A 144,179-nucleotide genomic window follows, 5' to 3' on the forward strand; every position below is an offset into this window, starting at 1 on the left:
TGGACCTTCGTTTTTCAGAAAGCAGGCGATTTCGAGCACTGCGGGTAAGTCATCGATTCTCTGCAGAACTCTGTTTTAAGAACTGCAGGAAAACAGATTGACTGTGCAGTCACTGTGGGTGCTGCAAAGAGGTCTACAGTTGCCATTGGGTGTATGTATGCACATTGAGATCACTGGTTGTGACATTTGAGAGTACTGCAGTACCGCTGTGCAGAAAATACAGCATTTGTGCAGAAAAACCAGAGTGCAGGTTCTGGTAAAATTGTGTGTTTGGCAAGATGTCTAATGATGGCATAACACAGATTGTGGCTGAGAAGCTGGATAAGAATAACTTCCATGCTTGGAGGTTCAGGTTGACAAATTTCCTGATGGGAAAAGGTTATTGGGACTACATAGAAGGTGAGCATGAAGAGGCACCGGAGATACCGGATATAAATCCGACTGCTGCAGATGTGAAAGAGTTTAAAGACTGGAACCAAGGAGCCAGGAAGGTTATGTATTGGCTTTCCATTAGTATACAGGACACCATGATTGGGCACATTCAGGATGCCAAGTCCCCCAAGGAGGCATGGGACACCTTGGTAAAGCTTTATGAAACAAACACCAAGGCACGTAAGATACAGTTGAAGAATGAACTTCATACTGTGGAGAAAAAGAGCATGTCTGTGAATGACTATGCGCTGAAGATAAAGGGTATTGTGGAATCCCTTGCATCTATTGGTGTGTCAGTAGATGATGATGACAAGGTGGAAGTCTGTCTACGTGGTCTCGGGCCACAATACAAGGCGTTTAAGACGTCTATTCAGACTCGAGAAAACATTCCCAACTTTACAGATTTGGTGTCTATGCTGATTATCGAAGAGAAGAACTTGGGTGAAGACCAACAGTCTTCACAAAGCAAAAACAGTTCAGAGCAACAGGCCTTCTACACGAGTTCAGGAAGAGGACGAGGTAGAGGAGGCCGTGGACGCGGTCAAGGAGGTGGCCGAACAGGTAATCAGAATTATGGCTAGCAGCAGCAGCAACAACAACAGTCCCAGAATCAACAACAACAACAACACGCAGGTGGAAGAGGAAAATTCAGAGGCAGGGGGAGTCAAAGAGGCCGTGGAAATTGGCAAAGGCAATATAATGATACACGTGAATGCTATTATTGTGGTAAGCCTGGACATGTGCAGTCAGAATGTTATAAGAAGCAGGCTGACATGCAAAATGGAAAAGTGCAGCAAAACAACTATCCATCCTCAAGCAGAAATAATGAGGATAATGAAAGGTTATTTGTTATGCAGCATGTTGTGAATGCCATGTCTGAAAATGTTGATGCAGCACAAAAAGATAATGTATGGTATGTGGATTCAGGCGCTTCAAACCACATGACGAGTCATGGGGAGTGGTTCAAGGAGATGAAAAACCCGGAAAGGCCAGGTTTTGTGGAAACAGGGGATGACACTGCTCATCCAATTGCCCACGTTGGAGATGTGCCATTGTCTATGCAGGATGGCAAAGTGAAGTACCTTGCAGATGTACTTCATGTACCGAACATAACAAAGAATCTGGTTTCAGTTGGCCAAATGATTGAGCAGGGTTTGCAGGTTAGGTTTAACCCTGATGGGTGTTATGTCGAAGACTTTAAAGACAAGTGCAGGTTGGTTGCAAAAGGCAACAGAGTGGGCAGAATGTTTACGTTGAATGTAGACATGCCTGAAATGAGTGCTGCAATGTTTGCAAATGGTTCAGGAGTTGTTGCAGACACAGACATATGGCATAAAAGAATTGGACATGTAAATGTGCAGAGATTGAAGTCTATGCAGACAAAAGGAATTGTGACAGGGCTGCCAAAATTTAAAGTGGAAGGTATGCAGAAAATCTGTGAAGCATGCCAATTTGGGAAGCAAACAAAGCATGTGTTTCCACGTAACAGATATGTGAGCAGAAATGCACTAGATCTTGTGCATTCAGATGTATGGGGTCCTACGAAGACCGTGTCTATGGGAGGCTGCAGGTACTATGTCACTTTCATTGATGACCACACAAGGAAAGTGTGGGTATATTTCATGAAGGAGAAGAGTGAGGTTTTCACTCACTTTCAGAATTTCAGAGTTTTGGTTGAAAAGCAAACAGGGAAATATGTAAAGTGCCTAAGGTTAGATGGAGGGGGAGAGTACTTCTCCAATGAGTTCTCTGAATTCTTGAAGAAGAATGGTATTTGGAGACAGTTCACATGCAGATATACTCCGCAGCAAAATGGAGTTGCTGAGCGGAAAAACAGGCACATTGCTGAGATTGCGCGAGCATTGATGGAAGAGAAGAATATGCCGCATTGCTATTGGGCTGAGGCTGTTTCTACAGCAGTATACATCATGAACAGGACTCCAACTGCAGCCATACATGATGTAACTCCAGAGGAGAGTTTTACTGGCAGAAAACCAGATTTATCTCATCTGAAAGTTTTTGGATGCATTGCATATGTGCATGTGCCAGATGAGCTGAGAACCAAGCTGGATCCGAAAGCTGAAAAATGTGTGTTTATTGGATATTCCCTTGAGCAAAAGGGATACAGGTGTTATAACCCTGCTACACGTGAGTTGAGGGTAAGCAGGGATGTCGTCTTTGATGAGATGAGCAGCTGGTATGCTGCTGAAAAAGAAGCTGTTGGGGCTGATGTGAGTGGAAGTGTGGTTGCACAGAATGCAGGTCAGCAATCACAGTCTTTGAGTGGACCAGGAGAGTCCTCATCTAGTGGGTCTGTTGATAGACCATGGAGTGGCAGGCTGCGTCATAATACCAGTCCTGCAAATGTGATTAGTACATCACGTAAAGGAAAAGAGAAAGTGGTTGAGCCCCTTGGTATGCCTGACATTTCTGCAAGGCATTCTCATGTTGATGGAGAGTCTAGTGGCTCAGATATGAGCCTTGATGAGGAGCTTGGGATCCCATCTATGAGAACACCTGGTGTAAAGAAGGCTATGGAAGCCATGAATGAAAAGCTGCGAAGATCTGGGAGAGTGAAGAATCCTGTGCAGAGGTTTACTTATGATGGTTATGTGGCAAAGGTTGTGCAGGTTGTTGAGCCCACATGCATTGATGAGGCTGTTGGAAATGTGTGTTGGGAGAAAGCTATGGATGAGGAGATGGATGCACTATATGGAAATGAAACTTGGGACTTAGTGCAATTGCCTGAAGGCAAGAAAGCCATTGGATGCAAGTGGGTGTACAAAGTTAAACATAACAGTGATGGAAGCATAAACAGGTACAAGGCTAGATTGGTAGCCAAAGGATATGCGCAGACATATGGGATTGATTATGAGGAAACTTTCAGCCCAGTTGCCAAGATGGCAACAGTGAGAGTTGTGATAGCAGTGGCTGCGTCAAAGCAATGGTCTTTACATCAGATGGATGTAAAGAATGCATTCTTGCATGGGGATTTGCAAGAAGAGGTGTATATGTTGCAGCCACCTGGTTATGAGGATGAGGGTCACCCCGAGCATGTTTGCAGGTTGAAGAAAGCCTTGTATGGCTTAAAGCAAGCACCAAGAGCATGGTCTGACAAGATTTCTGAATATCTTGTCACTATTGGCTTTCATGTAGCCAATGCAGATTTCTCATTGTATGTGAGACATGGTGATAGAGGGGTTGTGCTTGTTGTCATCTATGTAGATGACTTGATCATTACGGGGGACCATGATGCAGAGATCTTTGATGTAAAGATCTTGCTTAGACAGAAGTTTGAGATGAAGGATCTGGGGGAGCTCAGATATTTCTTGGGCATTGAGGTGATTAGGTCACCACATGGTATTGGATTACTGCAGAGACAGTATGGCTTGGACATGTTGTCCAAGTATGGTATGACAGGCTGTAAGCCTATTTCTGTGCCATTGGATCAGAATGGCAAGTTGAGTGCAGATTCAGGAGAGATCTTAGAGGATCCTACTATGTACAGGAGCATAGTAGGAAGTTTGATCTACATGACGATCACCAGACCAGATTTGAGCTATGCTGTTGGGTTGGTGAGTCAGTTTATGCAGGTTCCTCCCCCCTGCATCTTTTGAAAAGATCCACCATAGCTCATGGTCTTTCAAGCTCTCTTCCCCCCTGCATCTTTTCAAAGACATGGACGCACGTGAAGAGAAGCTACCACAACAAGAAGACTGAAGACAAGAGAAGATGTGAGGCTCCAAGAAGTGAGGAGCCATGTGAAAATCTATAAGGAAGAGAGAGAGAAACCCCACAACCCAATGTAACCTTTCCCAACAAAGTAAAACCACCTCTGAGCCACCGATGATGTAGGCCATGTGGTAGATGTATGTGTGAGCACTTTAGTCAAGGTCACGGGCACTTATAGTAGTAAGCCTTGGACAGAGAGAGAGAGAGAGAGAGAGAGAGTTTCAAGGACTATGAGTTAGGGACTTGAGGCAGTGGTTGTCGTGGGCTACCAAGTAAGAGGGAAACTTGGTATAGGGTCCAGGACTATTCACTTGAGGGGAGGTGTTGAAATATACAATTGAATGGGTGTGTGCGAGAACAAGCCCTTAGTAGCAAGAGGTTGTAAAAGAGAATCTATAAATGAGTTAGAAGTAGTGAAAAGGTGAGAGGTATCTACTAGGAGAGAATAAAGGGTAGAATGAGAAGATTTAGGATGTGTGGAGATATTCTAGGAAAAGTGAAGAGGTGGAGAGAATTAAGCAAAAGAGGTGGAGTGAATCAAGGAGAGATCAGTGGGATTAGATGCTTGGCATCTTGTGGATGTAAACTCTATAAATTGAGGCATTGGCCTAATGAGAATTTGCTTGTTTTTGAGTATCCATGCCTACATTAAGCTATCAATTAATTGTTCACTAATCTCATCTTAATTGTTCACTAATCTCATCTTAATCACCATCTAATCTATTTGTTAATGATGGTTCTTACATTTGATCCACCATAGCTCATCACTTTGCTTGCATTTTAACAGTATTATTTCCCGAGCACATATAGACATACTTCCACCTTATCATCATCATCAACAAAAACACCAATAGATATTTGCAAGGGATTCCACAATGCCCTTGATCTCTTCAAGGCATAATCATTCACAAACATGTTTTTCTTCTCCACAATATGAAGCTCATTATTTTTCTTCTTCACAGTATGAAGCTCATTATTCAAGTGAATCTTGTGTGCCTTGGTGTTAGTTTCATACAACTTCACCAAGGTGTCCCATGCCTCCTCGGGTGACTTGGCATCCTGTATATGCCATCACGGCATCATGTATGCTAATAGAAAGCCAATACATGAATTTTCTTGATTCCAATCCTTGTATTCTTTTACATCTGTAGCAGTTAGATTAATCTCTGGTATCTCCGGTGCCTCTTCATGTTCACCTTCAATGTAGTCCCAATAGCCTTTTCCCATCAGAAAATCTGTCAATCTAAACCTCAAAGCATGAAAGTTGTTCTTGTCAAGCTTCTCTACAATCTGATTAATTCCATCATTTGACATCTTGTCTGCAACACAAACTCACCAAAAACAGCACTCTTGTTTGACCTGCACAAAATGTTGTATTCTTTGCAATGGTACTATGCTACACCCAAACTATCACAACCAGTGACTTCAACTTGCATACATACACCCAATAAAGCCTGTAAGGCCTCTCTAAAGTACACACAATGTGTGCACAACCAATCACCCTTCCTGTAGTACCAAAAATAGAATTCTATAGAAGAGAAAGGAAACTTACCTGCAATGCCCGTGAACGTCTGCGAACTGAAAAAACGGAGGTCCAAACGTGCCCGAAACGTATTTTCAGCCTGAAAACTTTGGCCAAAAGATGTTATAGTTGGCCTTAAGCTCCACTCTCAAGACAAAAGCTCCTCAATCGGAGTTCGTTTTTCGGTGCATCTCGAAGAGCTCTCGACAAGGGTGTAGTAGCCAACGCAAAGGGGGAAGTGTAGCTGAAGCTCTTACCCTCGTACCGCTTCATGTGCTTCTCTTGCTTGACACTCAGCTTCTTACCAGGCTCTGATACCATGAAAAGTTTCAGGGAGGAAGAGAGCTTGAGCTCTTGCAAGCACACACACTCTCTCACAAACCCTAGAAGAGAACACACAAGATGAGAGGCTAAAAATTGTTCTTCTTTTTCTTCACAATAAAAAGGGTTCTAACAAAAGATAAGGAAAGTACAACATAAGTACTAAAGTACTATGTACATGTGGTCCATAATGTGAACACGCTAAGTGGAGTGGGTAGGTGTGGACTAGTCGGTGTAGTCCAACTGTAGAATCTCTGGTGATAAGGATATATCGGTGCCAGCTACTAAACCAGCCAGTGATGTAAATGTCAAACAGTTATGCAGGCACCTCGTGAATGTTAGCTCATGTTGAGCTTGACATCTCAACAAGATGAAAGAAAATGCCACTAGTGGAAACTCATGTGTCATAATATCTAGCCCTATATGAATCACTTAAAGAATGTAGCTGAATATCACTCACTTTAGCATATAATAATCCAAGGACCAAGTACCTTATAAGCATTAGAATACTCACATTGGTATAGCCTGCCAATGCTTACTTTTGGGTTGGTGATCTCTAACACCACATGGGAAAGGTGCAAGTGCACTACCAATGTCATGGGGAATTACTAAACAACTGTCAGGATCACTCAAGAGCTCAACCAAGCAACCAATATATCATGGCATTACTTATAATGCACGATCACGGGTATCATCAATAGAGCATGTGAGGGCTTGACCTCTGTGTTTCTAATGCTCAAATTTCTTAATCCTGGTAGGAAGAATCATCAATAGAGAATGTGAGGGCTTGACCTCTGTGTTGCTATTGCGCATAAGAGAAGCTCCACTCTCCTTGGCTCAGTGTCTCACTCACACACAAATAGATAAGCACAATAGGCCTCATAAAAGAGAGAATGAGAGGTTGGTGCTACATTTTACCTTATCTCCTTGGTTTCTAGGCTTTACACCATTTAGGTAGCCAAAGCTAAAACCGCTTCCACTACTGTAAACCTTATACTCACTACTAGTACCCTTAATTAACACTAGGTCCGACTCACTAGGGTCATCCTCCTCCTCATAGGTTGCCTCTAATAAATATGCCTCCTTTGGTGTATGGGGCAAAGGTCTAAGTACATGTTGACTATAAAATGGCATGGGTACTTCAGGCAAGTGAGGTAAGTAGCTACCTCAGCTATCAAGGAAATCACCCACTATACTCCAAAAGGGACGAATGGTTGGCAGTATTATTTCATAGAATGATGGTGTGAGTGCATCATATCTTTTCTTTGTCCACACTTCCTTTCTCCATCATTCTCTTCTTGGGAATTCCTTGATAGGGTCCACTGACTAGGTAAATCACACTCAAGTCATTCATGCTGGTGTGGGGTTTCTCCTACCAAGGACTAAAGGAGTCCCATCCCATAGCGCCTAAAGTAAGTACTACAATGCCAGCATAAGTAGGATGCTTCGGAGAGCATGTTATGCTCACAAGTAAGACATGGTGCAATGGGGTGAAACTTTAAGCAAAATAAGTCAACAAAAGTAGTTTCATAACATCACTTTCCTTATGATACATAACAATATTGCGAGTGAGTTTGGAAAGGGAGAATACTTAATTTCCCTTCATAGTACCAGTCCATGCAATCTATGTCTAGGATAGGCACACCCGAATCAATCCATGATGAAAATTCCATGATCAAGGCCTATATAGTAACAAAAGTAATATAAGACAAACTTACAATAAATTTCCCCCTCTCTCTCTTTTTTTTTTAAAGTCTCATCTTAAAAAATAGATTTTGTTCCATGTATATGTGCTATCTTGCTATACATGTTGGTGCAATTCATATTGTTGTGGAGCTAGCTTTTCCCAACAAGGCCCCTCCCTATACAGGCATGAAAATTGTGAGGGAGAAAAAACATGGGTAGAAGAGTAGTAAATAACATGTTTCTCCCTTCCTACTACATGTCATACCTTTGTATCTCCAAAGGTGTTATAGGTCTTACTTAACCATCCTCTCCAACTTTACTCCATTAGTGTTAGTTATTTCGAGGCACACCTAATCCCATTAAGGAAACCTAGAGTTTCAACACGTATGGTACCTTGGGGAATTACTTCACAAACTCTAAATGGTCCTTTCCTCGTGTATTTGAGTTTCTTTTCTTGCATGTGGACCCTGTACATAAGTATAAGATCTCCAATTTTAATATCTTAATTCTGAGATTATTATTAAACCATTTTTCTGGGGCAATCCTTTTCATGTTTTGCACAACAATATATCTTTCCTCCTCAAGTTTTTCCAAGAATGAACAGCCCATCTGCCAACATACTACCTTCAAGTCTCTTGGCTATTTCTACCCTTAAGCTAGGTATCATGAATTTCCAAGGCATGACTACCTTAACCCCATATACCACCTTAAAAGGTTTGCAACCAATTACAACTTTGTAAGAGGTGCAATAAGTCCATAAAGCTACAGTTAGCTTAAATTCCTAATCATTATGTTGAGCCTCAACAATTTTAGTTAGTATAGAAATAAGGACTTTGTTGGTGATTTCGGCTTAACCATTAGGCTTGTGTGGGTAGCATGGCATGGATTTGTAATGTGCAATCATAAACATTGTGGTAAGATGTTTAATTACATCAGTTATAAAGTGCTTTCCTTGGTCACTTACCATTTCAAAAGGTCAATTTTAGTTAGTATAGAAATAAGGACTTTGTTGGTGATTTCGGCTTAACCATTAGGCTTGTGTAGCATGGCGTGGATTTGCAATGTGCAATCATAAACATTGTGGTCAGATGTTTAATTACATAATTTATAAAATGCTTTCCTGGTCACTTACCATTTCAAAAGGACAACCAAGATGGGTAATAATATTCTCATAAAGAAACTTAGCTCCTCCAAGCTCTTACTTTGGGCCCATTTCAAAAGGACAACCAAAATGGGTAATAATATCCTCATAAAGAAACTTAGCTCCTACAAGCTCTTACTTTGGCCCATTTTATGACATAATCTATAGATATTATAATGTATCTTGCTTGGGTACTACGTGCGGCTGGATTGATGGGTCCCATAAAATCAATTCCCCATTTCATAAAGGGTTCTAAAACTTTGATAGGGTGCAAAGTCATCATGTCCTTTTTTGTGGTTTGGCACATTGTTGGCACATCCTCAGATAAATAATGCATAATCCTTAAAAAGTGCGAGCTAGATTGAAGTATCTTTCTTATAGTAATGCCTACTCTATGAAGTGTTCACTTTGCATGCTTGGCGTGCAAAGGCATCATGTTCTTTTTTGTGGTTTGGCACATCGTTGTCACTCATTATATCCTCGGATAAATAATGCATAATCCTTAAAAAGCATGGGCTTAGTATATCATCCTTACCTCTTTTGTAAAGGGTTCCAGAAATCAATTGGTAAGGCTTCGCTTCTTTTAGCAATTTGCTTACTAGATCTCACCTTTAACTTTTTCAATTCTAGAAAACCATTAGCTAGAAAGTTAATAATTTTCTCACTCCACTATAGTATAGCTTCTACCTTTAACAATTTAACATCAGGTAGATCATCGTTTACTCCAAGTGATGCTTCATATTAGGTGTGCAAGAGAACATGTTTTCTGCTAGGTCCCAGAACCACTATGAAATCAAATTCGAAAAGTATGAAAAACAATTTAGTAATTCTCCCTGTAGGGAATGGTTTATTAATAAAGTATAATAAGGCTTGATGGTCAACATAAAAAACAAAATTATTAGCTAATAGATAATGTTGAAATTTCTTCACTACGAGTAAGCTTCTTTTTTAGCTATATTTAACTTGATCCAACTATCTTTTCATAGTATTCTAGTTGGATATTATAGTAAGTCACACACTGCTCCCATGACTAAGTCAACCTTGTCACTTGACTTTTCCTTTAACTTTTTCATAAGCTCTTCCCGCAACACCTTATTCTCCTTCATTTGATGTGCTCTTTCTTCCATATCCATCTTGTCTATATCATGCTTTTCCATTGAAAGGTTGATAATTACTTACATCCCATTGGTCACTCCCCGTTGCAACTCCTTGGTGATGCTTTGCAAGTCTATTGAAGCTTTACTTTCTTTAGATTGTCATGATACGGAGACTATTGCATTATAAGATTTTCCATTCGAGACAACTCGACACTCTCCTTTGGAAAGAAATTCTACACTATCCTCGCCACCCTGTCCATATAAAACTTTTTTCTTTGATTAATCATGGCTTCATCAGTCACACGTTCTGTGAAAACCATGGCTATATAAATGGAGTGTTGACCAAAAAGTATTCAATACTTGTATTTATGAAGACGGCCTCTCCTCACCATCTCCAAAGGTCTATCGGTGGTCTCATCTCAAAAGGCATTAGATCATGCACTGATCTAATGCCTTTTTATAAGGCCATCAATAGACCTTTGGAGATAGTCTCTCCTCACCATCTCCAAAGGTCTACTGGTGCCGCATTAGATCAGTGCATGATGTAGGTAGTCTAGAATTCAATCCAAAGTCAAGATCTAATTTTTTGACATGCTTCTTGCCCAATTTTCTATAAACATATATTGCAAGAGCTTGTACACTTCTCATCGGAATTAATGTAGAAAGTCTCTTGTAATCTAAATGGGCAATAGTATTGCTCATAAGTGTGACCAACCTAGAATGGCTTTCACTACTCTTTTTTGCAAGTGTCTTCTTTGTTTGAACATATTCCACCACAATAGTAGTATTACCAAATGGAATAATGGCAAAACTTTTGGCTATGTTTGTCACCAAAGTAAATGATGCTTGTGGTTTATGATTCACTATTTTTGTTTTACCCCTGGTCTCATACTTTGAAATTGGTGTGGACCTTGTAAAATCCATCTATGTATTGTCATAAGCTCATCATGCTCCTCCTCTATACACCAACACATTGTTAACATAGACTGAGCACCATCAGTCTTCATCTTTGTTTGCATCATCATAAAAAATGGCATCCAACAAGTATGATTTTTGGAGTTTCTAATATCCACACGAATGCATGGAACTCCTTCTTTTCCTATAACCCCCTCAGATAATTCCTGTACTACACCAAGCTTTTTGTATGTGTCTTTCTCACCTCTTTCTTAGGCTAAATGCAAACAAATGCACATGTTCCATTTGCTTCCCCTCTTCATTGTAGAAGTCAAGGTACCAAGTCCATGCCTTGTCATCAACAGTGTCAAAAATCTCAAGCCTTGAGCTTTCCTTGGACCTTTTAGCAGTAGTTGGATGATTTCTTTCTCTTTGTCATTTTGAACCTATTTAAAGTTGTATGTCATCAATTAACATTTACATAGAAAAAACAATCTACTTATAAAATCATGATTGAGTACTCTAGAGGAATGAAGTTAAAATATTGGACTTGGTTAAATACTTTAGAGGGATATGAGAGGAAGTGATCTATGAGTTGTACATATAGTTGGATAATTGTCAAAATCTATATTGAATGGTTGGTCAAATATAGTGAGAGGAGAATTATGCAAGTCCTCACTAAGGGTTAACACATTAGGAAAGTCTCGAATAGACATCTTAAGAATGAGGTAATGAGTAGGCCCCAAGGTTTTTGATGCTCGATTGAGAAGGCAAGTTACATAAACTCTAGAAGGTAGCATGCCCCCCTTGATGAGCTTGGTAGTATGAGCGAATCAACACATATTTTATGAGTCTTAATCTTAATAAAATTCCATAAGATGAAAATTTATATATTTATTTTATCAAGGCAGGTATATGATCACATTCCTTTATGTGGAATCATTTTGATGGACAACCATGAAGAATACAGTGAAGGAGATGTTGAATCCATAGTTTGAAATGAACAACCTTAGATTTATGAATTTTTGTTTGGGGATTTAGGTCTATTACATCTTCATTTTGGTATGGCCGAGTGGAAGTGGAGATTAATAAAAATTTACCTCTTCCCAGAAGACACTTCTCCACTTGTGTATATAAAGGAGTACAAGAAGTTGGTGGGAAGCTTGGTGAGGAGTTTGATCTTCTTGTGTAATACATAGCCCTATTGCAAAAGGTGTATTGATAAGAACTTTCTCAAATTAACCCCTGTGGAGAACCATTAAAGGTAAGGATGTGGGTATTTCTGGTACACTTGGGTACAACATCACCTACACCATGGGCAAGACCTTGACTCGAAATTGTGATTTAGATTGGGCATGAGATTATGACAGCAAGAATTTGGGTTGTTGTTTTTCACTTGGTTCTCTAGAGATACCTCTTAGATCAATTAAAAAACAACCTACAATGGTACTTCTTCTATAACAAGAGGATGAGTATAAGGTAGCATGATATGCTTCATGTGAAGTAGTCTAGTTGAGAAGAATCTTGGGGGACATGGGTGTAGCTCAAGAGTAGTTAATTAAGTAGTGTGATAATCAAAGTTACATGAAGAACTTGGTGTTCCATACTAGCACAAAGCACATTGAGTTATTATGTGAGAATCAAAGTTATATAAGAGCATGGTGTTCCATACTGGCACGAAGCACATTGAGATACATGATCTTTTTGTGCATGAGGTAGTCCTCGATGTGGAGAATTTGATCGAGCTGATAATGCAAAATTGGATATCTTCACAAAGACTCTTAGGATGATCTTTTGAAGTGGCATTTTTATTGGATAGAATAGGTAGTTCACATATGGGTTGACATTGAGGAGGGTTGTTATAAATCAATGCATGCTCATCATCATCATTGTGTAAGTGATAGGTTGCTCTATTTTCTAAGGCCCCCAGGTATAAGGAGTGCAAATGTGTTGAGTACTCGAGTGCCCAATAGTTCTTAGTTTATACCCTAGATGTCAACCATGTGTCGCCAAATGACTCAGCTTATATAGAATTGGCATGATACCAAGTTGGATGCATGCAAGTGTGGATCTATAGACTGCACTCCAAGCTGGAAACTCCAAGCTAGAAGGAGAACTTCTCAGGACACCTTATCCTTGGGTTATGATGTTTGTACATGTAGTCATATTTTTTTTACTAATCCCCCTCAAATCTTTTTGTTTTACTTTATTTTTACAAAAAAACCCAAAAAAAAGGGTGTTCGGCAATGGTCAACTCGTACATAACCACCACTAGGATCCTATATACATATGCTAGCGGAGTCTCCCCTTCCTCGTATCTTGTAAACATGGATATCTTAATCATTGTGAGCACCTTGCCAATGCATCCATCTAGAGTATACAAAGATCATCATTAAAGCTCCTTCCTTGTCATAGTGTACAAGTGGGTAGATGCCATCAGTTTGTAACTTTGGTTTGCAACAATAATTTAACATTGTTCTAAATATATCTTGCCTCAAGTTATTTATCTTATGATCAAGTTCCACTTAGTGTATTCTCTTACACCATCCCTCTCACACACATGAAGAAAGAAATATCAAGAGGTAAAATACACAATCTAATCCACTCTCTCAAACTCTCTCTTTCTAACACAATTCAACCAAAATCTTTCTTGTTATATAAATAAGAGTAATATCCATATGTCAACACTTATCACCTTGTTGCCTTAAGTTGATTTTTCTTAGTAAAGCTAGATTGGTCACCAGATTGATCTCTATTAAAAATATCCAACTTTCATCATTGAGTCATGAAAATTACACATCAATAGAAAACATTATGTTAATTCATATTACGCATTGGAAGACAAACATCTTGTTAATTTAAAGTACACGTTGCATTAGGGCCAAAAACGGCTAGAAAAAGGGCTGTTTGTTAATCTAAGGATTAAGAAATTGTCCAATTGTGAATTGACATGTATACAAAAGTATGGCATTCTTGTCTCCTCTAAATGTCTTCTTAACGGTTCTATTTTAGTGGCGAACGGCTAAAACGGCTTAATTTAGACGTTTACGATGGCTAACATTAAAGTTTGGGTCCAAAATAGTGACATCTTGTTCCATTTTATATTTCAAAAAATCAAGCAGGAAGATACGAAATCTTCTCTTTTCAAGCTCTGAAAACAACGCTATTAATGACAAATCACCAAATTTTTTCAAACGTCTACTTTCCACCTTCCCTCTATTTTGGTATGACTCATTCCCTTTTCCACCTTCCCTCCATTTTGGCATATGGTTTATTCTCCTTTCTTTGCACTTTCAAAAGACTCACTATTTTTCTCTCATCTGTGAGCTTCTATGGCGTCCTCACGTCGTCCTTCTCATAATATAACTTCTTGTGATTTTCATAGCACCAGAGAGAATGGTGTTTGGAAACCCATGTCTTTTCGTGTGAATGATTGGGTAACAATGCTTCCCTCTTGCAAAGGTGCCCACAGGGTGAAAAGAACCAAGCGAAATGAAGTGAAATCCCATTGGAAAGGTCGTGTTCTTGCCTTCAAAGTGACCGACAATGGCTGGCTTGCAAAAGTTCAACATGTCTACATGGCCAAAGACATGGTGTTGAACATCCAATTCTCCATTCTTACTGTAATTCAACAAAACTTTATCTATTTGATACAACACAATATTTCTCCTTCTGATATATTTGTTGTTTGTTTAATTTCAGTTATCTTTCCGTCAACAGCTATGGAGTGGCAGCCTGTTGAGAGCTTAAGTGGCACATTCAAAGCAATTCACAAGGGGATTGCAGATGTAATGTATGCAGACAAACCACCTTCATTTTACAAATCAGTGGATATATTTGTGTATTTTGCAGAATACAGGGTTCCATCAAGAGAAGGTGTTCATGGAGAATTATATGACATACCTATTCCCACATTAATGTCACTGGAATGGGAAGTTCCTGATCCAAATACCATAACAAGCTTCAAATCCAAAATCAAAGATGATATTCTTAAAGCTATGTCTCCTGGAAGGATTTCAAGAAGGATAAAAATTCAATGGTTCTTGCCTATACATGTCTTTGTGGCATGTTTCAATACAATGGAATTGGAGAGGACAAGAATGATGTGGCTTAATAGAAGACTATCTACGACTGATCTGGACACTGTACTTGGAGAAGGATGGAGTACCAAGGAAACTTTTCATATTGGGGACAATATCAGTTGTAGAGTAAGCCCAAATTCTATGTCTATCTCATACCAACTATGTCGCCAATCCCTAGTTTTGGGCTATGACTATAGGAGATGGAAAAGCAAGCTTGGTAGTTGGGTCCCTTTGGATTCTGAAGAGAATTGTCCAGAGTTTGAATTTAACATCATAGTCCATCCATTCATAGATCCCAGGAAACTCATAGTAACATCAAACTGGAGACTACAACATGTAAGAGAGTCGCTTGAGTTTCTGGACAAAACATCACCTGAATATAGATTCAAAGTAGATGATATTGTTGTCAGTACAAGGATGGAGAGTGTAACCTCATGCATCACATGTCTCCCCCCAAAAAAAGTTATATTTGAGCCACTTGCAAGGGCAAGTTTGTAAAGCTGAAAAGGATTTCTCCAATAATGTAATCAATATATTCTGCTAAATTTCGTCTTGACTTCTTCACAAAAATGGTCAACATATTGTTCGCAACACAGAACAAGGTTTAACACTTGAATATCAAATTATTGATACTGAATTTAAGTACAGAATATTGTCCCAAAAAGGGTGTGTTCATATGGACAAAATGAACAAAACAAAAGCCAATTTGTGGAATCACTCAACAAAATCAACTTTTCTTTTGGCATGAGATGACCCTGGTTCTTTAGAGAATCTTTCTCTCTTCTGTTTGCTTCGATCAAATTTTGCTGATTGAGGTTCAAGTTCTGGAGTTTTGAGCTCTTAAGGTGTTGGAGAGGAAGACTTTAGAGTGAATTCCTCAGCTGGTGGTAAGTTGGGCTCTTCTCTGAGATCTTTAGGTGTTGGCGAGGGAGATTTGGCAGTGGGGTCTGGTTTTGGAGAAGGTTCTTTGGAGGTTGGCCTTGGAGACTTGGCAGTCTTCTTGGGGAACATGAAAAAGAAATTGAATGGAGAGCCAACATTTGCCCTCTTACTTTCTTTGTTGGATAAACGACGCTTCTGAATTTTAAATTTCACTGGTGAGTGAAACGGGTGTTGTCATTCTAAATCTTGACTCAAGATATCTCCAAGCATTAGCAAGCACCATCCATCCACAAGATGTTGAGTCTTTCTGCAAAGAAACTTCCTGATTGTAGTACTTAAAATCTTCAAGTTTGTAGTCTACATAGGTAGAACCTAGAAAACTCAAGATAAGTTTGGCAGCACTGCAACAAGCATAAAATATTGAGGGTCAAACAAATAATTGAAAACATACAAAATATTGTTCTAGAACATAAACCATGGAAAAGTTGATTCTTACATTTTACTTCTCCCATGAATGGATGCTAAAGAATTCATAAAGATTACATCCCTATCCAATAGATTGAAGATAATAAGACTCCAGTGGCCTCTGTGATAAGATGAATACTGCAATTAGTTGTGAATATTGTAATGATAGACAAAAGATAATTGAGTGTGAGTCTTACACTTCAACATAAGGGTATACAATGTAATTGCAGGTCAGCATATCAAAGTTTTTGAGAAAACTTGCAAGATCCCCTTGCCTATTGAAAAGGCACTGTGTAACAAGGGGATCAAGAATGGTCACTTGCACAGCCATTGAGTCATGAAGATCCCTCATAAGACATCTGGAGACATAAACAAAACATGTCAACAAAATATGGAATCTGAGAAATTCATCAAGAAAGCAAAAGCAAATCCACACAAACCTCAGACAGATGAAGAGGACTGTGTCAGATATCTCAATATTGTGATTCACAAGCATACTTGTGAATCACAATATTGTGATTCACAAGCATACTTGTGTCTTCAGGGGCAATGTCACAATAAACCTCATCCTCTCCATGCATGGACACATCTACTATCATTTGACCTGTTACATTCTGATAAAGCTCTGAATTGGATGCATGGAGAATTTCAGCTTGCTGAGAAAGAATGGCATCCTCTGTAATCTTCTCCTACTCTCTCTCTTTCTCCACTTCTTCTTTGATATCCTGAGCTTTTCTTGTACCATAAGTATGAGAAATATCTTCAATAACAACTGATTGTTTGGGTTGTCTTGCTGGAGGGATATTAAGAATTTCAAAAGCCCTCATATCTTGACTTGGAATGGGCTCCAAAGCTTTGTCAAACTTATATCTAAGTCTGGACACAAGCACAAAATCTTTGCTCATAAGAGTGATCCTATGAGCAAATGCAGCAGCAATGTATCCATCATTCATAAAGTCGATTAAAAAATCTTCAGCAGCCTCTTGAAGACACATAAGGGCCTGTGACTCCCATCGGACTTTATCAAGATTTGTGTTTCTCATTTCCAACTAACCTTTCTGATATGTCCCTGACAACCCGAGTAAATGGCAGTCGAGGGATGAGAAGACTAGTAGATTTCTGTGCTGCTCTGATCTCTCTTAAGGACTTAACCTGATAGTTTAATCTCTTTCTTGCTGTTGCCCTAGCACGAGGCTTTGGAAGAGGCTTTTCTTGTTTTTCAAAGCTTACTGGCTTTTTGGAAGATCCTGGTTTGTCTTCAGCTTTTTCACTCTCCAAAGGGGGGTAGACTTTCCTTGCAGTCTGTTTTGTCCTCGCCATTGAAGTTAAAAAAAAGAGACCCGATCTAGGTGATTTGTGTAATGAGAAAAAAAAAACTAAAGTGGCCCGAACGAAGCGATAAAGCGGATCCAAAGTGGTTGGATAGGCATAATCGCGTGATTCGGGAATTGCCAAATGAAGGCTTCCAAATGTTCAGGAAATAAGCAATCGCTTGGCCAAGTGATAAAGGAGGCCCGAACGAAGCGATGAGGCAATTCCAAAAATGTCGGATTAGCTTAATCGCTTGATTCGGGCAATTAAGATAGAGACGGAACGAAGCGATTGAAGGCTTCCAAATGTATTGGAAATGCGCAATCGCTTGGTTCAAGCCTGATTCGGTCTGGCCAAGTGATAGGGGATGAGATCTACCGCTTGATATGGGTGAGAAATGTAAAAGCAGTTTCTGGGAAATAAGGTGGAGTGATCTCGCTTGATAAATTGTCGGTGAAAAATAGAAATATTTTCAACAAAATTAACTTTTTATACCTCGAATCCGTCGTACAAAGGACCGTTGGATACACGTGTCATGTAATCATTTTTGTCACGTGGCATGAACGGTCACTATTTAAGGTGTTTTTGCCACGCTCCACGTGCTCTATCAAATATTCTTAAAAACTCTCTTTCAATTTTTTTCTCCGCCTTTGGACCACTTATTTTCATCTAGTCAAGCTGTGCATTATAGTGTCTTCCAAGCCCTATTTTGCAAAACTCTCTGTTTTTTTTTGGAACCTTGAAATTGCCAAAGCCCGCACCAAGCGATAGAGGCATTCCAAAACTTTTGGACCATTCATTTTCGCTTCGTTCGGGCTCTTCAGAAATATTCCAGCGTTTTTTTCAAATATCACAATGAGTAAAAATGTTGAGGTCGACATGAACTTGTTGAAGAAAGCCCAAGTGAAAGACTCTTGAATGCTATTTTGCAAGATGGTCATGACATGAAGATATACGTAGATGCAGTGGAGATATTCAATCCAAGGTTTGCTCTTTCAGATGTTTTGTTGAAGCTTAGGGACATTCTTGAAGAGGAGTACAAACAATTTGAAATGTCAATTGAAGCTCATTGTTTTCATATCGGAGACAATGATTTTTGTCACCTTACCGATTTTACACAGCTGTCAGTGGAGAAAGTCAAAGTTACAAAGAGGTTCAGTAGATTTTCAAATAGAATCTCTTTCACATGCCCTTCATCCATTTCTTGTCCAATCCATAAAAAGCTTTGCAACCTTGTCCCCAAGGATGTCTCCTTTCTTTTCTTCCTATTTTTGAAAGCAGAAATACAAGATAAAGAGCAACAATCAAAAATTGATGCAGAGAATGAGGAAGAAAACTTAAATGTCACCACAGTCTCAAAGCTAGAGAAAAGTGAGATTTTAGAAGAGGAAGAAATTGATGTTCAAGTTGAGGAGAAAGAAAGTGCCAATCTTGATGTTGTAGAATTTAGGGCTTTCACTATTACTGAAGAGCCCTCAGAGGAAGCAAGCATATCTGAATCCTCTGTTACTGTTCCAAACCTTCCTTTCTTCTATATCAATGAGAAAGATTTTATTCCTCTGTCCTATCTTCAATGTCTCTTCAATATTAGGGAAGACTACTGTATTGCAGCAATTTCAGAAGCTTGTGAGGTGACCAAAGACTTTATTGATACAGAAGTAGAGTCAAAGGAAGAGTTTTTGGCACTTGATTTGCAAACATCTGACCACTCATTTATCCCTGCTACTGATGCACTTTCCTTGTGCCTTAAAAGAGTGGATGAGGAGAAACCTTCCCTTAGAGATGAGGATTTTGAGAACAGGCTTATTGAGTTAGGTATAGAGTCTTTTGGCATAGATTTCAAGCTTCAGGTAGATTCTGATAAAGTGGAAAGGGTTGGCTCATGCAACTTGATGAAAGACAAAGTAGTAATTGAGGATGAGTTGCAGAAGGTAGCTTCCATTTAATCTTTTGTAAAATGTTATTATGATTGTAATTTTTTTAAAGTGAGGTTTTTGTCTTGCAGATTGAATTGCTTGATAAGGATGATTTTCTAGGAAGAGCTAAAGGCAGCAGAGTGAAAGCTACAGACACAAGGTCAAGAAGGCCTTCATCTGCTCTCATGCACTACTTACCTACATTGGATAAGGCTGTGTTCTGTGCATTCCACATGAACTTCTCTGAAGATGCTGAGTTGCCAATATTTGCCTTGAAGGTGTTGTCAAGGTTCATGGGATACACTCCCCTTCAAATAAATGCTAACAAGGTTTTGCTTCTAGAGAGAGCTGCTGCTCTTAGAATCTTTGGATATGCTACAGGATTCAATGCCTCAAGAGCAGGATACTTTCTTTGCTACTCTAGCTATGCAGCTGCAGCTGAGGAGTCAGATATCAATCTTCTTGGAGGTTATAGAAGGAGAAAATTTTTGAGATACAGAGGTGACATGCCAAATAGTCCCAAGCGAATCAAAAACTAATGTACACACAATATTTTGCAAGGACTGATTATATTTCAGCAAATATTTTATAAGAGGTACAAATGTATTAGTAAATCATTAGTCTCTATCTTGAGGTGTTTGTGTAGTTTCAGATTGCTGGTTCTTTGATCTCATCCTTTGTAATTGCCTCCTGTAGAACCAATTGAATAATTCTTTAAGTGCATTGCTTCTTCTTTGACCACCTCCTCTTCTGGTACATCTAAAAAAGGAAGTTCTCGCTTGATAGTGAGACTTTTCCAGTCCTTGTGTGTTCCATGTTGCAAGGGGTCCTTCTGTAGCAAAATATGGTCCATGCAAGTAAAGAATATGCTACAAAGATAATTTTTTGTTAGTAAATTTAAGAAATTACACTTTAATTTAAACTGTTTTGATAAGTCTGAACACTCACCAAGTAATAAGTTATGTCTTTTTCTCCCCAGGCATCTATGATAGCTTTGATTAAAAGCTTTATTGCTTTTTTGAAATCTTCTGCATAAGTATTTGAACCAACTTGTTGTCTAAGGACTTTGAAAAAATTGTCGAGTTTTTTCCAAACTTCCATACGTTTGTTGGCTACATCTGGTCTACTTTTGACATTTGTGGTGATGACACATAGATGTTTCCAGCAGTTCCACATTGCATTGACTTGTTTGGTGTCATGGTTGCTCAAAAATCTTCTCGCTTTTGCTCCTCCCATTGAAACATCTTGCAGAACGTCACCTGTACCTCTAGAAAGAACATGATCTTTTTTAAGATGCACTTCCCCACCATGGAAACCCATTTGAGAGAGCAAGGCTTCGCATTTTTCTATGCACTCATCTACAAGTTTAGTCGGCTTAATAGAATATGCATAGTCCAGATGAAGTCTGAGCAATTTGTCCAAGATTCTTATCTCTGCATGCAATGTACATATATGCACATTTTTTAAATGTATTGGTAGAATTGGATCCCATATTTTAACAGAAGTTGGATAATCGACAACATTCACATTATTTCTGGATGGTGGTTTTCCAATCTCATTTTCTGCAAGCCATTCTCTTGTCCCTATGCTTGCCATGCAATAAAGACATGGATATTTGGTATTTGCTCCTCCACATACACCAAACATACACTTCAACGCCTTGAGGTCGGCACTCAAATGCCATTCCACAATGAAATCACCTATGTCGTCTACATGAAGGTGTTCACCTGTATTTTGGCTCTGAATAACTGAAGGAATGTCTGTTTGTGAGAAGAGCCACTTTAATTTTTCATGACTCTCTACTGGTACATGAGCTGATCCAATCCACCATAGCTCCATTTCTGATTGAGTTTTGTGGTATGGAGAATCAAGCTTACCTTGACTATAGTCCAATGCTTTATTCATTAGGGATATAGATATTCTTTCCATTTTTTGACATTTTTGGATTTGAGCTTCATCTAATTTTATAACAAATACAAGTTTTCCTTCACAATCTATTTCTCTTATGTTGTAATATCTCACCACCATAAAAGATTGGACTTTTCTAATGTTCATCCAAATATTATTATAAACGTTGTATTCAAAAGACGATTTTTTTTTTGTCTCTCATATGGCATTGTTCCCTCAATATGGAAATACTCTCCGAAATGTTTGGAAATTTCCTCATTTAACAGAGTTCTATATTTTCCAACATTGTGAGGTCTAGGCAACCCAAAAGCTTTGATTTTGTAATACTTAAGGACCCTGAACCAGGTTTTAGAGATGGCTCTGTATCCCTTTCTACTCACTCCCACTGTGTCACAAACTTCTTGCATTTGGGAAGGCTGGACTAATAAGTCCATATCTTTTAGTAGATGTTGAAAGACTAGTTTTTTTTTAGTTTGATTTTCAGGAAGTTTCAAAAGTTTCAAGATATCCGACCTATTCATAAGCTCATTCAAAAATCTTACCCTTTCCTGAGCATTAGACATGTCAAATCCTAGAAGGGTAGTAACATGATCTCTTACAAGTTTTAACCTTTTTTTCCTTTGTCCAGATCTCTCTGTCAAGTTAACTACATCCCGCATTCGTTTTACTCGTGCTCTCAACCCTATTGGAGTTTCTTTTAAGGTTTTCAATTGATCATTTTCTTGTTTCAGAGACACTATTTTGTTTTCAAGTTCTATAATTTTTGTTGCATTCAAAGATAAAGTATTTTGAAGATATGTAATATATTCTACATGTGATTGAGATAGTCTTGAACTATAACCAAGTAAGCCATCCACCCCATCACCAACAAATCTAATCAAATCATGTGGTGTGTGAAAAGAAGGATACCGTCCTGTTCTGGGATCCGGTGGATAAAGACTTCCATCTGTCCATAGGTCAATATGCTTCTTTCCTTCGCTCGTTGCGAAGATGTTGAGCTTCATTCGCACATGAAAGGGGTCTTTGGTAGACACTCCGTGTAGTTGCATACTCTTGGTTGAGCTTGATATTCAAATGAAACTTACGATTAGATGTATCACTCATTACTAACAGAGCTAAAAATATTAGCAGAGCTATTAGAACATGGGAGACGCAGAAGAATGAGAATGAGATGTAGCTTGTGAAATTCTTAGAGAAGCAGAGGAGTGAAATTTTTTTGGAGAATGGATGAGAGCGCGTTTGGAGGGAATGGTCATTTTGCCGCGAAGTCACTAAAAGAGGACAAATTTCGAGACGAGCCATTAAAGAGTAGCATGAAAACGATATATTTTTTTAGATTTTAAAATATGTACTTAGATACGTATTCAATCACATAGATACGCTTTAAATATCCAAAACGGCCAAATTTGGAGCCGTTTTGACCGTCAACATTCTACTAATTAGCAAGTTAGCGAAATTCCTTACACAGCCCATTTTGAGACGTTTTTAGCCCTAATGGAAGATAAACATGAAATAACCTTGAGTTATCATGAAACATGATCACCTTACTTAATTCAAAGTACATGTTGGAAGATAAACATGAAATAACCTTGAGTTATCATGAAACATGATCACCTTACCATTACTCCTAGTTTATAAAGGTAAATCTAATCATTCTCATTTGTGAATTTTACTAGTTGTTGTTGGCATTTTTATATAGTAAAAATACACATGCCATATAGATACACTATATAGCTATAAGATACTACAACAGTATAGGGGAATACTAAAACAAACTCTAGCAATGTTTTCTTAGAGAGTCAAATTTGGGGGAAAATCTAAGTCTTTCTAGGTTTTATTGGAATAATCATCAATAGTTTTGATGTTTATTACAAGAATTATTCCCATGTTAACTTTTATATTTTTGGCCAAATTCCATGCACACATTATTTCTCTTAAGTGTGCATTAATTCTCGTACTATTTAAAAAATGGGCAACCTTTGAATGTCCTCTTTTCAACTACCATGTGTTGTTTCAAGAACGGCACCTAAAGCCTAGATCCTCTTTTCATAGATCTTTTCACTAGTATATAGGAGAGGATGGCATCGTACACTGCATCTGCTAGCTTGCAACTCTTGCTTTTTTAATATCTATCTTCCCTGATGTTTGGTGCAAATAAAATTTGGGAGAAGTAAGCCAAGGGTAAGCTCTCATCTTCATCTTCTCCTCCTTCTTCTTCTCCTTCTTACTTCCTCTTCATCTCTTGTCTCAAATAAAATCAAGAGTACAATCTCTTAATCTTAAGATTTTGGAATAAGATACTTGACCTCTTATGCATAGAGCTTATGCATAAGCTCTTATGCTTGACCTCTTATGCATAAAGCATATTCATAAGCTCTTATGCTTAAACTTTTAGGCATGATGTATACCAAGCTCTTATGCTTAAACTCTTATGCATAATGTATACCAAGCTCTTATCCTTAAATAATTCTACATAATGTATACCAACAAGAGTATAAGCTCTTACACTTGAGCATAAACTCTTATGCATAATACATATCAATAAGAGTATGAGATCTTATGCTTGAGCTCCTAGCCTAGGTGCGACTCTATGCTTGAGAGCTTATGCATAAGAGGTTAGAAAAGGAGCTTAAGCATATAACTCTTAACATAAGGAAAGTATAGTTATATTCAATGAAAATATTAATGGCTATCTTTTTGTTGCTAGTTTTGTAGGGAAAGAAGCCTCCTCTCACCTTTGAGTAAGACAACTCTATGCCATGTCTCTTTATTTTTTGCACCCATGTAAGCCTTAGGTTTTCTTTAATGTAATTTTTACAAAGGTTTAGAGCTCTAAATCCTATGCATGAAAATATTTTCTTAAGCATTAGAGCTCTTGGTTTAATATAACTGATCTCGATAGCTATATTCATATGCTCGTATGTAGATTGAGCTCTTAGCTTAAGCTTAATATAACTTTGCGCAAGCATTAGAGCTCTTAGCTTAACCATGTAGATCTTAGCTTATGTATGCATAAAAGCTCCTTACTTATACATAAGGGCTCCTTAGTTATGCATAGAGCTCTTAGCAGAAGCACGTGCATAGAGCATAAAACCATGAGCACAAACACAAGCATGAGCATGAGCATGAGCATGAGCTCTTAGCCACAAAGAGCTTATGCATGAGCTTTTAGCCAAGGAGCTTATTCATAATCTAAATCATATAGCTCTACACTCAAGCATTAAATCTCTTGGTTTAAGCATAATAGCAACTCTTAGAACTCTTAGTTTAAGCAACATGGAGCTCTTAGCTTATGCATAAAACCCCGTTGCTTAAGCAGCATAAAGCTCTTAGCTGCAAAGTTATATGCTGAATAGCATGAGCATGACCAACATGAGCTCTTATGCTTGAGCGCTTAGCCAAGGAGCTTACACATAAGCTCTTATGCATGAGATGTTAGTTTATGCAGAAGATCTTACAAAAGAAGATTATGCATGAACCCAACTAAAGTATCTAGCTCTATGCCTAAGAAATAGAGCCATATACTTAAGAAATAGAGCTCTTAATTTAAGCATGGTGTCCTTATATGATGGCAAATATCTCCTTGCTTATGCATATAGTTTTGTGTTTATGCATAGAGCTTGAGCTCTTATGAATAAGCATAGAGAATAAGTCAAGAGCTTATGCATAGAGCTCCATGCTTACACATATAAAGCTCCATGCATAAGTCAAGAGTTTATTCATAGAGCTTCATACACTCTTTGGAACCATGTTTTACTAATATTATAATAGATTCATTGAAGCTTTTAGTGTTATTATAGACTGTGACCAAGTTTGGGAAAAAATCTAACAAACATTATGATAGATTCAATGAATCTATTATAATATTATAATAGATTCATTGAATGTTTTATTGTTATTGGATATCCTAACCAAGTATGGGATGAAATCTAACTTTTGATGCTACTGACATTCTAACTATCCTAAATGTGCCGGATTTGAACAAGTTATATAATTTAGCTTAGTATTTTGAATCTTTGATAGTTTGCGATTATGTGAGTATCCTTTGATATTAAGGTTTACTTTCAATAATCTAGTACTTTTTTGGTGTTTTAAAATACTATTGACTTTGTAGCATGAATTTCTAGTTTCCATCATTTCTCTATGGGTAGCTCTATCTCTTTTCCCTCCAATCTTACATTCTAACTATCTTAAATGTGCCAGATTTGAACAAGTTATATAATTTAGCTTAGCATTTTGAGTTTTTTGATAGTTTGGGCAATTCTGTAAGTATCCTTTGATTGTGTTTTAAAATTATTTTGACTTCGTAGCATGAACCCTCCTTTCTCCATGGGTAGCTCTAACTCTTTTCCCTCCATTCTTGCATTAGCGGTGATAGATGTTCCCATTTGCGGCAAAGATTAGGGGTGATAAAAAAGGATTAAAGATGAACAATGTGTTGGTTTTCTGGTGTCAAAATCAATACATTCAAGGGTGTGTCTTGCAATTTTCCACTGTGGTTTGAATGTGAATAACTCATGATAATACAAGGAGTTTACTTGCTTTTGGGTTTTAATAAAGAAACCCCATGTGCTTCCCCTTTTAATGGAAAAAACAAAGAAAAACAATTTAGTGCTTTTATTTAAAAACCATTGTTGCGCATACTAGAGTTTTTTCTGTTGCCGCAGGGTGGCCTTGCTTGGCTATCCTAAGGCTCCGTTGGATTAGATGCCTAATCCATAGATTAGTGTCCACGTACATAACAACAAATGAATCAGATGTACACGCACACTTGATAACTTTCTTCCTCTTAAAGGGGCAATGCAAACCTATGAGAGGCGCCAAACTAGATCTGGTGCCATGTTTTCTACCTCTTTACCAACCATGAGAGTTGTCTCATGGAATGTGCAAGGCCATGGTGGCCTCTGTCCTCGCCACTGGAAGCAAGTCAACAGGAACCAGCATTCACCCTACAGTTATGGATGGCCCCATGGATATTTTGTTCATGCAAGAGAATAATCTTGATGTCAGCCAATGCACTAGATCTGGCAAGTTTTTATTTGGGAGCACTTTTTTGGTCCGCTAACAAATGCAACTAAATGTACTGCAATGACAACTACAATTATTCCTTATATGATTGTTCATGGAGTTATTATCCCGGCCAGAGCATAGTGGATTATGCTTATGCAGGGTGGATGGAAAATTGGTGTGTTGAATGCTCCTAACTCAGAGGAGAGAATTATTTTTTGGAATACCATCATGGAGACTATCCCTCAAGCATATCATTGGATCATTGGAGGTGACTTCAACATGGTTGAGCAACCCGCAAATAGAAAGGGGGGACATGCAGGCATTATTCAACAGCTTGAGAAGTCCTAGGAGCAATTCATCCTTTCCTTTCATGCCAGGAACCGTTGGTTAGAGGATGACTTCCATAGGAAGCCAGATTCACTCCTCTTTTCTTGGAGTAATCGTAGGAGTGGTGCACGTTACATTTATCCCTGCTTGGACCGCTATTATGTTGATGATCATGCACCTCATAGAGGTGGCATTATCTCATTGCCCTAGGCACTTCACAACATTGTCCTGTAGTTTAGTGCATCAGAGATGGGGAGCCATAACTCTCCTCCCTGAGTATGCATACCAGAGTCTCTTTACTCAAATGTAGAGTTATCTCGGCAAGTGATGGATGTTTGGAGAGCTTGTGATGCTCCTTACTCTAGGCAAAGAGTGCCTTAGAGAGTGTTAGTGATCTTTATCATAGTGTGGCCCTAGCCAAGAGAGACAAGAGATCTTGGATAGACAGAGTGCCACCAAGCATAGATTGTATGCTTTGTAGAAGGAACTTGAGAAACACCGTGATGGCTAGTGGATCTCTGTTGCACGACTCTTTAGAACAGCGTGCAAAGTTTCATTATCATGCACATGAGTCATTCTGGATTCAAACGGGGCGTAGATGTAACAAACATTTCTTTGCTACCCATGGCCACTCCCATAACAAGGAATGCATTAGATAGCTACATGACTTGCAAGTAGTGCTCCACTCAAAACCTGTCATTGCGGCTTGTTAAATGCAGAGCCTCACTCCCCTCAAAGGAATAGAGACAGCAGAGGGTTTGGGAGTCCCTGCCTAGGCTGATTTCGAATGACATGTGTGCATTACTTGATGCCCCTTTTCGGTAGATGAGCTTAGACATGCGATTCAAGCATTACTACATGGTAAATGTCTTGGGGACGATGGCCTCTCTCCCACATTTTTCATGAGTTTTGGGATGGCATAAGGGATGAGATCGTTGTGGCATTACATGATGTGTGTATGTGGAACACATGATCTATACCTCCTTTTCTTAACGAGGGTCTTATCCACCTCATTCCTAAGGGTGGTGATAAGCTAACATTGCCCAGTGGAGGCCTATCACATTGCTTGGGACTGCATACAAAATTCTTGCGAAGCCAGTGAGCATGAGATTGCAACCAGTGTTACAGATAGTCATTCATTACACAAAATGGATTCCTCCAAGGAAGAAGCATCTTTGATAACATCTTTTCCTTCTGGGAGATGGTAGAGTGGGCCAAGGCAAGTAATCAACTTTTGGCAATCTTGCTACTTGATTTTGAGAAAGCCTATGATAGAGTGGATTGGGATTTCTTAGAGGATACTCTAGCATGCATGGGATTTTCTCAAGATTGGATCAAAGGTGTCTCTTGCCTTTCACAGAACGCTCGTAGCACTATGCTTGCGTGTGGAGGTCGAGGTGAGCGCTTCCAAATTTCTCACTCCGTATGGCAAGGCTGCCTCATTGCAGAAACTTTGAGCATTTTCCTTCGCTCTAGTGCGGAAGTATCTGGATTGAGATTGCTACTGTGCAAAGAGGAGCAACTTTTGGACTCTTGAGTTGGCTGATGATACAGATATGTTTCATGAGGCATCTTTCTCATGTCTTTGCTCATTTCATACTATCTTGGAAGAGTTTTGTCTAGCAACATGGGCCTTTATTAATTGGCATAAGGATTTTGGATCAGTGAACTTGAGAGGATTGATTGGGGCACAGATGTTGGCTTCATACACATTGCTAGATATCTTGGATGCCAGGTCGGGATATACATTACACCTACATGACTAGAGGCACATCACACGTTTTATTTTCTATGAGGCAGATAACCACCCCATGTCCTCCCCACTGGTTTCTTCCATTCTCCGGGCTTGGAACAATATGCAAATATTTGTATGTGATAGATGAGGTTGACACACAACCCATTATGTGGAACGACCTTATCACAGATGATCCTGGCACACCCCTAGGTGCAACAGAGTATATGTGATGGCGAGACTGCAAAATATGCGCGCAACAGTACTTGATTGAAAGAATTTTAAGTGTCTTCCACATGATGAGGGAGAGACATCTACCGAGCATCTCAAAGGGTGTCACCAACGGATTACACAGATCGATGCGGCTATACCTAACCATTGGATCACTGGTACATTTTCCATGAATATTACCGCTTGTGCTTTGGGGTTTTCTCTAGGACAAGCATGCCCCTTAAAGGGTCGGGATTCACAAAGCCAAAGGAGGACGAGGGAGTTGCCTTCTATTCCATTCAATCTGAATGGTGGATGGAAATATGTGATGTACAGGTGATCACATCAAGCTCTCTGATCCATCCAATGAGAGTAGTAGGTCACTCTGGGAAGTGTTGGTAGATTGACCCTTCCCCAATGATGGTTATTCGTGTCTCGTGGGTGACTATGGCCATATGGTAGATGCCCTATCAAATATCTACATTGGGACCATGGTGAGTGGGAATGGACTGGCCCATGAGGAGCATACTTTTCTTCAGGTACATTGCATAATGCCAAGTTGCTCATGCTAGGACATACCCAGAGAGTTCCCACTCTTAGGCCTCACTAGGAGGCGTATCACACGTTTGGTTGTTTCTACACAGTGGGTTTCCCACCAACCAGTGGAGATCTATTTTTGACGTGGATCCCTCTTGTCCTAGATGCCCAACTCCATCTCAGACAATGTATCATTGCTTATGGGGTGCAAGGGGCACAAAGGATTTGGGTATCTATAGCCCAACTCTTGGGAAGATTGAGTAATGATCCTATCTATATTACTTGGGGTGCTATTACATGGTTGACTCAGTCTAGCCCACAGCTTCTTTTTGAGGGCAGAAGTGCAAATCCTGTTATTCTTATCCATAGGGGCATAGCTTAGAGATGTTTGTTTCAAGATATCCCCCAGTTACGATGTTAGGTATTTTTTGGTAATATTTTCTTGGCATATGTACACACTCATGCATGGCATTTACAAATAAAGGGTGTCCATCTCCAAGGGCCAAAGGGGGTATAAGGCCACATGTGAACGGATCTAACAAAAATATGCAATGTGTACAATTAGTTATTGGTTTACCTTGATAAATAAGAAATGGAAGGAGTGTGAGATGAGAATCAGTTTCACAAGGCAGGTTTTAGCACTATCATGTATGGACAAGGTTGTTGGCAAATAATGTGAGCATGCAAAGCACTATTTTTTAAAGCTGGATAGGGACCCGTTAGAGGAGGTCAGCTACAGTACCGGTTCTTGGCATTTCATGGAAAACAAAGGTATGTGTGGTGCAAAGTCTTCCTTGAATGAAAGAGTCACCTTGGGATTTAATACAAGGCTTGCTAAAAATAGAAGGTGGCCTTGGATTGCTTTAAAAAATTCTTCAATTTGCCTCAATTTTCAAAGGAGAGCCGCGTGGATGGTGGGGGTGAGCTTCTGGCGACCTGACATCCTTGGATAATATAATGTTTATTTTTTTTTGGGGGTTGAACAGGCAGCGCACGCTGGTGTATAAGAAGAGGAGGGGAGCAAGCTCAGTTGTATGGACATGGTAATCGCAGCTCTAATGCTCTAAGAACAGCCCATGTGCGTGGAGGAGCGAAGCTGTAGTATAGGAGGTGTGTGGGAGAGCTGCGAAGCTGTAGTTCTCAGAGAGCTGCGCAGCACTCTCTATTGGTGTAGGAGCGAAGCTGTAGTGTAGGAGGTGTATGGGAGAGCTGCGAAGCTGTAGTTCTCAGAGAGCAGCGTAGCCTATGTGTGAAGAGAAGACGTGGTTCTGTAGTTCTCAATGAGTTGCGCAGCCTATGTGTTAGGGAGAGCTGCGAAGCTGTAGTTCTCAGAGAGTAGCGCACCCATATGTATAGGTGGATAGTGAGAGCTCGATTCTATGATGCTCTAAGATAGCCTGCGTAGCTGCAGTTTCAGTTGTGTGGGAGAGCTCGTTGCTCTAATGCTCTCAGAGAGCTGTGCAGCCATGTGTGTATAAGAGGAGAAACGTAGCCTTGTGTAGGAAGGAGCAGTTTCTAGCACTCTCAGACAGCCCACGGCGCCCAGTTTGGGGTGAGAGGAAGTGTTCATTTATTTTGTGGAGAGAAGCTCTCAAGGAGAAGCGCAAACATGCATATACGAGAGACTATGCAGTACTCTGTATGCTTGTGTGTAGGAGGGGAGGAGAAGCTGCAACAAAACCTGTATAAACAAGGAGAAGGTGGCTCTCTATCATGATGACAGCCCATGCATGTAAGTGACGGCTGGCCAGTTTTTTTTGTTCTCTTTTTTGTGAAATAACTCATATATATATGAGGAATCACCAATTTGTGGCATTGGAAAACCCATGTATATGATAACCAACTCTCTGATTTTGTGGAAAGCTCATGTGTATGAGAAAGACAGCCCTCTGGTTTTGCTTGAGAGAATATGTATGTATGGTGGTATGCTTCTTCAACAGACAGACTGAAGACCATAAAGTGATTGTGCCTCCTAGTCACACACTGCTTGCCAGGTTGGGAGAATTAAAGTTCCTTACTGATGTTGTCTTTTCTTGGGAAACTGAAGTTTTACAAAAAGCTCATACTTGATGGAATGTAACCTTGTTATGTCAAGTGGTTCTCTCACCATTTCTCTGTGGTGATCATTTTGCTTATGGCTGTGAGCCTATTTCATAATAAGGGTGCACCCCTATATGCATATGTATCAATTGAGTAAAGGGTGGCAGATGTTGATGTGCCCATCTCCCCTTGCATGTCTTGATCAAATGTATGTAGGCTCCCTCCAGTTACGTAGAAAATTGAATGAGGGTAGAGACAAGGTTTCATGCTTAAGATGTTAAATGTTGTGTCAGCTCACTGAGTAGCTGACTGGTGCCCCTTTTTCTTGATGTTGGTGTGTACTCCGAACTGTGGAAAGGCATTGCTATAGAGGTGTTCCGTGTTTCTCCGCCTGCCTTCACAACGATACACACCACCTTGTATTGACACCACCTGGGAGATTATTGCTAGTATCATGGCGTTCATACTCTTTTCACCACACGGTCCCATATAGTAAACAAAACTCAGCAGACTTATGAGAGTGGACCATGGTATTTTCTTCTCCTCCACTCCTACAGGGCTTTTATGGCAGCATAGTGCCCTTGATTGGTTGAGATCTCCCCACCTTTAAGTTTGAGATCTCCCATTGTTAAAAAAAAATGAAAAGAAAGACACTTGACCAGAGAGCAACACCCCCCCCCTCCAAACCATGGGAACACGGCCCATTTCATATTAAAAGAAACCCACTCTCCAAACACTACAACTAAACCATAAACACTCAAATTTGATTTTTGTAGAACAATGAGTTCGGCAAGGGATGCATGGTGACAGATATCCTACCTTTTTATGTTGTTTAGATAAAAAAAAGTATGAGATACAAGATTTAAAAATGGGTTAGAATGTGTAACGGTACATAAGGGCTTTTAGAGATATAGCTACACCCATGGGTGAAGATCAGTCTAAACCATGAATTGAGGATGGAGGGGCAATCTTGCCCATCTAAGCGCCCACCCATTACCATGGACAGGAAATCTTGCCCCACTTATTGCCATGTGTAAACACCCTGAGTTTATTGTTGATTGTAAACATGATACAGAAGGTAGATGAAGCTTTCACAAGGGACATTGTCACCTTGCAGCAGAAAGTTGAATTGCTTCCTGGTTGACTGTTGAGTCTTCAACCCATTCTGCTAATCTATGTGGCATGGCTTCATACTCTTGCCTGCGGATGACTTCCACCTGTTTCCATTCCTCCCATCTTTCTGCAAGCCCTTCTCCACTGAGCATCCTCACTACTTCTGCCATGTTAGGCCTGTCCTCAGGACTCAACTGCGTGCAGAGCAACGCCACTTGAATCATTTGCTCTACCTCTTGCACATCATAATCTAAGAGGTTAGTATCGACAATCATATCCAGCCTCTTCTCATGCTGCAAATTCTTCACCTACAAAACCAATGTGCTAATCAAGCATCAAGCCACACTCGTGTATTGTATCTAGTACCAAGAGTGGTTTCAAGAGTTTTAGGCTATATTACATGATCCAGTAGCAAAACTTCTTCTTCTTCCTGAAGCCGAGAAAAGTCAATTGCTCTTTGACCAGTCACAAGCTCCAAGAGCATCACTCCATAGCCAAAGACGTCAGTTTTCTCAGATGACTTCCCAGTTGAGAGGTACTCGGGAGCTATGTGCCCCATTGTGCCACGCACCATTGTTGTCACATGAGTATTCCTTGTATCTACCAACTTGGCAAGACCAAAATCACCCACAACAGCTTCATATTCTTGATTTAACAAGACATTAGCAGCCTTTACATCCCTGTGTATTATCTTTGGATTGCAGTGGTGATGAAGGTACTCAAGCCCACGAGCTGCTCCCAAAGCGATCTTCTTACGTATGCTCCAATCAAGTCCTGGTTCCCCTTTCTTTCTATCTGCAACATTTCCTAGCTTTCAGTCCCTCCATATCATAAGTGAACGTGAAAGAACTAAAACCAAGCCAAGGGGTAAGTCTAGATGAGAACAAAGATGTCTTCCCTGGACCTTACCTCTAAGACAGTATGCAACACTCTTGTTTGGCATGTAAGGATAGACAAGAATTCGTTCTGATGGTGTGATACAAAATCCCATCAAATGTAAGAGATTGCGGTGTACTGCCACACTTATCATCTCCACTTCCTGCAAAAAAGCTGCCTCTCCACCCTCGAGACTTGTACTTAGCAACCGCTTCACCCCTATCTCCGTGTTGTCTTTGAGAACACCCTTATAAACCTTTGCAAACGCACCTTGGCCTACTACATTTAGTTCACTGAAGTCATCTGTTGCTTTTTGCAGCTCTCGCCAAGAGAATCTCTTCAACTGTCCAAAAGCTATCTTCAGATCATCTTCAGCTGCAAAAACAAGCAACATCAGATTGTGTCCCCATGTTATAGATATCCTGAAGAGTTGCAGTGGACAAAAAACATTATGCAACTGATTGCTTTGTAGTTAACACATTGCAGTCCAATGCCACTTGAAAAGGTTGTGTATGGCCTTCATATACTAAGGGGAACATTGGCTAGGGGCCCCTGATGCATGTCCCGAGCATATAGTAAGTGTGATTGGACTAAACTTTGACATATTGGTAAAATGTAGTGCAGTCCATAATGCTTGAGGATGGCTAGCATGACCTTCCATATAATTAGGGGTATGGAGAGTAACGGGGTGTCATGTGCATGCACATGGACATCCTAATCCAAGGCTAAATCCCTGATTTGCAGCAGATAAACATTAGATTAGGGCTCAGTTTTATGCAGAAGATCCCCACGTAGGCAGGGACAGCAGTCGGCCATGTGGACAGGGGCCTGTAGATGAAGTCGGCAGCATATTTGAATCTGTTGTCCAAGGAACTGGCCGACAGCAGATCGGCCGATTGATTTTGTGTGCCAAGAGCCTGTAAAAGGCATAACTTTGGGCATTGTTTGACATCTCTCTCCAAGTGGAGATCCGTCATAGATTAAGACAGCAGGTCGGCCAGCTGATAGCCTATTAAAGGCAATGCTTCTGTTCATCCAAGGCTCCACCCCCTGGACGAACTTCATCCCTTGAAGTGCTCCATAAAAGCTTTTTGGGTAGCCCCAACTGGCTACCAACTCTCATGGGTGGCAGGATCAATTTCAAGAAGAAGGATTCATGTTGTGTTCAAGAACAGGGCAATAAGGCAAGGGGACAAAGTAGAATGGATGCACAGATTTGGAGTGGATTCAGAGACATAAGGCAAGGTTTTCAGTGAAAAGGTTGCCAGGAAGGGAAGGATAACAGGTATGGGAGACCGTATGTGGAGCCTGGGAATGATGACAGCCATCCAGGGTCAAAGGTTGGAATCCCTGTCATCAAGTTTAGCAGAAGGGGGTGTCATGTGCATGCACATTGACATGCTAATCCAAGGCTAAATCCCTGATTTGCAGCAGATAAACATTAGATTAGGGCTCAGTTTTATGCATAAGATCTCCACGTAGGCAAGGACAGCAGTCGGCCATGTGGACAGGGCCTGTAGATGAAGTCGGCAGCATATATGTAATTATGGAACTGGCCGACAACAGGTCGGCCAGTTGAGTTTGTGTGCCAAGAGCCTATAAAAGGCAGAACTTTGGGTATTATTAGAGATCTCTCTCCAAGTGGAGATTGATCATAGATTAGGCTTTTTGTTATCCTTTTGGGAAGGCCAAAGGCCACAGATGATGTACCTTTTTGTACTCTATGAATATACTGGATATACAGCCATCTCTCTCTCTATTCTGTGTCTATGTTGATTGTTCTTGCATCAAGTGTTCCTATCCAGTGCTTAGGCTGAAAGAAGACTACCCACAGCTTCTGCATGTTGTAGGGGGGGAACGGAGGTTAGATATCCACATTATACAAGCATAAGGTTAATGGACCGTTGCTGAATTTAGACACTCACTAAATCACATTCATCACATAAGGGGTCAAAAATCAGGTCGACATGAAACTCAGTCAACGGGCTTCCGGGTAGATGTTGGATTTAATGTCTGATTAACCTAGCCATGGTTGTAACACCTTATGTAATCAATGATGTCATCAAAGAAGGGTCATGGGCAACAAGCAATAATGTCTTCCCATTTTGCTAAGATGAAGTGCCCCTTTATGTTACTATATAAAGGGCAGTCATGTCTTGTATTTTTAATCCAGTAATTAATGAGAGTCATGTGCTTCATCTCTACTTTTCAAATATCATATCCGAGCAACCTCAGCCTAAAGAAAAAGCCACTTTTGAGGATTTTAAAGATTTATTTATTTTAGTTATTTATTCCCTAGAAATTCCTACTGGAGGAAAACTCTCAACACAAGATATCAGTTGAAAACAAAATATCAAGTTATAAAAAAGTTTTAAAAACAAAGTCTTTATGGCCATCATTTAGGTGTTTCTTGCAAAAAAAGATCTAATTTTTGAATTATACTTCAAAAATACCTTACATATTTTTGGAAGCACACTAAAATTGTAATACAGAAATTCTTCTATATGTATTTATTAATCCATTGGCATGTAGCTAAGAACTTTCAATGACTTCTAAGTCTATCTGCCTTTTCATTTCATAAATCCACCTCAAGTCACTTTTGTGGCTCAAGACATTTTTGTGGCCCAATGAATAGGTCTCTCCAAAGTTGTAGCTTCCCTCTCACATCCACGTCACTGCCCAAGGCTAACTGAAGTTGTTTGCGAGCAAGTCATTCTACTAAGCGATTTCTGTCAGTGATGTCCCACATCTTTCTAGTCTTTAGCTAGGAACTGTTACAATACATCTTTCTAGTCTCAGCACTAGCTCGCTGCAGCCATCCTTGAATAGCTCTCTTGAACCCACTCACCCACTCCACACATTAGTACAATGAGTCCCTGCCATTGCCATCTGATGAGAACATATACTCTATAAACAGCTTGACACAGTCCCACTCACCCACTTGCATCCTTTCCACACAGCAGTACAATGAGTCCCTGCCATTGCCGTCTGATGAGAACACCTACTTGCCACTGTGCCTACCCCCTGTCACTCTAGCTCAGCTGAAACGTCCCTTGCTCCCAAGCAACACCTACAACACAAACTCACACACACAAACAAACGGGTGTTGTGACCGACAGCTCACCTCTCAATCATAACTCCATCCCGAGCACCCCCACAGCCATCTCAACAAACAGGAGCTAAATTGAACTATCTGTATGGACGTCCTCCAGTTCTATATCTTGCACACATGGATTGATCCATCTCAATGAGATTTTTACGAGGACCATGTCCTGCATATTACCAGCAATGGTTTCATGCAAAGACCAAGGTATTTACAGAGGCATGGTGTCATTTGCTATGAGGATTGACAGTGGTCACATTAGGGTCTGCTCACAAAGTTTGAGATACAATGTGTGGCTATACGGAGACCCATAATCAGGTCAGCATTTTCCAGTCGCTAGCATACATTTTATTAATCTACAGAACGCTACTATTAAGGCTAATGTATTCAGCTTTAGAAGCGATTCTGGCTGATTAGCAGGGTCAAAGAAAAAAGACTAAAAAGTGCATCTCTCACATGAAGGACTCCCTAAAGATTGACACCCAAGAGAGGCCTTGGCCATGGCTCTAGCCACACTAGCCACACACTTCAATATTGGGCTTTGGAGGTATAAAACGCCAAGATTTAAACGACAAGCATGGAGATTGGAAGCATCAAGGTTTAACTGGAAAGGTGGTAATCTACCTATTTGGACAACTTGAGAGAGGAGCCATCTACCAGTTCTGATCGATTCGGTAATACCACCCAGACCCACTGCCAGCCAGCTATATGGATACAGGAAGTGCAATCCTAGGTAGATGATCAGATGGAAGGACCAAATCCTATGAAGATAAGTCTGCAAGGACAGCGTCCCCAGGTTGCGTGGCCAGGATGGAGCTATTGTTTCAGATCCCCCCCATGTGAGAGCCATCGCCATGGATTTTTTCCAATCTCTTCTCACTTGTGCCCCATTATCCCAATAGGTGATGGACACGTGCGAGAGGGTCTGGCGGCAAACAAGAGAGGTGGTTCCCCCCGCTCTTCAATCTTTCTTATTGACTCCATTCACAGTGGCGGAGGCACTTGGGCTAGGAGTGTTTACTCGACATGATATTCTTCTGGTAGTTCCACAGGGCGGACAAGGACAATGGTTTAATCACTTTTCTTATTGGTCCCCATGGCAGATTAGAGAGATCCAAGCCCCTCTTGGAGGATTTTAGTAGATGCACCTTGCAGCGGGTGAGGGTGATTGGTTTTCGATCACGTGAGTGGCACATAGACCCCCCACTGGCAAGGTAGCTAAGGAGAGATTATGCAAGCTATGGGTATGGGAGAACCGACCCCTCAGTGCCTCCAGTGGGACCCAGGAGAGTGGACTTGGAACGATCCCGCTGATCAAGAGGAGACTTTGGATGCCCCCTTTTTTGCCTATTCAGCACGGCTAGGCCGCAAGATCCAGGTGCCAGAGATTGATGGCACCCCGGCAGTAGCATTACATTGGTACTCTCACAACGCTTCCTCACAGATTTTTCGAAGAGACTCTAGAACAGTTTTCGGCCTAGAAAAATCACCATCTTTCTTTGCCTGATGGCACACATAAGCTTGGCGGTTGGTTGGCAATTGGAGGTCAGCCAGCAGCTTGCCCAAGGTGCAGCCACCCTCAGGAGTCTCAGCGACATTGTCTTTGGGATTGCCCGAAGGCTCAGTAGGTTTGGCGGCAGATTCTCCGCATATTCACGATGGATAGGACCTCGACCCAAATCATTACTTGGGCCACAGAGGCTGAGGTGGTCAGGGCTTATGAGGAGGATGGTGGGGGACTAGCCCTTTATGTCTCTCACCTCCACATTTTAGCAGTAACAGTCACAGCCCCACCTATTGACCACTGGAGACTAGGCTCAATACAAAGATAGGAGATTTGCAGTAGCATTGCAACCTGGCACATATAACGAGCTAGATGCAACAAAGCCATCGAGGGCACCCACACTCCGCCTACAAAGTCCATCAGGGGTATTTGGCTCGACATCATCCATACCCTCTATGGTCAATGGGGAAAGTACATTCGGAAGCGACAGGGAGCTTTCCTGAGGCTCTGGTGACCTAGCCCTTTTCTCACTAATAAAGGTGGTGGCCCCACTTGGCACTACAGACCACATGTGTGGTTGTCCCCCCTCCCCCCTCTATAAGATAGGTTTCTCCTCATAGAGCGGCCAGCCGGAGAAGTGTCTCTTTCCCCTCAGTTGATTACTTGATCCCCACCCTATATACAAGGCGAGTTTGTATCTAGCTTTTCGTGGTTGTATGTGGCCCTTTGTGGCTGTTTTTTTCAGTAACTAATAGAAGGATCTTTTTCCCTGAAAAAAAAGTCTACAAGGACGATATTATGTGGCACTGAGTACTTGCTTCTCAACAACACAAGGTTGACAATTGCTTCTCCTGCACAACAACGTGAGAATTGAGTTGAGACCTTTCCAACACTGAATTCTGACAGCCACGCTATGGAGATAGAAAAGGCAAACTCGTATTCAAGAATCGATATAAGAATTTCTCACAGAAACTAGCAGCAACGGCCATTTGGCCAGCACAACCATCAAAGCAGATAGCAGCCAGAGATGATCCCAAGTTGGAGAAGGCCTGGTTCGAGAGTTGTCAGCGTCCTGCCTCGCTCTGCAACCACCCTCGCCACCCCCACCCACCTCCCCAGGGTCCCCTTCGCGTTTCCGCGTTGCTGTCCGCCCCCTCTATTCCACCTTCGCTGCCCTCTCCCTTTGTGTTTCCGCCTTCATGCCCCCCCTGTTCGCTAACCCCTCCCCTTCGAGCTTCCGCCTTCGCTGCCTCTCCCCTGCGCGCTGCTGCCTTACCTCCCCCCCTGCTCACCCCCCCCCTGGTCACCCTGCCTTTGTTGCTTTCCTCCCCCACTGGCCTCCGCTGCCCCTCCCCTAATCCTTACCCCCACCCCCCCCCACACCCCCCCCCCCCCCCCCCCCGCTCACCTCCCTCCACCTCTCCCCCACAGCCTCTTCCGTCCCCCTTTCGGCTTCGCCTCTTCCCCTCCATAGTTAGCAAGCAGTTTATTTTCAGTTCTTGGGCATCTGTATCTCTCGGCAAGCTTCGGCCTCTTCTGGTCTTCATCCCTCAGGAGGACTCCATGGCAACCGCTCCGTCGTCCCTAACCGAGGCTACCGTCCCTTCACTATCCTTTTCGGAAGCGGACCTCCAGCTCCTCGCTTCGATAGTCGCATCCCTAGAGGCCTCCACTCTAGTGTGCAAGATTGTTGGTAGCCGCCCGATGCGTGGTCAGCTCAGGGATCTTTTACACGCTAGCCTCCTTCCTTGGAGCACCTAGAAAGATTACTACTATTCATCCTTTGGGGCGTGGCTACTACCAGACAGCGTGAAATAGAGTCATGCAGTTCAGCCCTGTCGCATTGCGTACGGCCCAAGCCTTCTTTGCGAGGTCGCAGCGCAGCGTCAACCCAGCATCCGACACACTAGCTGGCGTTTCAAGCTTTGACAGTCTACTTCCCAAGCCTCAAGAAGAAATACCTTCCTCTTCTCCCGGTGATTGGTGGAGCCATAGGAAGAATAATGGAACCCCCCCCCCCAACTGCCGCTTTGTCCCTCGCTGGGGCGGCCAGGACTCCATCCCTTCGCATCTGTGTAGCCTCTCCGGAGACAGTGCCACACGTCATATCTCTTCCTTGCCTCCGGGGAGCCCCATTGTGCAGAGATTAGAGTACTATGTCCTCCTAGGCCAATGCTTCATATGCAAGCACATGGGACACCTCACTAGAGCTTGTCCTCGCTGCCAATCCAAGAGACCGGCTCCGGTGGTCCCCCTCCGGTCCCAGCTTAGATCCTCCTCAAGGGGCTAGCAGGGATACAAGCCCTCAAGCAGCAAAGCACCAAGATCCGGCCGCGGATGTCACTACTGCTAGAGAGTGGCAAACTATTGGCCCACGGTAGAGCGGCCAACCAACTTCCGATGTCTCCCTGTCGAAGGAACTGATATTTTCAAGGAGATGGTGGCTCCCATTCGAATCTATGTGCTGTTCCATCACTCCAAGCCATCCATGCCAAAGAGTGGCGCGATGATCTTCTCCTTTGCCTTGAGTGCAGCCCCAGGGACGGATTGGGATTCGGAGTCGGTGTTGGCCGCCATCTAGGGGCAGGCAATGGAGCTTTCACACCATCTACATGATTTGCGCATCACCGACGTGCTTACCCATCTTTGGATGCTTGCTGGGATGGAGCTAGGAGACTCAGGCCATAGAGATCAGGACAAGGAGGTGGTGTCTTCCAGCTTTAAGGTGCTGCTCTGTGTTCCTTCATATCTCAATTGCAGTACTCCTTCCCCCCTCCTGCAGGTACCTGCATTGCGATAGGCGGAGTTCAGAGTATGCTTACTCTCAAGCTCAAACAGAGTGGCGACACATGGAGGACCGGATTCACATGTGCCTTCTTCCTAGGAATGACTGTGACTACTGCTCGTCGAAACCTACGCCCAAGATTCTTCGAGTGGATGGCAGTTCCGATAGCTCCGCCTCCCACAGAGATTGATATGTGGATTGCCTCATGGAACATTCAAGGTTTGGGGGGGCCTCAGTGTTTTCAGAGGCGTGCCGTCCCTAGAGGAGAGCTCCATAGGGCAACATTCGGGGGACCCATTGACATTCTTTTCCTCAAGGAGCACCATCTGTCCGAGGGGTGTACATGTCGTTGCTGCAGGAAGATTTTACCAGGCAAGAGTCACACTTTCTGGTCTCCCTCTTTTGGCCCCTCCGGGACGCAGGGGGGAGTTTGTATTTCTATCAGTGCGCAGCTCTTGCCGGCAATAGTTGGCTCAAGCATCATGGACACTAGGCGGGCTCATTGGGTTACCATTAGCATTGGCAAGGACTGTGTGGGCTTCCTTAATGTTTATGCCCCGAACATCGCAGAGTAGGCAGAGCCACCTTCTGGAGTGCAGTTTATCAGTACTCCCTCAGGCCGACTTTTGGTGCATGGGTGGGGACTTTAACATGATAGAGTCAGCAGAGGATAGACTCAGAGGAGGCATGGTTTCAGTTTCTAGCTCAAAGTACTCTGCTTGGGAGGAGTTGATCCTGGCACTTAGGAGACAGGACCCTTGGCACTTGCTAGAGTTTGGACAGAGCCCCAGGAGTCAATGTTTCTTGCGGTCTGACAAAAGCAGCACCGGCCCCAATCTTTCTTGACTTGATAGATTCTATATGGATGACTGGGCCTGTGGTGGCAAGGGCATGATTGGTATCTTGGCAAGCACTACGTTCTCTGATCATGCCCCAGTTGTTTTGTCCTTGGAGGACCCCTGTAGGCAAGACAAACACTTGAGCACTAGGATTCTGGACAGCCTCATACAGGACTCTGAAATCTGTAGCAGGATAGAGAAGATTTGGGAGGGACTGGATTTTCTCTCAAGTTCTGCCACAAGCACCTTGGATGCAGGCCTTGGGCGAGATCAGCAATTTATTGCAGGAGGCAGCACAAAACAGATTGGCGAGATTCCATGAGTAGGAGAGGAGCATTCGCCGGGGTCTTGCTTCTCTCCAGCAACTTCAAGAGAGTCAGCTGGCTGCCACCCGTACAAAGCTCAAATCCATCGAGGAGAGGAGGGTGGAGTACAGATACCATGCCAAAGCTTCCTTCTGGAAACAGGCCGGAGATAAGAGTCACTGAGGATTTCTTTGAGATTGCCGGCCCCCACAGGCGGAGAGATGGTTTTCACAAGTTGCGAGGCCAGAATGGAGCTATCGTTCCCCACCCCCATAAGTGAGAGCCATCACCACAGATATTATCAAATCCCTCCTCACGGGTACCCCATTGTCGTCACAGGTGGTGGATGTGCGAGAGAGGGTTTGGCGGTATTTAGCCCCTCGAGGCTGTTTTTGTTAACTAATAGAAGGATCTTGTTTCTGGAAAAGAAAACGGCAATTTGGCCGGACAAATATCATCCTTTTTAACTTCTGATGCTAGAGTTGGACATGGCTACAGAAGCCCCAACTTCATCACCACAGCTAAGCCACTAGCAACCTTTGGACACCTTTAGATGGCAATGAACGGTAAGGACTAAGGATTGAATGCAGGAGCACACATCCGGCAACCCACGAGCCACCACAGAAGACAAACCATGGATATGTTCCATAGACATATATGGCCTTGATCTTTGAAAGTTGAAATTTTCAGGCCCCATTTCTCTGACACAAAATGACCTTGCATCTACCATTTTTTTAACATTTAGTACACGCATTAAACATACACAACATTTGTGCAACATCCAATCATACCAGGAACATCAACAAAAACCTCTTGTTCGAACCGACCCTGATGCCGGCGGCGACGCTCACGGCATATAATGACAACAGCAACACAAGAAGTGAAGGCAGCTGCTCCAACTAGACCACCAACAATCACTTTTGTATTTGATGTTGTTGCTAAGACAAAAAAGAGAAATCCCCATTTAGGCTTGATCTCCAAGTCTCTTCACTGCATTGGCTTTAGGTGAGCAAGAAGTAGCTTTAAACATGAGAGCAATAGACCTAAAGAGACAAGGAATCACAACTACAAGAAGAAAGCGAGTACTCTGATTGCTTGGGGGTGAAACGGTAGAGGATTGGCATGGATGTGAGCTGTTGGAGCCACAATCGAGATGGTTGCCAGCAAAACTGCCAGATTAAGGGAGAAACATTGAGTTTAATTCACTGTTAACCAATTAAATCCTCAATTGAAACAAGAATAAAATCCGAAGTAGTGCATCATTGCAATGTTATTTTAACCATAAGATACCCACGTGCTGTGTGGATACAACATTTTCCTTACTTGTAATTCTGAATATTGAAAGCAGCAGCTGGAATCTGTCCAGTGAAGTTGTTATTAGAGAGATCCCTGCAGAGTAGGTGTTTTGTAGACATGTTGCAATCAGTATGTTGGGAAGACTGCATGGTTATACACTCAGCCATGTGCTTGAGCTTCTAAGAAGGATGCATGCAGACAGCAATACAGCCAAATTAATGCTTCATCAGGTATGCTTCATATGATGCTATCCCTGATAGCAAACATAGACATGCACTTGAGACCCTGGAAGAGGTTCAATACACCTCTGAGTAGAATCCCCTGGGATTTTATAACTAATATCATAGCATGGCACATCATACGAGAAGACATTAAACAACCCATTGTTTGAATACAAACTGTAAGAATGGCATTTCAAGGGCAGCACCAATGCATGCAGCATTATGGCAGCTCCAAGGCAGGCTACAAGATGTGCAAGTCACTAGCAGTCAGGTAGAAACATGCAGCCAAGATCCAGATTCGATGTTACTGCACCTCCACCTACCCTTGCTCCAGAGGAACTTATCACAGAGTCTCAGGATCAATTGATACATGGTAAGAGATCTCACTTACCCATACACACACATTAGGTCTATAGAGGGGCAATTTGCATACGTAATCATGTATCCATCCATACCCTAGAGGCAAACGACAACAGCACTCTTTCTATTCTCGTCTACAGGCCATCCTATGTTTGGATAATAACGCATGGAAATATTTAAGCTTTTTTCCCAAGCATCACATATTGTCTTGTATTTCTCTCCACCAGTCAGATCTATTTCTCTCCACTTCCCCCTCCCTTTCTCAATATATCCCCCACTCTGCCCCTTCTTTTTCTCTCCACCACTTACAATCTCTCTCTCCGCCTCTCCCTCCCTCTCTCTATATACCTCCCCATGTCTCTCTCCAATCTTTGAATGGCCATATCTCTAAAATAGTATTGTGAATTGATGAACTTTAAAAAGCTAAAGTGCATGGTTTTTGAGCTTTACGTATCTGTTCTCTTTGTAATGATGCAGATAGGGAGTCATCATTTCATTGGTGGTATCCGTTGATAACCTTCTCAACATTATCGGAGTAGATGTTTGCGTAGAGCTTGAAAAACTATGCACTTTCGGTTTTGAAGCTTCTCAATCTCAACTATGGTTTGAAAGATGTGACAATTAAAAATATTGTGCACACAGAGAGTTTGAATGATCTTGAATATCACAATTGACAAACTTGAGAGTCATGCATGTTTGTGATGGTGCCTTTGAAAAATAATTATGATTATGCACATAGAAAATAGTTGTCTAAACGTAGAGACAGATAACTCCAAACCATATCTCAAGTTGAGGAGCTTCAAAGATGAACTAGCATATATAATCACTAGAAATCCTAGACCATGAATTTAAAATAAAGGGGAGAGAGAATGTTCACCAAAATGTCATTTTCTTTGCCAAGAATTGCTTGTCAAGAGAAAATCCCCCTACCATCATAGGAGCACGCATGTATGGGTCTCATAGGCATTTATTGTATCACTTAGTGATACAATATCATTCTATGCAGTGTTTAAGGTTTGTGTTATGAAAAGATCCGACTCTCATAATGCTTGAATGTATACACTGCATGTTGTACCAGCCTTTTGCAAGCCCAAAAATTATGTCATAAAATGTGTTCATATTGGGCTAAAGAGGTGTCCAACCTTTGGGCGACTGGTTTGGGTGCCTGTGTGGGACTCAAAAGGGCCTCATAAGTGTAATGGATTAAGGGGATCAAAAAAGAGATTAGTGTAGATGTGGACCCATGAAGAGAGCCTTAACTCAAGGCAATCGTTTCCTTCTACTCCCTACTTTTCCAATGTGCCGATGGTTAGAGAACTGTACCCTACTTCTTTGTTTCCTAGCTGTACCCCTACTTTTCTAGTGGACCCCTAGGCTCTAGCCTTTCCCCTTTCTTTTTCCCTACCTCCCTCCTAATTTTTCACCACTTCTTTCTCCCCCCTCCCACCATTGGCTCCCATCCTCTATGCCACCTCATCAGGGTGCCCAAAAAGTAACCCATTTTTTTGAAACAAAATCCCCACCAAAAAGTAGCACATGTCATCTAGAAACCTCCCAAATACCTATGTATAAACCAAAATCATATTTTTCACGTCTAAATCCACACTAGATGCTCACACCCAAGAATGGTGTGCACGTGACACAAAGCAAGGCTTTAAATGAGTTTTAGTAGCATCGATGCACCACGAACAAGTTACGAAACAACTCACATATATAAATGGAATTTTAAATTAGCTTTGTATAGTTAGCATTTCAAGGCATCAAAGTGCGGTTACTCAAGTTCAAAAACCTTACAGAGTCTTCAGTTGAGCAAGATTGCCCAAGCTACTAGGAATGATACCGTCGAAAGAATTGTTTTGTGCCTTAAGAGTCACAAGCTGTGACAAATTTCCCAGCTCACTGGGTAAAGGTCCACTTATCATGTTGTCTTGAAGTACCCTGCCCATAAAACCCAGATGCATGAGCCATCAGTGTTTACAAAATCCCTTGCATAAGCATCACCCTTCTCTTACTTAACCCCTCTTACATTTAACAATTCTATGAAACCACCCGATAATCACTCCTTTTATTGAGCTTCTCTTACATTTAGCAATCTATGAAACCAGCAAATCATTCTCCCATGACTTTCCTTTGTAAGTGAGGTATAAAACCAACAGTATCAGATGACAAGATATTACAGTGCATGGACATCATCTATTGGATACGGAGCAAGCTTCTGTGCTAAGTATCTGCAATGGGTTGCATGGATGGTCTTATTAAAAAGATCTTGCATACCTTCCCTGTGAAGCCTCCCCTTCTTGCCATTAACATACCTACATAACTTTCAGCCTATTTATGCTGTTCCAAAACCATTCATATGCCCCAATTACTACCTACACCAAAACCATTTATCTACAAATAAAAAATTCAGGTTATTTACCATACAACATCCTTATTGAGTAATTGTTGTTTTTGCAGTGTGCTCAAATGCAGTTTTAAATATTTGAATTGTGCATTAAAACTAAAAAACAATCTTGACTCCATGAGAAGCTACTCACAAAAGTTCAAATCATCACCAACACCATGCATAGTATAGAATACGTGCTATGACATCCCCACTCACGTCATCAGTGCCCTAAAGGCTAGCATTAAAGAGAACAGACACCCACACACACCCACATACGCATGCATAGGGTAACTCGATCGGCAATTGCACCACTTTGGGTAGAAAGAATTAATATAAACCAGTGGGCACAAAGAAAAGAAATCTCCATGTCTGCTAATATGGCAGAAAGATACCGATAGAAAGTTCATGTTATTTCCCAAAACAAGAACCAAAAAGCGATCTTGGATCCATGAAAGTCTACCTACAAAGCTTCAAATCATCAAATGCATAGCATAAAATACCTGCTATGGCATCCCCACTCACACCATCAGTACCCAAGAGTGGGTGCAGGTTCATGCATGTTCCCTTACACTTGGTAAGTGGGAAGAGAGAGTTCTTCCAAGACGCTCAGCTATTCTTTAGGAAAGACCTCACCCAGAACAGCAAGCAGTGGGCACAAAGAAAAGAATTAATATAAACCAGTGGGCACAAAGAAAAGAAATCTACATGTCTGCTAATATGGCAGAAAGATACCAATAGAAAGTTCATGTTATTTCCCAAAACAAGAACCAAAAAGCGATCTTGGATCCATGAAAGTCTACCTACAAAGCTTCAAATCATCAAATGCATAGCATAAAATACCTGCTATGACATCCCCACTCACATCATCAGTACCCAAGAGTGGGTGCAGGTTCATGCATGTTCCCTTACACTTGGTAAGTGGGAAGAGAGAGTTCTTCCAAGACGCTCAGCTATTCTTTAGGAAAGACCTCACCCAGAACAGCAAGCACAACAAAGTAAGCTGCATGAGCATTAAAAAAGGTAACACAAGTGACCAAATGCTTGGTCCCACAAAAGGACAGGCAGCCTATGGGACCAAACAGACACTTCATATGTGGTTTTGAAAGCACAATGGGTACTTTTGAAATAAGGGGGTGGACCTTGAGGAGATTGTGCACAATGCAGAAAACCAAAGTGTTTGTCCAACTGATCGACTCCCCAAAGGTTTTCAATGTCTAGTAGCTGTATGCAAAAAGCATGAAAGATGTTACTCAGCATACAAGGATTGTAATTCGTGCAGAGAAGCGATGGCACTGGACAGAGTTCCAGAAAGTCCTAGCCCTGGAAGGCTCCTGCAAGAGGATTAGAAAAACTTCAAATACTCTTTCAAGAGCTATGAATTACAAACTTTACAGTGCCATGATGTGGACAAAACTTGGATGACGACATTCTCATCTTACACTGTTACAACATGGTGATTAGTGCAAGTTACACCCATCCAGCTGCTGCATGGATCCACAATGTCCGGATTCCAAGAGGCTAATGCATTCCTTGGGTCGTGTAACGAGCTCTTCACCTCAATCAATGCATTACCTGTACCAGTAGAACAGTTGTGATATTTTTCTGAAAGGGATGCATAAAATTGCAAAGTCAAAATGAGACAAACACCTTAAGCAAAAGATGCTCAATCAACACACACATATGCAGGTACCTTTACTCTTTTCCCTGCACCTTCATAAGATTAAGAAATAGGCCAAGCTTGCAACTTGAGTGTAATAAATCCCCTCTTTTTTTTGAGAGAGAGGATATTTATTATAAATTAAGTGTCGGAGTTCAAACTCGCAGTCTCCCACACGGATGGCGAACGTGATGCAACAACCACTTAGGCAAGGGCCCGCTGATGGGGAATGCAGTGCGATAGTGTTACATGGGAAAGCTTAAGGAACCTTTTACATGACAAGCAGATATCTTCAAAACTGAATTATGCAAGAGAAGAAGAAGAAGAAGAAGAAGAAGATATATTAACATCTTTCAAAAGACCCAATGGGTCTATGAGACAAAAGGTGTACAATGTGTCCATGGAATCTCATCATGGAAAAAAACAACATAACAAAAAGAACTAACACTAATCCCTACGTAGATGTAGATATGTATGGATCATCATCGTCATCCTCATCATGATGAGGATCACCATCCTCATCATTGTGGATGCAAGATGGGTGTAGAGGATACAAGTATGGAGAGGGAGATATTCATCAATGTGTGGTAGAGAGAGAGAAAGAAAGAAAGAAAGAAAGATATATTAACGTCTACAAGAGGCCAAAGTCGGCCTATGAGACAAAAAATAATACAACTGTGTTCTTCCGGTCATCGGAAGAAAAGGAAAAGAAAGAAAAGAAAAAGTGTGCATGTGGAGAGAGAGAGAGAGAGAGAGAGAGAGTTAGATTAACGTCTATAGAAGACCCCAAGGGCCTATGAGACCAAAAGTACTACAATGGTACCATGTATATATTGAGCCATAGAAAACTGAAAGAAAAAATAAAATGAAAACATGTGACAGTACACGTGATCAACAGATGATCCTGTGTAGAGTGAGATATGCTGTGATCAGCTAATGAGGATACCCGCCTCGGCCAGAACCAATCTAATGGTGGAGTGAATGTCAGGCCTCTGTGATGGGAGCATAGTTGTCACGGTACGAAAATACGATACCGTACAGGAATATTCGGTACGATATGAAATTTTGGGATACGGTACGATAAAATACGGTTTTTTAAATTAAAGAACACCTACAAACATAGACATTTTCAATTTGGAAGGGTAGAGTCTAGAGAAGTTGTTTCAAACCAAAATATCATTAAAAACAACTAAACAAGTTTGAAGTGACAAACAAAAGTACATAAAGTATAGAGGTGCGATGTGATCATGCGCGCTAGGCGCGAGTACAAAAAGAGAGGCTAGAGCCAAGGCCCAAGGAGAGACTAGACAAAGGCATCACTATCAGAGCTCTCGCTGAAATCATCCTCATGAGAAGAGGACACATCAGTGGCCTCGCCGAAGTCGCCATCGCTAAGAAGGTTGCCCTCATCATCAAACTCGGGCTCTCTAAGCTCATGTGAGAAGCTAAAGGGAGCATCCTCATCTGCAAGAGCGAGTGTGGAGCTACCCGATCCACGCCGCACATAGGTATGCACTATGTCCCTGGGAGCACCACGAACCGTGCATCCACGGCTTCCTACTTGCACTCCTCTGCCACTACCTCCACGCCCACGACGAGTGCGAGTAGGTCGTCGATCAAACGACTCGAGCTCTCGATAGATCTCTGCATAGATCCTCTCCTCCTCCTCATCCTGCACTTTGTTTACACTCTGAAGAGTGCCCCCTGTGAGCTTGAATGCATCCACATTCACCTACATTGTACAATGATCAAGTGACAAGCAATGTATTAGAATTTGGTTCCAAATTTCAATAAACATTGAAGTTTGAAATTTGAATGCTTATAACTTATAACTTATAAGTTGTAACTTATACCTATCTCGCCGATTCCATCTTTTGCATTGCGCGCAGCATGCGCAAGTTAGCGCGGCAATACACTAGCCGCTCTAACTGTTGCGTGCTCAAGCGATTACGTAACTTCGTGTGTACAAGTGAGTAGGAACTCCAGTTCCTCTCACATGCACCTGAAGAGCAATCCTGAGCTAGGATTCTCAAAGCCACCTTTTGGAGGCTTGAGAGCGCATACCCAAATGTCTCCCACCAAAAGAGGGGCTTCACAAGGGATTCCCTCTTCCAACAGGTAGTAGATGCAAACGCGGCTCCTCCCCTTTGGTCATTGTAGCTTATGAGCTCCTCAAGGAACTTCCCATGGCGATCCTCCGGCAATGCTTTGGGCAAGTAAGCATCTCGGGCTTCAAGTAGCTCCACGTTGGTGAAGAGGGCGGGTGATTTGTAAGCCGGATGCAATAAAGCCGCAAGACCATGGATAGGTCTTCGCATCCACTTCCATCTCTTCTCCACAATGGCCAACATACCATCGCGCTTCTCCTCGTCGATGGAAGGAGAAACGCGTAACTCTGCTATGGCCTCTCTCATGAAGTGAACAAGAAGGCCCATGGTGGCTCCCTCCATGTCGATCATCCGCAATACCCTATAGAAGGGCGTGACCGCAATGACAATAGTGCGGACCGACTGCCAAAACTCCTCCTTTAGGCAAAGCCGTTGCATGGCTTTGGCCTCCGCCGATTCTCGCTCATCCCACTCATTCCACATTGTGGAGACCACTGTTTGGCGAAGGGAGGATTTCACATCGTGGAGGCGCTCCAAGAGGAGCCACATGTAGGCGAAGCGTGTAGATGAAGGCTTCTTCAATTCCAACTTGCTATGTTCGCGGAACATGGCAAGCACCTTCACCTTTGTGGTGAAGAAGGTAACAATAGAGATAGCTTCGGTCATTACTTCCTTCATCCACACTAACTTGCCCATATCCTCCATGAGCAAGTCAATGCAATGGGAGGCACAAGGCGTCCATACTATGGAGGGATAGTCCTTCTCGAGCAACTTCCCCATCCGACGGCAATTTGAAGCGTTGTCGGTGATGACTTGCACCACGTTCTTCGATCCAACCTACATGTCACAATGCACATGAATGGATGCAATGAGCGTATGCGGTATGAGACTTGAGTCATGACTCATGATATAGCCACATATGATCATATCACATATACTAAAGCCTAAACTTTAAAGACTTTAGTGCAATTTGAAAGTTGAAACTTACCTCCATGATGGCTTGCTTGATATGGCGATATATGAATGCACCCGATGTTTTCCTCCCCGCCTTTCCGGAATCCACGCCCCGCACAAAGTATGTGCCAAGAGGGCAAGAGACAAGTATATTGATGATGCCTCTCTTCTTCCGGTCACTCCATCCGTCGGAGAGGATGCTACACCCATACTTGGACCATGCCGCCCGCACCGGATTGAGAGATCTATCGATTCTTTCCCTCTCGTCCACAAGCCTCTTCCTGCGCATGTCATGATAGGAGACGCCGGTCCATCCTTCACATGGGCCCACATTTGCAATGGCTTTCACCATTGACTTCCATTGATCTACCTTGAGCACATGGAATGAGAGATTGCACTCAATAATGGTGCGTGCAATCTCTATATCCGCTAGCCGTTGCCGTTCTCGGAGATGTGATAGAGAAGAAGAGAACCCCCCGGTGGCTTGGGCTAGAGTGGCTTGCCTCATGGGAGACTCAAGCCTTTGTCTCTTTGAGGAGGCGGAGGCGGCACCGATGGAGGTGGCACCGATGGAGGCGGCGGGGGAGGATGTATCACAAGGCGGGGAAATGACCTCATCATCCGCCCTTGAGCTTCTACCACTATCATAGTGAGCACCCAATCCACCCTTGATCTTGTTGAAGATCTCATCGGATATAGCAAGGGGGACTTCCTTGCATGGCGCAACTTGCCCCCCCACCTTTCCAACATGTTGGAGAAGCCTAGTAACTCCACTTGTGTATTGTTTGCCACAATACTTACAAGTCCACCTATATGACTTGGACTTTCCATCGGCTTTCTCTACATGGATAGCATGCACATTGAAGGCTTCATTCTTCTCCCTTGTCATTGTAATAGAGAGAGAGAAGTTAGAAGATTCAAGAGATGGATAGGCTTGAGAGAGAGAGAGAGAGAGAGGCTTGAGAAAATGAGAGAGTGAGGCTTGAGTCTTGACTCTTGAGAGAGAGAGAGCCTAAAGGCTTGAGAGAGAGAGAGGCTTGAGAGAGGGCCTATGGGGGAGAGAGTGGCTTGAAAGTTGAGAGTTGAGAGAGAGAGAGAGAGAGAGAGGGGGGGGCTTGATGGTCACTTGAGCAAGACTCAAGAGAGGGGGGGGCTTGATGGTCACGACTCACTTGAGTAATGAGAGGCTAGAGCTTTGAGAGAAGCTTAGGGGTTGGGCATTTTATAAGGGCATGTAGCATGTCCAATGGGCCAAGCAAACACATGGGCCACAAAGCATGCCCAAAACGGCCAGCAAACGGCTACAACAACGGGTATAAACGGCTACAAAACTGCGCAGTCGACGGCGGCGCAACGGCTAAAAACGGGCAGAATCTGCATATCGTACCGTACGATATCGTGCGGTATCGTACCGTACGAATCGTAAGTACGAACTGGTTCGTACGCGTACGAGAAACAACCATGGATGGGAGCGTGTCATGTTGGCGTAGAACCTCACGAATCTGTCTCTGTGTGGTGGAGGGACCTAATGCTCTCGGTCGGGGACGTCTGGCTCGCAGAATGGATCGAGCTCTCGCTAAGAACTCATCTACGGCGTGGAGCTAGAGCGTGGGTAAGGGTGGTGGGCTCTGATGTCGTAGTAGAGGAACTATTGTGGGCAGTGGATTCCGATGTGGATGTGTACCACAGAAATCTGTGATGGCTCTCTGTGGGGTGTCCTGTCGGAGCCGGGGCTGTCTCTCAGCATGCTACCTCAACACTACATCCCTGTGTTGTCTGAGCTCCATCGAGTACATGCCCAAACACCTCTAATCCTCAAACTGTATCACCCGTGTGAGTGATCCGAATCCCTCTCGGAAGAAGGCAGTGGAATCTCCCCCGTATCTCGTAGTAAGCCAAGCAATTGAACATATAATGGGCCTCATCCTCTATTGCCGATGTGGTGCATATTGTGCATGTCCTCTCCTCATGTGGGATATCCTGAGCTCTGTCAATCTCTACTTTGAGCGGTGGGAGGATACCCTGAATTGGCCGATCGTGATACACATAGCATGTGACATGCGTATCTGTATGTATCCCGGGATCTCAAAGAATCCATCCTCGGAGAGTCTCAAGAAGTGATCTCTCTAGTACTCACACTTCTTACCAGTCTCTGACGGAGACACCCATGGGTGTCTCTGACGGAGACACCCATGTCTAGTGTATGTGTAGCCCGAGTAGATCTAACCGGATGATCCGGTTGATCTCCTGGAGAGAGAGAGAGAGAGAGAGAGAGAGAGAGAGAGAGAGAGGTGTTGTTGCAACTGTTTGAACAGTTTAAAGAGAGAAAAAAGAAAAGCCTGTCAGCTGTTTGTAAGAGAGAGAGAGAGAGAGAAAGAGAGAGAGAGAAGGTAAGGTACGCCAGAGAGAAGACACAGATCCAGAGGCCTACACTGGGCCGCGGCGCTTGTCCCAAGCTCTTCTCCCGCCATAGCCAACCTCAGCAACAGAAGCAGAGGTTCCGCTGTACAAAGCTTTGCATCTGAGCTTTGCATCTGAGCTTCAGAGGAACCTCTCTGCGTTTTCTTCTTTTTCTTCGAATCGGCCTTTGGCACAGGTGCTGATTTAGGGTTTGCAGCTACTGATTTAGGGTTTGCAGCTGCTGAATTAAGGTTTGCAGGTGCTGAATTAGGGTTTTCATGTGCTGAATTAGGGTTTGAGAGAACGGGTTTTCTTTGCTTTTGTACATGGATTTGGATGACCCGGCTGCTGCTGTTGGTGGCATGGCTGCCAATAGCCTTAACATGGATCTTATTGAGGAGATGATCGAGAAGGACGTGGGTTATGCTTCAGATGCCTCGGAGCAACAAAAACGTCAAAGGCTTGATGTTGATGCAAGCTACACTCCGGTGAATGTTGGAGAGAATGCAGAGGAAAGTTCTCAGGTACCTTCTCCGGAGTTTGCACGTTTGCTACAGATCACTGGTGAGCTTCTGCAAGAATATGTGAAGGCAAATAGCGTGCAAATGGTTGCAGTAGATAATGGTGGTGTGGCTGATGTATGCATGGAGACTCCTTTGTTGCTACAACAGCTAGCAGATTTTCATGATCGTGCTGCTATCTTCTTCTTTACTAGGCGTATTCCGTTGTTGCCTCATCTTAGAGCATGGTTGGGCCGCTTGGTGTCGCCTGAGGCACTTGAGGAGATTTATGATGGTCCGAGAGGCTTTTATGAAATACTTTTTCGCACTTCGGAAGCCCCTAGGGCAGTCTTGGAGCAGGTGCCACTCTTTTTGGATGGGCAGTTGGTTCATGTGGTTCCGTGGAAGCCTATGGCAGAGTACCAAGATATGTTGCGCCAGGCTTGCCCAGTTTGGGTTGAAGTGAAACAATTCCCACCAATGTTTTGGCGTGTTTTACCAGGTCTCATGCGAGGTATCGGTGATGTCTTGGTGGTGCCTGGAATGACATCTAGAAACCAAAATCGTCTATGAATGTTGTGGGATACTGGGAGACCTAGGCCGACACATTTGCGTGTCAATATGGCTGGGCTGCAACCTTTAATGTATGAATTGAGGTGGGATACATACAATGGAATGTAAAGGGTATTTCTTCGCGCCAAAAGCAGTTCAGGCTTTGGCGTACAACTTTTTGTCATGGTTGGGATGTTTTGTGTGCAGTTGAACATAAGCAGCATAAGTTGGCTGGCAAAGCCTATGTATATAAGGGGTTTCATGTTTTCTATAGCGGACATCCTGCTTCGCAATCAGGTGTTATGTTTGCTCTTCGTTCGCAGTTTCAGCCTTCTCTTGTGATTCAAGATGTTCATGGAAGATTTCTAGTGATACAGATTGTTTGGGATGATACGCCTTTATGGTTGTTAGGGGTGTATGCTCCAAATAATGCTCGTGCACGCCGTTTGCTGTGGAATGACTTGTGTGCTCTTTTAATCTCTCATCCTGGCTTTGTGATGGGAGACTTTAATATGTGTGTCTCCAGGGAGCAAGCCACGTCGCCTCATTCTGTAATGGATGGCCCGAAGAGAATGGCGTGGGAAGCTTTTGCAGCAAGGTCGCTAAAACAAGACATGTGGTCTTGGTTGCATCCAGATGAAAGGGGTTACACTTATGCCTCACAACAGTTTCGGGGCACTTATGCTAGATTGGATAGGATGTATATTTTACATCAAGATCTCTTTTTGCCAGAGGTTCTTACTATGATGGTTGATCAACAACAGGTTTTCTCGGATCATTAGCCGCTTGTGTTTGAAATGGTCTATCATCCTGTGGATGCATATAAAGGCTTGTTGGGACGCTTGCCTTTGCGCTTAAATCACACTTTTTTGGAGCATGAAGTTTTTGATGTTTATATGCGTCAGTTGATATGACATTTCTCCACAAGAGTGTCCATGGCTGATTATCATGCTTGGCCAGTGTTCCTTACCAACACTCGGAAATTAGCGCGGCATTATGGTCTTGCTAATGCCTCTATACAAAAACAGCATGTGGCTCTTCTTGAGTCGCTTTTAAAGGGCTTGCAGGCGTTCATGTTTACTGACTCTATGAAAGCTGAAGTTGTGGATGCCATAGAATGGCTGAAAAAGGAGCTATCTAGGGTACAGGAAGCACAATATATTCGCTTTAAACTACTTGCACATTTTGATGCTTTGCGGGATTCTAACTGTCAATCTCATCGCTTCTATGATAAGTTACATCAAAAACATATGCGTGAGAATATTGTTAGGCTGATGGATGCCCAAGGCAACCTTGTTACTCAACCTTCTGAGGTTATTCAGCATTGCATCAGGTTTTATGAAGATTTGCTTGCCCCTCGAGAGGATGTCTCGCCGGCTGTCCTGGCTACAAGGGAGTCATTGTTTGCTAAAGTACGATATCAAGTTGACCCTGATGTGGCGGTTCAGCTTGATGCTCCTGTTACTCAAGGGGAAGTGGAAGCTGTTCTCTCCAAACTTCCCATGGGAAAGAGCCCTGGTTGGGATGGTTTGACAAATGAGTTTTTCCGAAAATATGCTGATCAGCTTGCAGAGCCTTTGACGCTTATTTGTCAAAGGGTTTGGGATGAGGGATATATGCCTGCCGATTGGAAGTTGGGGATACTTCGTTTGTGGCCCAAAGTCCCTTCGCCTACTTCTTTGGCTCAATGGCGCCCGATCTCACTTATGGGTATTATGTATAAAATCTTTACAAAGATTTTTGCCAATCGCTTGTAGAAGGTGCTTCCTACTCTTATCCATCCATATCAATATGGATTTGTGCATGGCAGGAATATTTTGCATAATATTCTTAATGTTCAAATTGGAGTGGATTATGCCAAGGCAAAGAAGCAAGAGATTGTGATGGTGCAGCTGGATCTTGAAAAAGCTTTTGATCATGTCAGCTGGTCTTTCCTTTCTCAGTTAATGACAGCCATGGGCTTTGGTCCCAAAATGGCTAATTTGGTGCATTTACTTGGCTCTGGCTCTATCACACGGATTATGCTCAATGGAGTACTTTCGGATGTTATTTCTCTCATCCGTTCTCTCCGGCAAGGTTGTCCTCTTAGCCCTCTTTTCTTTGCCATTGCCACTCATCCTATGTTATCTCGCCTAGATGCTATGGCATCGCATGGTGAAGTCGTTGGTTTGCATCTCCCTCATGGCAAGCAATTGGTTGCTCAAGCCCTTGCGGATGACACTTTTATGTTTCTCAGGGCCGAAAAAGCCAATATAGATCGAGCAATGGAAGCTTGGAATAATTTTGCATTGGCTTCTGGGCTGAAAATAAATTCAACAAAATCAGCCCTCATTGTATGCACGGAATTTGATCTTGAGGCATTAGGGTGGCAAGGCCGTGGTGCATACAGGAGAAATTGTTCATCATCCTGGGTATCCGGTGGGTGTGGATGTGGACCCCCAAGCGCTTCTTGCTTGGATTTCTGCTCGGATCTCGGATAAATTTGTGTATTGGAAAGCTCAAGGGTGGCCTATGCACGTGAGGGTTAAGGTAGCTCAGGTTATTATACTTAGCATGATTTCCTATTTTTTGCCTTTGCTGCCTTGGACGCACAAATCTCTTCTCCGTTTGGTTGCTCCCATTCGGTTTATGCTGTGGAAGAGGCAAGGAAATATTATGGGTCAAACATGGATAGCTTGGAATCACATTACGACGCCCAAAAGAATGGGTGGGGCTGCTTTACTGGATGTCCGCTTGCATGTGGTGGCGCGTAGGTGGGCGCTTTTTCAGGATATGTGTTTGCAAGAGTAGCCTTGGGTATTCATGGCTCGTGACTTGATTGAGTTGGAGGGATTGTCACATGATGGGACACGTGTGCAGGCTTCATGGTGGGACATTGTGAATGCGGCTCATCCTGTCCGTATTCGCTCATCTCACATTTTATCGCATATTCTCCTTTCTTGGCATGAAGTTCTACTATGGGCTCGGTGGGATCCTGGTCATGAAAGACTACTTTTGAACTCTTTGCAGTTCGAAACATTTGTGGAGTCGCGTGTCATTGTTTGGCCAGACAGAGATGCTTCACGCATACGACTCAACCGCATGGTCAGGTTAGGCTTGGTTAGAATCCGAGATGCTATGATACCTGGTGGTGACAGGCCATATTCGTTTCGTCGTATTCGGCAGCACTTTAGGGTTCCTCGGACATTTCAGCCACTATGGGTTGACATCATGCATGCAGTTGAGCCTTTTACTCCATTGCCTCGGCCATCTGCAGATCAGCCTTGGCTTGATTGGGCACTATGTAAATCTGGTGACTTGATATCACTTTCAGCTAACCAGGTCTATCATAAGCTCGTATCAGAGAAAGATTGGGTTTCAGCCAAGGCCAATAAGGTGTGACAAGTCTAAATCATGGTGGCAGAAAACTCTTATGCGTGGTTGGCAGTCTAAACTCCCTTACCAAGGTAAGGTTTTCATTTGGAGGATGTTGGTGGGAGGGTTACCTACACGGGATCAGCTCAGCCGTTGTAAAATACATTGGCCTCTTGCTTCTTCTGCACGACATGCACTGAAACACTTATGCATCTGTTCATGAGTTGTCCAGTGGCCCGTCAGATTTGGTCGTTTGTCTCTCGCGTTTGGGAGGCAGTAGAGAGGTCTACTGTTTCGGCTCATCAGTGGATATTTGGGATTTGTCCTCAAGTCATTACTTCGGACAGTCACCTTGTGATATTCCATTTCCTTAGATGGACAGGACTTTGGCATATTTGGACTACACGGAATGGGTTCATCTTTGATTCCTTGTCTGGAATACATGGGCACATTCTACGTATCCGCGGTTTGCTGCTTTGGCAGTTTTCTTCTCTTCTCTCAGCTCAGCTACTAGATGCAGATGTTATTTCGTTATGGTCTAGGGCGGCTCGGCTGGCTCATCTTTGATGCTTTTATCTGGGATGCTTATTTGGCTAGGAGGCTTTCTTATTAGTGTACAGGTTTGCATGGTCATGATCCTTTAGAGGATCTTTTGTGGGGGTTTTTTTTTGGGGCCATAGGTTCTGTGTGAGCCATGTGGCTGATGTACATTTTTACATATAATATAAAACACCATTTCACGAAAAAAAAACAGAGAGAGAAAGAAAGAAAGAAAGCTGTATTAACGTCTACTAGAGGCCGAACTCGACCTATGAGACAAAATCAATGTACAACTGTCAATGTCTTCTGGATGTCCAGAAAAAAAAAGGACAAAATGAACATGAAATAAACTATGAAAGTATTGAGCTAGTGGGGGGGTGTGATGGATGGAACACTATTGCTAGAGGCTCAATATGCAACCTATATGCATAGGGTGTACAAGAATGCAATGCAGATCTCTCTAGCTCCAACCAGTACCATAATGGGGGTGTAATATGTGATACATAGGCGATGGCGAGGCAAAAATACCTCGGAGCATGATCTCCGAGTGTGAGTGTAAGTGAGCTAGCCACTCCTGGATATGGTGGTAATGTCGGGCCCGTATCTCTGTGATCTCCCTCTGATGTAGTCTGTGAGTCTGGTAGCCTCGTGCTGTCGGTCTCCGCCTGGCTCGGAGGTCCACAGCACGCTGAAGTGTAACCCCCTCCTGTGTGTGAGAGAGAGAGAGAAATGAAATGAAAATGAAAATGAAATGAAATGATATATTAACGTCTTAAGAAGGCCAAAATGACCTATGAGACCAAAAAGGTTACAACAATTGGTGGATCTGATACAATGTCTGTGTAAGAAAAGCTAAAAACAACTAAACAACTAACTGAAACTGAAACAACTATATGAGGAAAAAGTACGGTACTAGGAGCTCCTAATGGATAACATCTGGGAGGAAAACTCCAGCAACAAGGTAAGCATCATACACATCACTATCCAAAGATGTCTCTCATCGGTCGATGGCGGATATCCTCAATGTCCTCCATGGTGAGTACTCTGACTGGACGTCTCCCATGCCGTGCTAGTATGGTCCTGATCCTCTGTTGTAGTCTCCGCCAGTGTCGAGATGGGCCTCTCATCTTGGGGCGCCTGGACCGCCCCAGCTCTATAGCCCAATCAATCAGTGTACCTCTGGTGCGGCTATACTCTGGGGCTAGCTGCAATGCCTGCTAGCCTGACTGCTCAATCTCTGGTCGAAAGAAGTCTGTAAGCCCGATGTCGGGAATCTCTGTAGGCCATTCAGGATGGCCAATCCATGTGCAGTCCCCATGTCTATCAAATACCGCCAATACACTGTATGTTCCTCATCCTGTGAGAGTCTAGATAGGCCCATATCCCTAACATCAAGCTCCCTCAACATCTCCTCTAAGGTATCATAAAATACTGTCTGGTTATGGGCGGTCCTGGCATTGAAGTCCCCCAAGAGAATGATGTCACCATCCCTGGAGAACTCCCAAATGTCATCATCCAAAATAGAAAAGGGAGACTGCCCGCTAGGTGATGCATACACTGATGTACTAGGAGCAAAATAGCATATAGCAATGTAGAGATATATGCCCGTCTCTGCCCTCAGTCTAGCCCACATGTACCTAGCCTGCTCATCTCTGTGGACTATATGTATCAGTGGCTGTAGATCCTCTCTAAACAATACCGCCACTCCTCCTCAGCCCCGTCCTCTATGCTCTCAACGAGTCTCCTGTCTACAAGCTGTCTCCCATCGGTATCCACTAACATGTGGCATGGACTGTCCAGGAGCCTGATGCGTCTCACAGTAGAAGATGATGTCCCTCCCAGTGAAACTATGCTCAAAAGCCCCTACATCAAGGCGTAGAGATCCATTACAATTCCAAGTAGCAACTTTGAGTGTAGTCCCATAGGTCTCGCGCCGTCATGAAGAGCGCCTCTCCATAATCACCACTCTACCATCTCTATAGAAGGCCACTTTCCCTTTCTCTCGGACATAACTTCTTTCATGTGGGCAAGTTGCGAGAGTGTGAGGTCATCTCCAAGAAATATTCCCGTCTTCTTGAGTGTAGGACGTCTCTTCAAGAAGTCCTTCTTCGCTTCCATGGAGGGGAAACGAATGATAAGTGCTCTCTCCTTAGAATATTCGCCACTACCTTCTCTCTTCTTTCCCACTCTCCATGCCTTTGTGTGCGTGGCTTCAATGCCCATCATAGAGAAGAGCTCCTTGGTTTCCCCTTCCGCATCATCACGGTCTTTTAGACCGGACACTCGTACATGTAAGGCCCGGGTCTTCCTCCTTTGCTCCTCTTCAAGGGTCATGTTGATGATGGTGGGAGTGGGGATGGGTGGCGATTCTTTACCTTTCCCTTTCTTGGCGACCTCGATCCATTTCTCCGCCTCATCCATCTTCTTTTGTGTCTTTGTGATCACCTCCACCCATGAAGATGTCTTCTCTTTATGTTGCTCCTCCTCCTCTCGAATGATCCTCATTTGTTCCTTGATGGTATTCAGCTCTTCAATAAAGGAGGACTGAAATTTTCTATCCTCAAGCTTGCTTTTTGAAGTGGCTTCCAACTCCTTTTTGAGGGCTGAGATTTCAGCCGCTTGACTTTTAGCATGCAATTTGGCCTCCACTAGTTCCTCCTTTAAGGCTGAAATCTCAGCCTCTTGCTTGGATGTTCTCTCTTCAAGCTCTTGGATTTTGTCAAATCCCTTCTCGAGTTTGGAGAGGCGGTTTATGATTGCGGTAACGGAAGAGTTGACCATCTTCTTGTTTTCTTTGATAATTGTGCCGAGCTTGTCCTCCACCTTCACGAGCTCCTCTTTAAACCCAGTCTTGGCCATGACTTTTTGCAGAACTTCCCACACCCAATGGATTGGAAATTAATCCATGACACCAATGCAAAACAGCAGCAGCAGGGAGAGGGGGGGGGGGGGGGGGGGTTCAAGCCATGTAGGGGAAAGAGAGAAGAGAGAAGAGATTCAGCAAAGAGAGAGAGAGAGAGAGAGAGAGAGAGAGAGAGACACAGAATTGGGTCCCAATAACCCTCATAAGGGCCTCCACCCATAGGTGTGATTTGTTTTATTGCTGTGTGAAACAATGGACTGACCTTGTGGACTGTAAACCCTGGAAATACTGACCAAGGACTTGCAGAGAACGGGTGTCATGGGCTGAATGCTGACCCCTTGATGTCGTCTCTGCTGGACAGCTTCTAGCCGCCACATTATTGCTTATACAGGCTGAATGCCTTGCATTTTTGCCTCAACGCAGATTTGAGACTGTAGTTGACCTACTCTGCCTTGCGGTTATGGATGAGGGCTGCCTTCTAGCAATGGTACTAACCATGTAGTGTGCAAGAATATGAGATGAGGTCCAAAGGGCTGAGCACACCCTTATATAGGGGGGTAGGGGCTGGCTGACTGCAAAAAAAAAAAAAAGGCCAACTAGGCCTTTGTGGTAGTCATGGGGTGAAAAAGGCTAAAGCCCCTCTGTGGACCTGTCACATGGGCGCCTGGCCCTATGGGCCATGAAAACCTGATGTGGGCACCCAAAAACCCCATGGCCCCCATAATGGGTGGCCAAAGGGCTGCCCAAAAGCAGTCACAGGGAATGGGCATTTTTTGACTCGGGAATGTTGGGGATGGCAACATCTTACCGTTCCCATTCCCGTCCCATGTCACTCTATAGTCACATGGAATTGTAGTCACAGGGGAACGCCGTTCCATAGCATAGGAACGGAGGAACGGCTTTTGTGTGAACATAGGAACGGGGGAACATGAGGGAACGGGAACGGCTGTTTTTGTGACGCTGAAATTTTTTTAATCGTGACTTTTTTAAAAGGGGCCCAAACTTTGGGCACCCTTTAAAAAAGGCCCAAAATTTGGGCCTTTTTTAAAGGGTGCCCAAAGTTTGGACCCCTTTTTTAAAAAATTGATAGTTTAAAAGAAGTGCGAACAGACATTCCAAAACGTAAAAAAACATCTTGATCAATGTTAAACAAAAAAACGTACCTTTGATCCTCTGTTAAACATGTAAATTGCTACAGTGTACACATTCCAACTTCCAAGGCAATATCTTTCCAACAGAGAGCTCTCTCTCACACATACATTCATATAGAGTTCTACTCGCTCTCCTCACTCTCTCACACACACACACGTAGGAGCTAGGAAGTGGAAATGTCTACTTATGTGTATTTGTCTACTTATGTGTATTGAAGTATGATGATGTGGTGTTCCCGAACCTGTTCCGGATTGCAAGGGGTCTTGTTCCTGTTCCGGATTGACCCCTCGTTCCCATATCCGTTCCCGTTCCCTAGTGACTATGCATGGAATGGCTATTCTCAATCTTTTCCGTCCCCATTTCACGTCCCATGTGACTATGCCCAAAAGCCCTATGGATGACTTAATCCATGCCCCCTTCCATGGTGGTGTTGCTAGTACCTATTCCAAGGGTTTGCATGCACCGGGACCTATACATTTGACTTTGACATGACAACAAGTACTCAACCAGTGGCCTAATAAGTGCCCAAGATGACATGTCACATTAAATCATACAGGAAGTTACAATTGAGTGTGGGATGGGCACAACACTGAAGTGTGATGGACGTGCATGACTCTAACTACCAATTGTTACAGTACACGGGTGACTCGTCCCTAGACAAGGACTCACAAAATGCCTTGTGTCCAAGCACGAGAACTCGGAAACCACCCCCCCGCCCCCTCCTTCCCCCACATTCTTTGCCCTTTGCTTCCCTTCTTCGCACTTCCACCTCTCCTGCTCCCTGTCAGAATACGCAGCGGAGATGATGACCAAATCTGGGAACACAAGAGCAAGTGCAGAAAAAGACAACAATGGAGAGAGAGGCGTGTAACTCTACTATATATACAAGAAGATCCCGAATACAATACACAATGTGGCAAGGGGCAGTGGGGCCATTTTATATGGCCCCCAAACAGCAGTCGGCCTGCTGTAGGATAGACGACAAGAGTCCAGAAGTGCCCACGACTGTATACACCAGTCGGCCAGCTCATAGGGGTGTCGGTCAGCACCAAGAAGGTCCACGACCTATCCGCATACAGTCGGCCAGCACCACTAAGAAGACTGATGCAATCGGCTACCAAAAAAGGACATCCTGCCACCTCAAGGCTGCCACCCAAGCCACAGAAAAAATGGGAAAAATGGGGGAAAAATACGGGGAGTGAGGAAAAATGAGAAAACACCTACAAGGGTGGTCACACCCACAACAAAGGCCCTGGTATCTACATAAAGCCAGGAGATGACTGACTTCTAACACCCCCTCTCAGCTCTTGGCTGTGAAACCAACCACAGGGAGCTAGGGTGCCGCCTGAGCAAATCCTGAGATAGCAACTTCCTAAAGAGGTCCACCGTATTGTCCTCCGTTGAAACAGAACTTTAGCAAGATGTCATCAGCAACGATCTTTTCACGAACAAAGTGCCTCTGGATGACCGTGAGTTCCTCCAGTGGAAGCCCAATCCTACTATGCAACCTCTGCAACCTCACCACCACACAAGCAGCATCACAAGCAGCTCGGTACTCTGCCTCTTTCGACGACAAGGCAAAAGATGACTGCCTCTTACTGCTCCACAAAACTGCTCCTGGGCGTGAAGTAGATCTCCTCGTGTCTGGATCTCCTCCCCAATCTGAGTCACTCCAACCGTGGAGTCGGACTCCATCCATCAATCCCCCTCCTATGTAAAAGAGTCCTTGATCCTTCGCATGCTGCAGAAACCACAAGATACGCAATCTTGCCTCCCAAAGAGTCATCTGCAAACACGAGCTCAACAACCTCATCACGAAGGTCCCATCCAATCTGGTGTCCATCAACCAAATCAATGAACCTTTCTGCTTCCAAGTCAAAGAGGCATCACACTGCTCACAAGGATCAACACTTGTTACGGTGAAAAGCCAAGTCCTGGAAACCTGCTGAAGACTACGCAAGGCCTTCTGAAACCTGTCAACCACCCCCTCTGAATCCAGAACCACAAAGCCCGGAGATTGTGCAACAACCACCTCCTTCTGCAAGTAATCAATTGCCACCTGCTTGGCTTTCCGAGAGGTCCCCGTGGAAAGAACATCCTCATCTACAGGAGTTTCTTTGTCCCGAATACTACGAGACATCAGAGCATAAGTTACCTGTTCAGTTTCCTCTGACTGACGAACACAAGAACCACCAATATCAGTACTGGAAAGTTCCTGCCAACTGCTGCCATCAACTGGCAAGCTATCCACCATCTGGTCCGGGAAAGCCTGCACCTGCAGTGTACCCACACTTAAGTGGCCACTACTAGACTGTCACTCATCACAAAACTGAGGACCTGGGAGAGAGAGTGCTGAAAGTTTGTAAACTCCATTCTCCACTCCGCCTTCCCAAACTACCTGGCCTATTGCCTTGTCTCGGAGAGCAACAAAATGCTCCTCAAACTCCACCCGTATGCCAATCTTGCAAACCTGATGCACTGACAACAGCCAACAGATGAAAACCAAGTGTGGGAACATACAACACCTGGGAGGAATGCTTCCCCCCTCTGCCATCGGGAACTATCTCCAACCTGCCCTCACTGTGAACTGGGATAGTGGATGTATCCCCAGTAAGAATGTGACCAGAATACTCCTGGAAGCACCACTGTCTAGAATCCACTCCCGAGTATCCGTTGCGGAGAGTCCTCCAACCTCCTCCCTACCTGAAGAAAATGAAACATCGGTGTCCATCACCTCCAAGTGCACAAAAGCCGGAGTCTTCATGATTGTTGCTGAGGAATCTTCACCCTTCTCGGTCTTCCGCTTGGGACACTGCCTCCAATAGCGGCCTTTCTCGCCACAATCATTACAGGTCCTCTCTGCATTTAGTTTCTCGCGGTCAGCGTCGGACTTCTTCTCAGAAGACTTCTCCGATGAAGCCTTCCCTTTGCCCGTGTTACGGTCTTTCGACCGTTGGTCAATTAAGGCCCCTGAGAAGGGTTTGTGAATCTTTCCTCCTGGTCCAAGACCATGGGCACAAGCTCCTCCCAAGTAATGGTGCTGAGCCTGCCACTGGTAATCAAAGACGAGTAGAATGCTGAGTACTGAGAGGGCAAATGTGACAGCAACGTTATGGCCATGTCCTCCGATGATATCTCCTTCCCAGCTTGGAGAACTTCCTGCTGAAGAGCCTACAGCTTGTTAATATGCTCCCACATCGTCAACGACTTTGCAGGGCTCATAACCCGCACTTGTACTTCCAAGGAAATCCTCTTCATGGGCAATACCCTGTTGTAAAGAGAAGCCAAATGCTGCCATATACCTCTGGCCAGTGTCATATGCTTTACATGATTGATTACCTGCGGTGTGCAGTTGAGAGAGATAAATGAACGGACCCTGGCGTTGACACGATCCCACAACTCTGCACGTGCCTCCCGGTCCTTACGAATCAACGGTAACTCCCCTTCCTCTACTTCCGACGGTGGAACCCCAACAACGATGAAATCAGAAAGGTCGTAAGACTCCAGAACAGATTCCATCATAACCTTCCATATGCCGTAGTTGTTCCCGTCCAACTGATGTTCCACCGGGAACGTGGGGAGTGTAGGGATCTTCACATGCCTCTCGACCATCTCTAACAAATCTGTCATTGCTGGGATGTACTCTGAAAAAGGGTGGGTGGGTGGGAACAAAGAAGAACTTACACCTGCAAGTGGCTGTCCAGCAAATCAGCCCGCCATCCTCTTGCTTCTCCTCTTCCCGAACAGTCCCGAACAGTCCACCAATCAGTAACACAACAGTCCCCCTCTTGCTCACACAACTCCCAAGAACTATCAAGAGCCTAGGGCTCTGATACCATGTCAGAATACACAGCGGAGATGATGACCAAATCTGGGAACACAAGAGCAAGTGCACAAAAAGACAGCAATGGAGAGAGAGGCGTGTAACTCTACTATATATACAAGAAGATCCCGAATACAATACACAATGTGGCGAGGGACTGTGGGGCCATTTCATATGGCCCCCAAACAGCAGTCGGCCTACTGTAGGACAGCCGACAAGATTCCAGAAATGCCCACAACTGTATACACCAGTCGGCCAGCTCCTAGGGGTGTCGGCCAGCACCAAGAAGGTCCACGACCTGTCCACATACAGTCGGCCAGCACCACTAAGAAGACTGATGCAGTCGGCTTACCAAAAAAGGACATCCTGCCACCCAAGCCACATAAAAAATGGGAAAAATGGGGGGAAAATACGGGGAGCTGTTGCCCGTGCTGTGTACCCAGCTGCCCCCCTCCAGTTCCCGCCCTATACCCTTGTTCACCATCCTTCCACCCTGCATGCCTCCTGTCTCTCCCCTCTATCCTGTTTCCGCACCAACCCCCTTCATCAGTTGGGCATCCGCCCTTGGTCCTTCCTCGTCGGAGGACTGTCATGGCACCCTCTCCATTTTCGCCGACCGAGTCCATCTCCCAATTGCCAATTTTTCGATGCGGACCTCCAGCTCTTAGCCTCATCCGTTCAATCATTGGAAGCCACCACACTTGTCTGCAATCTGATCCGCCACCGCCCACCACCGTGCAGGCAACTCCAAGACCTCTTCCTCTTGTAGGCAGCCCTCGTCAGGGACCAAGGGCGGATCACCGTGATCCGTTTCTTGGGAAACAGTCACAAGATAACATTCCACTCAGTAGCCCTGGCAGATAGCACCCTATCATAGAGCCCGATAATCATTCAGGAGGCACGGGCTTATCATGATTGTACATCTATAGCATGCTAGACAGTGACTACATAGTGAGCTGCATATGACAAGGATTAGCTTTTCTTTTCATGATACTCAGGACATAGACTTCTTGTATACAGATTTGTCTCATAGGCTAATCTGGCCTTCCGTAGACGTTAATATATCTTTTCTTTTCTCTTGCTGCAAACAGCGGGCTGGCGTCTCCAAATTTCCAGTCATTATTTGCTTTACATGGCACTTCTTTTGACGATTGGAAGCACCTTGGGCCAGGTCCTTGAGTCCCCCCTGTTAGCAGCCAACAAGGTCATCCGGGTGATGAGACTCCCCTAGCTCCGAATACTTGTAGCTTCTCTGGAGACCCTACCCCATCAATTGGCGATCTCGCCTAAACGGTTCACATTTTCTTCGGTAGGTGGAGTTCTCCGGGCTAGTGATTCATCTGCCAGCAAATGGGGCACCTTGCCCAAGCTTGCCCCCATCGCCACACTTGCGGCATCCAGGGCATCTAGCGCCCCCATGCTCATGGCTTCAAGTGCAAAGTATTAAAGAAGCTAGGGTGGCTGAAAGACACCCATTGTGATAGAGTGTGCAAAGTAGATGTGTGTGTGTGTGTGTGTGAGAGAGAGAGAGAGAGAATAAGACTAACTGTTGCATGACTCAATGATGCATTTGATTGATTGATATGTTCACCAAGTACAATGTTTTTATATGTTAAGATATCAAGCTCAACTACTGTTTGTGGACATTGTGACCTGCCTAGGTAATAGCTTCCACACTTCTCCACTGGCACCGTTGGTGAGATTATGGTTGATATGCCGCTAGAGGATGACAAGCTCTATTGTCAAATCCCCATCGGATCTCCTGGTAGAACGCTCCTGTTACGAGACTCAAAACCTGCAAACAAACAAAACAAACAAGAAGGGGGTGCAGGCCTGACTCACCTCCCAACCATGACAGCCGTGGGCAAGCCCGCAGTCTTGGCTGTCCCCACCGAGCCACGAGCTGAGCTAACTAGGTTGACGTACCGACCAATATCTACCTCACGACGTCCCATACCGCCACGAAGCTACCCTCGCGGGCCTCGAGACTACTGCCGGCCTCGGCTGCGTAAAGCAAGTGCACGTCTGCACTAGATCCAGGCTCCAGACCATAGAGCTCTCACAAATCTCGCGAGACTCTATATGACTAATGACTAACCTTGGCCACCCTTTTATAGGCTCTTGGCCGGTCATCGGACGTCCACACTTGGGCGCCCGCCCGTCCATAGTTGGGTGCCCGCCCGTTAGTCTATCCCTAACTCAGCTCGCCAATCAGCCTGCGTAGCTCCAAGCTTCCCCAAACCTCGAAGCTAGTCTTGCGTGCGTGTAGCACACGGTAGATACACACTGTGCACATGACATATGAGAATCCTACTGTAACAGGTGATCTAGGTTGAAAACCATACATAAGCATGAAAGGACTAAAACCTGTACTCGTATGCTTAGTACTGTTATATGCAAATTCTACAATAGGAAGATAATCCTCCCATGAACTCTGTCTTTTGGATACATATGCTCGAAGCATATCCTCCAAAATCTGATTCACTCTTTCAGTCTGGCCATCAGATTGAGGATGTTCTGAGGAACTCAAATTCAAAGTTGTTTCCAACTTCTCAAAAACAAATTTCCAAAAATCACTCGTAAACTTAGAGTCCCTATCACTGACTATGTCTTGCGGTAATCCGTACAGTCTAAACAATTGCTCGATAAACTGCCATGCTAATTACGTAGCTGTAATAGTCTTCTGGGTCGGTAAAAATCTAGCCATTTTTGTCAAGCGATCTACCACAACCCAAATAGAATCGTGGCCTTGATGTGTTCTTGGCAATCCGGTAATAAAATCCATGAAAATACTTTCCCATTTATTACCTGGGATTTACAAAGGATACAACAACCCAGCCTGTCTTAAGCGTTCAGCTTTATTTGCCTTACAAATTTGACACTTGAGAACATAATCTTCTACATACCCTTTCATCTTTGGCCAATAAAAAGTGTGTTTCACTAACGATAGCGTCCTGTGTACCCCAGGGTATCCAACAGAAGGGGCGTCGTGACACTCCTTAAGAATCTTGGACCTAATGTCTGGGATCTGTGGTACACAAATTTTGTCATTACGGAATAGTAAACCATTCCGAATCATCCACTGACCTCCTGCAGCCGCCTGAATGGTAGACTGCTCAGTCATTGAGTCTTGGTCAATCAATGAGCTCCCGTCCTGGATCTTCTGCCAAAATGGACCAAAATAACTGTCAATCCTGCAAAGCCCTCTCAATGATTAAAATAAGTCGGTAGAAATCTCGGTGAACGACAAAGTATTCACCTCTCTAATTCGACTAAGCGCATCAACAACACTATTCATGGACCCTTTCCGATAACAGATCTCAAAATCAAAATCTTGCATTAACTCAGCTGGAGAGACATTATAATGAACCAATTTAGCCTCTTGATGAACATTGTCTTCATCATGAGGATTTTGTTGAGTAGCATAAGCTTGATTTCGAGCTTCATCATAACGCCTCTTGAAGCATCGACTGGATGAATGCCTTGTGCTCCCACAATATTCACAGGTTGCAGAAGAGGAAGAACCCCTTGATAAACGAGGTTGCTTATTTGTAATACCGGGTTCTTCATCGTACTCTCGTGCCCAACATTCAGATACCAAGTGACCAGTTTTGTCACAATAAGAACAACGCTTTTGAGGAAATCTCAAATGAGAAGAATTACCTCCTCTTTAGAATCCATGAGATACGAGCTTTCCTTCCTCTCAAATCATCCGCATCACACGCATACTTGATTGACTGATGATCAGTCAATACCACAAACTTGGAGCCATATAAATAATGTCTCCAAACCTTGAGAGCATGAATCACAGCATAAAGCTCCTTCTCAAGGATTGGCCAACGAGATTGAGTGTCGTCTAGCTTTTTACTTTCAAAAGCAACCGGTCTACCATCTTGAAATACAGCAATCCCGATGGCATAGTCACTGGCATCAGTTTCAAGAACATAAGGCCGACTAGGATCGGGTAATGCTAAGATAGGTGCTTCCTTGACTTTATCTTTCAAAAGTCTGAAAGCCATATCCAAATCGTAATTCCAAGTGATAGGCTGATTTGACTACGTCCACGACCTTTCAATAAGTCGGTCATCGGTAGTGTGAGGAGCTGAGAGTACTCCCGCACAGATTTCCGAAGAAAAACAACAAAACCAAGAAAAGAACGAAGTTGTTTCACTGTTCGCGGTATAGGCCAGTCCAGAACCTTCTGAACTCGGTCATAGTCAATGCTCAATCCATCTCTAGTGATCTTATGTCCCAAGTAAATGATTTCTGTCATAAAGAACTCACATTTACTTAATTTAGCATATAGTCGATTCTGTCTTAAAATAGAGAAGACAATCGTGAGGTGTCTAACATGATCCTCAAGAGTACGACTATATATCAAAATATCATCCAGGAACACCACCACAAATTTTCCCAAATGTTCACGAAAAAGATCGTTTATAATTTGCTGGAAAGTGGCTGGAGCATTGGTTAACCCAAAAGGTAATACGAGAAACTCGTAATGGCCATACCTAGTCCGAAAGGCAGTTCTTTCAACATGCCTTTCATGAATACGTATCTGGTGATAGCCAGTACGTAAATCTATCTTCGTGAAATATTTCGCTCCTGCTAATCGGTCAATCAGGTCATCTGATCTAGGAAGAGGATAACGGTTCTTAATTGTCAGCTTGTTCAATCTCTTCTAATCTATACACATCCTCCAGGTGTTGTCCTTCTTTCTCCTAAGCAACACAGGTGCACCCCAAGGTGATTTACTTGGACGGATCTAGCCCATCCTCAAATAATCTTCGCGTTATTTAGCCAACTCATCTTCCTCAGCTTGGCTCATCCTGTAAGGTGAAATACTGATAGGATGAGCACCAGGGATCAAGTCAATACGATGATCTACTGCCCTTTCAAGTGGTAAACCCGATGGCAGTTCCTTAGGAAATACATCTTGAAACGAATCAAGTTCTTCTGTAATTCTTTGCTTTCAAATACACTTAATTCATTGACATCCATGAAAGGTATGAGAAATGAAGAAAGTGGAATTAATACACAATGGAAAGCGGTATACAAAGAAGAATCCATTATATTTCCAAAATCAACTATATTTACAAGAGGTCCCTGAGAGGGATGTATACAATCACCTAAAATACTATACTAGGTGTTCCTATGCTGACAAGAAAAAATATGACTAGACCAATCTATCTAGACTTGAAGAGTCATAAACCACGCAATCCCTAATAACAAGTCTACATTTTCTAGATGCATAACATAGCATTCCAGAGTATCTTTGTAGTCCTGAATTTGGATTGGAAGCATCTCCACCTTTCGATCCCATACTTGCCTTCCCGCAAGTAGGCGTACCTCATAGGTATGTTCGCTAGGTGTCATATCAAGACTCAATTTCTGCACAAGTTTGTAGTTAACAAAGTTGTGTGAGCTGCCAGGGTCTAGAAGAATGTGAATTCTTTGGCCATTCACTTCTCCATAAACTCGGAGAAGATCATGCAAGCCAAAAACTTTAGAGTTGAACAAACAATCAGAACATGTACTAGGGCGAGAAAGTACAGTAACTAACGTACCTGTCAAAGACAACTGGTTAGCTACCTTTGGCTTGGATCCTGCGTTGGTGTTTGCACCCTTTTGCTTCTGGCACTCGTTACGCATGTGTCCTTTTTCTTCGCAGATAAAACAATGTCCCTCCTTCTTGAGCTTTAAAGCCTTAAGGAGTCGTTTGTTCTTTCGCTGGTGTCGAACTTGAATTCTTCAAAGGTTGGTCCGAAGACTTTCCTTCAGTCATGTTAGCCATAGGTGCGGAGAACTTTCTTTTATGCTTGTTCCCCTACTCTGTAACGGATTTAGACTTGGAAGAGACCATTGTATCATCATAGATACGAGCTGAATGAATGGCTTCGTCCAAAGTTTTGCATTTGTTATTTTTAACCTATAAACGGTATGAGTCTAGTAAACCAGCTACGAAGAACCCCAAAAGAGTAGTGGGATCCATCTTTGTAGCTTTCATCTGCAAGTCCCTAAACTTCTGGCGGTAGACCTCATAAGTGAGGTGTTGCGAGGTCATGGTCAAAACGGTAAACCAGGCAACAACATCATAATCATCCTCTTTCTTGAGGAATTCCTTCTTGAAGACGTCTTCAAATTGTGCCCAAGTTGTTGACTTAGGGTTGAGTTCCTTCCACCAAAGCAAAGCTTTGCCTGGGAGGAAACCTGCTGCTAACTGGATCTTTTTTCCATCATCATATGGATGAAACTGAAAATGGACCTGCCACTTATGTAGCCAAGTGTCCACGATCTCCTTGGTACGCTACTTTTGCTCGCCCCCCCGAACGGTTCCAGAGTAATATTGGGGCCTAAAGCAGAGGCCAAGGTAACCATACCCGAAAGAGTAGATAGGGTAGTGGTCAAGAGAGATATGGAGTTCTGTAAAGCTTGCATCTGGGCGGCGATTTGTGCCTGACGTTCCGAAGAAGAAGCTTCGAGCGCTACTTTGAACTCTTGGAAATCAGATTTTGACACATAATCGTCAAAAAGATCGGCATCCGTATCTTCCGTAGCCGGCAAGCCTTCGCGTTCGACAAGGGGCTCCAACTCCGATTCTTGGGTCGACATCTTGAAGAGGGCAAGTGGAGAGAAATTTCGATCTTTTCACAATAAAAGTGCGAGGGAACTTGAGAGCTTGAGAGCTTGAGAACTTGAGAGATGTGTGGCAAGAAGCCCACTTAAGGGGTTTATATAACCTTCCCCAAAAGCAACTTGAGCTTTTACTTTTGTGTTTATATATATATATATATATATATATATATATATATATATATATATAAAGATATGGATATATATATTCTGCTTTCTTTAAAAAAAACACACCTTTAAACCTTAGAGGGGTCTTTAAACTTTTTTTAAAAAAAGTTTAATCTTTAAAAAAAAACAAAACAGCCCAAATCGACGTTTCAATGTTTTTTTGGTTTTTTTTTCTCTCTTCCCTCCTGGATTTATCGCTGCCGGCCCGGGTTGCTGCCGTCATCCACCTGGCTGCCTTCGCCAGCTTTCCTGCTGGCGCCGCCTACGCTCAGGTATGCGTGGCTGTCTGCTGCCATCGCCGACCGTGGCTGCCGGTGCTTTAGCTTCTGCCTGCGCTTGCGCCTACACCAGCCTCGCGTAGGCCTGGCCACAAGCCGGCGTAGGCCTAGGCGCCTGCCTACGTAGGCCTGGGCGCGTGCCGGCTTGGCCTAGGCGCCTGCCTACGTAGGCTTGGGCGCCTACCGGCCTGGCCTAGGCCTGCCTACGTAGGCTTGCCTACGTAGGCTTGCCTACGTAGGCCTGGCCTACTTCATGCGTGCGTCTCCAACAGCACACGACCAGCACGCGACCGCCCTCCAACAGCACACGACTAGCACGCGACCACATCTCACGCTTTCTCTCTCTCGTTCAAACAAAAAACGAATATGCTTTTTTGTTTTTTTTCTTGTTTTCTCTCACGACTTGTTCATGCGACTGCACAAACATCTTCAGCCTTCTTCTTGCAAAGCAAACAACCCTACCATCTACCTACACCCTCATCACGGGGTTCTTTGATGAAAAAGCACATACTATCTGAAAAAACAGCAGCATGCATAAATAAAACAGCAAGCTTCTTGAACACGTACCTTTCTTCGACCTCATCTTCTCTACCTACCGACTTGCTCGTTCACGAGGCATGCTCTGATACCACTGTCAAATCCCCACCGGATCTCCTCGTAGAACGCTCATGTTACAAGACTCAAAACCTGCAATTAAACAAAACAAACAAGAAGGGGGTGCAAGCCTGACTCACCTCCCAACCATGACAGCCGTGGACAAGCCCACAATCTTGGTTGTCCCCACCGAGCCACGAGCTGAGCTAACTAGGTTGCCGTACCGACCAATCTCTACCTCGCGACGTCCCATACCGCCACGAAGCTACCCTCACGGGCCTCAAGTTTGCTACCGGCCTCGGCTGCGTAAAGCAGGTACACGTCTGCACTAGATCCAGGCTCCAGACCATAGAGCTCTCACAAATCTCGCGAGACTCTATATGACTAATGACTAACCTTGGCCACCCTTTTATAGGCTCTTGGCCGGTCATCGAGCCTCCACACTTGGGCGCCCCCTGTCCATACTTGGGTGCCCGCCCATTAGGCTATCCCTAACTCAGCTCGCCAATCAGCTTGCCTAGCTCCAAGCTTCCCCAAACCTAGAAGCTAGTCTTGCGTGCGTGTAGCACACGGTAGATACACACTGTGCACATGATATCTATGACAGGCTACAGCCACACATTTGGATTACTAGAGTATGGCAAAGTTATAACGCCAGCTCATGTAGTCGGATTCACACTATGAACCGACCTTGTATATTTTAGTAGGAGAGTACTTTCCCTTGTAGTATATACTCTATGTTTATGATATACTAGATTGAGAAGAAGAACATAAAAGAAAATTCAACCATCCATCTCTCTTGTGCCTTGCTCTCTCTTGTGTGTGTTTGCTTACAAGGAACTCAAGCTCTCCCTCTCCCACGCATTATCTTTAGCTAGCCCCACTGAGCCCCCGACGAGCCCCTCCCCGCACCCTCCCTCTCTAGTGGATCACTCCTAGCCGCTTCCATCTCCCTCTTCCCCACCTGCCCACCCCCCCCCCCAAATCTCCGACTCCTCCCCCAGCAATCCCCCCCACCCCAAGTGGAAACTAGTGCATACCATACTCCAGAGTGGCCCTCAAGTGCTAGCTGTCTTGAGGACTCTAGGGCAAGCCTCGGGTACCTGTGGGGATCCATGTGACTGATGCGATGGAGGTATGTGACTGTCTGGAAGAGTGCATCCACTACCATTGAGGCTACGCCGCTACAGCAAACTCTGCCTAGATAATCTGGTGTGGGACTGATGGTTTACTGCAGATCATACAAGAGAACATCATGACCTAGGGCCTCTCAACTCGTTGCCAATCCTCATAAGGCTGGTGTGACGAGGGTGTCAAAAAGCTAGCCCTTCGTCCTGGACTCCTAGAAATATGCCTGGAAGCATTGCCGCTCAAGGCTGCATATCCCCGTGTCACTCTGGCATGTGCTGCGGGAAGCATGGTGAAGTGTGGGCCACTGACGAGAGGTATTGAAGACCATTACCTTGTTTTACCAAGGTTAACAGAGAGGTCCCACTGAGTGCAAAGGTCTTGTAAGGCATCCAACTGTCTCTGAAGCCCCTCGGCCAAGTCTAAGAGGAGGACGATGTCATCTGCATAAAGTAGTATGGGGATCCATATGCCTGCCAGTTCCCGCCTAATCCGTCAATGAAACTCGAGATCTCATCAATGTAGAGGCCGAAAAGAGTGGGTGATAGAGGGCAGCCCTGTTTCACCCCAATTGTGCTGGAAATCTCCTGTGATGTACCTCGAGATCTCATCAATGTAGAGGCCGAAAAGAGTGGGTGATAGAGGGCAGCCCTGTTTCACCCCAATTGTGCTGGAAATCTCCTGTGATGTACCTCCTAGGGCTCTCACTTGTCCGGTGACGGACTTATAGAGGGCGATGATGTTCCAAACCATGTCAGATGGGACTCCTATCTCCTGTAGACGAAGTAGGAGGCAGGCTCGAGGTACAATATCAAAAGCTTTGCGGAAATCCACAAAGCAGCAGTATATCCTCTTATGTCGTGCTCTACCCTCCTCGACGATGGCACGAAGGGTGAAGATGTGGTCAAGGGTAGAGTAGCTCCTCCGAAAGCCAGCCTGTCCTGAGACTCTGTATCCCTGGCTCTCTACAAATGAACTGAGCTCCACCTCTAGCGCTGATCCATAGAGTTTGGCCAATGTGTGGCCAATCATGATCGTCCTATAATTATTAGGATCAAGTGGATCTCCGGCTTTGAGGATGGGGGTGATGGTGTTGGTGAACCAAAGGGTGGAAATCCTTCACAAAGGGCTCTATTGAACAAGTAGGCTAGTAGGGGCACCAGGGTATCATCGGCATGCGAGATGTACTCGGTAGTGAGTCTCTCATGACCCTGGTCTCACCCACTGCGTAGTCTGCGATTGGCCTTGAGGACCATGTCCTTTGTGAAGAAGGTGGAGGTGGTGGGACGGGGATCTAGTGGTGGGGGTAGGGGTGGCTGATGGGGGATACGATAGAGCGGGCGTGCATAGGAGTGCCATGTGTCCGAGCAGGTGATAGGTGTGGGAGGGCATTGTTCTCAGAGTTTCCCCCAAGCCTCTAGCAGTTCAGCCCTAAGAAATGTCGGTGTAACTCATCCTCTTTCCGAGCGTAGAACTCTCATTTCTTGCGTTGGGTGAGCCATTGAGAAATCCATTGCGCTTGGCGCTTCGTGATTAGCCCAATTCGTACCTCATGTTTAAGACGGGAGCGTGTGGCCCGGCATTCGTCATCACACCAACAGTTTTGGGGCATGGAACCACAAGGTGGCTTGGCGGTAGACCACCGCGTGCAGATGAAAGAAGCGGTGGCAGATGTGTGGAGTATGGTGGTGAGCTGTGATGTGAGGGTGGGTAGGGGGACAGTAGGTTCCACATCCTAGAGTTGGCGGTAGATGTGGTTGGAGTAAACAAGGTCAAGCTCGTGATCAAAAAGGACCTGAGTGTAATGTGAGATGGGGGGTGGTGGCGGAGAGACGGGTGGTGTGGAGGTAAGAGTGAAAGAGAGGTAGGCATGGTCAACTTCAAAGGGGGGTGGCAGGATGGAGAAGTCGGGGAGAAGGTGTGCTAATGCCGGAGATCCCATAAGGTAGTCCACGGTGTTTGTACCTCCTAAGAGGGAAGGAGGTGAGGGCGTCGGAGGAGGGCCATCGAGACATCCCGTTATAGATAACGAGACCATATGCAGCGCCAGCTCTAAGAAATATCTCCCATACACCGTGACCTCCTCACGGTCCTGTGATGATTTCTCCAGCCCTATGTCAGTGATGTCCACCTCCAGATCCAAGATCCAGTAGTGGGACCTGTTGACTTCCCGTCCTGGCATTGAAATCCCCGAGCAATTCTTCCCCCAGCTGTAAGAACTCCATAATATCCCAATATAATGGTAAGTGAAGTCCATGCCTCTGTCATTGAGTTATTAAAGTTTACAACAACCGCCTCTTTAAATCCATTGGCATCATCAGAATTGAATGTCATCTTTTCTAAAAGTGGTACCAATTTATCGTGCAATCCCCACATTTGCCTTTGCTATCCACATCCATCTCCCATTGCTCCGATCAGGGACAGCCATGTGTAGTTTTTTCCATGCTTCGTACTTCTCTAGTTGTTTTACAAGCACTTTACCATCTTCATTTCATGGTGGAGAATATAATTTCCTAGCCTTCGCTCCCCCAAAACACGGTTTGCATGTCAAATTTCCACTCTTTCCTGACTTTTTCTCGTCCTTTTTTATTTCTACTTGGCCCCGGTGCGATCCAACATCAGATAAGACGGGGGTTTGTGCTTCTTCACCACCTCCACCCAACCTTTCTTAGTGGTCTGCAGTTCTTCTCGCAGCTTTCAACTGCTCCAAGTCAGTCCTTAGGCCCTCCTGAATATTCAGTTCCCCTTCCTCCACTGTATGGTCCTTGACCGTAGCCTTTAGGGCTTCCATTTTTGCCCAGAGTTCCCCTATCACTAGGGCAGCCTCTGGCATTCCTTGTTGTTGCAGCTGGGTCTCTTTCAACATCTAAATCACCTCCTCCTAGTGGTTCACCTGTGCTGCCAATTCTTCAATCTTCTTGTTCTTGCCTTGTATCTCCTTGCGGAGGCCTTCCAACTGTTTTTCATGTTGGTTCAGGACCATGGTGTTGTCCTACACTGTCTTGATGTATGCCTCCAGCTCCTGCAGATTCATTGTGGCTATTTGCCCCTAGTTGCTACCTTGAGGGCCTGAGCAAGGGTGGGTGGGAAAAGGGAGGTAGACAGCCTACGCACAGTAGGCACAAAGCAGCGCTGGAGCGCCGGGGGCCCGAGGAGGATGTAGACAACCAAGGGTGGGTGGGAAAAGGGAGGCGGACAGCCTACACACAGTACACACAGAGCAGTGTTGGAGCACTGGAGGCCCGAGGAAGGGCGCGGACAACCAAGGGTGGGTGGGAAAGGAAGGCGGACAGCCTACGCACAGTACGCACAGAGCAGCATTGGAGCGGTGGGGGCCTGAGGAAGGGCACAGACAACCAAGGGTGGGTGGGTGGGAAAAGGGAGGCGGACAGCCTACGCACAGAGCAGCGCTAGAGAATACGAGAGGACACAGTATTGGGTCCCAAATACCCTCTGTAGGGCCCCCACCACGAATGGTGTATTTGCTTTATTAGAATGATGCAAATCAGAAAATAAAGACTGAACCTTGAACTGTTTTGGGTGAGATAAATCTCTGCCCTTGACCTTCAACCTTCACCCTTGCGTTCGCTTCTCCCTTGGCTGTCCGGGCCCTTGAGTTGCTGCAGCACTTTGTGAAATATGAGATGAATGGACTGAATACAGGAATTGGGTATTTATACCCCTTCATGTATCTAGTCGGCTGTCCTACAGGAGTCGGGTGGCAGAATTATTCTCCACAACTGGTGAAAATAGCAAATAAATTGCTGAAAAAGGTTTCACTCTTGTAAAGTGGCCTGGCCACTTGCGCATGGCTATGGGCTGCTGGGCAGCCTGTGTGGGCTGCCCCACACCTGCCCGACAGCCATTCTAGGCCTTGTTGCCCACTCAGCTGGCTGTCCCAAGGCCCTAGGGCTGGCCGACAGCCCCTTCCAGCCCATCACATAGCTGGTGGGCACAGCCGGGGTCCTCCTAGCCCCTTGGGGGTGGGTCTACACCTCCCCCATGCGCACATCAATGGTCTTGGGGTAGCCCTATGGGCTGGCCCCATCTCTACATGCAAATCCCTACATGCCTACGCAGAGGTCTGGCATCCAGTAGCATACCAGATACACAGATCAACTGACATCATTCCCAAGGGAGACTCACAGCGCGGACTGGCACTGCATCATGTGCAGGACAATGCACACCTGACCTCGGACGCACAAAATGGAACCCTGGCTGACTCGTCCCGGACTGGGCTCACATGGGATCAGTTTTCCACTCCCGGTCCTGCACCTTCTTGTTCAGATATGTCCACGTGGCATCCAAGTGCGGACAACCACCGACTTTAGTACCATGTCTACAGAGAAGAGTACACATCAACAGGAAGACGTCTCCCTAGAAGGAGACCATGCTCTTCCTCCTACTACAGATACCATAGCTCTACTCCGAGCATAGAACCAGCTTCTCATAGAGCGTCTCCAACTCTTGGAGACAACACTAGCAAAACCCACTCCTTCAATTACTCCCAACTTCATCACCCTCTTCTTTCAGATGGAACAACAAAGACGAGAGGATGAAGCCAGACGATGGGAAGAGAAAAAGCAAACAGACGAGACTATGAGGAAGCCCAACGCAAGCTTGAAGAAGACCGATGTCAGTCTGAACTCACCGCTCGGGAGCACCAACGAGAGCTCGATCAAGAGGGAGTGTTACTCGAACACCAACAGGAAAAGGAGGCCTTGCATCTAAAATTTCAACACACCCTCTCTTCAGTTTCCCCACCCATAGGTGCCACCAGCCAGAATCCCACGACATCAACAACCGTCATCCGAACTCAACCAAATTTCAATAAGTATGCTGGTAAGTGTGATCAATTTATTCATCAGTTTAATGCATATTTTCCTTTGGCAAAGCTAACAAATCCTCAAGATAGAGTCCACGTAACGGCTCCCCACCTCACCGATGAGCCAGTCACTTGGTGGCAACATTGGTCTAGTATCCATACAGACGATCATAGTTGTCACGGTACGAAAATACGATACCGTACGATACGATAGCGTACAAGAATTCTTGGTACGATATGAAATTTTCGGATACCGTACGATAAAATACGGGTTTTTTTTTCACTTACAACCTATGGAGCTTCAAGCTTGAATGTGAGGGAAGGTTGGGAGGGGAGGAGTCTACAGTGCTTGAGGAACCAGAACATGGATATGTATCTCTCCCAGTTGGATCCCCCGATTGTCTCCAAAAAAGAACCTGGATGGATAATGCAATACCAAAGGTCTCCCAGTGTAGCGTTTATGACTAAGGGACCGTCCTTGCACAAATACGAGCAGTGCATCTAGGGTGATAGGTTTAGGGACTCCTCTCTAGATCAAAATGGCACTCCTCTCTAGATCAAAATGGCCATGTCCAAATCTTCTCCCTCGTACACATAACTTGAGAATCTAACTATCTAGCCTACCTATACCAGGGATTTCCAAGTGATGTGGCAAGATTCTCTCATCCTACCAATCAAGTGTACACTACCAGTCTACCTTGCCAAATTTTTTAGGTCTCTCAACAACTTCATATGGAATACTGAGTGGACACGAAAGTTGGGAAGCATTGCAAGCATTTCTATATTTTTTTAAGCATTTGGAAAAAAAAAATGGAGGGGGAAAAAAAAAACTCGTACCGTACGAATCGTACGGTACGAATGGGTTCATACCGGTACGAGAAACAACTATGCAGACCATATCACAGGTGTCACACCTTTTCGCTGGGATACCTTTGTCCAAGACCTAAAGAACAGATTTCTCTCCCTAGTGTAACATGCAATGGAAGAATTCGTAATTGAGAATCCTGTCACACAAATGCGCACACCATCTTCTAAGTTTCGCGAGTTAAGCAATCCACTTTAAGACTTTAAACTTTAAGAGATTTGAGAGAGAGAGAGAGAGAGAGAGAGAGAGAGAGAGATGGAAACTGTACACCGTATGGGGTCCCAAATTACCCACTGAAGGGCCCCCTATCCCGTTACCAGAATAGTATTTGCTTTATTTAGACTAACGGGGGACTAAAGGGGGACTGACGATAAGCCAAACACTAGATCTCGGAAGACCAAGAGTCGGGTTGAACTGTACACGGCTGTAGAAGCACCAATGAAGTCCAATCTCGAGCCTATGCACTCTTCCCAATGGAATGAGGGAAGGCTGCAAATCTAAGACTGATATAGGGGCTGTTTGCGACTGTTCTAGGCTATGTATGAATGCTGAAAATGAATATGAATGCTGAGTTTTACCTTCACCAATTGGCGGTAGCAAAACGATGACGAGATGAATACTGAAAACTGGTTGTATGCAGAAAACGCAAGGTTGACTGATGGCTGAATGCGCTGTAGACTGCTGCATTTTGCTGATGGAGGGCTGGATGCTCATGTGTTGATGCTCCTATGGCTGTAGGACGAAACGCTTCTCCAAAATGTTGAAGGCTGATGTGATCTATGGGCTGAATACTAAAACGCTGAAGTGTTTGATGATGATTCCTGAGATATATTATGAATGAACAAAGCAAGCCTATTTATACTACTCTGAGGGCTGGTCGGTTGGCTCTTAATGCTGGCTGACTCGACACTAAATGCTACACGACTGCATATGATGGATAAATCGTGTTAAATGCTGAAAATTATGGGGAAAATGCCAAATAAATTATAATAAATATCCTAAGGATACCAGATGCTATTTCAAGGCTTCTGCAATGATCTATATGCAATGGATGAATGATATGCAAAATGCAGAGTGCTTTCTAATGCAAACCCTAAGGTTTCTACTGACTTTACATGCATGAATGAATCTCTTCAAGTGGGTTAAGGGACTTGACTGACTGACTGACTCGCTATGGCTGAGAAATGACCTACGTAGCTCATGCCTGACTTATCCTCGACTGAGGATTACAATGGGGCCACGGCGTACGACAATTATCATCCTAAAAGGTACTAATAATGTACAATGTTGCACTGATGTTGATGAGCCATCTTGTCACCATGCACTACAGTGCAGAGTGCATGTGACACCCAGTATTTGACCAACCTGGTAGATGAGTTCTATGGACTCAGACAAAACGGGTCACCCGTGCTTCAGTTTTCCGGTAAGGTTACAACTTTAGCACGAAGCAGGCCAAGATGGATCAATTCATTCGTGGATTAGATCTTAACATCCGGTTCACAATTCGTAACTTTGAACCCAACACATATTACCAGGCTTTGACTCTCGCTCAAACTGAAGAAATGAAGATGAACGGAGGCAATCCCAAGCAACCGCAATTTAGTACCAAACCCCAGCCAGGAAGAGTAATTCGTCTTCTAAAGACGCTAAGACAAACAGCAATTCTAGCTCTAGTCAAGGGGGTAAGGAACCGAAGCCTAGGAAAACCCCTGAGGAAAAGGCTAAAGCAGGCATCACTGGAGGATATCTTCCTCCAAAGAAGCAAAGGAAGTACCAATCCGAAAACCGATGTGTTTACTATCATACCATTGGATATGGTAAGAAGGATTGTCTGAAATGGCAAGCGTAGCAAGCCTCCAAAGAGCCTTCTGCCACAATTCACAGTAGCCATAGTATCTCTTGCTCCTCTATACCCACCTGCTACCGCCAATGCAGTTCAGCTCTTCCCTTCTATGTATCCCATGCCATCCGTGGTGCTTGATGCTAAGGAGGGTGAGGCTACAACCACACAAAAAAGCATGATCCGAGCTTATGGCTCACCCACATATCTCAAAAGCCACAACAGTTTCCTTTTCAAGTTCAAAAGGCCTCATTCTAGCGAGATTTCATTGTCTCTCCTCTTTTGGGGTGTGACATGATCTTAGGAATCCAGTGGTTTCGTCAGTATGAATCTATTTCCAATTGGGAGAGGACACTTTTATTATCTCTAAAGATTTCATGAGCGTATCATGATTCGTGCTAATAGGAGCATTCTTGGCATTCCTATGATTTCTCATCTCTAGGCCCGATGAGCTATCCGCAAGGAGCAGAAGGTGCATTGATTTATGTTCATGCTCAGACAACTTCAATCTCATCGATAACAGTTGTCTCGTCTTCTTCTTCAACCCCTCAGTTGGCAGACCTCGTTTCTCATTTAAACATTTTGCTTAAGGACGATCTCCCACCCTCTTGTCCGGATGAGGACCATCATATCAATTTGGTCCCTGGAGCAGAACCTCCTAGCAAGATTCTCTATCGTCTTTCCAAGACTTTCAAGGGCAATCTAGAAAAGCAGTCAATGATCACAACACTCAAACATTAGAATATGGACGAGTTTTCACAGTCAAAACAGACCACCAAGCACTTCAGAGGCTCCAAACAATGCCAAGTGCCCAGTGGAGTGATCGACATACCAAATGGAGTCAACTCTTCCACCAGTTTGGAGGATTGAACAAGTACATCCTTGGTAAGCATTACCCAGTGGCTGATGCTCTTAGTAGAAAGACCAGCATCCCGACCATGTACGAGTCTACCATTCTCAAGATCTCGGGAAAAGACTTGGATAGCATAGAAGATCAATATGTCCATTCCGCAGAGTTTGGTACTCAACCCAATTTAGCCCTCAATTCTGAGCTTGGCTATTATTCAGTTCACAAACAGGCACATAAGTCTAGACGAGATATCTACTTCAAGGAAGGGGATAGGGCCTATTTGCATATCATGAAATAGAGATTGAAACAAGTGGGCAAACGTTGTCCCAAGCTTTCTTTCCGTACTTTTGGACCTTTTCCTATAGTTAAAAAGATAAGTGATGTCTCCATGAAATTAAAGTTGCCTAACAGTTGGACAATGCATGATGTTTTCCATGTTTCTAGGCTAAAACCATATGTTGGATCAAAAGTGTTTGATGTTTCAGATGAACACCAGCCATACATGGTAGACGAATCACAAGTCATTGAGCCTGAGCAAATCCTTCTTCATCATTGGAAGCATGGTTCCGGTCGAAGACTCCGTCAGTTCTATACGAAGTTCCGAGATCAAGGTGCCCACGAAGCTGTTTGGCTAGACGAGTTCTTTCAAGAGTATCCCCAGTTATTGGCGGACTACTTACAAGCCATGAACCTACCGCCGCCAAGCTAAGCTGGAGGCAGTGTCACATGCACTCTGCACTGTAGTGCATGGTGACAAGATGGCTCATCATCAATGCTTCATTATACAACAGTAGGACCCAAGGTGGTTCCAAACGTAGTGAACGATACACGTTTGGGAAACGTGTTGAAAAGATTCCAAACGTAGTGAACGCTGCCCCGATATATATATATATACGAAATTTATAGTTTACTTAAAAAAATTTCGTATATATATATATATACGAAATTTATAGTTTACTTAAAAAATTTTGAAATATGAAGTTTGAAGATTCATCAATGAACATTAAAGCACTTACTAACACTATACAACCTTTAGTTTCAATTTTGCGGGAAGGAGAGAGAGAGAGAGAAAGACTTGAGTGTGCGGGAGAGAAAGAGAGAGAGAGAGAGAGAGAGAGAGAGAGAGACTTGAGTGCCGCATAGAGACGCCCGCAGGAGAAGACTTGAGCGCCACACAGAAACGCCACATAGAGGCTGCCACACGCACGTAAGGAAAAGCGAAAAAAAAAACGACGTTGACTTGTGTCCGTTTTTTAACCTATAAAATCAAAAGTGCACGTTCACTACGTTTCCAAACGTTAGTGAACGTTCCGAACGTTTACAACGTTTGGATTACATCCAAACGTAGTTTGGATGCAACTATGGTAGGACCCTTTAGGATTTGATATTGTCATATACCATGGCCCCATTGTAATCCTCAATCCATGATATATCAGGCACGAGCTACGTAGGTCATTCCTCGGTCTTAGAGAGTCAGTCATTCAGTCAGTCAGAGAGAAGCATTCATGCATGTGGAGTCAATAGAAGTCTTAGGGTTTGCATCAAGTCATGGTTGCATTTGCATATCATTCATCCCATATGCACATAGACCACATAGACCATTGCAAAAGCCTTAGAATATTATTCGGTATTTTTATCATATTTTCTAGCATTTTTCCCACATTATTTCAGCATTATTACCATTATTTTCATCATAAAAAAGTCCTAGAGCATAATATGGTACAGTCGGCCAGCTTTACAGCCAGCCCACCAGCCACTTGTCCATATAAATAGCATCACTTTCCTCATTCCATCATCATCACGTCATTCAAAGAGAAGCGATTCAGTCCTCATCACTCGGGAGCTTCATCGCCTGAGCATATAGGCACACATCAGCAAAACGCAGCATCCAGAAATCAGCCAAGGAAGACGGCACATCAGCCCTTGTGCAGTTTTCAGCATTCACACATCACATCGTTTGCTACAGCCATCTCGGTGAAGGTAAACACAGCATTGTTCATTCATTCATAGTGCATAAACTCAGCCTAGAACAGTCCCAAAGCAGCCCTTCTCTCAGCCTGAGTTTGTAGCCATCCTACATTCCATGCGCATTGGCATTGAGATCGGTCATCATTGGTGCTTCTACAGCCGGGAACAGTTCAACCCGACTCTTGGTCTTTCAAAGGTCTTGTGTTCGGCTTATCTACAATCCAAAGTCAGTCTTACATTCATTCTCTTCAAACATAATAAACCAAATACTCCTAGCAATAGGAGGGGGCCCTTCAGTGGGTAATTTGGGACCCAATAAGATGTACAAATCTATCTCTCTCTCTCATCTCTTAAAGTTTGACGTGATAAAGTGGATTGCTAAAGACTCGCGAAATTCAGGATAAAGAAGGCGGTGTGAGACTTTGTGTGACAGGATCCTTCATCTACGCATAATTCCGTTGAATGTTACAGTGACTACTCCCCATCGAAACGCACGCCCAAGACTCTTCAAGCGGAGGCAGTTCCGATAGTTCCACCTCCCACAAAGATTGATATGAGGATAGCCTCTTGGAACATTCAAGGTTTGGGGGGGCCTCAGTGCTTTCAAAAGAGGCGTCCTTAGAGGAGAGCTCCATAGAGCTACAGTTGGGAACCCATCAATATTCATTTTCGCCAGGAGCACCATCTTTCAAAGTAGCGTACCCGTCGCTGCTGTGGAAAGATTTTACCAGGCAGGAGTCGCACTTTTTGGTCTCCCTCTTTCGGCCCCTCCAGGACGCAGGGGGGGGGGTTTGTATTTGTGTTAGTGAGCAGCTCTTGCCGGTAGTGGCTGGCTCAAGTGTCATAGTCATTGTACCATTAGGATTGGAGAGGACTGTGTGGGCTTCCCCAATGTTTATGCCCCGAACGTCACAGCAAGTAGCGCCACCTTCTGGAGTACAGTCCGTCAGTCCCTTCCTCAGGCTGATTTTTGGTGCATGAATGGAGACTCATGCACAGAGTACTCTGCTTGGGAGGAGTTGATATGGCACTCAAGGGACAGGACCCTTGGCACCAGCCAGAGTTTGGGCACAGCCCGGGAGCCTATGCTTCTCGCATTCTGATAGGAGGAGCACCAGCCCCAACCTCTCTCGACTTGATAGATTCTATGTGGATGAGTGGGCTGGCGGTCACAGGGCTATGATTGGTATTTTGGCAGGCACCACATTCTCTGATCATGCTCCGGTTGTTCTGTCCTTGGAGGACCCCTAGAGGCAAGACAAGCATGTAAGCATTAGGATTCCAGACAGCCTCATTCAAGACCCAGAGATTTGCAGCAGAATAGAGCAAATATGGGAGGGCTCAACTTTATCTCAAACTCTACCACATACACCTGGATGCTGGCCTTGGCGAAATTAGCAGCTTTTTGCAGGGGGTAGCACAAAGCAGATTGATGGGATTTCATGAGCAGCAGAGGAGCATTCGGAGGGGTCTTGCTTCTCTACACAGTCTTCAGGAGAGTTCCCCGATAGCCCGTGAATTGAGAGTCAACTTGCTGCTGCCCGCACAAGAGCTCAAATCCATCAAGGAGATACCATGCCATAGCTTCCTTCTGGACCCACACCGGAGAGAGAGTCACTGGGGATATTGTTGAGATTGCAGGCCCTCATAGGCAGAGAGATGGTATTTGCAGATTGTGTGGCCAGGATGGAGCTACCGTCTCTGACCTCCCCCATGTGAAAACCATTGCCACGGATTTTTTCAGATCCCTCCTTACGGGTGCCCCATTATCCTCACAGGTGGTGGAAGCACGAGAGAGGGTTTGGCGGCACACGAGAGAGGTGGTCCCCCCCACTCTCCGGACCTTCTTATTGACTCCCTTTAGAGCAGAGGAGCTGGCGGAGGCCTTTGACGGTTCTTCCTAGGGGCAAATGCCCATGGGCGAACGGGCTTCCAATTTCCTTCTTCCTGTGCCATGGAAGGCGGCCTTCGAGCAGCCTTCAATGAGAATATGACTACAGGCGCCATGCCAGAGAGGCTCTCAGAGGGTTTGATTCACGTGATTCCTAAGGAGAGTGGTGACAGATTGGAGATCCCGCAATGGAGAGACCCATCACCCTCCTTGGGACCGCCTACAAGATTTTGGCCAAGGCCATCAACCGGAGACTTCAGCCTTTCCTCCCCGACTTGATCCATGACACTCAAACAGGTTTTGTTCAGGATCGGAGTCTTCTGGACAACATCTTCACTTTCTCAGAGGCCACAGCTTCGGCCAAGATACGGCAGCAGGACATCACTGTGCTCCTGCTAGATTTTGAGAAAACTTATGATAGAGTTGACTGGAGCTTTCTGGAGGGCACGATGTGTGTGAAAACGGTATTTTAACCAGCCCTAAAAGGGGTTTATTTTGGGATTTTTGGTCTTGTGCTGCTGGCCGACAGCCCATCTCTGGGCCGACCAGCAGCCCTACCCATACATATATGCATTGTTTCATCTTCAGCAGAAGCACCACATCATAAAACAACACCACCATCTGCTGTAGCCAGCCTACCTCTGCAGCAGCCTGGACCTCATCGTTTATTTACAACACACATCAACATCAACCTGTCTGCTGCCGGCACTACCTCTGCAACAGCAGCAGGATCATTCATCATCTGCAGCATCCGTCAGCATCATCCCCTGCACACAGCAGGCAGCCTGCGTTTTCTGTCCATACTTGTGTGCTGTCGGCTCTACCCTCCACAGCAGCAGCACTACCTGATTTGATACCTGCAGCAGATCACATCGTTGGGATAGCAGCCCTCTCTGCTCATCAGCTCACATTCCTTGGGACAGCAGCCCTCTCTGCTCATCAATAATTCGACATCGGGACAGCAGCCCTCTCTGCTCATCATCACCTGACGACATCGGGGCAGCAGCCCTCTCTGCTCTTCACCACCCCTCAGGTACCACAGTACACTTGTCACCAGAGCCCGCACCATTGCACCTTTCCAGGTACTGCAGCACCCTTGTCACTAGAGCCTGCATCACTTCACCTTCCGCTGCCCACTACAGACATCTACCACCTCGTAGTGCCTCCGCATCCACCGACACGAGCCTTTGTCACCAACCGTGCTTCAGCTTTGACCTCATCTTTGCGTCTTCGACGGTCTACTACTCAGAGTCTCCTCACATCTAAGGGCCCCTTGTACTAGATTGCATTCACCATCATAGATATTCATTCATCCATTTCATGATGTGTTGATTTACATCTGGTTCTTTCATCCTTTTGCCCTCACACGATGTACCGGATGGGGTTCCCAGTCGAGTGGATTCACGGTGTTTCATGCCTTTGCTCAGCCTCTCACAGTAAGGTTCTCATTCAGGGAGCCCAAAGTGACAGATTTTCCCTTTCTCCCTCGGTCCGGCATGGCTAGCCACTGGAACCATACCTCTTCCTATTTGTCATCAAGGCCATGAGCAATTTTCTCTCAGCTCAAGAGATGGGGCTCCAGGGATTGTCTCCCCATCCATACTCAGGAGGAGCTGTTGAACTCAGAGTTTGCAGATGACACAGCAGCACACTTATTCGGAGATCTAGGGAATCTCTAGACATTCACAAAGGCAATTGAGATCTTTTGTCACGCAAAGTGCAGATCAACCGGCATAATCATGTGGTTTTTGGGTAGGCTCCACACCTGCCCCAACCTGGCATCCAGTTGAGGCTTTTTAGTGGTTCCCGAGGGGCACTCCAGTTCGCTATCTCCAATGCGAGGTGGGCATTGATATTTCCCTAGAGCAGCAACTCGCCCACTCGCCCCTCTTCTTCTAAGCATTCGGAAGAAGCTTTTGTATTGGAGTTCTGCGAGGCTGTCCCTAGCCGGCTAAGTGCTGGCGGTGAACTAGGTCCTTCTTGCCACTATGTGGTGTGAGGGCAAAAGAGACCAAAGGACCAAATATATGAAAGATCAGAGTAAAACACACAGCATGCAATGGTGATATGTATATAAAAGATGAAGTCCAGTACAGGAGCTCTATGTGAGACTCCAAACGAGCAGAGAAAGCTGCTGTCCCAAAAACGCAAACATCAATCCCGAAGTAAGCTTGATGTGAGTGCCTAGAAGTAAGCATTGATGTATCTCTGAAATACAGCTGAGATGTAAGAGCTGATGTTGGCGCTTATGAGCTAATCACTGTTGATGAAAAACGCAGAACTGTGATGTGGTGAAAAAACGCAGTTGTATGCACCATGGACCAGCAGCAGCAGCATGTGAAAAACGCTGAAGAAGAACTGTAGAAGAGCACGTTCAAATCAGCAGCAGTAGTGATGGGTTTTGCCAGTTTGTAGACGACCTGAACGCTTTGTAGGCGACCTGTTCCAACGCCAGCGGAAGGTACTAAAGCACGCTATGGTGCTGTCCACGATCAATCCAGCAGAAGGGGGTGAAACGCTGTGGTGAGAGTTGGCGCCCAGTCAATGTTGGTTGATGAAGAGGATTAAGAGGTGCCTCATATTTATATGAGGTCAAAGTGCTGGTCGGCCAACATGAGCAGTCAGCTAGAAGGTAAAAAAACGTGGCCCTTTTTGGGTTGGGTTAAATACCCTTTTTGGGTATATTTTCACACACCCCCTCTCAGACCAAAAAGAGATCATGAGAGAAGATGAGGGGAAAAAACAGATCTGGTTGTCGAAGATGAGGATTCTTGAGATTTGAGACGAGAGTAAAGGCATCTAGGATTGAGAGGTACTGGAAGAATGCCACAATGCAAGAGGTTTTCACATGCATGAATGCCCATTTTTGGGTTTTCATTCATACATGCGCCCCAAACACAAAAAACAGAATGCTATGCATAGGGAATGCATGATGGGAAAAAATGCAATGCAATGGGTTTTCACAAGAGCCGTGCCCTCATGGGGCTTTCACCGACTCGTGTGCCCAATACAAAAATCGTAAAAAAATATGAAGGGAGAGGACGATCCCCCTCTCAATGTGCGGAGGATGATGGTGGTGGACCGATGCCGATCCGATTGCGAAGACGCTTGAGAATGGGGCGGTTGACAGACTTCGTAAGGATGTCTGCATGGTTATCTGCCGTGGAAATGTACTGGAGTCGGATGGTACCAAGCTCAACCTGTTCCCTGGTAAAGTGAAAATGGACACCCACATGCTTGGTACAGTTAGAAAAAATAGGGTTGCCACCAGCAAGTGCAATCGCACTCTGTCTGTCGACGAAGATGGTAGAGGCGGTGTCAATGGAGACGCGCATGTCGGAAGGAAGTTGACGAAGATACATAACCTCAGTGGTGGCATCATAGAGGGCCCGGTATTTGGCCTCTGTTGAAGAACCTGCAACGGTGTCCTGCTTTTTGCTAGACCAAGAGAAAGGGGCAGATCCGAGGGAGAACAAATAACCACCATGAGAACGTCGGGAACATCAGATTTATGCTTTAGGAAATATACCCACATGTATCTTGAATAATCATCAACAATCAGCATGTAGTAGAGAGATCCATTCTAGGAAGGGGTTGGGGATTGGCCACTTAAGTCAAAATGAATAAACCTGAGGATTCCCAAAGCCCGATGAGTAGCATGTTGTGGGAATGGGGAGCGCTGCTGGCAAGGGACTGAAGTTGAGGGTGCAAGGGCTGGATGCAAGAGGAGGGTGCTGCGTTGAGCAGTTGATGTTGGTGCCACCTCACATTCTTCTGGTGCCCCCACTGAGGATAGCTCTGGGATTGTCAAACTGAGGAGAGCTCAGGTATTTCTCTTACGAGGGTGTATGCCCCAGAGTAGGAGATTGAAGGAAGGTGTTTCCAGTGTTTTTCTTGGGATTGAGGTGAAGTTTGAGGGTCAAAATGATGTCGTATCCAGAGTATTTTGGTGGTCCTAATGAAGATGTAGCAGAGTTTCTTGAGAGGTTCGAGCTCGCGTGCATTAGCAACCATGTTGATAATGAAGAGCAGGTGTTGAAGCTTTTGAGGATCTTTTTGAAGAGTGATGCTAGAGATTGGCTCAAAGGTTTTGAAGCAAAGGAAGCTAAGGCTGTACCACCTAGTGTTTTGACATTAGACAGGTTGACAGAGGCTCTTTTGGAGCGGTTCCAGCGAGTTGAAGACTCAAGTGTGCTATGGCAGGAACTCAATGATTTGCGACAGGGACAAGGACAAAATGTGGATTATTTTTTACATATGTTCACAGGGTTGTGGGATCGATGGTGCTTTTCTTTGCGGAGTGAGGCTTCCCCGATGTTTGTGAAGAAAGGATTGTTTGTAAGTGGTTTGCTTCCTGCGTTGAAGCTCAAGGTTGAAGGGAAGAAACCCAAAACGTTTGAGGATGCTGTGCAGATTGCAAGGGACAAGGAGTGGAAGATGAAGAAGATGGCAGAGCTCGGTATGCATTCAGAGGGTATGCATGAGGATCTCTTTAATGCTGGAAAGGATGCCAAATCTTTTTTGCTGGAAGGAATGCCTTCAAGGTCAAAGCAAGTGAATAAATGTATGCTTGATAAGCCGTCAGAGTTCTTTTCGTGGTTGAAAGGGTGTCCGATTGAGGATTCCATACAGGTTAAAAAGCCAGAGCAAAAGGAGTGCTTGACAGGTCTTGAAGAGAAGCCATTGTTCTTGGAAAGCGGGGTTGTTGAAGATGTTATTATGCCGAATGAAGAGATGGATGTGCTAATTTGTGTGGAGGAAGAGATATCCTTGCAATCGAATGTCGATGCTATTGTGGAAAGTGATTTGGAATGCTCTCTTGGTGACGACTTGATTGTGGTTGTGGATGTTGAACATATGTGTGGTGACACACCCATGTGGGAGGGTAAGCAAGTTCTTTTGGTTGATGAAAAAGATGCTTTTTATAATGATATTTGTTTTGATGATTCTTCTATACTGTCACGTGCATCCCGCACTTGGATGCCATGTAGACATTTCTGTACAGAAGGTGCAGGACCTGGGATGGTGATCTGGTCCCATGTGAGCCCAGTCCGGGACGAGTCAGCCAGGGATCCATCTCAGTCGTCCGAGGTCAGGTGTGCATTGTCCTGCACATGAGTCCAAGGTCAGGTGTGCACTGTCCTGCACATGAAGCAGTGCCAGTCCGCGCTGTGAGTCTCCCTCTGGAATGATGTCAGATGTTCTGTGTATCTGGTTTGCAACCGGATACCAGGCCTCTGTATGCATGTAGGTTTGCATGTAGAGATGGGGCCAGCCCATAGGGCTACCCCAGTGAGAAGAACTTGCACTTGTAGTGTGGGCATGGGGGAGGTGTAGAACCACCCCCAAGGGGCCAGGAGGGCCCAAGCTTTGCCCACCAGCCATGGCTTGGGCTGGAAGGGCTGGAAGGCCAGCCCTAGGGCTGCTGGACAGGCAGCCGACAGGGTTAGAAACCCTACCCAGCCAGTCGGCCAGGTGTGGGGGGCAGTCCCACACCCATGCGCATGGTGCCCAGCAGCCTGGAATCTGTCCAGCAAGCAGGCGTAGGCTGAACAGCATTAATTAAAGTGTGAAAGCATTTTATTAATTAAAGACCAGTCGTGGAGCTTCCTGAAGCCAGCCGACTGGATGCAAGAGGGAGTATAAATACTCCAGCCCATATTCCATGAATCCATCTCATAATTCACCAAGTGCTCCAAGCAAACAAGGGCCAGGACAGCCAAGAACATTGCTAAAGCAAAGGGGTGAAGGACTGAAGGTCAAGGGCAGGTTTTCCAGCCAAGAAAAGGTCAAGTACTTTGTATTTGTTTTCAGATTTACATCATTCTAATAAAGCAAATACACCATCCGTGGTGGGGGCCCTACAGAGGGTAATTGGGACCCAATACTGTGTCCTCTCCATCTCCCCCTTCTCTCTCTATTTTCTACACACTGTCTTTCAGTTTGTGCGTTAATTCCGTCGCGAAAAGAGTGCTGATTTCTGAGTTTTGAAGTACCGATCCTTCTCCGAAGCTTCCGCATATTACAGTGGTATCAGAGCTCACTTCAAGGACAAAGATTCAGCAAAGAAAACCAGAAAAATTTTTCGCTCGTGTGGTTGGTTTTTAGACACCGGTGGACTACCCCTTTCGAAGTGACTCCTGTCCCTCGAAGGACGGTTGGTTTTTAGCCTCCGGAAGCCTCCGGAAGTCTCCCACACAGATAATGGATGGTCAGATTGCGTTCCGGAAAGGAACTGCATTTTCCCGCTATGGCGAACTTCGGCGACGAGAGAGAACCAGAACCATGGGACCAGAGTGCACCAGGCAGCCCAGCTAGGGCACCCGGCTTGAGTGTAACAGACATGTTCCAGCAGATGATGCGAGCAATCGCAGACCAGACAACCAAGTTGGATGAGCAGAAGGCGCGGATTTTGGCTCTGGAGGAGCGTTCTCGCTCTCCAGCGTCGCGTTTTCCATCTCCTCCTCCCTCTCCTTCCGTATCCCAGATACCAGATCCTCGTCACAGTGACCCTCTCGCAGGGTCACAGCCGTAGCCAAGCTCCTTGCTTGAGATGCAGCTGCGTGCATTGGAGATTCGACAACGCGAAGACGACGCCATGCGACGAGTGGAACACGAGCGTTACCTCAGAGCTTTGGACGCCAGATTGACACCGGCGGCGCCCTCGAATCATTTTCCGTGCGACGAGTGGAACACGAGCGTTACCTCAGAGCTTTGGACGCCAGATTGACACCGGCGGCGCCCTCGAATCATTTTCCCGAGAAAATGAATTTCAGTAAGTATAATGGTAAACTTGATCCCACTACTTTGTATTCATGGTTACATCAATTTGAAGCTTACTTTGCCGCAGTTAGGAAAACAGATATTGACAAAGTGATCTTAGCTAGTTGGTACTTGGAAGGTGAGGCCATTCCTTGGTGGACTCAGTGGGCTCATGCCCACACCAGAGCAGGTATGGCAGCTTATGTGTGGGACGAGTTCGTCCGTGACCTTAAGCAGCGGTTTCTACCGCCCCACTACCTTGAGCGACTCGAAGACGAGTTCAGGGGAGCGCGTCAGAACGCGCAACCAGTCCTTCAGTTTGCCAATAGAATTTCGACCTTGTGTCTGCAATTAGGCTTATCTGATTCGGACAAGAAAGGGCAGTTTTTGTATGGCCTGGACACGCAAATCCAATGGGAGGTGCGTATGTTTAGACCAGCCACCTTTGAGGACGCACTCTCGCTTGCGCAGAGTGCAGAAATGAAACACAATGGCGGCAAGCCCAAGACTTCCCAGCCGGCTTCTCCCAAGGCTAACGCCTCGGGGGGCAAAAGCCAAAACCAGACGGGGTCTTCCCCAGGACAGAGCCCGGGAGCCTCTGGCTCCAAGAACTCGAACAATGCGTCTAAGCTTACTCCAGACCAAAAAGCGGAGGCAGGCAAGACAGGTGGCAAGTTGAGTGCTGAGGAGCTTTCTCAGTACAGGAAGGAGGGTAGATGTTACTTTTGTCACACAAAAGGACATACTTCTCGGGATTGTCCGAAGAAGCCTCCAAAGGCTGCCGCCGCCTCCACAGCTTCTGTGGTGAGCACAGCTCCCACACAGACCCCAGCGGCTACCCCTAGTTCTTCAACCCCCGGTGCTTCAGTTGGAGCAATTATTAGCCGGGAGCTCGAAGATAAGCAGAAGGGTGCCCATGACCAGGAGTATGAGCGCAACGAATTGCTCAAGTCCTTTGGCTACATAGGTGGCCAAAGAGTCGTTGTCTTGTTTGACAGCGGCAGCACAGAGGATGTGGTCACGGAACAGGCCGCTAGGCATGCCTGTTTCGAGCTGACTCCGGTGGACAAACAGGTTGAGGGTTTTAGCACAGGTATGACAACGAGCGTCAAGTATGAAGCTCTAGGTGCTAAGTTAGTGATTCAGGGCATAGAGTTTGTGCGTGACTTTATGGTTGCCCCTCTTGTAGGAGCAGACATAATTTTGGGTATCCAGTGGTTTCACATTATTCCAAACTTTCCGCTCATAAGCCACTTGCAGGCTAAGCGAGCAGTCAGGAAAGGCGCACAGTGTGCGATGATTTACATCCAGACAGCCCAGACGGTGGCCAGTGCTTCCGAGAAGTACTCGGTTCTCCATGAAAAGTTCCAGAAGATTTTTCTTCGAGACAGTCTCCCTCCCCAGCTCCCCCCGTCCAGACCGGAGGATCACAAGATTGACCTCCTCCCAGGCTCGGAACCCCCGAGCAAGTTTCCGTATCGCCTTTCTAAGGCAATGGAATCGGAGTTGGACCGCCAACTCCAAGAATTGTTGCAAGCTGGCTTCATCCGCCCCAGCGTGTCGCCATTTGCAGCACCGATCTTGTTTGTCAAGAAGAAAGATGGGTCTTCTCGGTTGTGTGTCGATTATCGTGCACTCAACAAGCTGACTATCAAGAGCAGATTCCCGATGCCTCGAATTGACTATATTCTCGAGAGGCTGAATGGAGCTAAGGTGTTCTCCAAACTGGATTTAAAGAGTGGGTACCACCAGGTACGGATTGTAGAGGGGGACATCCCCAAGACAACCTTCCGTACAGAACGGGCCCACTATGAATTTGTGGTTATGCCATTTGGATTGACGAACGCCCCAGCTACATTTAACCGCATGATGATGCGTATTTTCCGGGAGTTGATTGGAGTGTGTGTGTTCATATTTCTGGACGACATACTCATATTTTCAGCTACAGTTGAGCAGCATGACATTGATGTGGAGAAAGTCCTGAAGTTGCTGGAAAGCAACGAGCTCTATGTCAATGAAAAGAAGTCAAAATTTTATCTGTTCCAGGTACATTACTTGGGATATATAATTAGTGCCAACGGCATTCGACTTGATCCGGCTAAAGTGGCCGAGATTGTTAACTGGGAAGTACCTCAGACTGCTTATGACATTAGATCATTTGTGGGTATATGCCAGGCATATTCCACCCACATTGACAAGTTTTCTGATCTCTCGGCAGACCTCACCGATCTGCTAAAGGGAGTGAAAACAAGAAGGCAAAAGATTCGAATGACTCCACGAGCGTTGGAGGCATTCCAGAACCTCAAGGTGGCTTTGTCAGAAGCGCCTTGTTTAGCCCTTGCCTCGTGGGACGAACCATTTCAAGTGATCACCGATGCGAGTAATATCGCAATTGGAGGTGTATTGCAACAGAATGGTCATCCAGTAGCTTACATGTCTCGTAAGTTACTGCCCGCCGAGAAGAACTACTCAGTCTATGATCGTGAACTCCTAGCAGTTATACAAGCCTTGAAACATTGGAAACATTTCCTGTATGGCCGTGACTTCGAGGTTCGCACTGACCATCAGGCATTGCGCTGGATTCAGACGATGCCAAGTGCACAGTGGAGTGATCGACAACACCGCTGGAGTCAGATATTCCAGCAGTTCGGTGGCATGATTGAGTACCTTCCAGGAAAGGCCAATCCAGTGGCCGATGCTTTGAGCAGGAAGGGACAAGTATCTGCGATTCAGACCACTAGACTTGACCTTGTTGGTACAGGACTAGAAGACATGAAGCACACGTACGCGGATTCCGAGAAATTCGGTACACAGTGGGAACAGGCATTGGATGCCACAGGACCATGCCATTTTCTGATACGCGATGGTTGGCTTTTCTACAAAGGCCGACTGTGTGTCATGAAAACATTCCGGGCAGCTCTTCTCCATGATGCCCATGACGCCATTACAGGTGGTCATAGAGGCATGAATTCGACTCTGGAGAAATTAGAACGGCAATACTATTGGCCAAAGATGAGGCGTGATGTGTTTACATATGTACAACGCTGTGACATTTGTCAAAAGGTGAAAGCTCCTCGTGGAAAGAAAATAGGGTTGTTACAGCCTTTGCCAATTCCTGAGAGTCCTTTCCAGGACATTTCGATGGACTTTGTCACAAATCTGCCTCCCAGTCCGAGTAAGCGTAATACACAGTGTTTAACTATTGTTGATAGGTTCAGCAAATTTGTTATGCTTATTCCTTGCAGGGCTAATGTGACCGCCGAGGATGTTGCCCAGCTATTCATTCGGCATTGGTACCCGATTGGTGGGATTCCTAGGACCATAGTGTCAGACCGAGATGCCAAGTTTACCAGTCATTTTTGGAGGGCATAAACCAGTTGGCCTTTGATGTGCTGAAGTGTTATGTCCACGATCAGCAAGGTAAGTGGGAATCGTTTTTGCCTTTAGTTCAAGCTGTTTTGAATGACTCTTTTTCTTCAGCTATTGGCAGGACTCCATATGAGGCAGCGTTTGGAAGGCCTTTCCAGTCGTTGTTAACCAGGACTTCGTCTTCAGTACCTGAGGCGAACAGAGTGACGGAGTCTTACCAGGAGATCCTAGAGTCCGTTAAAGACAGATTGGCTAAAGCGCAAGAGGCCTACACTCGACAGGCCAATAAAGACCGAAGGGACATGAAGTTTTCGGAAGGAGATTGGGTGTATCTTCGGATTATGAAGCAAAGATTGAAGCAGGTGGGCAAGCGATGCCCAAAGTTGTCTTTCAGGAGCTTCGGACCATTCCCCATCCGGAAAAAGATTAATGAGGTGTCTATGCAGTTAAAGCTACCTCCGAGTTGGACTATGCACGATGTATTCCATGTCAGTTGGTTAAAGCCATATGCAGGTCCACCCCCTTCAGAGGTCAAAGACGAAGCGGAACCAGACATCAGTGATGAAGCAGAAGTAATGGTTCCAGAACAGATCCTTCTGCACCGTTTCAAGCATGGCTCAGGCCGAAGACTACGACAGTTTCTCACGAAGTTTCAGGATCGAGGAACTCATGAAGCGGTATGGCTCGACAAAGAATTTTTCGAAGACTATCCGGCATTATTGACGGATTATTTGGAGGCTATGCAGCTTCCGTCAAGTTAAGCAGAAGGGGATGTCACGTGCATCCCGCACTTCGATGCCATGTAGACATTTCTGTACAGAAGGTGCAGGACCTGGGATGGTGATCTGGTCCCATGTGAGCCCAGTCCGGGACGAGTCAGCCAGGGATCCATCTCAGTCGTCCGAGGTCAGGTGTGCATTGTCCTGCACATGAGTCCAAGGTCAGGTGTGCACTGTCCTGCACATGAAGCAGTGCCAGTCCGCGCTGTGAGTCTCCCTCTGGAATGATGTCAGATGTTCTGTGTATCTGGTTTGCAACCGGATGCCAGGCCTCTGTATGCATGTAGGTTTGCATGTAGAGATGGGGCCAGCCCATAGGGCTACCCCAGTGAGAAGAACTTGCACTTGTAGTGTGGGCATGGGGGAGGTGTAGAACCACCCCCAAGGGGCCAGGAGGGCCCAAGCTTTGCCCACCAGCCATGGCTTGGGCTGGAAGGGCTGGAAGGCCAGCCCTAGGGCTGCTGGACAGGCAGCCGACAGGGTTAGAAACCCTACCCAGCCAGTCGGCCAGGTGTGGGGGGCAGTCCCACACCCATGCGCATGGTGCCCAGCAGCCTGGAATCTGTCCAGCAAGCAGGCGTAGGCTGAACAGCATTAATTAAAGTGTGAAAGCATTTTATTAATTAAAGACCAGTCGTGGAGCTTCCTGAAGCCAGCCGACTGGATGCAAGAGGGAGTATAAATACTCCAGCCCATATTCCATGAATCCATCTCATAATTCACCAAGTGCTCCAAGCAAACAAGGGCCAGGACAGCCAAGAACATTGCTAAAGCAAAGGGGTGAAGGACTGAAGGTCAAGGGCAGGTTTTCCAGCCAAGAAAAGGTCAAGTACTTTGTATTTGTTTTCAGATTTACATCATTCTAATAAAGCAAATACACCATCCGTGGTGGGGGCCCTACAGAGGGTAATTGGGACCCAATACTGTGTCCTCTCCATCTCCCCCTTCTCTCTCTATTTTCTGCACACCGTCTTTCAGTTTGTGCGTTAATTCCGTCGCGAAAAGAGTGCTGATTTCTGAGTTTTGAAGTACCGATCCTTCTCAGAAGCTTCCGCATATTACATATACAAACCATTACCAAGGAGGACACGGTAGAGAGCTTTTCACTTGAGGATGATGATGTGAGTGCTTATATGTGTGGACAAGATGTGGACCATGGGCAAGTTGCTTTGAAGAATGAAGAGGAGCAGGTCATTGTGGACTTCTTGGATGAGCATGTTTATGGTTGTGAGAATGTGATTGATGCTGTGGATGTTTCCTTGTCTGATGAGCCAAGTGATATGGATCTTATGCATGAAGATGAAACCTGGATGGGCATAGACAAGAATGTTATGGATGATTGCTTTGATGTGACTTTGGACAGGAAAGATGATGCTCCCTTGTATGCTTTGATTAGAGGATGGTGTTCACAAGTGGTCTTGAATTTGATGATGAGTGCTGCCATACAACAGGTTAGACAGATGAGTCTATGCATTGTGGATTATCACTTATGTGATGCTTTGAAGCAGGAATCGACCAAAGTTTTAGACAAAGAGGATAGGATGTGTGATGAGGATGTTACAAAGGGGCTTTTAGCTGCTATGGGTGAGAATGATGTGATGATAAAGAAGAAGCTTTCAATGAAAAAGATGGATATATGGTCAAAACAGGTACTCTTGGATGTTAAAGTTGAATGGTGGTCTATGCATTTTGGACATGGTTTGCATGCAGATGTTGAAGGTGCTTATCTTCTCAAGTGGTGGCAGTGTATTGATCAGTCCTTGTTCTTTCAAGAGCCTTTATGCTGGCATGGTGAATTTAAAAGGATGCTCTTTGACCCAGGTGGGTGGATGTGGTATGCTATGATGTTAAGTTGGGTGATACAACTTTGGCCGTTTGATCCAGGAATATGAATGCAAGTTCTTGTTTTCTGCTGAGCATGAATGCTCTAGCAGGCTGGGGGGTTGGCAAAGTATGTCAGGCAAAAATCTGAAAGGTGTTTTGAGTCTGTGTACATATGGGATGCGTGGTGTGTGAATAAACTTTGCCCTGAATGCCCTGGCAAATGTATAGAGCCGGTGGTTTTGCAGTGAGCTGGTACATGCGTGTTGTTTTTTTCGGAGCAGATGCTGGAGATTTGGAAGTTTTTTATTGCAGCAGTATGGTGTGCGGGTAGTTGCCAAATGCAGGGCACCGATGGCAACTGTCATGTTTGGTAAGTTATGATGCGGCCGGTTTTTGTGTGGGCACTTCTTGCATTTATCTGGAAGGTCACGGACGCTGCACATGAACTTGAGGCACAAGGTGATGAAAGCGCATTGGTGGCCATCATTGAAGCTTTAAAAAAAAGAATAAAAGAATATATAATATTACGTGGCCAATAATTAGAATAGCTACGTGGAGGCCTTATTCGCTGCCAGCAGATGTTCAAGAAAGTTGGCGAAGGCGTGGAAGGGGGGTTGCCGTTTGGAGCAGGTCTCTGGGGGGACAAAAAAAGAGAGGTGGCCGCCTCTCTGGCGAAAAGGCTCTCGGGTATGTGAAGGGGGCTTTGGGTGGTTCTGCAAAGAGGAAAAAAGCTAGAGAAGCCGCAGGCTTCTGGGTGCGCAGACAAGGCTGGCTGCAGGCGCCGACCATGGGGGCTCTGGAGTGATCGAAGAGAGACGGGCTCGTGTGGGTGAGCTGCAGGTCGCAAGGTGTGGTAGCCGCCAAGTGCGAGAGTAGAAAAAGCCGCCGTGTACTAGGCGGGTGATCATAGCAGCGTGGAGAGCTCACGACTTAGGGGAACAGCCGCCTTGTGAAAAGAGGAGCCGCCTGGTGTGAAGAGTTGCTGGCGAGTAAGCTGCAGGCTCTAGGGAGCCGTCTCAAGGAGTAGCCGCCTTGTACAAGGGGAGGGCTCTCAGTGGAGCGAGCAGGCGCAAGGGATAGCAGCCGCCTTGTGTAAAGAGAACGCCTGGCTGGGCGCTTGTGCAGACAGACACAGAGGGTAAGGGTCGCCCTGGTGATAGCTGCAAAGGATGAGCATGGAGGCAGCAGCAAGGGCTGGATGCGCTGGCTGGCAAGGGACTGAAGTTGAGGGTGCAAGGGCTGGATGCAAGAGGAGGGTGCTGCGTTGAGCAGTTGATGTTGGTGCTGAAGAGATTGTGCAGAGGCTCTGTGGTTGGCGAAGCTGCTGGTCACGACACACAGAGAGTGAGAGCTGCTGAAGTTGAGGGTTGCTGGTGGGGCGCCTTCTGAAGAGAGAGAAGTGGCTGGTTTTGTGTGGGCGACGACTGCAGGCAGAGAGTGATGCTGACCAGAGAGAGAGCCTAGAGCGCAGTGCAAAGTTGGAGGCCGTCTCAAGTGTCACTGGCACGTAAAGCAGCTGCAGAGGTGGCTGGTAGTGCTGAAGATAGGTGAGAGGGGCCGGTACCATAAGGGTCGAGGGTTGCTGGTGGGGCGCCCTCTGAAGTGAAGCAGAGACCAGGAGACAGAGGCTTGGTTGTCAGACGCAAGGGTGAATTCCCTTGGCAATAAATCCTGGCCAGAGTCCTGGTTTGGTGTAATTGCTGAGTTTCTGCAGTGTGGTTGATGCAGTGTATGTTTTTGCTGAATGATCATCTGTTTATCGTGGTTTTGAGCTGTATTTCTGGTGTGGGTGGGTGGTGAAGTGTGAGAAGTGTTCCAGCCGGTGGCTGGTGGTGCCTCCATTGTGTTTGTATTTTCAAAGTTTGGGAGGTGAAGGGCTATAGAGGCGTGGGTCTTTTTTCTTTTTTTCACCTCACACCGGTACAAACCATCCTTCTGAGCTTGACCTCTGGCAACAACAAGACCAGTAGTTTCATCAATTACCTCAACAACTCGTTTGTTGAAGTAAACACCACGATCGAGTTGGGCAAGCTGGGATACAGAAGAAGGTGAGACCTAAATTAGAGACAAGATAGACATTGTCGAAGGTAGCCTGGTTGGGGCCAGTGTTGGTGTCAAATAAGACAGTGCCAATGGATTTTATGGGCATCATTGTGTTGTTTCCACAACGAGCTTCTCCCTTAACGCGACGTTGAGAGATGAAAATGTCAGCATTGCATGCCATATGGTGAGTAGCACCATTGTCAACTACCCAAGTGACAGGATGACCACAGGGAAGAGTTGTATGGGCCTCAATGATGGGCACAAAGGGATTGTCAAGTAACTAACAAATCTGAATGAGGGCAGAGGCTTTTCCCTGCGGGATGGCCTTTGTTTCTTCTTTTTTCTAGAGTAGTGGCTAGAATCAACCTTAAGTGTGACCCAAGCAATATTGGCCGAGGGGCCGCGATGAGGTGTAAGGGAAGACCAGTCAGACATCTCTTCAGGAGTGGTGAAAGAAACTGACTGGGAAGGTGGGGCTTGAGCAACCTGACTATTAGCTCGGCACTGGGAGGAACACGGCCAAGTAGAACCATTTCTTGTTGTTGGGTCCTTGGAGGGGAGCTTGGCAGAGTAGGTGCTGGATTGCTACCCCCTCTGGATCACCAATTTGGGGCATTGCTACCACCTTGGTTGTTTTGGCTGGTGGAGGTAATGGGGATGGAGTTGTTGCCTCTATTTTCCTTGATTTCCTAAGTTGTTGTTCCCTTTCCCTTCTTGTCCTTTTTGAGTAGAGGTTGTATTGGACACAAGGGCCCCCTCTTGAGTGGAGGAAGAGGATGACTTCTGGCTGTGGGCATATATCCTCCTCTGGAAGTAACGGCTGATGAGCTCGGAGAAGAAAAACCATATGCCAAGGGATAGAGGGTGAGTGGGTAAAAGTAGGCTGCTCGTCTCCCAATGAAAGACCTCGAACAGGGCTCTCCAGTGAATGAGGAGTCCCATCCTCCGTGTGATCTGTATCAGAATAAGGAGAGTCAATATCTGGTATGAAAGGCTGATCCTTCGGAATCAAGGGTAGACAATCCATGCTGTGTACTTTCGAGGTCTTCAATCCCTTTGCTCACAATAGCTCTAATACCATGTGAGGGCAAAAGAGACCAAAGGACCAAATATATGAAAGATCAGAGTAAAACACACAACATGCAATGGTGATATGTATATAAAAGATGAAGTCCAGTACAGGAGCTCTATGTGAGACTCCAAATGAGCAAAGAAAGCTGCTGTCCCAAAAACGCAGACATCAATCCCGATGTAAGCCTGATGTGAGTGCCTAGAAGTAAGCACTGATGTATCTCTGAAATACAGCTGAGATGTAAGAGCTGATGTAGGCGCTTATGAGCTAATCACTGCTGATGAAAAACGCAGAACTGTGCTATGGTGAAAAAACGCAGGTGTATGCACTATGGACCAGCAGCAGCAGTATGTGAAAAATGCTGAAGAAGAACCGCAGAAGAGCACGTTCAAATCAGCAGCAGTAGTGATGGGTTTCGCCAGTTTGTAAGCGACCTGTTCCAACGCTTTGTAGGCGACCTATTCCAACGCCAGCGAAAGGTACTGAAGCACGCTGTGGTGCTTTAGCCGAGCTTTTGAGGACAGATTTGCAACCAACCTACTCTAAGGTTGGGATCACCTCAGAGCTTTTTTTTTTGGGGGGGGGGGGGGGGGGGGGGGCCACAGTGCACCAGATGGATCTTCACAGAGATGCAAGCCTGCGGCTTTAGCCCAGCTTTTGAGGACAGATTTGCAGCCAACCTACTCTGAGCTTGGGATCACCTCAAGCCTGCCCTTCAGCAGTCATCTCCGATAGCCTCAGAGGAGCATCTTCGGCAGCCCCTAATCTGAACCCCTTGATCAATCTACCCAATGGCCACATGTTGGGGAGCCTACCATTTCATGGGGCACTATCGCTTGGGCCATTGAGGCTAACCTAGTCATGGCCTACGAGGAGGAAGCTAGGGGGCTAGCCCTTTAGGTGTCTCACCTTCGCATTTCAGCAGTATCAATCCTAGCCCCATCCACTGATCGTTGGACTCCAGGTTCGTGCCAGAGATGGGAGATCTATAGCAACATTGCAGCTTGGCACATCTGGTGAGCTAGATGCAACGAAGCCATCGAAGGCACCCACACTCCGCCTACAGAGTCCATCAGGAGCATTTGGCTTGATATCATTCATACCCTCCGCGGCCAACGGGGAAAGATGCAGGGTGGCTCTGAGCGCATGCGGAAGCGGCGGGAAGCCTTCTTGAGGCTCTAGCAGCCTGGCCCTTTCCTCACAGATAGAGGTGGTGAGCCCACTTGGCACTACAGACCACTTGGTGGTTATTCCCTCCCCCTCCCCTTGTATGAGATAGCCTTCTCCTCATAGAGTGGCTAGCCAGAGCAGAAGAGCATCTTTCTCCACCCCTTGAGTTCTTGATCCTCACTCGGCTCATGGAGGTGAGGTTGAGGTTGTTTCTAGCCCTTCGAGGTTGTATCTAGCCCTTCGTGGCTGTTTTCTAATAACTAATGGAAGGATCTTTTTCTCCCAAAAAAAATTCCCGTCCTGAAATGCTACCCAGATCCAGGCTTCTATTATCTCCCTTGAGGAGTTAACACAGCATCACCGTGCATTATATGAATTGCAGGTACAAGAGGTAGAGCTTTGAACACAGGCAGCAGCACGCACTGCCGCACTAGACGATCGACGACACCTGGAGCATGAGCAATACCTTGCACTTCTCGACACAAGGTCAGTACCCATGGCTTCTTCGACTCACCTTCACAAGACAATGAATTTTAGTAAGTATACAGTGTGAGGTTGCTGGGTGATGACCTCTATAACACCACCGGCAGGCACACAAGAAGAAAACGTTGATAGGTTTTTTTGTGGCCAAGGTGATATGCTCCATGAAGATGCTCACCCCAACCCCAAGAAAAGAAAAAATGCATTGGGTATGATCAAAAACATAGGATCTTGCATGGGTAGCTGCGCATTGGTAACTCCATGTAATAAGTTGATGTTAGGACTGTTGCATGGTGACTAGCCGACAAGATTGGGTAGGGTAGGTGAGAATATGCATGGAGATAGAGCATAGTTCCGCAAGGAGGGGTGTGTGTGAGCGAGTTTTTTGGGTGAGAGCATTGGGGAGAGGATTGGTGTGAAAGAAGTGATTGCTAAGAGAGCGAGTTCTGTTTTGGTGACATTGCCGTGAAGCTGGTTATCTAAGGGTTTGTTCTGTGTGAAAGGCAACGTGGGATTTGTGAGAAGAGACTAAGATCTGTCCAGAGTAGGGAATTGCAAGAGTGGGAGAGGGTTTGTGGGAGATTGTGCCCCAGAACCTCTCATAGTGCAATATTGTTGCTAGAACTAGGACCAAACTTTAGGATTGCTCAAGCATCTCCCCGTTGTATTAGCCAGTGAAGCCTGCAGACAATTGCTGCACATTATATAGTTGTTGATGATCTTGTGGAGTTTGGGAATACATGTTTGGGTTTCTTTGTGGTCATTTATGTAAGAGTTTCTTATGATCTATTGCTTGTTTCATTCATCAGCTCAAGACTGAGGGTTTGTTACATGTTGCACCATCGTCTTTGAGTACACAGAGTTTCAAGTTGCATGGTATTAAAGACTTCTTCTTTGTTTTGTTTCAACTCTGTGTTACATGGATGGAGTTCTCTTGGTGAAAAGGCTGCAGGTGGAGAGTTAACTCTTGTTGAGTTTATGTTGGGCCAGTCAGCTTGAGTAAGGGTTGATTCTGAGTTAGCAAAGCATCAGAAAGGTCAACAAGATGTGTTGGGATCTTATTTTCATCTATTTGAGTTGAAAGGGAGTGATTCTGAGGTACAGCTGACAGTTTTGGATCTGTTTGAAGACAACTGTTAGAAGACTTGGTTATCTTACAAGGTGTCTGTGTCAGTAGTCTGACACTAGTGGTCAACTGATAGTTTCTGAGGATTGGTTCAGGTTGTGTTTAAGTGTTTTGAGGTCCCTGTGGTGTTAGCTGACTCAAAGGAAAGATTTTGTGTCAGCCACATCGATCAGGCTTGTTGGGTGGAAATAGTCCTTTCGGAGGCAACTGTGGGCTTGTAATAGTCAGCAGAGAGCTTGGCAGGTGATATTTGGTTATGTTGAGTGACATCTAAGGGTCTGTAGCTGTCAGAGGGCATTTTGGGAAGTTTCAGATTAACTGTAGATTTCGAAGGCAGAAGGTTCTGTGGCAAAATTCGAAGGTAGAACTCTGTAGGAGGAAGGTGAAGGAAGGGTCAAAGGAGAGTCGGCAGGACAGTTAAGTAGGTCTAGGGAGTGTGTTTATAAGTCTGCGGACGCTGGAGGATCGAAGCGGATACTACAGGATCAATTTTGGACTGGAGTAAGCCATCCGATTTCAGAAGCAGAAGATAGACAAAAATTGACCTGTCTGTGGCAACCAGGAGAGTTTATGGTTAGACGGTGGTCAACTGAGGGCCGCTGCTTAGTTTCTAAGGGGTTATAAGACAAGGATTTAGAGCTGCCTGACAGTGGAGGACACTTTGGGACTCTGGAGAGCAGAATTTTGACAGGATACAAAGAGAGGACTTCGGAGGTAGAAACTGAGCACTTCTATATCAGCTTGATGTCAGCTATGGTTAGGAGAGGCTGTTAGGTGGTAGGTCATAGTGATTGGAAGTAGGAGCTGACCTTCGAGGACATTCTGAGTTAACTGCTAGATTGATTTGGGAGGTTGGGAGGGTATTGAAGTATCCAATTGGAGTAGTTGAGGACCAAGGGATTGTGGCTGGGTGTTCCAGTGCCTTCTATTGTTATTGTTGGGCTGTGGTGTTTGTAATAGACTTCTCTCACGGCGGTGTACTTCAGACGAGGCTACAGAGGCAATATCTCGTAAAGCCATCAACGTTAAGGGATCAGAACTGGGGGACACTAAGATCCCAATTCCAGGGGCACCAATCAACTTTGCTGCTATCCTGCTGACACAATCGGACACCTATACACGCTCCAATCTGACCCAGCTGACTCCTCCAATTGTCCTTCCAAGTCAGCACTGACCTCCAGCACCTCTGATTTTCTACCTATATAGCCAAACTGACCTCCTCTGACAACCAGCTGACCTGAATCCTCCTCAGTTGCTGACACATAGCTAGCTGTAAACGGAATCAGATGGCTGATGCTGACCCAAGTCCGAAATGAGTCCTCCAAGCTCTTCTATAATCCTCCAACATCAGCTAACCTTAGATCCACAACCCCAGAGGCTTACCAAACAGTTTGATGACCCTCTGCTGACACCTGCCTGACTAAATCTGACTGAAACCGACTCAACTAACCGCAACAGACCTAGCTGATTCAGCTGACTCAACTATATCAGATTCTTTCTCTCACTTGTCTACCGACTCTCCCCAACTCTCAGGCTGCTCAAATCTCAACAAGATATCACACTATAGGCTCTCTGCTCACTGCAGCTGGCACACAGCTGACTCTGGATCACCATTCAACTCACTAACCCATCTCACTACTGACAACTGAGAATCCTCTGACTGTCAGACCAGACTCACAAACACTTCCCCCAAACCCAGACAAGCCAAACCAAGCCTTCTACACCTTCAGCTGACTATTTATGAGGCTCAGCTGACCTTATCTGACTCTGTATTCCCTCTCATATGATTCTGACTGAGTCAACACTAACTCAGCACCAGCACCCCAGACCTCAAATTGACACACACAGAGGTTCAATCTCCATGAACTCTATCAAAACTACACCTTTACCACAACTAAAACATCAAATCAAAACACTTTGCATCCATTCACAACAAACACAATCCGAACTCTCTGTCATCAACAAATAGATAAAAACACTAATGTCTCAACATCCTTAAGACATAGGCTCACACATATCAGAAGAAAACATTAAAAAACTTTTGGAGTCCTCCACAGATAGACCTCTGTAACACAACGTCAAACTCTCTGAATCCACTGCCACAAGTGGCATATCTTTCCCAAACACATACAAATCAGCACTCAGCTAACACTCAACAACAACAGTTGAGCAGATATTGAACTGAGTCAACTCCCTAACAGAGATGCTACTCAGAGATCCTACGGCACACACATCCTAGGCAACTCTCTGGTCTTCAGCACTCTCTTTGCTCTAACCCAAACAAATCTTCTCACACTGCGCTGGTTTTCTCTTCTGCAATCTTCAAAAACTGCAAGAACTCTAACCTGCAAACTTCAATCAAAGAAAGCTGACCTACAGGACCTCTCCACTGCAGTCGCTCCAACTCTCTTTCCTCTCCCTGGTGGTCTCTCTAGCTTCACACTCGAAGAACCACTACCTCTTGAAGAGTCTCTCTTGTGGTCACACCCACCACTTCTCCCTTCGTAAACTTCCCAATTCTCCCTCTTCAACCCGTCGCCACCTTGCTTCTTCCAGAACGTAGCACCGCCCGGTTCCTTCGTTCGCCCATACTGTTTCTTTTTTCATCTTGCACCTATGCCTTTACACTTGGTTGCCACACGTCGCTTTTATCATCAAGGATCGACTACACATCATTATATACACACTACATCTACCTATACACAATGCTTGGATTGGGCTAGGGATTTCCCTCACAACAGTAAACTTGTCATGTGCAAGCATTGCCATGGACATTCTCTGGAGCTAGTCCAGAAGGGGCAGCCAGAAAAAGATGATTAGAACCAGGTTTTGGAGCATGAAGAGCAGTTTTGGCCAGTGTTGGACTTGGAGCAGGGCATGGAAGACATGGAAGATGATGTCCGCTGCATGAAAGGGACTGACAGCTGTACACAGAGGCTGTCGGCTGTACTAGAAGGAAGGCGGCTGCAGGCGCATCCATAGATAGGATTATGACCAGTCGGCTGGCCGTCGGCCAGCACTCCAATGGTCCAAGATGCCTATAAATATGCAATTGTGCTCATTGATAGAGGCATTCACTCCACTAGGGAGTGGGTCCTTAGTGTAGGACTGTTATGGGTGATTACACATTTTCATGGAGGCAGCCCATGGCTGTAGACTTACGGTACCTAGTTTAGCAGAGGGGGATGTCATGTGCAAGCATTGCCATGGACATTCTCTGGAGCTAGTCCAGAAGGGGCAGCCAGAAAAAAGATGATTAGAACCAGGTTTTGGAGCATGAAGAGCAGTTTTGGCCAATGTTGGACTTGGAGCAGGGCATGGAAGACATGGAAGACTCTTCTCTATACACAAGATCCCGAGAAAACTGAATGAATAAGTGGTGGGGGCAAGGGGCCTATATATATGCCCTTGGGAGAGCAATCGGCCAGCATAAAAGATGCCCACGACTGCATAAATGCAGTCGGCCAGCAACAGAAGTGTCCACGACTGAGTGAATGCAGTCGGCCAATAGTCCAGTAGCCCACGCATTACCTGTGTGCAGTCGGCCAGCCACAGGACTGCTGTTGGGACAGTCGGCCAGCCCTGGAGTGCTCCTGCCATCCTCTGGCAACCCTCCCCACCACTAGAAAAAATGGAAAAAAATAGGGAAAAATACGGGGAGCGTGGAAAAATGATAAAACACCTTATACAGGGCGGGCACACCCACAACAGAGGCCCTGGTGTATAAATATAGATAGGAGATGACTTCTAACACCCCCTCTCAGCTCCTGGCTGTGAAACCAACCCAAGGGAGCTAGAGTACCGCCTGAGCGTAGCCTGAGGTAGAGACTTCGTGAAGAGGTCCGCCGCATTGTCCTCCGCCGAACAATAAAGTAGCAAGATGTCACCAGCCAAGATCTTCTCACGTACAAAGTGATACTGTATCTCTATATGCTTGGTCCGGGCATGGAAAACCGGGTTCCGAGCAATAGCTTTACAACTCTGGTTATCGCACTGGATGACTGTAGGCTCCCTCTGTGGAAACCCAATCTCGCCTAGCAGCCTCCGCAGCCATACAACCTCACAAGCAGCACCACAAGCAGCCCGATACTCTGCCTCTGTCGAAGAAAGGGCAATAGTTGGCTGCCTCTTGCTGCTCCATGAAACTGCTCCTGAGCCGAGGGTAAAACTGTATCCTGAAGTAGATCTCCTCGTGTCTGGATCTCCTCCCCAATCTGAGTCACTCCAACCTTGGAGCCTGACTCCATTCCCTCCTGTGTAAAAGAGTCCCAGATCCTTCGTACTCTACAGATACCGCAAGATCCGCAATCCTGCGTCCCAATGAGACTTCAATGGCGTCTCCATAAAAGAGCTCAACAGCCCCACGGAGAAGCTCAAGTCCAATCTGGTGTTCAGCAACCAGATCAATGAACCAACCAACTTCCTGTACTGCGAGGCATCAACTGGCTCACAAGGATCAGTAACGGTTAACTTTGTGTTCGGGTCCATCGGCGAAGTAATAGGTTTGCAGTTCTCCATCCCAAAGGCCTCAAGCAACTCATGAACATACCGCTGCTGAGAGACGAAAAACCCCCTCTGGGTCTACCAGATCTCCAATCCCAAAAAGAAGTGGAGTAAGCCTAAGTCGGTCATCTCAAACTCCTTTGACAAGGCAGCCTTCGTCACTCCAATGTGCTCCACATGACGGCCGGTGAGAATGAGATCATCCACATAAAGGATGATAAGCGTGACCATGCCGCATTCCCGAAAGAGATACAGGTTCGGATCTACAATCGATCTCTGAAATCCAGTCCGAATAAAGAAGGAATCAATCTTCTGATTCCAAGCCCTGGGAGCCTGCTTAAGACCATACAAGGCCTTACGTAGCCTGTAAACCATCCCTTCCAATCCTGGAACAATAAAGCCTGGAGGCTGCTCAACGTACACCTCCTCTTGCAGGTCACCATTAAGGAACGCAGATTTTACATCCATTTGATACACGGGCCACCTCTGAGAAGAAGCAAGGGCTAGAACGGTCCGAATCATGGACATCCGCGCTGTCGGTGCAAAGGTATCCTCGTAGTCGATGCCTGGCCGCTGAGCATAACCTTTAGCCACAAGCCTAGCTTTGTGTTTGTCCACCGACCCATCAGACGCATATTTGGTCTTAAAGACCCATTTGACACCAATGACAGACCGCTTCGACGGCCTCGGTACCAACTCCCAAGTCTGGTTCTTCTCGATGGCATCAAGTTCCACCTGCATGGCTTTCCTCCAAGTATCCTGTGAAAGGGCTTCCTTTACGGAAGTGGGCTCTTTATCCCGCATGATACGAGACATCAAAGCATAGTTCACCTGAAGAAGCTCCGCTGTGTTGCTTTTATCTCGGACTCTATGTGATCTTCGAGGGCCGTCCTCTGTGGTCCACTCGGAGGGTAGCTCCGTGACACCTGACTCCCAAAGGGTGTCTAACAACCACCTAGGTACTCGAACAGATCGTGGAGCCTCCTGTGGTCGCGGGGGCTCAACTCCAGCTGCGGGCTCAACCTCCTGTGATGACTGAGGTGGATCAACTGGAATGATGGACTGGGAATCATCATTAGACTCCTCTGGATCTCCAAGAAGTGGCGGCTCCTCGACAGTGGATGCTGGAACATGCTCGTCAAAGACCACATCCCGGCTGACAACAATCTCGTTCCTGTCTGGATCATACAACCTGTATCCCTTGAAAAGAGAGAGATACCCCACAAATACCAGCTTGCGGGACTTGGAGTCAAGCTTCCCCCTCTGCTTCTTCGGAATATGTACATACACATCACTCCCAAAGACACGGAAGTGCGAGACATCAGGTTTCCTACCAAAGTATGCCTCAAATGGAGTCATATGGGGTACTGAAGTCGTCGAAGATCGGTTAATGGTATGGACAGCCGTTGCCACAGCCTCACCCCAAAGTGGACGAGGAAGATCACGATGCTCCAGCATAGTCCTCGCCATCTCCACCACAGTCCTGTTCTTGCGTTCAACAACTCCATTCTCCGAAGGCGATCCAGTATTGGCCAGTTCCCTTTTGATGCCATGATTTGCACAAAATCTGAAAAATACAGTCGAGGAGAATTCACCTCCTTTATCAGCCCTGAGAGTCTTAACCTGAAATCCAGACTCTTTCTCCACCATCACGTGCCAATCCTTGAACCGTGCAAAAGCTTGGTCCCACGTGAATCTGGTACAATCATCAACAAGCAGCATGAAATAGAGAGATCCTCCCAAAGATGGTATCTGCTGAGGTCCACACAAGTCAGTGTGAATCAACTCCAATGGTTTCGAAGCCCGCCTGGAAGCCTGCTTCGGAAAGGATTCCCTGTGCTGCTTACCACGTATGCAAGAACTGCAGCGCCCTTGCCTACTACCAACATCTAGCAAGCCAACCACCATCTGGTCCCGGAAGGCGCGCCTCAAAGCATCCACATTTAAGTGGCCAAAACGAAAGTGCCACAAATCTCCGACCTGAGAACCTGTCAATGTGGAGAGTGCAGAGAGCTTGTAGATACCATTCTCCACACTGCCTTCCCAAACAACCTGGCCAGTCTCACAGTCCCTTAGAGCAACTAAATGCTCCTCAAATTCCACCCGAAAGCCAGTCTTGCATACCTCATGCACTGACAGAAGATGAAAACCCAGAGCAGGGACATAAAGAACACGGGAAGCATGCTTGCCCCCCTTGCCGTCGGGAATAATCTCCATCTGGCCCTCACTATGTATCGGAATAGTGGAGTTATCGCCAATAAAGATGCGACCTGACTGCCGTTTCAGATCCAGAAAGAAGTCACGGGATGGAGTCATGTGCCTGGAAGCACCACTATCGAGAATCCATTCCCAAGTATCCTTCGCGGTGAAGCCAACTGCCTCCTCGCTCGAAGATGATGAAGCATCGGAGTCCACAATCTCTAAGTGCACAAATGCCGGAGTCTTTGCAGCTGAGGCTGAAGAATCAGCACTCTTCCCTGTCCGCTTAGGGCACTTCCTCCAGTAGTGGCCTTTCTCGCCACAATCATTACAAGATCTTTCAGCCTTCAGCTTCTCTCGTTCTGAATCAGGCTTCTTCTCAGAAGACTTCTCCAGTGAAGCCTTCCCTTTGTCCTTGTTGTTATTCTGGCCTTTCGACCGTTGGCCAGTTAAGGCCTCCGAACCTCCGCTGTGAGGAGGGTTCGTGAAACGTTCCTCCTGGTCCAAGACCATTGGCACAAGCTCCTCCCACATTATGGTGCTGAGCCTGCCACTCGTAATCAACGAGGAATAGAAAGCAGAATACTGAGCCGGCAAGTGGGAAAGCAAAGTGATGGCCATGTCTTCAGATGATATCTCTTTCCCAGCTTGTAGGACTTCCTGCTGAAGGGCCTGCAGCTTATTGATGTGTTCCCGCATCGTCGAGGACTTTGCAGGGTTCATAACCCGCATATGCACTTCCAAGGAGATCCGTTTCATGGGTGATGCCCTGTTATACAAAGAAGCCAAGTGCTCCCATATGCCTCTCGCCAGCATCATGTGCTTCACATGATTGATCACTTGTGGTGTGCAGTTGAGGAAAATAAATGACCGGACCCTGGCATTGACACGATCCCACATGTGTGCCTGTGCCTCGCGGTCCTTCCTCGTCGACAGTAACTCCCCTTCCCCAGCTTCCGGCCGTGGAACCCCGATGATGATAAAATCAGCAAGGTCATATGACTCCAGCACCGACTCCATCATGACCTTCCAGATGCCGTAATTGGACCCGTCCAACTGACGATCCACTGGGAACGTGGGGAGAGTCGGAATCTTCACGTGCTTCTCAACCATCTCTACCAGTGGGACCAATTTGTCACTAACCTCAAGAAGTGGTTTCTACCGCCTCATTATCTTGAGCAACTCGAGGATAATTTTTGGGGATTGCGCCAGAACACGCTACCTATCCTCCAATTTGCAAATAAAGTCTTTGACCTGGCTTTACAGTTGCAGAAATCAAACGCAGACAAAAGAGGTCAACTCCTCTGTGGTTTGGACACGCAAATCCAATGGGATATGCGCATGTTCTAACCAGAGACTTTTGATTGAGCACTCTCGCTTGCGGAGAGTGCCAAGATAAAGTATAACAACCGAAAACCAAAGACCTCCCAGCCCGGAGTAGCCAAGGCAGCGATTGCCTCTAGCAAGGGCCAAAACTAGACCCAATCAGGATCTACCCTAGAAGCCTCTGGCTCCAAGAACTCAAACAACGGACCTCGCCTTACTCAAGACCAAAAGGCTCTGGCCAGTAAGACACATGGTAAGCTTAGTTCCGAAGAGAATAAATTGTACAAGGAGAGGTGCCGTCAAAGCCATACGCACCAAATGGAGCTGAAAATATATATGAACCTGCTACTGCCAATATGGTAGCCATCTCACGAGTCCAATTGGTGACAACTTCTCCATCCATCTTCCCATTGAACTTGGGAGGCTTCAAAAGCTTCAATAATTAAGCTCATCGAGCGGAAACTGCCAAAGAATCTGGTGACGAGGGACTCTACGGGCGAAAATATCATCGATGACATGAATGGCATCTCTTGCCGACTATAGTGTAGAATGATGATTGCCGGACTAGGAGCGAAGCTCATCCAATACATCCTTGCTTGCATCCAAAGGAGAAAAAATTCCTCCTCCATAACGTTTTGTCACTTCATCCACAAAATCGTCCAACACTTGCTCCCAAACACGAGCCCATGTAGATTCCAAGTCCGGAATGCTAGGTGCTCGAGGTGCCAACTCCATCCTGTCGAAACGGGAAAATACAACCTCCATTTTAGCTACCTGCGTGTCCTATTGAGAAGCAAATCAATGACTTGTGAATCCATTATAAATATCAAGTTATCAAGGGCCAAGGGAGGGATTTCAGCCCTGTGCGATGAGGTAAGGGTTTGGTGGGGCAAGGAAGCACAATATACCCTATTAACCTAGGTGCAATGAAATATTCACTTTCCCCAAACCCGAACTTGCGCACTCTTGGAATCTAAGTGCTCTACCCTATCCAAGTAGTCAACGCACACAAGTGCCAGAAAAGAAAATAAAATTGCAGGTTCCCTAGGCTCTAATACCAACTGTAGGACACTTGTACATATGTTCCAGGGATAGAAAGAAGAATGTAGCGGAATCACACATATAGGACACACAAGAGTCCTAAACTATTGCTCTGTATTATGTACAAGAAAGAAGTAATAACTACTGAAATTCATGTACAAGATGTGGCTGAGAACAAATCACATCCCTATGACTATTGTACACTCATGGCTAGCACTTCACCTCTCTAGAAACGCTCTAGGAAGTCCAACACAAAGGAAAGCAATATGACAATTTGGCTACCAACGAATATATATGCACCTATACCCGACTGCTACATCACCACAACCACGTGGCAATGCCATGTGTCATCTGCGGTATCTGACTCTTATCAGCTGCTATCTGAGGTCCGGCTGTGCCCTGCATACTCGTAGTGTGTGTCACACACCTGGCCAAAGCCTGCCCTCGACGTCAAGTCGGAAGAGTTCCCCCTTCAGGCCTGCACCCAAACGTGTTCCAAGTACCGCCAACAGGAGTGGAAGCAGCCCCGCCCCTCTCCTCAACCAGATGGATAGGTGCTTGGCTAGACAGACCCGGCATCCCACCACCAGTCTCCCCAGCAACAGGCCCGGCACTCATAGGACACATGCTACTGGCATCCAGCCCAGTGGCCCCGACACTGGAATCATCCCCCCAGGTTGGGCAGCAGCAGCCAATGGGTCGGGCTGGTGGACCCCCCAGGCAACGGTACCTATCGGTAACCATTATGAGCATTTACCGCATGACCAAGACCTCAATGGCGAGGCAGCCCCACCCACCCTGTAGGAGGTTCAAGATTCATCTCTCCAGATGCCACTCTCCCCCGAGGTTGTTGATCAGGCATTCCAATTTCCCCCCTCCCTTACAACCATTTCCTGGGTCTTCAGATCCTCCACCCCCCCCCCCTCCCCTGCTATTGAGAACCCCCTCTCCTCGCATGCCCCACACCCCGCCTCTAGCTGCCTGAGTACCCCCCCGGGCCAGGCACGCATCATGAGAGAGCCACTGGATCACAACTTCTGCATGTTGCAGTAGCAGTACCCCTTACCCCAACCTATCGCTACCTCTATTGTGATGGATGGAGCCCCAAGTATGCATACAGGAGGGCGAGAGCAGAGTGGGTCTACATGGAAGGCCGGATCAGCACTCAACTAGCTCACCTTCGGGTGCGGACAGATAATGACTATTCCCCCTCCAAACCGTCCCCAAAGACCTTCCGTGCTGAGGGTGCACCGGGCAGGTCTCATTCAGCCCATCTGTAGCAGCCATGCGGATAGTTTCCACAAACATTCACAGGATGGGCAGGTCCCGTTTTCATTGCCAAAAAGGGGTCCTTTCGCAGGTGTTACAGAGAGCCATCATAGGAGGATCAGTGGACATTCTTTTCCTACAGGAGCATCACCTCTCCACAGGACATGCACGTAGAAGCAGGAAAGTCTTGCGAGGCTGTAGCCACACCTTCTGCGAAAGTGACAAAAATTTGCACGAGACACATCCTCAATGACTATGCACCAGCTCATCTTGCATACACCTTCCACGAAATGTGTGGGACGAGAGTGGCTAGGAATACCTTGCCTGCTGTTCCCTGGAATGACATAGCATACCAACCTGCCAGCCTCCCCCAATCCGAACAGAAACTGTTAAGGCTAGGCTGTTCCCTCCATCAACAGCCAGACGAATGATAGGACTTGTGGTCTCAATTGCATCCTTGTGATTCAGCTGTGTGTTTTTTAATCATGTGCCTGATTTTCTAGCTGGACTAGGTTTCTGAACCATCCCTGAATAGACGTCCTTTTCTTCTTTTCCTTCTATCTCAGGGAATAGCCTTGCCTGCGGTTCCCTAAAATGATATAGCCTGTTGTAAAGGGAAGGCACAATTGGTGCATGCATATACCATTCTGCAATTAGAACTTTAAGAAAGAATTGAGGTACTGTGTGTTAGAGAAGGCGTACCCTCATCATTGGATGGAGCTGTTAAAAGCCATGAGGAATGAAGCAGCGTCATGGCAAGCAATTGCAAGCAGGAGACCCTACTACTTGAAGCATGAAAACAAGAATTACACACAGTTAGACTTCGGAAGCTAATTGTGTGCCGATAAGCAAAGCCAACGAGCACTCTACCTTGTGAGAGCCATCTCAGCTCCGAACAAGTTGCAGCAGAGCACTGAGCTTCATGAAGAAATCCGGCATCTTTCTTCTGCAGAGCGACCTTCGCAGGACAGGAACGGTAAAGGTTGAAGCTTCCGGAGCAACTGTGAAGCTTCCATGAGCTCAACAACACTGCTGAGAAGAAGAGGAAACCCTAATAAAACACAGTCCCAGTGTCAAGCATAAAAAAGTGTGTAGATAATGCGCACAGATCTCAGCTAACCCATGTCCGAACGTCAAAACAAGTAATAAACGTTTGGTCTCATTAATTAACGGATTGTGAACCTTAGAAAGTGGGAATTTCACTAGCCTTTTACGTTTTGAAAATAGGTGGTGTTCTACAAGATTTCATAGGCTATACTTTGCTTGCAAGGATGCTTTTATTTCTCGAGCCATATATAAGGAAGAGCCCCTCTATTAATTAATTAATGGAGGACCTGAATTTAATCATTGTGCTACTCCAAGGTTCAAACGTGAGGGTTTCAATGTGCATTGCACGCTCTCTGCAACGTTTTCACAAGTCTCTCTCATCGAAGACTCTCACCCATCTCTCTCTCTCTCTCTCTCTCTCTCTCTCTCTCTCTCTCTCTCTCTCTCTCTCGGCATGGAGGGTGGACAAAGACACCACCAAGGAATGCGCACTCATCCTCAAGTTTGCGGGGTTGGGGCGAGGCAAGCATTCCTTACCAAAAGGCAGGCACTAAAAGGAGAGAAGACTTACCTCGAAGACAATCTCACACTAGCACAGGTGGCACACACGAGGGAGTGCATGCCATGCATCTTGGATGCACGGAAGGTAGGGAAATGGGCAGTGTACAGAGATGGGAGGGTGATCATCATCGAGCGACGTGCCCAATGACGGTGCGAGACCCATGAGACCAAGCTAGAGATTGCGGTTTGGAACTGCAATGGCACCTTGAGGACAGATGCAGGTCTGTTTGAGGAGACATTTAAAGGGAGAGACTTGGTCTTATACACAGAGACATGCCAGGGGAGTCGACTTCCAAAGTGAGAGGATACAAATGGGAATCTATTCACCGCCCACAGCCATGCACAATAAGGGGTACCCAAGGGTCGGGAGGGGTGGCTTTACTATACATGGAGGAGCCTCAACATGTGATACAGGTGGTCGGGTGGGATAAGGCTACACGGTTTTTGTGGGTGAGGTTCCAGACAGAGAGGGTCTGGGACATTTACCCTACAATGTGCTACTTTCCCTCCTTCACTTCTAAATATGCCACCCATGGAGAGTCCATGTACCTGCCCCTTTATGATGACATTATGAAGTTTTCCAGTCTAGGGGACATCCTCCTGGCTAGAGACTTCAATGCTGCCTGCACCGCATGTGCACATGTACCCTTATTTGAGATAGATGATCCCATGTACCAGGAGATTGACACGGTGGGCACGGATCTAGGGAGCAGACATCACAAGATATAGTAGCCCCCCGCACAGACTATGGAGAGTATCTCTTAGCCCTCAGCAGGGCCATAGATGGCCTAGCCAAATGGCCTGGATCCAACTCCTTCACCTCCCACCCCTTCAGACATGGAGCCAATACAGTGGACTATCTAATGGGATCCCTCTCTCTGATCCCACTCATGCCGGAGTTTACCATCTCGTCTTGCCCCATCGGTGTTGCAGCGGACCATACATACCTGACCTTCTCCCTTACATGCCGATACATCACCCAACCACTTACTTTGCCGCCCCATCACCGCCCGAGATACCACTTCACCAGAGACACCTCTTCCATCTATTATGATCACGTCTACCGCATCCTCTCCGACCTCGACCCCCACATCCCACTTGATGAGCTTACCACACAACTTGCAGCCACACCCTCCATAGGTCCGCTCTACAGCCGCCTTCCCGCACTCTAGAGCCACCCCTACATCACCAGGAGGGACTGTCCCACAGAATAGTCGTGATAGTTGAGCCCATCTACATCGGGAAGTGGTACTAGGATCCACCACTCACCAGTAGGTCCGCGTGATCTTCCGACGTCTCACACAGAAGAGAGCCTACCTAACTAGGCTTAAGCAAGAGCAATACCATCTATTTCTTGGGAGGGACTGTAAGGAGGCATGGAGGATCTTCTAGGATCATCACATGTCGACTCCGATTACTTCACCCAGCACCTGGCACACCTATGCCACCTCTCTCGACCATGCCCCCAAGAAGCCACCTCTCCCCCATCCACCCGAATCTCATCCCACACTCTTCCTTCTTTCACCTGAGCACGGTGAGAGATGCTATTGACAAGATGCAGACTGGGAGAGCATAGGATCATGATGGACTCCTCACCGAGCATTTCTCTCATGCTAAGGACACGCTAGCCCCTTTACTGGTTCACATGTTTAACAGGGCTCTATGTGAGGGCTTTCTTGCCAGTTGGTCATCGAATACTATTGTACCTATCTTGAAAGCAAGTGACCCCATGGACCTCAGAAACTATAGGACTATCATGATTGGTCACACCTTGGCCAAGATTTATGGTTCAATTTTGGAGCATGAGCTTAGTAGATGGTCCGAGGAGCAGAGACTCAGAGCACCGAGGCAGGCAAGCTTTGGGAGAGGGCATCTAGTTACACCTGCACTACTATATGGTGCCCACATCTGGGGTCCCAACTTATACCACAAAAGGAGACTGAGGAGAGAGTCGACCAAGACAAATATAGAGGAGGTATATGATGGCTGGAAGCCTATGGAGAGGCCCCTAGTGGGGATGATCTCGCGCATGATTAGGAGTAAGCCATCAATGCCACATGAGATTGTGCGGGCAGAGATGGGGGCTGCACCAATAGTGACAGAGGCTCTATTCCAAACAGTGACATACTGGCACAAGCTATGGGCGCTTCCACTAAATAGAAACCCCCAGCTACCCCTGGAGTCCTCGATACATCTGACACTTGAGGGAGATACAGAGTTTCCATGTGGAAAGGAGATGCACCTTACTTTGGCTAGCCTTTATAAGACTTAAACCTTCACATTCATTAAAGGAGTGCATATTTATTAATACATCCAAAATGGTTCTATAATGAATATACAAATATAATTTATTTACATAAGAATAATAAGTAGCATGTACAAAGCAAAAAGTTAATAAATATTTTTGCAATTGACAATTCTTTTGGCATATGGAATAACATAAACAAAGTTACATAATAATTTATTTACGTAAGAAGAATAAGTAGCATGTGCAAAGCAAAAAGTTAGTAAAAATTTAGTCAATTGACATTTCTTTTAGCATATGGAATTACATAAACAAAGGAGGCAAAAATCATTTTTGGAAAAGTTAAATTGAACTATGAAGTTTCACTCAAGTGTTTTTAGAAGAAGATGGGAAAGGATTAAAGTTTTTCTTGTAAATGATTAGGAGATTGCTAAAAGGAAAACAAAGATCATGAAAAATCGTTATCATGTTGCCTTGTATGAAGAATAAACTAAGACAATAGCCTCAATAAGTGAACACAATCCATTGTCTTTAGAAGTGACGTATTGAGGCAACAACCTCCATAAGTCAACATAATCCATTGTCTTTAGAAGTGATGTGGGTGTATTAATATTTTTTGTATAAAGGAGAAGTGTAGAGGAGTTGAATACAAGGTTGAAAACCTTTTAGAGGGTGACCCTAACACAACATAGCACATTCTAAGGGTGCTTTTGGTGGAAAATGTACCACATGAGCACTAAAAGGTGACCACCAATTCCCAAAAATATAATGTACCATGTCCTAATTATTTTAAAAGCATGCTTAACTTGATTTTCATGTGCATAACCCCCCTTCCCTCCCCCACTCACATGAACAAAAATGGTGAAGAAAATGTGCAACTAGATTTAATTTTCAAATAAGCTTACCCTTATGAAAGATTTTGAAAAAATGGCTCCTTTGCCCTATAAAGATTTAGAACTTTAGAAAAAAACTTTGCTAGCTTCCTTATAAATGGATAACTTTCTAGATACACCAATTCACTAATCTTGAGCGGGGTAATTTTTCAATGTGTCCTTAATCAAGTGTGAATTTTATAATCTATACTACGTATAAAGAAATGGAGCAGTGCCACATGGCAGCAGTGAAGCACGGTATGCCCCCATTTCTTTATTATAAATCCATGAGTTGCAATGTGCAATGTGCTAACTTGTCAAAAGATGGGTGGTTAATTTTTTGGATAAAGTTGTAATCAAGGTTGCTTGGTGCATTTGAATGAGTTTGCATCGAATTTGAAGAGCCTAGAAAGTAAAATTCTAAGAGATATAGGAATTGATTATTTAATAAGGTTATTAGATTGCATGTATGTTTTTCATGGTGTACATGTGCAAGAGCTTTGGTTTATGAAGGAATGTATTTCTAATGAAGGGTAGGGTGTAGAAACTATTATGCATGTAATGGTAGGGATGAAGGGTAGGATAAGAAGTATTAGGATGGGTTCACAAGCTTCCAATTAAAAAATTATTCTCATCACACATGTCAAGGAAGCATATAGAAGCTGTCATACTCTCAAAGAAAGTTTTTGGTCTATTAAGGCTAGGCAAGCAACAAGAGGATGGGGGATATGGACTAAATGTCAAACGAAATTTGATTATTTGAACTTGGGACCACTCTCCTTGTTGGCTAAATTTGTTGTATGCACGTTGTCGTCTTTTGTATTATTGTACATGTGAACTATTGATGGAGTTTTTGGCAAAATGGTTGACACTTTTGATTGGAAGCACCTAAAACCACCCTTATATATTGGCTATTGTAGACTTGATTAACATATTAAAAATATACATGTATAAGTAGATTAAACCAATATGAAAAGTAGCTTAAAGCAATATAAAGTAAATAGTAGCAATATTGTAATACATAATATATAAATTTGTACCATATCATGTATTATATAGTTTAAATTGCTATGAGTAATAGAAATAGGCCTACCTTGAGCTTTTTCAATAGATTATCTTTTTATTAAAATTTGATTTATTTGTTTGACGTAAAATGAAAGGGAAAAAGGGGAGAGAGAGAGAGAGAGAGAGAGAGAGAGAGAGAGACATTTGGAGAGCTCGTTGTCTCCATGTCCTTAGTCACACGCGGCAATCGACTCGTGATACTCTAGTCCTGATTTGGCTCGATCTTATCCGTGCACTGCGTTCCACGTATGATGATTCCTGTCGGCCTTCACAGACAGCTCAGGACAGACTCCAGGCCTTCATTCGTCGTTGGGGGCGCACGGGTCTCTTCTTCAGGATTGTTGGAGGACATGCTAGATGGGAGTACACTCCCCCACAGTGGTTCATATTGCACACATCACATCATCCACCGTGATGTAGCACCGACTGCTCACAGGCTTCACGCCTCCCACTGCACAGTTTGTATGCCCCCTCAGTAGGCCACCTCTGGCACTTTGGGGGTTTTTTCATACCCAGTATTATAGCTCTGTGTTTCCTCAAAAAGAGAGAGAGAGAGAGAGAGAGAGAGAGAGAGAGAGAGAGAGAGAGAGAGAGAGAGAGAGAGAGAGAGAGAGAGAATAAATTGTAAGGAAAGATTAAAAAATTTACTTTAAAAAATGTAATGCATACGTATTTAAAAAAAAGAACTTGAAAGCTCAACAAAAGTTACAAATACTTTAGACAATGTTGCATACTTCGAACAAAGTTATGTATGCATGGAGCATGTGTACAGTGGGTATACGCTATTTTAAGAGATTTAATAAAATAATACATAAAGCATGTAAATCACACTTATGAAGTGTAGGCATAAAAAAACACCTTTTTGAAACCTCGAAGTGATTTAAAAAACACCTTTGTTGAGACCTTGGAGTGATCAAAAGGGTAAGGTATGAATATAATGCCTTTATGTAATTAAGAAATCACTTTATAAAGCTTGCAGCATGGCCATTTTGTGAAAAAATGTAACCCTCTTTGAATGATGAACACCTACTACAATATTCTAAGGACTATAGACCTAAGCCTCCAATGTGTGTAGTTGTTATACAAGTCTAATTTTTATAAACCACCATTCTCTAAAGATCCAATAAATACAATCTTTTAAGGAATGCAGACCTAAGGCCTCCAATGTGTGCAGTTTGTCATACAAGTCTAATTTGTACAAACCATCAGTGGTTAATGATCTAAGGAATCTTTAACCACACTGATGGTTTGTACAAACCCTATTGTAATCTTCTAAGGAATGTAGACCTAAGGCCTCCAATGTGTGAAGTTGTCATACAAGTCTAATTTGTACAAACCACCAGTGCTTAAAGATCTAGTATAAGTACAATCTGTTTGTCATGTTCTCAATCATGAACAATGCATTTATCATCTACAAATTTCCCATTAAGACCCCCCCCCCCTTGCTAGAGTGGGAACAAAAAGTAGATTCTTTTGAATTCTTTGAACGAAACGTACATTATGAAGACTAAGATCCTCACCATTAATAGTAGTGAGAACTATCTCACCAATACCGTAAAAGGTGTTGTTGACACATCTAACAGTGTGACCACCTTGCACTCTCAGAGGCATTCTTTGTGGACTGTTATAGTAAGAAGCTAACAAGCTCCTAAAAGGTAAGAGGGGTTGCATTACCTCTCAAATAAATTCAAAGAGAAGTAGTGAAACAACCCAGATAAGATTCATGTAAAGAGTTAAGAGTGATGTCAACCATTTCCTTGCCAGGAATGATCTCATCAATGTTGAGTGTTCATTCATGGGCCCTTTCTCTTGCATTTTCTCATTATCAAGTTGCCTTTTGAGAAAAGCAGCACATGCATTATTTTTAGCTTAATACATAGTTTATAAAGTGTTTTAAGCAATCATGAATGTTTTACAAGAGTGAATGTGTAGAACAATAGACCTTTTAACTGATAAGGCAATCAATGTCAAAGCTTGAGCATCATGTAAATCATATATTCTTTGGCCAACAATAGTTTGAGGGACTTGAGACTGGGTTTGTTGGCCCTAACCCCCTTTTTTTGAGGAGTAGCAGGAGAAATTGCACCAGAGTGAGGCTCATCTCACCACTGACATGACCTCATAAGCCCTTTTTACTAGGACATTTCTAACCATAACACTCCATAGAGAGGAATTTATTCTCTTCGGAAAGAATACCAAGCAAATCATTTGCAGAGTTGTTGGCCATACCTGATTACTGGTGAATTTGAGAAGAAAAGATGCTAAAAGTAAGCTTGAACTAAAGTCAATAGCAAGTGCTGATAAGAACAATTAGAAAACTGTTGAAAATCAGCAATAGAATCAAATGATCCTTAAAAGTGGAATCGATCGATCAACAAAGAGTAGAATCGATTGATCACAAAGAGTAGAATCACCAAGCAGAAAATAGAATTGGATGATCCTTGAAACTAGAATCGGGCGATTCAAGAAAGTAGAATCGATCGATCTAAAAAATTGAATCAATTAACTGGACAATAAAATTGAACGATCATGGAAAGTAAAATCGATCGATCACATGACAAAGTTGAATTATGAAAGTTGGATACCTAGAGTTGGATTGTTGAATGATTTGACTTTTGGAATCACGAGAAAAGTGGAATTGAGCGATCGGATAAAGTGGAATCGATCAATTGACCAATTGGATCGGCATATTATAAATCTAAAAACAATCACAAAATTGTCTAGCATCAATTGCACCTACGATTATAAATAAAAACGATCGCAGAGAAATGGGCAATTCTATACACGTCTCTTGTTGGTTAAGCGGTGGAGAAGTAGGTCGCTTAGACCACGATTAAACGATTCGACTATATTCTAACTATTCACTATAGTTAACTGAGCTGACCATACTACATGTGGAATCATTGATGAGTTGACTGTGGCTATTATACTGTTAGGCTGAACCATTGGGAGCTCACTGTTAAATGAATTAGAGGAAGCCTCCTTCAATGTTGGGAGAGAAAGCTTTAATGGAAAGCTTCAAGTACACCCCAAATTTGAGTGATAAAGAGCTAGAATCACCAAATGAAAATTAAGTAGAACAAGCCGCATGGAAAGCTTGAGCATAGTGTAGAGAGAACTAGAAAACAAGCTATGGAAAGCTATGCTCTGATACAACTATTAGCTCACCAGAATGGAGTTGGACTCACACACACACATAATGCTCAACACAAAGGTGTAGAGTGTGAGGGAGATTGGCAAGCTCAAAAGAGAGAGATGAAGCTCTTTATAAGCACAAAGAGAAAGTGCAAATGAGCAGTAAGTCTTAACAATGAATAAGGTTGCTTATATACTAGATAATCCTAAGATGCTCATTCACACCTGGATGGTCATGGGAAAAAGCCCAGTGGGACAAAAGTACCCATGGCATAAGTACATGTCCTCACAATGTAGTACTGCCATATATCTATTATTTCCATTTCATGTCCTTTGATGAATCCATTGAGGTACTAATAGTTCATTTGATTGGGCATGAAAAGAATTATATCCTAGTCAAAACCTTCCCTCTATTCCACCTAGCATCATTAGTTATTCAATGGCTTAATCAATTTTAGACTTTGGGAAATATTCTACAATACTACTTAGATACTTATCTTGTTTGAGAAATTTAGCTTTTCCTATTATTTTTCACCTCAAGTAGGATAGTTTTTAAAAACAAAAAACGGCACCTTGCTAAATACCACATACTTACATGTACCCATGTGCAAGGTTATTTGTTGGACATGGTATTGCTAAATACCACATACTTACATGTACCCATGTGCAAGGTTATTTGTTGGACATGGTATTGCTCATTGAGAAAAAAAAAACATGACTATGTTTAGGTCTTTATACATAATTTTTAGACTTATTGTCATCCATATCCCTTATCCATTTTTTTCCTTTTTAAATGATTTTATTTATGAAGTTTGGTCTAGTTATATGTGATTTATGTATGTAGTGTGGTCTAGTTTCATGTGATTTGTGAGTTTTTTTTTTTAGTAGAGGTATACAAAAGTGTATCTATTGCGAAAAATTTGCAAACGGTATGTAAAGTCTCTTTGACTTTTTGGTTTTTAAATTGTAATATTGTATAAGAGTTGGACTACTGTGTAATGGCATCTTTTTTTTTGGTAGACAATACACATGCAAGAATGATTTAGTTTGAATGTGTGTACATCCTTTTTTGATGCTTTGTAAGAGGTATAAAAGACTTGCTACTCAACTTATGGATTGGAACATGTTAAAATGTTTAAAGGCTAGCACAATAGATTAGAAAACCACATATTTTTGGTAAAGTAAAAAGGGTAGGTTATAATGCTTATAAAAGGAGAACTTATCTAGTAGAATGATAATAGATGCTTACAAGATAATAAGAAATTTTGGTTGGTATGGATATTAAACTTTCTCATTACAAGAGAACATGAATAAAAGGAGCATCTCTATTAGAATGTTAAAGTAGATGTATACAAGATAGTAAGAATTGTGGTTGGTATGGATATTTAACTTTTTGATTACAAAATAAATTTTTTTCTTAGTAAATCTTGAAATACACCTTTGGAAAATATCTCTCTAAAACCCATCTACATCTTTTTCCTAGTAAACCTTGAAATACATCCATGGAAATATCTTTCTCTTAAACCCATCTACATGTTTGGAAATATCTTTCTCTTAAACCCATCTACATGTTTGGAAATATATTTCTCTTAAACCCATCTACATGTTGGAAATATCTTTCTCTTAAACCCATGGTTTATTAAGAGATAGGGAAAGGAATCTCATGAGAAACCTTAGTAAATCCTTAAGTTAGAAAACCTCATCCAACTTTATGGTGTACTATTTATTTTATTGTACCCAAAACCCACATAAAAGATTAGTATCCACATTAAATGCTCATAAATAAAAACGTTGCTACTAATTGATAAGTTTTTAAATTTCTAACCAAAAGATGATTATTTTAGGCTAGCTTCATAGCACATGGTGTGTTGAGATTACTTACACGTGTTTTTTTTTGGAGTACTCAAATGTTTAAAATGTGAACACCTCCCACACGCTATTTGATTATAAGCTTACCGATAATTCACAAATACTTGTTTAGCCTTGTTGATGGAATGGTCATTTTAGTAGACTTATGATTATGTTGATGGCTTTGAAGGAAGATGGGCACACTTGCACACTTGTCTCCACTCCACTCCACTCCTTTGTCACCTCAAAAATGATCCTCACACAATTTGTCAGTTATGGAGCAATGCTTTCTTGAAGGGCTATGTGGGCATCTCCAACTTTGCAACATGCTACATGATAGAGATGAGATATAGAAGAAATCCTTCCATGATGGCAAGCGATCCCTCTCTTATATGCACTTAACCACACTTAGCATACATCACACAACAAGAGAGCAAGAGAGTACCCTCAAGTTTAGATAATGGGATTGTGTCCTTTCTCATTAGAAAAATTATCACAAATAGTGTTCAAGTTGAGTGCTTACCTTAGTCTTGCCGAATCGTGTGTCAGTGGTCTTGCCTTCACGTCACAATGAAACTCCCTGATGAGGGTGCACTAGTATCCTCACTTGGTTGTTTGTCACACTAGAATGCTCCTTTTCCAAGGGATAAAGGTAGAGATTTCCTTGCCTAGATGGAGGCAAGAAGGAGATAACATTCGCGGTAGTTCTCTCTCATAAAAGGTGTATAAGGAAGAAGCTATTGAAACCTACAACCAAACCTATCTTGCATGCATCCATAAAAAAAATAAATACGTGTAAGCAGCAAGAGTAGAGGAGAGAAGAGCTTACAAGTATACTATTACAAGGGAATGAATGTGTAATGCTTACTAACAAAATTGACTTATATACTATTGTCACACTAGGCCAATCAAAACTTAAAAAAATGGTCCTATCACTATTACTAATCTTAAGCAAGTATGTACATAAATTCCTTAGACTTTTCCTATTTGACATTAAGCTCATGATAAGGATGCTTTATATGTTCTAGTATGATTTTAAGCAGGTGAGATGGAAAAGTGCCTTATGGTAAATCAGGCAAGTGAAACCGTGTCAACGTATACACGCTATGAAGTGGTAGGCTAAGTAGACTTTGATAAAAAATCCCAAATATCATTATGTATGATTGGTATATTTGTGTAGGACCATAACATTCCATAAATAAAGTTGAGCGATTCCCCAATGGAGTCATGGAATACTCTCCACAACATTTATGAAGCAACTCGATTGCTTTACTTAAAGGAAAAGCTTTATAATTTGAAGTTAAAAGTGTCAATGGCATCTTCTTTGTCAAACCTTAAAGAAGGACATGGTAACCATTGCACTTAAAACTCTATGCCCCACTTATGGAAAGTTTGTGTACAGCTCTAATGGTTCATTAGTATAGTCCCTCCTTTTAAGAAGTTTTCCTCTAAGAAAAGTTGAGCTCTTTATGGAGATTAACCCCAAGGCTTTAAGGGGGATTGAAGAAGCATACAATGTGGGATAAAAATTCTAAAGAGGAAGAGTCGTTGAAGCTATGGAGGAGATAATTTCAAAAATCTTTTCGATCCACCTATGCAAAGCCAAGATGAGAACTCTACTTTTGTGGTAATCAAGGGCAATAACAAGAAATGTATAATTCATCTTACATTTATAGAGGAAGAGAAAGTTTTAGACCATTTTCTATTCTCAAAGACTTGATTTACTTTCCAACTTTGATTTGAGCTCTTGAAAGCACTCAAGGGATTCATGCTTCAAGAAATATACCCAATACTTTCATAAGTAAGCATAAATAAGTATAACATGAATGAACCTCCATGAGATTACCAATAATCATACATTTCAAAGAAAAGGTCCTTGTTATTATTGTAAAAAAGAAGGGCAAGTGCAAATGTGAATGGATGAAGGGAAAAAGGAAGAAACTTTTCCAATCTAAGAAGACAACCTTCAATTTTTTATATAAAAAAGTGCTCAAAGGATAAATTATTACTCATGGTAACAAATAATTCAACTCAAGATGGTGACTGGTTTCTTGCTTTTATTGCATCTTCTCATACAATTTTCCATAAGGATTGGTTTTCAAGTTTTACAAAAGAGGTTTATAAGAAGAGTGTTCTTCTTGGATATAGTAAGCATTAAGGGGTGTATAAATATCCTAATTGGATATTCCAATTGAACTTCAAAGATGATTCCAAATTTAGCAAAGAGTTTTCTTTCAGTTGGTTATATTGTTGATTAAGATATGAAAGTGAAATTTCATAAAGATAGGTGCACCCATTCAGCCTTGCCCTAAATAAAATAAAATAAAATATTGGTGCACTATCAAGGACATGAAGAACAACTTCAAGGTTATTGCTCATGGTGTGCAAAATGAAGGAAAGTTTTACAAGCTTGACTCTATTGTATGGATCAACATGCTTTTAGAGCTTTAAAGAATGATAAATGTCGATAGTGAGATGAAATGTTTAAACATTTGAGTTATGCATGATGGGGGAAGCAATTAAGAGCATGATGCATATAAAGTAAGAGGAGTGACATGATCCATGGTGATATTTGGGGGACCATATGCAATGAAAGATGCCTAGTTATTGTGGTATGTTAGGTTTGGCCATACTTCTATTGGTGGTTTGCAGCAACATGGGACGTTAGAGGATCTTTTTCACCTTGATCCACACCAAGATATGTTTGTGAAGGATGCATCTTTGGCAAACTTTTTGGCTAACCTTTCCTAGAGAATGTAATAGATAGAGTTGTTGATCACAAATTATAGCTTATACATAGCAATGTGTGTGGTCCAATGTGAACTACTTCTTTGGGAGGAAACTTATATTTTGTTACATTCATTGTTACAGCAAACTCAGTTAGTAAGCTCCATGAAAGAAAAATCAGAGGTATTTTCTCATTTTTAACATTTTTTTGCTATGGTTGAAAATGAAAGTGGCTTAAAAATTCAAACTCTCCGTTTACATGGGGAGAATATATGTCCAATGCATTCAAAGCTTTTTTGGCACAAAAGGCATTAAGCATTAGTGTACAACTTCTTATACACCACAATAGAATGTTGTTGAGAGATGCAACAAGACTCTCATGGAGATGGTTAGATGCATGGTTGAAGGCAGTAGCTTCCAAAAATGTTTTGGATAAAAGCGGTTCTATGTGCTACCTTTGTGCTCAATACGTTGTCGTGATGTGTGCGGTTTAGCCAGGAAAGTACGAGACTTCTAGCTGTGAGAGTAGGTACCAAACCTAACAAGGAAGCTCACACACAAAATTTCCCAAGGAGTATTGGACATCTCCATTTTTAATGACATATACATGTGTCAATTCACCTCAACACATCCTTGAATTCATCCTGATGATTGCACAAAATTGTGTTCCAAGTGCTTGTCATCCTGATGATTGCACAAAATTGTGTTCCAAGTGCTTGTCCCTTTTTAGGCATAGATTCACTGGTTCCTTTTTCCAAATCCTTCAAGCCAATCACATGTAGGCATAGCTTAACCTTCAAATATTTCCAACATACATGTGACCATTCACATTCCATACATCCAGTGTCATTGATTTCATCATTTCAAGATGTCCTTTATCACCTGAAAGCCTGCTTTTAAATTCTAACATCATGCAAACAAAAGATAGCATATGGCATAACTATAACATGCTCATGAATTCCAAAATTGGATCAAGTAGAAGAGGAACCAACTTCCCACGGCTTGAATGTATTTTTGATGCCTTTTTCCCACAATTCTCCAAGTTCCAAAGCCTTTAAATTTTTCTCCAAAACCTTTTTCTCATTTTCCAAATCCTTAAGGATTTATGAGATATGCCCTTTTTCTAAATCGAAAAAAAGTAGTAAAAAGAAAACACTTATCTGAACATATTCGAGTGAATTTTCTTTTTGATTTTATTTTTGCTAATCTCAAAGTCGCCTCAGCACACACGCGATGGAGAAAACGTGGAAAGGCGAAATCGCCTCACAGTAGACTGCTCGATGGAGAAAAAAAAATGAAAATGGCTGAAAGCATCTCTTAATGTAGCACACAATTCCCTCTTCAATTCTAGCACCTACACGGTGTGAACAGTAGATATATCTTTCATTTAAAATTCACTGGTAGATAGATGCACTGGTTCTTCTGTAGAGTTCTCCCCCTTTCTCTGATAAGCGCCGCTTGCAATTCTCTGGTTTTTCTCCTCTTTCCCGCGAGGAAATCGGCGCCCCACACCACCTTTTGCAGCTAAAAATGCGTTTTTCCCATTTTGAATTTTCTCACTGCGCCTACCATTCCACGCATATATTTTTAAGTGATAACCATTAAAAAAAAATTAACCTTCTTCACACCATAACCTTGCTAAGGGTGTTTCCCACACCACATCAAAGAAAGCTTCATTTGGCATCCTTATTACACATATGACCTTGCCATCTGAAGCATATGATCATGACCACGACCATTATGTACCATAAAAGTTTTCTGTCTCAGTGTTAATATCAACTCAACCATGATAGGCACAGCTTATGAGCATTTCACCATCTCATGGAATCAATAAAGCAGTAAAACCCACAAGCATAATCCAGTCCTATCAAGGCACAAGGTGTCTGCTATCCCCAAAAGCTTTGAAGACTATCCCTTCTTATGAGGCTGGGTTCAATCAAAAACCTAAGATTGAACACATGCATGTTTTTTTTTTGTTTGCATATACACGTTGTGAGGAGCATAATGAGCCCACCCTAAACCTGGAATGTAGATAGATGAGATGGAGATAGACTGCGAGGAAGAGGAGCTATCAGAATTGTCATTCTTTGTTGACATAAAGGTTGGGGGTACTAGCATGGTTGGGCAATCTTATGTGCTTGAATGTATGGATAGTGATATGGATGTGGACGCTTTGATGGTGGATGGTGCCTATGAGGGTGTCTTTGATTTGTTTTAAGGATCTGTAGATTTAAGAGGTGTTGAGCGGCGGGTTCCCTTATGAATATTTAAGAGTGTGTCGATGATGAGGAGATTTGGGGTGCTGAGAGTAGGCTGTGGAGTGAAGAAGCAGAGGACACTGGCCATGACATGGTGCATGTTGCTGACTTAGGTTCCTTGTGTGATAGTGTTGAGGAAGGCCTGGCTGGGACGTTTCTTTGTGATGATGAGTGTTGATGTAGATAATAGCCAGTATTTGGATGATGACCATGTGGATTTCTAGCTAGATAGCTATGATGAGTTTGGCTATGACCTGTAAGATGTAGAATATTTGGAGAGGTTGCAACGTTTGGATGGTTTGAATAATGCTTTATAGGGTCAAATGACAAGTGAAGCTGGTGATATAGGAGGTCAATGGGTTTATGCAAGTTGGATGGGAGGTATGAAGTAGATAAGAGTTTTGAGTTGGATAAAGAACTCTCATTTAGCAAAGAGTGAAGGGGTTTGAAAGAGGCTAGGTAGAATGGATGCGTGGATGGTGCGGCCAATGGAGAGGGGCGGGACACTGAGTTGGTTTGAAGATAATGTGCAGGTTTGTGACTCGGGGGGTTGGATCAATACAACAGGTTGGCTCTGGAAGAGGGTGCTATATCCCTTTGACCCTGGTGGTTGTTGTGAAAAGTTGGGTGCTGATTTTGGTGATGTAAATAACGTCATACGTTGGTTTGAGAAGAGGTGAGTTTTGAGACACAGTAGAGATGTAAAAACATGAATATTTTCACTCCAGGGGGGTTGGTTATATGTGAGGAGCATAGTGAGCCCAACCTAAACTTGGAATTTAGATAGATGAATGGCTATATGATGGTATACAAAGGATCCCCAATGGTAGGAGCAGCATGACATTTGGATGGATAAGAGCATGTGCGCAAAAGGAAAATAGAAGGCGCATGGGGAAGCAAAGGTGACAAGGGTAATGTATGTTCCATAAAGAGAGCGAGGCGGCAAACAGGCTTGAAGAAGGAGAATTGAGGCAGTTTGTAGGTGTGGTTGATAGCGGGGTGAGGCTTGAGAGACTACCAACGTGAATCTGCAGTTGATGTCTCCTGCATGACTTCTTGTTGTAGGAAAGGGTTCCTACATGTATTTCTAAGTTTACAGTAAAGAGTCAGGTGCAGTGTGGAAGATCTATTTGGTCAAAGCAGGGGGAAGAGCTGAGGACTAGAGTCTGCTAGGATGTGGGTTCCCTAGAGCTTCTATGCAGCACCAACGTTAGAGACTTGATCTGGACTTATTCTTCTTAGCCTGTAGCTCCTTCATGTCGGTCGAGCATTGTTTGGTGTGGTCTATCATGTGTGACAGAGGTTCAAAAGCTTTGAAGCTATGTTGCCAAGTTTCACCCGAGGGGGTCCTTGTGTCTTTGGATTTTCTTCTAATATGTGTATCCCCATGTCACAAGGCTATTGAGATAGTTTTGAGTTCTTGTATACCTGAATCAGACTAAGTGTTTGGGTATATAGTCTTTGGTTTTGATGTTTGTGTTATGGAGGGAGAGTTCTTTTCATTGAGTCTGAGGAGATGAAGTATCTGTGTATGCCAGTCTGATGACTGTATAACTGTTTTGGTGTCAAAATCAGAGGTTAGTGTACATAGTCTGATCTGTGTCAGCTGAGCATCAGAGTTGTTTGATGGTGTGGGAATCTTGTTATGGTTTTTGTGGGTAGGTGTGAAGAGATTGTGAATCTTAGCTGACAGACAGAGATATGTTAGAGGTCAACAATCAGCTGTCAGCTTGGTCATTGAACTGTGAGTGCTTCTGAGGCAGCTATGACTCAACTACTATCAGCCAAGTGATTATAAGGTTAGATCCATGTTTGTTTTTAGTGCCTTGAGGGTCTAGAGGTTTTTTGGTGACATAGAGGAGAGATATTCTATCTCAGATGAGTCAGTTTTGTTATCCTTAAGAGGATAGGTGTTTCAGAGGCAGTTGTGGATCAACTGTAGTCAACAAAGAGCTCCTAAGGTGATATCCTTGCAAGTTTAAAGGTTCCTAAGGGATTAGTGGAGTCTACATACTTTTGTATGAGGATTCTATTTTTGTGAAGGCTTCGGAGATAGTCGACTCTGCAATAGAATTTGGATGCGAAATTCAGTTTGGTTCAGTTAGCAGAAGGATCAGAAGGTGGTCTCGGCAAGGGATTCAAAGAGCTCCTAAGGTGATATCCTTGCAAGTTTAAAGGTTCCTAAGGGATTAGTGGAGTCTACATACTTTTGTATAAGGATTCTATTTTTGTGAAGGCTTCGGAGACAGCCGACTCTGCAATAGAATTTGGATGCGAAATTCAGTTTGGTTCAGTTAGCAGAAGGATCAGAAGGTGGTCTCGGCAAGGGATTCAAATAGATCATAAGGATGGGGATATAAGGTTAGACGATAGTTAGAGGACACTTTGGAGACATGGAAGACAAATTTCTATCTGGGAGCTAATGGAGGATTTTGGAGGTAGAAATCAGTAGTTCTGCATCAGCTGGAGAGGGATTTGGTCAGCTGAATATCAGCTGTGGTCAGGAGAGGGTAATATGGGTGTGTTGATAGATTTTAGAGTAGAAAGCTAACATGGGAGGACAGCCAGAGGAGGTAGCTGACCTAAAAGAGGGGTTGGGAGGGTTTTGAAGTGTCAATTCAGTCAGCTGAAGGGTTGGTGATAGGTGGGTGCTGGTCTGGTTGGTGTCCTTGGAGCCAGAATTCTAGAGTCCCCCAGTTCTGATCCCATTACTTTTCTTCCGTGTGTGCTTGCCTGGTGGTGTATAGAGGCCATCACCCAGAGACCACACAACATGTCAACACAAAATTAAACTAATCTTGATGACAAGGTAGTGAAATGAATTTTTTATCGGTTACAGTGCCGAAAGCAAAGGTTATCGTCTCTACAATCCTCTTACTAAGAAGATTATTGTTAGCAAGGATATTATTTTTGTTGCAAAGGATTCTATTTATCCATTGATAGAATTTAATAAGCATACCTATATATATTATTCAAACATGTTTGATGGTTTATTACCTATGCCAGTATCTACTAATTCTTTATAGATTTTGCCTAGTAATCCTTGTTTATTGTAAGGGGAGAATGCTCAAGAAATTGATGCACCAACTTCATATGAACTAGAAGATGTAGTAAATGCTGAAAGATTAGCAATCCATGAATATAAGGTTATGTGTAGATGGTCTAGAAGCACCTTGTAGGATAGCAAATTGTCTGCTCCTTTGTAGAATAGATCTGGTGCTCAAACCAGATCTTCAATATTAATAGTCCATGAATATAAGGTTATGTGTAGATGGTCTAGAAGCACCTTGTAGGATAGCAAATTATCTGCTCCTTTGTAGAATAGATCTGGTGCTCAAACCACTTCTTCAATAGATATTGTTGAGTTTGTCTTTTTAGTTCTCTACATGATGTAGATTAGCTTGAACCTTTTAAAGAGGCTCAAAAAGATCCAAATTGGGTGAAAGCCATGCAAGATAAAATTCATTCAATTTAGAAAAATGGTACTTGGAATTTAGTGGATCTACCACTTGGTAAGAAAGCTATTGGTACTAAGTGGTTTTCAAAGTCAAGCAAAAGCGAGATGGATTTGTTAACAGATTCAAAGCCAAACTTGTAAAAAAAGGTTATGTCTTGCACAAAGGGATTGATTATGATGAAACTTTTGCTTCCACTTCTCGAATGACCACTATCCAATTTATTATTGCTTTAGCTGGATGAAAATTACATTAACTGAACATCAAAATAGCATTCTTGATTGGTGACTTTCATGAATAAGTTTGTATGAGTCAACCCGCTAGCTATGCCCACTAACTTGGTCAAGAATAGAAGGTATGCAAGCTTAATAAAGCATTATGCAAGGTGCTCAAGATCTTGGATTATTTTATACCAAGGAGGGTGATTTATAACTACAAGCCTTCAGTGATTCTAATTGGGGAGGCGATTATAATACACAATAGTCCTCATCTAAATTTTTTTTCTTTCTTGGTAATTTATCTCTAATTTATACACATCTTTGCTAAGTAAGAAATAACCAACTATGGCAACATCGTTCTGTGAAGTTGAATACAGAGTAGCATTCATTGTGACAACTAAATGTGTATGGCTAGAAGATTGATGGAGGATCTTTTGTCCCTTCAGACACCCCTACTCCTATTCAGAGTGTAATATATTAGTTACTAAGAATCGTGTCTTTCATGCCAAGATTAAGCACATTGAAGTGCATTACCACTATGTCAAAAAGAGACTCCATGCAAGAGAGATCAATTTAATCTATTTGTAGTACACATGATAATGTGGTATTTCTTTTCACTAAATCCTTATCACATGAAAAGTTTGAGGCCTTACAATAAAGCTTTGGGCATGTGCTCTTTCAAAGATCGATTTGTAATCTCTATAAACCTCAGATTTGTACTACATGGGTGTTTGTTAGATATTTGGTAGTACTACACTATAAGGTCATACACTTATGCCATTGGTACTTTTATCCCACTTGGTTTTTTCCCATGGTCATCCAGGTGTGACGAGAACCTTAAGGATTCACATTTGTAAAACGTGCCTTGTTATGGAATGACATTGGGGTTTGGCATTGGATTTAGAGATGGAGTTGGGACACTTGGCGAGTGACGAGATGGCTCTATGAGGACACTCAGCAACATGGTGCAAGCCCTTGTAATGGAAACATTAAAGAGGTGGCTTGCATGCCATATTGTCAAAGTCTCTTGCTCTTTGTTGCACCATGGCTTCAAACAGTAGAGAGAGGTATAGACAATGGTTAGAGGTTGTTCTTGATATTCATATGAGTTGTAATGCTCATATTCATAACTTTCATGTTCTAGACTCTCTGATTCCATTGGCAATGTCACCGAGTACTATTATACTAGTGACATTGTGGTTCTAGGAGGAACTGGAGTTGGGTGTGAAATTAGTAGCCGTCTCTAAACATACCCCATGGGCAGTAAGGGTTTTTTATATGTAGGCCCTAAATGTTGTTCTTGTTGTGAGGAGTATTGGTGGGGCTGGTAAGGTTAGTGGTTGCTTTCGAAAAATTGTACGCCAAACCATACCTCTTCATGGGAATAGATGTGGGTGTCTTGCCTAGGTGCTAGCCTTGAGGTTGCCTTTAAGGATGGCCCCATTTCACTACTAGCCTATATGGTTTAGTAGATTCTGTGCCAACTATCCATGTTCATGTCATTGACTAGGACTCTAGTTGGTGCTTGGTTGGTGGGCGCCCTTGGAGATGGCCTTGCCACCCTTACTAGCCTATATTTTGCGAACTATTCATGCTCATGTCCTTGACTAGGACTTTGTGTTGGTTGGGAAGCCTTGGCCATTGAGGCTTTGGATGATGCATCCCCTATGTCTTAGTTTGATTGGATGACTTCTACATCCTTATCTTGCTGATTGTCTCCCAGGTCTATTGCCTTGTGGGTAACACTCATCGAACATGCCTTCAATGTTGAGAGTTATGGTGCCATTTAGGGAAAATGCAAGAGTAGAGGACTAGTATCACGTGCATTCAGCCATATCACACTTGGGCATTATCCGACATGAGCACATATATGAAAGTTGTACCTCCTTTATATAAAAGGGGTCATTTTCAAGTAATGGGAACAAGCTGCTCTCAAGCCTCTTTATGAGTACAAGTGTCAATCTTGTAACCTAATTGTGGTTGAGTCAAGCTTAATTAGTTTATCTCTTCATCATTATGTGTGTACTTAGGTTGCACCCACCATAGGATTAGGGTTTCTTAATCATGATGATTAGGGTTTAGGTCATGCATACTGTCGAAAATTCCAGACACGGAATCACCTGCCTCTATAGCTGTCCATCCAACAGCCTTGGAAAACACCACGAGCCAGGGGCACCACCAACACACTGGCTAGAACACTTCTCACACAATTCACCACACCACCCACACCAAAAAAAATAGCACAAAACAGGGGCACCATAGACAAGTAATCACCCAGCAACACATACAGTCTTGTTCCCACGTGTAAACATACACAGCACCATCCACAAACAGTGCTAAAACCAAGGCTGTTTTTCACAACAAACTCTATGTTATTTTCATAGTCTCAAAGAGCCCTCGCTGAATTGCATAGGCTGTCACAAACTCTAAATACATGAACACCGCGTTCTGACCAGGTCCCTTGATTCTCAAGACAAGGAGTACCAAACAGCCTCGAGTTCACAAACCCACACAAGCCTGTCTCCTATCTTTTCCTGAGATACATCCCTGAGTCCCTGTACACGCAGCCAAGTGTGAAAAACCAAGTGAGTTCCATGCCACACAAGAATGAATGGTATGCTCTAGTTGCTATTTGTTGTGAGTGTAGCACAATAGGGGAGTCAAAGTGGATCCATCTCCCTCACCCTTTTTATATATGTGGCTATCTAGAACAAGGCCTCCATCAACATAGGAGAGCCGCACATCAAACTTTCCCTAGATGATTAAGGGGGGATCAAATGGTTTGCTGCGTATCATCCATGATAACATCATGGTCTAAGAACGCTTTATGTACTACTAATGTGCGAGGGATAAATCTAGTACCCAGCAGGGAGTTGCATACATAAGTGTGTCAGGGTGTCAAAAATCCAACACTTCATCCTTGAATCCTTAAAATGCACCTAGGAACAATAGGGCTAGAGATACGCATCCTCTAGTGAGTATATCCTCTGATGTCTCTCTCATAGAGAAGCATGGACTAGTGAAGGTAGCTCCAAGATAGACATATGATTGCACCACCTCAACCTTGCTACTCGTGTACATGATATTTGTACGGCCTACAACTAGGTAGGAGGTGTCGTTTCCCAAGGCTGACAAAGATCCCCCTCTATGTGCAAAAATTCTATAAAGAATCCATGTGCTTTTGTAGCCCTTGCTTAGAATTTGCAATATCATGAGAGAGAGAGAGAGAGAGAGAGAGAGAGAGAGAGAGAGAGAGAGAGAGAGAGAGAGAGAGAGAGAGAGAGAGAGAGAGAGAGAGAGAGCATAAGCAAATACAAGAGTCGAAGGAAAAAGAGTAGGAGAAGGAGAAGAAGAATATGTAGGAGGAGGAGAAAGAATAGGAGAAGGAGAAGAGAAAGCAAATGGAGAAGTAAAAGAACACTGAAGAGTAGGAGAAAGATGAGGAAAAGCAAATGGAGGAGGAAAATAAAGGAGGGAGGGGAATGGGGGTATATATGTATGTATATATCTATATACATATATATACATCTATACACACACACAGGCTTTTTTTAAAAAGTGAAACTATTGATTATAATTAACTTTAATGTAGAACCGCTACCACCCAAAGTGGATGAAAGCTAAAAATAGTGCCAAAACACTTCTAAGATATGCAGTCCAGAAGGCAGTAAATCTAACCCAAGCAAAGAAAGGGGCATATGCCTCTAGGCAATGAGGGGATTTCTTCAAGAAACCTTTCAATGGGAAATTAATCTGTAGGCGTGCCGATAATGCCACAATGAATTTCCTAACCAAACATTGCCATAATAGGTGTGAAATGTCTCACTGTAGTAGCAGGAGCAGCGCAAAAAGTGTGACGATGCAATACGTTGTTTTGCCAATGTCATCCCCACCGGTAACACCCCGAGCAAACATCTCCACATGAAAACTTTTTGGTTCAAAGGAAGACCATTCTTCCATATATAGCGTAGACATCGAGTCCACCACTTGAGAGGTCTATCAAGTCTCCAAAGCTGATTGGCAATTGCATTTGTAGTGTAACCAGTCTCTTGCCGATCCAGTTTCCAATTATCCACACTATTCTGCATCTGTAGCATGGGGGCAGGCAAGAAGGGTTGAAGCAACTCTCGCAATCTATGCCAAATTGGCTAAGTGCATACCCAAACCATATGGCTAACGGAAAAGACATAATTAAACCATCATGTTGTATAACATCATGCACATGTTTTACTGCTTTACAAGCAAGAAAGTATGCCTTTCTGGGTTTAGCCACTCCAAGGGGCGTTTGAAACATACGACTCCAATGCGCACTTTCCAATGCCATGTTGCCCACTTGAGGAGGTCTCCCAGACCAACACCTATATTGCCAGATCTCTTGCCAGTCTGTGATCAGACGGTTGGAAAAAGGACTCCCAAGAATTGTACCTTTGAAAAATCCTGTGAATATAAAGTCCCATAGAGTGGTCTCCCAATTGCCAAATGCATTAGTCTACACCCTAGTACACATTTCAGCCAACATTTTCATCCCGGGTTCCATTTGGGTAGCAAAAGTATGGAGCATGATAGCTTTCCTCGCAATCAAGTAATAGTGAATGTTCATGATGTTGAGTCCTCCATGCATTTTAGGAGAGCATACCAGCTTAAATTTCATAAGATGGAGTACTAATCAGTGTGGGTTTTCGATAGACATTCCATAGCTTGTGACATAAAAGCATTCAAATCCTTTTTCTTCCATGCTAGAAGTGGTAAGTAAAACTGTATGTACACCATAATGATCGATTGAACAATTCTCACACGGACGTGAGCAAAACAGACCAGCCTATGAGATAGCCCAAGTGTCACATGATTTGTCCTGGTGGCACAATATTCCTTGGCCACAAAATGTCATGCCAATCCCTATCATTCAAAGGCAAGAGCTTTGACTTGTGAAAATTAATTTGCAGCCTAGCAGCAAATCCATACAAATCCAAAGCATCCATAATGGATCGTAGGTCCGACTCAATATTTCAGGGAAAGAAAAAAGAGTCATTCACATACACTTGAGCAACAAAATGCTTTCCATCCAGTAGCTGCAGCCCATGCAAACGTCCCATAGTAGTGAGTTTATCCATATACAATAGCAATGGACGTGTGACAATGGCATAAAGCAATGCACTGATGTTAATCCAATTCTAGGGTTAACAAGATCTATAGCCATTATCTTTCATCAAGGAGTCACGATAGATACACCAAAGGGTCATACATTCAAGATATGAAGCAATAGTGTCGAAAGCTACAACTTGGGCGGGAATCCATAATGCTGTGTGACGGAGTATTTATGGCAATTCCCACTTCAAGAGCGTGTGGTAGCAAGTTAGGATGAAGTCCTAAGTGATGTACTTCATGGATATATTATGAGAGTAGTCATTGTAATAGCATTAGGCCTCTTATGAGCCCTCCGCAAAAAAAAACTAATTACATTTTTTCGTGAAGTCCACTTCACGGCATGAAACCCTAAGGTTTCATGGCGTGAAACACTCCGTTCACACCCTCGTAAAAAAAACGAATTTAATTTTTCAGTGAAGTCTGCTTCATAGCAGCGTGAAATACTCCGTTCATGCCCCCACAAAAAAAAACGAATTTAATTTTTTCGTGAAGTTCACGGCATAAAACCCTAAGGTTTCACAATGTGAAACACTTTGTTCACGCCCCCGCAAAAAAAATAAAAAATAAAAAAATCCGTGAAGTTCAAGTCACAGTATAAAACACTCCGTTCATGTTGTCACAAAAAAAAATTAAATTTAATTTTTTCGTGAAGTCTGCTTCATGGCGTGAAACACTCCGTTCACACCCCCACAAAAAAAAAAAAGAAATTTAACTTTTCCGTGAAGTTCTCTTCACAATGTGAAACACTAGGATTTCACGGCGTGAAACCCTTCGTTCACACGACAAAAATAAAAAATGAAAAACAAAATTGATAAAATTCGTGAAGTCCACTTCAGGCCGTGAACTGCACCGTGCTAGTTCACGATGTGAAAGGGGGTCCGTCGACTCTGGAAAACACCCCTGTTTGGAGGCCCATATCTCCTAAATCGTATATCCGATGAAGACGCTCTAGGGCTCATCGAGAAAAGCTGACATCGAGCTCTTAAATTTTTGACTGGCCGTCTGAAGTCAAAATCGATTGTTTACATTCCATGTTACCCTAGATTTCCTTGAGTATAATGTTATCCTTGGTGAAACTTGGATACGTGACTCGTTATATTCAATTGATGAATCCATACAAACAGTCACCTTGAACACTCCTGCAAGCAATGTACAATTGCTATTATGGGAGGAAGAGACCTTGGAGAAGCTGGAACTTCCAACATATCTTTCTGAAAAGATCCCTAGGATTAAGGTTGGATTGGAAATTTCAAGTAAAATCACGACATCTCAAGGCACATCTTTATCCAACACGAGAACAAAATCTCATGACCCTCGAGTTATGAAATTTGTTAGGTCAACCAACACTCACGGCGCATCCTGAAAGGATTCCTTTTACACAAGACTTGAACATATCATGTTTGGGGTACTTTGAACATACAATGTTTATTTGTTTTTTATGGTTGAGTATGTATTGGAAGCAGACTTGATCTTGGGGTATAAATGGACTATTGTTGCCCAAGCACCAATGTGCTTTGCTAGCGATAGAGTCATCATGATGGTCAATGACAAAAAGTTGACAATACCATACTGCAACAAGGACGAGGATCCAACTTTAATGGATTTCTATGATGCTCAATGCAAAAGGTTACAAGCCTCTTCCATAGAATCCCCTCTACATAGTGACCTACCATCTGCATCAAAGACCAATGATAAAGCATCTCCTCCTTCAACCCCATCTTCAACAACGAAGTTTGATGCCAAAACCTCGCAATTAATAGCCATTCCTAAAGAAGTTCCCCCCGTGCAACCATGTATCTCTAACAAGGAATTTAAAGGAAAATCCCCAGAGCCTATGCCTCTTCATCGTCAACAAACCTCACCAAAGGAGACAACTACATGCTTGAAAGCCTCATCATCGATAGCCACTACACAAGAGACTCTAGCCTCATCATCGTCAACAATGCCCATGAGTCTCAAACTTGCAACCTCGACGCCAACCAATGTGAAGGAGGACCTTCCGCATCAACCAAAAAGAAAACTCCACCAAGACAGCCAAGATCAAGGTATCTTAATGGTATCAAAATGTGGGAAGGAAAAGCACCTACTTGTAGCCCAAGGTTACTACTAAGGTGCCAATCAAATTTGGGTTCCTCGACAGTCAAAGCCTCTTCCTCAATGCAACACTCAGAGGCCAAGGAAAAAGAAAAGTACTCCACGACACCATCCACAAAAGTCTATGTGAGTTCCTCAAAGAACTCCACCAAGTCAGCAAGTGTGGGTACCAAAAAGATTACTGCAAGCATAAGGGTACTGCCAAGATAATACCAAAGCTTAGATTCACAAGCGCTTCACAAAGCCCCCTACGCTTGCACAAAGAAGAAAGCCTCAACACGAAACACATCAGCCACCAATTTATAAGGTTCATCAAAGATGGGTGCCAATAATGCATGTGCTTCAACAACAAGCATACTATGATGGTAATCCCATCATATGGTTGCCAAAATCAAATAATGTGAAGACAACCTCACCAATAATGCATGTGCTTCAACAACAAGCATACTATGATGGTAATCCCATCATATGGTTGCCAAAATCAAATAATGTGAAGACAACCTCACCAACTGACTTCAACTCTAACATCTTTACCTAAATTTCGATAAGAATGGAGGCCCAAGCAATACCAAGCAAGTCACTCAACCACTCTTGTACATTCAACATCTACACAAGAGCTTGTGTGTTCAAACAATCCCAATGGTCACACCAACCAGTAGTCTTACTTACCGCTTCGACAACATTTGAGTCAAAAATTCTAGAATCAATACCCATGTCTGTAACGAAGACTTATGAACGCATTAGAGACAAACTCACAATGCTCTTGTTACCTCTTTGGATATGAAGCATAAGTGCACAAAAACCTGTTACTCACACGTCATGTTCTAGCTGACCCATAAAATCATTTCAAATAAAAAACCATTGAGGTTAAAACCTGTAACTTCACGGGGTCAAAACCTTCAATTTCGCAGCCTTAGACTATTTCAAGGAATTCCATTACACGGAATTACCCTTCATGGAATTCCATTTCAGAGAATTAACCCATTTCACGGAACTAACTTTCACGGGTTTAACCCATTTCACAAAATTACCCTTTCACGGCCTGCACTTTCACGGAAACACCATTTCACAAAATTAACCCATTTCATGGAACTAATTTTCATAGGTTTACTCACGGAATTACCCTTTCATGGCCTACACTTTCACGGAAACACCATTTCACGGGATTAATTTTCATGGGTTTAGGCCATTTCATAGAATATCCCTTCACGGCCAAGAAACCTGCAATCTCATGAGTTCAGGTCTCTCACGCATTAACAGTCTCACGGCTTAAGAATGTGTACTTTTACGATTTAAGCCATATCGCGGATTAAGCCATCTCACGCATTAACACTTTCCCAACAATCTTCAATAGCCATTATATATTTGTTAAGCTTATAGCTTACTATTATTTTGGCTAAATTTATGTAGCAGCTACTCCATGTGAGTACATATCCATACTCATGCACTAGAGAACATTTACATCAAAGCCTCAGTATCAACAACTTCCAAGTACATCTCTAGATGGGGGAGCCATGGTGGGAAAAAGCTTGGTCAATGGTACAACCCATCACCTAGAATTTTCCTTCAA

General features: G+C 44.2%; 2 protein-coding genes and 1 pseudogene across 6 annotated transcripts; all 3 read right to left on the minus strand.

Moving 5' to 3' along the window:
* Positions 1 to 32,044: 32,044 nt before the first annotated feature.
* LOC147617041 (LRR receptor kinase SERK2-like) lies at positions 32,045 to 117,206 on the minus strand. Of its 5 annotated transcripts, none has more exons than XM_086776668.1 (11): positions 116,810 to 117,206; positions 116,642 to 116,721; positions 47,473 to 47,605; positions 47,293 to 47,364; positions 45,442 to 45,585; positions 43,094 to 43,159; positions 42,857 to 42,939; positions 42,562 to 42,708; positions 33,268 to 33,609; positions 32,759 to 33,153; positions 32,045 to 32,666 (listed from the first exon to the last, which is right to left on the minus strand). In XM_086776668.1, the coding sequence occupies exons 1-11, from the start codon at positions 116,821 to 116,823 to the stop codon at positions 32,352 to 32,354; spliced, it is 1,791 nt and encodes a 596-aa protein (XP_086632794.1). In that variant the 5' UTR covers positions 116,824 to 117,206; the 3' UTR covers positions 32,045 to 32,351. The 5 variants fall into 5 exon arrangements, with proteins under 5 accessions (XP_086632794.1, XP_086632793.1, XP_086632796.1 ...); XM_086776667.1 differs by having other exon boundaries at positions 116,642 to 116,724; XM_086776670.1 differs by lacking the exon at positions 116,642 to 116,721 and having other exon boundaries at positions 116,810 to 117,069.
* Positions 48,743 to 50,579, minus strand: LOC147617042 (uncharacterized; annotated as a pseudogene).
* LOC147617043 (uncharacterized) lies at positions 50,736 to 51,641 on the minus strand. Its single transcript, XM_086776666.1, has one exon. It carries the CDS (start codon positions 51,639 to 51,641, stop codon positions 50,736 to 50,738), a length of 906 nt encoding a protein of 301 aa, XP_086632792.1.
* Positions 117,207 to 144,179: the final 26,973 nt, after the last annotated feature.

Source organism: Cibotium barometz, chromosome 37 (assembly GCF_041138505.1).
Source record: "Cibotium barometz isolate CiBa-2024 chromosome 37, ASM4113850v1, whole genome shotgun sequence".
Lineage (NCBI taxonomy): Eukaryota > Viridiplantae > Streptophyta > Polypodiopsida > Cyatheales > Cibotiaceae > Cibotium > Cibotium barometz.

Bases quoted from the DNA above. Each gene is read 5' to 3' on its own strand.
- LOC147617043 (XM_086776666.1), bottom strand. From the start codon at position 51,641: ATGACAAGGGAGAAGAATGAAGCCTTCAATGTGCATGCTATCCATGTA.
- LOC147617041 (XM_086776667.1), bottom strand. The intron at 47,365-47,472 runs GTAAGATGAGAA...ATCCTCTTGCAG, and splicing joins AATCACCATGTTGTAACAGT to GAGCCTTCCAGGGCTAGGAC. The intron at 42,709-42,856 runs GTACTCGCTTTC...TTTTTGTCTTAG, and splicing joins TTCACCCCCAAGCAATCAGA to CAACAACATCAAATACAAAA.